The sequence below is a fragment of the Coregonus lavaretus genome (genome assembly GCF_964263955.1).
Source record: "Coregonus lavaretus genome assembly, chromosome: 5".
In the NCBI taxonomy this organism is placed as follows: domain Eukaryota; kingdom Metazoa; phylum Chordata; class Actinopteri; order Salmoniformes; family Salmonidae; genus Coregonus; species Coregonus lavaretus.
In genome coordinates, this window is record NC_139992.1 from 24974303 (window position 1) to 25109835 (window position 135533).

At 43.3% G+C, this 135533-nt stretch overlaps 1 protein-coding gene across 1 annotated transcript; it reads left to right on the forward strand.

Annotated features, from left to right (window-relative positions):
* The first annotated feature begins 7666 nt into the window (after nt 1–7666).
* anos1 (anosmin 1) lies at nt 7667–70870 on the forward strand. Its single transcript, XM_084160973.1, has 14 exons — nt 7667–7917; nt 16180–16227; nt 43063–43125; nt 43564–43786; nt 50194–50378; nt 50802–50931; nt 55807–56009; nt 57170–57317; nt 57561–57695; nt 60578–60666; nt 67534–67705; nt 67963–68183; nt 69284–69425; nt 69674–70870. The coding sequence occupies exons 1-14, from the start codon at nt 7723–7725 to the stop codon at nt 69730–69732; spliced, it is 2013 nt and encodes a 670-aa protein (XP_084017099.1). The 5' UTR covers nt 7667–7722; the 3' UTR covers nt 69733–70870.
* The last annotated feature ends 64663 nt before the right edge of the window (nt 70871–135533 follow it).

A 135533-nucleotide genomic window follows, 5' to 3' on the forward strand; every position in this document is an offset into this window, starting at 1 on the left:
GCACCAATTTGTAAGTCGCTCTAGATAAGAGTGTCTGCTAAATGACTTAAATGTAAATGTAAATAACAAAAATATAAATAAACACAAGATTTCTCACCTAGTCGGTTGAGGGATTCAAACCAGCGACCTTTGGGTTACTGGCCCAACACGCTTAACCGTTAGGCTACCTGCTGCTCTACAATAATTCTCTGCTAAGATGTTTATCTGGATGAAATATATATACATATGTTCACACACTGAGGAATGCAAAGGGTTACTCCAGTGCATTCTTTCTCGGCTATAGTCAAATTCCTTACAGACCAAAGGGAGGGAGAGACGGAGGGAGAGAAAAGGCTGGAAAAGCAGACAGATGTCAGAGATTGAAGGGCTGAGGTCAGGGGTCAAGGGTTGATGACCTGTGGATCCTGCTGCTGCCCCTCCTCTCCTCCCTCCATCTCCTCCCTCCTTCTTCCCCTCCCTCACCAGGCACTCAAGCAGTAAGTGCTACAGAATGGCATTACAGTTCATGTCTCTAGGAGGTTTTGTATTCTAATGTACTGTGAATGTGCATAAGAATGTGAAAAACAGGTAATAGCTGTGGACGAGAAGCAACTTGATTCCCTTCATGATTGAGAAGTTGTGTCTTATAGAAAATCTATCTTTATTTGGCTCTATTACAACAGCAATCAGTATCCAAACTGCAGTCTGTTTACTCATATCTAGGCATAATACTAATCTAATACTGCTCAAGAGTTTTTGGGTCAAGAAAATGTCTGAAAGGCTAAATGAAGCCCAATATTTGTAATGATATCGACATTTATTTCATATATACATACTCTTGTAGGAAAGTAAACATATGCAAGCTTTCAGATTGTAATATAGGCTAAATTAATATTAAAGGTACTTTTCCGCAGCTAGACATGATGTTTGGTGACGTTGTCTCTGGTTGCAATAGCCAAAATAGAATATGTCTGAAAAGAGCACTGGCATCATAGGGTATGTGTTTGCTATAGCAGGAAGTGTGCCCCAGCATGTGCAATGCAGATTACTGCTAGTTGAAATGTCAGCAATTCTAGGTTTCCATGGAGATACACACATTTACAGTTCTTCTTCTCTGTCAACTAAGGTGACAAAGCTAACTCAAAACCATAGTTTGCCCTAATTTTTGCTCAATTGTAAATCTATCATTTTGTAATTCAAACCAATGTGTACCACCACAATGCTATCCAATAACATCATTGAAAAGGACAAAACCTTCTAATTTTATGCTAAACAGGACTCGATTGCATATTTTGGTAAAAGAGAAAAGCAAGCCACATACAGTACTAACATAACTTATTTCAGCCAATAGTGTCTGATTTATACCTTCCACAATATCTCCAATGGGCCACTAAATGCTTTGGATATGGTTAATGATTTTCACATAACAGCCTGGATACATATAAAATAATTTATGATTTATACAGAGAGAAATATGTAAATGTAAATCTCACTGGAGCTCTGACAGTGACAATGTATTGTTTGCTTGGGGGGTGGGGGGTGGGGATGTCTGCTATAGCTAGTTACAGCTGTGCAGTCAGTGGATTCAGCCCGGAGTTTTGTCATATCAGCATATTGCTGTGTAATGGGGCCATCCACTCAGTCCAGGCAGCCAATGACAGTAGTAATACAGCTGAGTGAGCTGTCACCCCACACTATCACCTGGCTTTGCTTACAGGATCGTTTGTATGCATTGGGTCTACTTAATTACTGCGCTGCATGCCCTAGTCCCTACAAAGACACATATCAATGACACTGTATGTATGCGCTATGGGCCAGGGATTTTGCATGTGGCAGAGGAAAGATGTTGTGTAAGGTGGACTGGAGGAAAGGACAAGCAGTATTTATCTCGTCATGATAAAGGTCATTCATATGAGGTTGACAAGCCCTTCCTGATGATCTTTTACCAGGTGAGATGAAAGTGATTGGCATTGTTCTATCATTATATCATCTAGCAAAATAGGTCATAAAATCATTTTTAAAATGTTGTGTGTGTGTTTGTGTGGTGTATATCTGTGTGTGTGTATGTGTGTGTGTGTGTGTGTGTGTGAGAGAGAGAGAGAGAAAACAAAACACATTTAGAATCCAAGACCTGTTATTTTTTCCATTATATATCTTATTTTTATCATTATGTTCCTCATACAAGAAAAACAAAATGAATTCTCCATTGTTTGGTATTAATGCTGGATCATCTCCTGGAAATAATGATTTCCAAATAAAACAAAGTACGAAACAAGCAGAGGACTCAGCACCCAAAAGCTGTGTGTGGCAACATTGCCATCTAGTTGACACTAAATGCACTAACGCTACTCTGGACTGAATCTTATTTCTATCAGCTCTGAAAGTACCCCTCATGGTCACTCATACTGTACAGAAAAAAACTTCTTTTATTTATAGTTATTTTTTGTCAATATTATATTCACTTTAAGGGTATTGCTAAGAGACAGAGTGGAAAGTCAAGGTTAGTCCACCCAGCAAAATAATAAACATTGAGTTTCTCTGTCTACCCGGCTAAGTGCCACTGAGGGACACTCATACATCAATCCAAATACATTGAGCACATTAAAGAATATCATTAAATTCTACAGTTAATGGAAATAACTAAATGAAGCTGTCCACTTTGGGAAGCTTGTAGAGATGGTAGAGTTGAGAATAGCAGCCTGCTGTTCTGAGTGCATACAGTGCTTCACAATGCAGTGTTGTTTAGGGAGCTGGTGGTGAATGTCAGAACAATATTCCAAGGGTGTCTATGTTTAGAACTCTTTCACACTTAACAGTTTTTCCGACCTCATATAGAGGATAAATATTGTCACAGGCAATATGGGAAAGTCTTGTGAATACATACTGTCGATTAAGTCCATAGTTTAGACTCTAGAATTACAAACAAAGACTACTGTACCAAATTGAGAGGGGCCATTGTAAGTCTGAGAAGAGTGTAATCATTTCATAAGACTGGAATTGTGGCATACTCAGTTATTTATTAGAACCCCATGAAATTAAGCCCAGCTCTATCATGGTTGAATATCTGGCCAATGTGAAAAATACAATAATTTAAGTAATGGCTTTTAAATGTGTAAAAAAAAACAAGATTCAAGTCTGTAGTATTGGCAAGGACTCGATAACAGAGTCATCAATGCATATTGAAATTGTCCAAAAGAAGCCAAAATACATTCTTTCAAATGATTCCCCCTGGTGGTAGGAAATAAAACCACCATGGCGAGAATTAAAAACATTTAGTGACTAGACTCTAGATGTAACCAGTTATATAATTTAAGATACTGTAGTGTTTGTGTTTTCAATGGCACAATTTCAGCCCTACTTGCCTCCACTTGGAAGATAGATGTGTATCTGTTGTAATGATGCCATCCCAGGTGTTAGTACTCATGATGCCGTGAGACATCATCATGTTTGTTGTTATTTTTGGCTTTTGAGCAGCTTTATACAGTATCTCAATATCATCCCAGAGACCTTGTCAATGTGCAGTCATGACGTGTTTGGATGAAGGAGGGATAATCTGTAGCGATAAAAGCAGTAGGGCTTGTATGTTCTTGTCTGTCTCTGTATGGGAGGTATGGGAACTGTCCCTTTCTTTTGTCAATGGTCTGTTTTCTGTGCAGTAGGCTGAAGAATATCATGCAATGGCTATAGATAGTACTGTCTGCTCTGAGACCATATAGAAAGTATGGGGTGAAAATAAGCAAAAATTGAAAGGTGAGCCAGCCATGTAAAGGTGTTATGTATTCATTCCACAACAGAAAGTGTTGGGTTTATTGGAGGGGTTAAGGTTAAAGGCCCGATACAGCCGTTTTATATCAATATCAAATCGTTTCTGGGTAACAATTAAGTATCTTACTGTAATAGATTTCCATTAAAATGGGCTAAAAGAGCTTTACAGCAAAAAACTATTTCTCAAGCAAGTATTTTGCTAAGATTGTCTGGGATTGGTCTGAGTGGGTATTCTATTTATCGCAAGTTGATGTCACCATGGAAAGCCGCAACTCCCGCCCATGTAAACCTACTGATTAGAAGGTCCTGTGTAGATTGTATTTTCAACCAGCAACTATAAGGAAATAACATTGATCACATTTTTAAAACACTTTTACAGTGTTAGTTTTATAAGCTGTTGTACAATAGGACATAAAACACTGGAAAAACATCATTTTGACTGCACTGGGCCTTTAAGACGTGTGACTTACACATTCCACATCGACCTCTATATATTGTGTCTGTGATGGTTGTAGCAGAGGCCATTATGGTTCAGAGATACTCATCTATAATACCACTGTTGGTGTTGACTAGACTACTGACTGACAGAGTCTGTATGACCTGAACATGGGCTTCAATTAAGAATACTGGCAGATGGGAAAGTGGGGAGGTCCTTAGGACTGTTAACACCTTGATATATTTATTTAATCATAATCTGTTCATCCAAAGGCACTAGTTATAAAAGAAGAAAATGTGACCTTTACAGGATAAGGAACAAGAGCAACGATCATCATGATCACAATCACTATCAGAACCTATACAAACCTATATAAATGACCTCCTTTAATTTGACAGATAATGTCATTAGTATGCACATAGAGTCAGGCAACTTTAAATCTGTGTTTTTTCTCCTAATGCATTGTATTGGCTACTGTTTGAACACTAGAGTATTTTATAGCTTATGTACTTAGTCTGCCCATACCTCACTAAAATAACACAAGCTATCTTGTTCTTGATCATCAGTCAGGATCCTGTACATGCTTGTCCCTTCTGATCTTCATACTACTGCAGTCACAGGTGTGTGTAACAATGACTACACCTGCAGCCTTTGGGATCAAAGATGGGTGCTGAGCACTTCTTCTCTCAACAACATCAATACTGGGTGAAAACGGATGCTGGTTTGTTATCAGTTCAAAAACCATTTTTTCCATATCATGTGTCAAAGCCCATATTTGTGTAACCTGGGGAAAAAAGCAGACCATGCAAACAGTGGAACATACCAGACTACGGCAGCTTTGAAGTCGTGCTCATTGAGATTGACAGTTTGACAGAGGGTTTCCTATATAGAAGCCCTCAACTGGATTAAACACCACTATTTCCACATATTTTGCAGGCAAGGAAGTATAGCCATAACAACCTGGCATGTCACACTGAATCACCTCCAAGATACTAGAAACTTAGGGTACTTCACATCAATTCTCAGTGTTTGCTTTACCATTGATATTTTGTTTGTGTTAAGGCACCATTTTGTGTATGGGTCTACAGCTTGAGGTCAGAGGTTGAGGTCAGAACAGAGGTCATGGGGTGTGGTGGTTAGGGTCAGGCCATTCAGAGGTGATGCTGGGATTAGGGGATTTTAGAAAGGAAGTTATGGTTAATGGGCTTCAGTTGACATTGTCCTGGAATATATCAACACACAAAGATTCTGACCAATGATTGCAATGATACCATTAAGCGTTCACCCATCTCCTTTTAGAGAAGAATGCCTACAGGGCAATCGCACAAATCCTATATCCAACAATACAAAACATTGTCTTTATACTTTCTAGGTAGGTACCCTATAGATTGCTCATTATAGAGAATTCAGACTTCTGAGCCAAGTACACACTGGTTTATTTATGTGTGTAAACATCAGTTGCCAGTAGAGACCCCCACAGTAATTAATGGAGCGAATTAAAACAGTGACGTGGGTAGCTGAAAAATCAGGTTCCATCTCGGCCCAGACAAACACCTCCACTCCTGCTCTTGCTTTATGGCCTGAGTTCAGTATTGGCAGAGGTTTTTCCCAGTCAATGAAACACTGGAGTCGGTCGGAGGAGGGATGCATGTCCTACAGGCTGTAGGAGACATTAGGACCGCACACAGGCACTGTGTTTCCTTCACCACACACCATAAAACCCCTACCACACATGGCTGTAATAAGTTAGCAAATTAAGCCATTACACAATTTTTAAGGTACACAGACATCCGTGTTTAAATATTTTAAGAGTGGCAAGGGATCTCTCACCACAAGTTACATTGTGCTCTGGGACCACCAGGGAAATGAACACCCATTCAGATAGGGGTTCTGCAGCCACGGGGATGTGTTTACACACCATGCAGCAGTATCAGAAAAGTGGTAGCTGTATCTCTTCTATAATCACAAATCATACCCTAGAAAACATGTCTAGAGGGTTAATAACCTACAGGAGGCTTTAGGATACGTACATTATAAAAACTGCATTGTTATTGGAAACAGTATTTTGGGGGTGATCCCCATCCTTGGCACCGGCAGCCTCATGCTTTCCAGGATGTACTTGTATGGCCGTATTGACAGATCCATTTCATTAGAGAGAGAGAGAGGTAAGGGCTGAAGTACTTTGCACAGAGCATCGCTGGCCTAGGGCGAGCTGAATGGCTACCTGAGCCAAAATCTAATGATTGTGTAAGTCTCCATTTGGGTCCCATTCTGCATACTGTTTAAGAGAAACACTTATAAAAGCTCATTACAGTACTGCTGTAAGGGTGTACAGGAAAGTACTCCATAAGCTGAGAACAGCAGAGAAAGAGTGTCTAGTAAACCCCCTAGGGAACTTTCTTATTAAATACGGACGTTGTTTTTTTTCTTCTTCAATAAATGGCAAGGATTTCAACCTTTTCCTACATGTCATATTTGCTCCATTCCCTGGGCTATGAAACAATGCCAAGTTTTGGGAGACCATGTTGAGGAATTTGTTTTAGGACGGTTTTAATTGTTTTCCAGGTAGAATCGTTTTTCCAAGCTACTGTTAAACGGTGAGGCACAGACTGGTGGAAAGGGTTTCCCTGAGATGTTGGCAGGCATTCCAGGGGCCATATGTTGGGGCTTGGTTTAGACAACCTGTCTATTCTGCATTTCTGATGTATTGTGTCCTCAGTAGGTGGCAGTAGGTCAAAGACTTCCTACAATCCGCTGCACACATGAAATGTGGATCTTCCTATACATGGTGTTGCTTATGTATGAGCAATTTATGTTTTGGAGAGATTGTAATACTGCATGATTAACAGGGTAGCCTGGTTTATCAGGTCCACTGAGAAAACCTCTATCCTAGTGTGTGCAATGAGAAGTTCTGCAGATCTTAATGATACATAAGTAGACAATATCATGAGGCGGCAGGTAGTCTAGTGGTTAGAGCGTTGGGCCAGTAACCAAAAGGTTGCTAGCTCGAATCCCTGAGCCAATAAGATAAAACAGCTGCTGCTCTGCCCTTGAACAAGGCACTTAACCCTAATTGTTCCAGGGTCACTGTCAATCATTCTTATAGAGTACCTGGCTGTGACCCCACTCTCTGAGAGTGTTCCAGGGGGAGTTGGGAAATGCAAAAAAACACATTTCCCATTTCACACCTGACAGGTTACCCACTTGTACATGCAGCGAAACAGGACCAATATATTTGAGGTGATATTGAATGAAAATGTTATTCATAGCAATTGTCCTAATTGATTTTCAGCACAAACTCTTTCAAACCATCTACTCAAATTTAGTTCATCATTTCAAAATCCTTGATAGTGAGTCCATAACCTCTACCTGCTACAAGGCACTCGCAGTATTCTCCAATCACCACGGTATCCACCAATCACAGAGCGCACGCGGTTCTGACTCCTCCCCAGTGTATAATTGAAGTTTCTTTCTCCAGCGGAGTCAACACACAGTGTAGCCCGATCAGTGAACGGATAAAAAGCAGCACCCGCCGTCGGACAATGTTGCCCAGGAGCGTAATTGTATGTGTGACCCTGTGTCTATGGATTATAGTGTTGTCGACCCATGGAACCATTACTGCGAGGACCAGGCAGGATGACTCGTTCTTCACTGGCAGCATTTACCGAGCAAGATGCGCCTCGAGATGTCTCAGCCTGCATATCACTCGCATCTCCGCTTTTTTCAAGCACTCCCAGGTAGGAGCGTGTTGCGCACAGTCTGTCCAACTTTTACGCATTATGTGTCCTCCTCATAATAAAAATATATGTTTTGTTGAATGTTTTTAATAATTTTTCATTGATTTGTGTGTGCGCGCGCGTGTGTGCGTGTGTGCGTGTGTGTGCGTGTGCGTGTGCGTGTGTGTGTGTGTGTGTGTGTTCTTGGTGTTACACCACACACCCCATATGTGTGAGTTGATGAATAGGCTATTGAACATGAATGAGTCTGTCACATTACAAATGAAACAAGGCATAATTTAAGTGGTACTGAAATGTCAATGTAAACGATTTGGCCTCTTCTATGACATAGCCTACTGATAGTTTTGTGAGACTTCACTTGTCTCACTGAAAAGTGTCACCCAGAGTGACTAAAATGGTGGCAGCTGATGACCCTATAGGACTAGGAGTCTTTTGGTTTTGCTTTCCACTGCTGCAAATTTGATCAATATTGTGGACATACTGTATTGTGGGCACATATTATTATAATGGAAGGACATTCTAGCCTTGCTATTTTGTGCATGTGAAGCCCTTTTTGTCAATAAACTGGTTCACTAATTCTCCATAGTAAGACATATGAGGGCTGCTCTTGATTTTGAGGCTTTTTAAGAAAGTTGTGGTTAGATGTTTGATCTGATTTGTTTGTAGTCCTCTATCAAAATGGGGCTGTTTTATTTTTCACCCCACATATTCAATTCACTTACCTCACAATTAGCAGTCACAATAAACCAGAAAATAGATCACAATATGATGATGCATACTGATGATGACCACCAAGCATGTTTTGATGCTCTTCTACAATTTGAGTTGAAAGAAGTAAGTGACTTGCTGTGGAATTAGCCTTATCCTCTGGGTGATTTGGTATGTGGTGTCAGAAGTTGTTTTTCACCCTCCACTAGACACACTGTTCTTATAATAATAATAATAATAATAATAATAATAATTCTTTCCCAGGACCCAGTGAAAAGTTCCATCTCTTCCCCCAACTGTCTTTTTGTTTTTACTTAAGTACATTTGCAGGATGAAGTTGGAGATTTTACTCTCTATTCTATTTTATTAATTGCTGTATGTTTTGGTATCAACGTTGGGAGAGCTCGTCAACTGTTATTAACTATCATGGATCAATTGAGTGCTTTGTCTCCCTCTCCTGTCTTCTCTTTGAAATTAGTTGGTTTTATGTTAGGAAGCATTTATATATTTTATGTCAGATTATTTATTAGACCATTTAGTCTAGTAAAGTTCACAGAAATGAATTTGAAGATAGTTTCAACAACTTCTCAACACTGCCCATGCTCTTAATACGAAGGCCTTTAATCAATCACTATTCGACTGAAAAGTCTGAGAGATTGAGGTGAAATTGATTAACTCCCCTACAATTATAAAGGGTTAATTGTCTGATAATTGACTGAAGAGCCCCAGTAGTTGTATTCGACCTCTGTTGTGTTCCGAGGGCAGGAAATGAGGAGGACGTGTTTATAAAAGAGAGGTGCATTTTTGCTCAGTGATAAGGGGCTGGTTGAGCATGCTTGGAGCTCCAATAATAGAAGCCAATTGTTGTTGATACTCTGTGAGGACTGTCAAATGCATTGTGTTCTCAGCAGGATCTTTCATGTGGAAATGGGAGGTCTGGTCAGCTGGAAAAACATGCCTCCCCCTCCTCCAGCCCATGGCCTTTACCCTTGCCACCAAATGCCAGCATCACACCTCGTAGAGGGGACACTGGCCCACTGATGCTATCCCTAGTGAGGTCACCTTCCTGCTAAACGCGGAGGCCCACTTTGGCTAAATGTGTTAAGCTCTAATGTACTGTTGCCACAACACTGGAGCCTGCCCAGTCAGTGCTCAATGTGCTGCGACCTACAGGTGGATCTGCTTCCTCTGACAGATCTTATTACAGAGCAGGCCCAGCTAGGCGGGGGACTTGCCTCCCTCCTCTAACATGATTGAGACTGCAGACCTCTGAATTCAACTCAGAAAGCATTCATGCTTAGGTGTCATTTTAATACTGTATAAGGACTCCAAGACACACAACGTTTCCAGTTTCATGGAAATAGACCCTTTCAGCAATATGCCTATAGAAAGTCTACACCCCCTTGAACTTTGCTGCCTTCATTTTTTCTCTCCAGATCTACACAACCTAAACCACATTTTCAAAGTGAAAGAACATTTTTCAAAAATGTTCCAAATTTAAGAAACCCCTCCCCTGAAATATCATAATTGGATAAGTCTCCACCCCCATGAGTTAATACTTGGTGGAAGCACCTTTGTCAGCCATTACAGCTGTGAATAATTTTTTATTAAGATTCTGCTAACTTTGCACAACTCTTAGAGCAACATATATCCATCTTTTTTGTCAAAATTGCTCAGGCTCAGTAAATTTGTATGGGGATCATTGATGAACAATGATATTTAAACCTTGTTTCTGATGGGTTTTTTTTAAGCAGATTTAAGTCCAGACTGAGACTTGACCGCTCAGGAACACCTCTTGGAATGCAATTCTGGTGCATTTTGCATAGAAATTTGTTTAATCCTCCCGCAGAAAAAGAAAACCCTATCCCAGGGTTAGGTTTTCAGAAGACTGAGGTGGGTTTTCCTCCAGCTTTTTACATGGGATTTGCTCCTTTGATATTTCATTTGATCCTAACAAACTCCCCAGTCCCTGCCAGTGACAAGCATACCCCTAACATGATGCTGCCACCACAATACTTGGAAATAAAAAAGGGGTCAACAACATTGCATTCACTCCACATGACTGGTCTGTATGACAAAGGGAGAAGAAAGAAGCCTGTGTTAAAAAATCCACTCCAAATCATCCCTTCTGTTTGCTGGCTGTTAAGTAATACTGCAAGACAACACAGCAAATAAATTAACTTTTTGGCCTAAATTCAAAACTACAAGGTTGGGTCAAATCCAATATAACACAACACAGAGTGAAACCCTCTCTATTTTAAAGTTTTGTGGTGGCAACAACATGATATGGGTATGCTTGTCATTGTCAGGGACTAGGGAGTTTGTCATGATCAAAATAAATATGAAAGGAGCAAAGCCCAGTCTTCTGAAAACCTAACCTGGGATAGAGTTTTATTTTTCAGGGAGACAATTACACAAATTTCAATGCCAAAGAAACACCAGTGTAATAGTGTTGCTTCCGTCCCTCTCCTCGCCCCTACCTGGGCTTGAACCAGGGACCCTCTGCACACATCGACAACAGTCACCCTCAAAGCACCGTTACCCATCGCTCCACAAGCTGCGGCCCTTGCAGAGCAAGGGAAACAACTACTTCAAGGTCTCAGAGCGAGTGACGTCACCGATTGAAACGCTACTAGTGCGCACTGCTAACTAGCTAGCCATTTCACACCGGTTACACCAGAATGGCTTTCAAATAGGTGTTGAGTGTTCCTGAGTGGTCTAGTCTCAGTCCTGACTTAAATTTGCTAGAAAATCAGAGACCAGGTTTAAATATCGCTGTCCATCAATGATCCCCAACCAAATTGACTGAGCTTGAGCAATTTTTACAAAAATAATGGATATATGTTTCTCTAAGAGTTTAGCAAAGTTGGTAGAATCTTAATAAAAATGATTCACAGCTGTAATGGCTGCCAAAGGTGCTTCCACCAAGTATTAATTAAGGGGGATGGAGACTTATCCAATTATGATATTTCAGTTTTATTTTCTTAATTAGGAAAATGTTATATAACTTTCTTTCACTTAGAAAATGTGAAGTAGGTTATGTAGATCTGTATGAAAACAAATCGAATGTAATCCCTTTTTAGATTAAATTTTAAGGCAGCAAAATGTGAAAAAAGTTCAAGGGGGTGTAGACTTTCTATAGGCACTGTTCCTATATCAGATTGTTCACATTAGAGCAAATATATAAAGTAGCCTCATTGTTGTGTATTGTACAACAGCCAAGGTGTTTTATAACTTTTATAGCAGCCAGAAACAATTAGCAAATCCGTTTTTTATATTGTCTTTTGTAGAAGTTATACATACCTTTTTGCATATTGAAATAAAACATTTTTTGCAGTTGAAGCTGTAAACTCCCACACAAGTCCTCCCTTGAACTTGGCCGAATCAGGATCCAAGGAATAATTGTCAGTAATAATGAGTTACTGAGCTCAGCAGGAACAGACTGTGCAGATACAGAGTTGGAAAAAGGCGTGACCTTTTGGTCTTTGGATTTATGGCCATTTAGGATTTATAAATGTAGAAGTACTTCCAAATACAGATGTATTTATTGAAATGTTACTTCGTATATGGGGGACTTGTCACCCTGGTACAATAGACAGAGAAAGGGGAACACCCAGTTATAAATATGGTCACTGGACATTTAAAAATATTAGGAGTGAACTGGGGCCTCTGTTCACTAATGCATTCTGAAAGCATCAGTCTTGGAGTGGATTATTTATGTGAGGACCCATGAAGCCAAAAAACAAGGTGTGTCCATGTGGTCTTGTTATTACATTTTAAGTCATAAAAATATAACATTTTAAATTCTGTCTTTCATACCAAGTGAGCGGTGGTGCTGAAAGTTAAAGTATTACACTTGTGAGACCTGTGTTCATAGCGAAGGAAAGAAAAACATAGGAAAGTAGTTTTTCCGTATCCCCTTGTTTTTCCCTTTTGATATTAAATAAGTCAGGGTGGAATCAAACCACAGCCACTGCTCGTCTCATGTGTGGACTTTTTCATTAATGAAGACAGGGGATGAATAGGGGTCTATGTAGCTTGGCCTCACCTCTCTGTAAAAGCTTTTAAACCATGACAGTCATGTCTGTAAATCTCAGCTACCAGTGAGTGCTACTGCCTGCTACACCCTCAAGTGCCTCCTCAGACAAACATTCCACATTCCTAACGGGATACAGCCTCAACACCTTCACCATTTCAATTTCATACAACATGAACTTTCATATTAACCTTGATGCTGAAGAACATGACTGAGGTACCTCACTGTCACAATCCCTGGCTGTCAATTCACTGATTTATTTGCTCAGAGCACACAGCTATGGACTTAGATCTGAAGGGCTTTTATTTGAGCAGTCAATAGGTGAAATGACGTGAAGGGTTGCTTAGTTATTTTGGTCCAGAGAGGCTTCTGGGTTGTTGATGGACATATAAGGAGGTTGCTAGCTCTTTGAGCTGTCTCTGCCTGGGGTTCCATTTGCCTATGAAATCAAACACTTTACTTTGCATGGGGTGCTTGACCATTTAAAAATCCATAAGATAAAATAATATGGTCTGCACACCTAGATGCGCTACACATATGTTTTATTGGTTGAAAATGTTTTGATCCAAATAGATGTTTGTCAGGGCTTTTACCAATGTCATTGATGTATAAGGAGGCATATTGTAATTTCTGTGCTGAAAACTTAAATGAGCTGGACATTCATCGCTCATCAGCACTGCATGATATAATGTAGGCCTACAGCTACACGATAGTTGTTTCAGAAAAAAATTGATGTAGAAAGTGAACACTGAACAGAGATGGCACCAAAAATCAAAGCGATGAATGGGAAACAAAATGTAAAGCTGTTTTCAAAAGAAGGAATGCTGTCCTCAAAGGCAGAGCAGGCTTTTTGTCCATGTTCCTCAGATGTCTAGAAATACAACATGCCCCTGGTCACCTGCTCTGCCTTCTCAGCTGGCACAAGCCATAATACATCTCTGGGGTGAATCTGTGTTTACATGACTTCACCGGTGACACAGAGAAAGCTGTGAGTTCACCTCCACTTTCAGACACACAGTGCAACTATTTGGCTTATTTTTTCTCCAAGTCATTTTAGTGAATGTCCGGATCTGGAAAGCATTCATTGATCGGAGTCTTTGACAGTCCCTCGACAGCACTGCATAATATTGAAACTGCTGAGGAATGCCACTGAGTTGTTGGGATGAAGTCCTGACCTATAATTATTCCCCATTGGTCCATGACATGCTGGGGTCAGGCTTGGACAGCTGGGGCAACATCCCACTGAGCCCCACCAGTGCTGCAGGGATGCTGTCACTGAGCAAAATTAGCCCCTCCACAGATCTCTGTCTGTCGCCACTGACGGATGGGCAAGAAAAGGTGTCAAAAACAGGGTCTGTGATTTAGGAGCAGGCTGGAATCATGACAATCTGTATAAATTATCTTGAGTGATTGCCCGCAGTGTAAATGCCAGGGTTTTATTTACAGAGTCAGTGGCACTGATAGATTTTGACATGTTTGATTTATCTTTTTTGGTATATTTAGTGCCATTAGATTTGTATTACACATGTAAAAAATAGTCAAATCATTCATAATGTTATATAGCACAACATTTAAATCAAAATACAGTCCATACAGTACTACAGAAGAAAATGTTTCATTCCCTGCTGCAGCCTGCTTTAAAGGTGCATTCTTCAAGTTTTCCTGTTCCAAGCTGGCAGGGCTGACTATGAAATGTAAGCTATAGGTCTTTGTCGCCTACATTTCCGTCTATTAATTTGGTCTTTGTTTGGTAAAATTATATGAGAAGATTCGTCCCTCTTGCATCCTATTCATTAGTAACATGGATATCTTTATGATGTTGTTATTACAATTAGCATTTGGGCAATTCCACGATGAACAATAACTACTTTTTACACATAAAAAAAAAAACTAAATAAATAAATAAAAACATTTACTGGAAAAACTGTGCAGATGCAAATTTGGTAACAGAATTATGGTAAAATCTCCCTCAGTTTTATTTAGTTACCAAACTTTCTATCTGCACTGTTCTTCAAGTAAATGTGTTTTTGTCAAATGGAAATCAGTGGAAATTGTTTAGCATAGTTATATGGTTTGCTTAACTTTGCAATCATTGGTTTTTGTTTGACATACATTTTAAAGTGAAAAATCAGCATCTCACTGTCACTCTGTTACCATGGAATTGCCCTTAAGTCTCTGCTCTAGACTTCCCGATGCACCATGAATGTCTTTGAAACTGTCTGACCATTATCCTTGACACCGAACACACAACACTCACTGGTACTGGATGGCAAATTAAAGCCTTTAATGAGAAGTTCTTTCCCGAGGTCTCACTGGGAATTTCCACTGGATTACATTGTTTGAGAAGACTTTGAACTTGACATTGAACTTATGCAGACTTTCTGGTTCACAGACCCTTAAAGTTTGGCTAGTCAGTCATTCCTGGTGCGGTGTCTTATTGTAAGGAATAAAGCACTGATTCATGTCTAACGGTGACCTTTCATTTGTAACATACGTCAGCGAATGGAAATTCAGACTCATTGCCTTTATTGAGAAGGTTTCCTTTCTCTACATTTGGAATTTCCCAACTATTCATAATGGCAGACAAACTTCAATGGGGATTTGAGTGAATCAATGAAACACAAAACACATGCACCCAAGCCTTCATACCTAGAACCATAGCACCATTTTAGCTCAGGGCAATTCCATGGTAACAGAATGATGCTGAGACTCTCAGATTTTTCACTTTAAAATGTATGTCAAACAAAAATCATTGGTTTTTGGAGTCTCAGCATCATTCTGTTATTGTGGAATTGCCCCCCACTAGCACGTTAATCAAATGGTCAATTTGTCTGGGCGATCATTTATCTTACATTTAATGTCCAAGTGAAACCATAATTGGAGAGAATAGCCTTGTGGTTCTTTAGAGCTCAGGAAATGGCCACTTGAGCCAGGAATTTATCCCATTGGAACTTCTCAAGATGACAGGGAGACACTCTGTTTTTAGCCGGCATAATTAGGACCAAATGTTTGGCTTCATGGAATCCAGAAGGTGGCACTTCCACAGCAATTAGGGGGTATTGGAGGTGTCTGCAGTCTACACTAGGGTGCTGACATCAGTTCCTGTGTGAGTGACCTCTGGGATGTCTGTTGTGAGATCAAACACAGGCTGATAAGAGTTGAGGTCACAGTGCTCTGCTGAATGACACTGAAACTGACCAGAGATCTGCCCCCGCCCCGCACCGACCTTGCTTCCTTAGGTTACACGTAGGAGTGTATTACTAAATTCAAAGACTCTCAAATTAGTTTAAAAAAAATACGTTTCCAATGGTAATTGCCTTCTAATAAAGAAATGGGAAAGTTTTTTTGCTTTGTGGTGAAACTGATTCTGAGCATTTTGTTCTGTTTTTCAGATGTTCTTATGAATTATCGTATGAATAGCTACTGTACTGGACTGAATTCCTTTGTGTTTAGCATTTCATTGATCATGATTGAATTGAAAATTGTAACTCATAATCTGCTCTCTATTTTCATTACAGAATAATGGATCCTTGGTTTGGTGTCAGAATCACAAACAGTGCTCAAAGGTATGTAACAAGTATTGACAGCATGTGCTTTAAATGAAATAACAAGAAACTTACAAAACAAGTTTGAGATACCTGACTAACTTTATAGAAGTTTTAGGTGAACAATTTGAAACTATGATAGCAGTTACATGAACGCTGTTCACCTTTTCATCAGTCAAGTTGTTCTAGGGTTATTGAGATTCCACCACCCTTCTTTGACACCACTAAACCCCTGTTGTTCATTAGAATTACAGTAGGCCATTTTATCCAGCGTTTCCTGAAGGTGTTGTTTGGTTTTCGTGCCCTGTCCCGAAGACAGTTGATACAAAGATGGTGTTGATAGGTCCTCTGAAAGGATGGTGCTGACACGTCCTCTCAGCTTCTCTGGGAGCTGTTGACAAGCCCCTCACTGTGGTGCTGAGCCCACTGAGCAGACAGTAGACTGATAGACTCAGCCCAGGGCATTCTGGGAGGACAACCAGGAGGTAGGATGATGATGATGACATGACAGTGGGGATCAAAGACAAGGGGCAACGATGAACCCTATTCACTATATAGTGGACCACCTTTTGGCTTGTTCCTATGTGACCTTGGCCAAGATTAGGGTACTTTACTGCAAATAGGGTGCCATTTGGGACAGCAACTGATACTTTCTCTCTGTCAAAGACCCTTCTGTTCACATAAACCAGGACAGCAGCAACCAGCCTACGCGTTGTCCTGATGATGTCATAGTCCGAGGGCTGAATTCCATCCAGGAAGTAAATAGTCAAGCCGAGTGTTGTCATTCACACTTCTACAGATGCTTACAGTTTTCTCTTTCACGAAAGCGTGTCTCTGTTTGTTTTTCATCTCTCCCATGTTTTCCTTTGCATTATAAAAACTTTGTCTGAATAGCTTACGGGAGGCGATGACAAATTGGATCTCATCCTTGTCTGTACTAACCTGTATTTCTTGTTCATTTAGCATGCAGCACAGGTAGAGAAAACAATTACTCTCCTGAGTCAATGTTTGTGTTTCTTACACTGTTATATTGAGTTTTTATTATAAATCATACAGTGCCTTCGGAAAGTATTCAGACCCCTTGACTTTTTCCACATTTTGTTACGTTACAGCCTTAATCTAAAATATATTACAAATATACAAATCTTCAGCAATCTTCACACAATACCCCATAAAGACAAAGCAAAAACAGGTTTTTAGAATTTTTTGCAAATGTATTAAAAACTTAAAAACAGAAATACCTTATTTACATAAGTATTCAGACCCTTTACTATGAGACTCTAAATTGAGCTCAGGTGCATCCTGTTTCCATTGATCATCCTTGAAATGTTTCTACAACTTGATTGGAGTCCACCTGTGGTACATTCAATTGATTGGACATTATTTGGAAATGCACACACCTGTCTATATAAGGTCCCACAGTTGACAGTGCATGTCAGAGCAAAAACCAATCCATGAGGTCAAAGGAATTGTCCGTAGAGCTCCGAGACAGGATTGTGTCGAGGCACAGATCTGAGGAAGGGTACCAAAACATTTCTGAAGCATTGAGGGTCCGCAAGAACACAGTGGCCTCCATCATTCTTAAATGGAAGAAGTTTGGAACAACCAAGACTCTTCCTACAGCTGGCCGCCCGGCCAAACTGACCAATTGGGAGAGAAGGGCCTTGGTCAGGGAGGTGATCAAGAATCTGATGGTCACTCTGACAGAGCTCTAGAGTTCCTCTGTGGAGATGGGAGAACCATCCAGAAAGACAACCATCTCTGCAGCACTCCACCAATCAGGCCTTTATGGTAGAGTGGCCAGACGGAAGCCACTCCTCAGTAAAAGGCACATGACAGCGAGTTTGCCAAAAGGCACCTAAAGACTCTCAGACCATGAGAAACAAGATTCTCTGGTCTGATGAAACCAAGATTGAAGTCTTTGGCCTAAATGCTAAGCGTCACGTCTGGAGGAAACCTGGCACCATCCTACAGTGAAGCATGGTGGTGGTGGCAGCATCATGTTGTGGGGATGTTTTTCAGCGGCAGAGACTGGAAGACTAGTCAGGATCGAGGGGAAAGATGAACGGAGCAAAGTACAGAGAGATCTTTTACGAAAACCTGCTCCAGAGCACTCAGGACCTCAGACTGGGGAGAAGGTTCACCTTCCAACAGGACAACGACCCTAAGCACACAGCCTTGGGACAAGTCACTGAATGTCCTTGAGTGGCCCAACCAGAGCCCGGACTTGAACCCGATCGAACATTTGTTTTTTATAACTTAGCAAAAATGTCTAAACCTGTTTTTGCTTTGTTATTATGGGTTATTGTGTGTAGATTGAGGGGAAAAAATAAATATTTTATCCATTTTAGAATAAGGCTGTAACGTACCAAGGTGGAAATGTAATGGGGTCTGAAGAGGCACTGTATTTATTTGTGTGTGTGTGTGATCATATGCATAGTATCAGTACATTATACTGTACAGTACGACATTTATACGTACTTATAAGTAGGATCTGCTAAATGACTAAAATGTAAATGCAAAGTTAATATTTCTGGGCTCCAGAAGATTATCTTTTGAGGTGATTCCTAATGAGCTTGTCTGTGTGTTTTAAAGGAGAGATATTTTTTCTTTTAAAGGAGAGCCTTCATTGTTTTCACTATAATGCAGCTAAACTTGTTTCTCTCCTTTCCATGGTGATGGCCAACATCGGTTCTTGGCACAAACCATTCCCTTGTCATTCATCATGAGTTTTATGTTTGAAAAGGCTTTTGCTGGCTGCAAGTCCAAGCACAGCATACTGTTTTCATAATCAACCGACTACATGGCTGAAACTCTGAAAATGCCAGAGATTCTTTCATGGACATCTTGTTCTCTTGACAAGCATGTGACTTTGCACTCATTTACCCTCTGTGTGTGTGTGTGTGTGTGTGTGAGTGTGCGTGCGTGCGTGCGTGCACACGTGCGTGCATGTTACATATCAGTTAGCAGTTTGCACTTGTTTAGCCTGTACTTTCAGACATGATTTATTGGAGTGTGAACATGATGTAGCAACTTACAAAGTAATATTCAAAGTTCACCATCATAATACGGAACTCCAATCTGTTGATGAGAGACATGTATCCCTCTGGTTTATTTTAGAACTGAGCAAATAAGAGTTCAGATATTCAAACCAGGACTAGAACCCTAAAGTTTGGTCTTGTTAGAGGAGCATACATGCACACACACTTCACATCGACATAATTGAGTGGAGTGATTACAGAGTCTCTCTCTCTGAGCCTCTCAAAGCACAGGGGCCATTGTGTCAGCTCAAACAATCACTCCAAATGGGCCCATGTCGTACAGTGCCTCTGTCTGGATGGCTCTACAGACTCTGATTAGCTTCTCCTCACTTCATGAACAGCTCACAGTCAAACAGACGGACAAAAGCTGTGGCTAAAAAGTCATCCTCCCCCTCCCTGGACCTGCGTTCTATCCATCCATCCAAGTCCATAGTGGGGACAATGTGTGGTAAAGACTGGTTAATTATTTAGACAAAGATGCTGTGACTCTCCATCTGTCAGCGGTTTAGGAAATCAAAGCCTCCCAGTTTTCATCTGAGACGGGGGAAAGTCCTCCCGTCCTTCTCGTATTCAGCTCCCATTGCCTCCCATCTCCCAGCAGCCCCCATTGTCATGGTGATTAACCCCCCTGCCCGCTCGCCGGGAGAGGTGGCGGTGGTGGGGAGTCATTAGCATGCCATAACACCAGGCCAGCCCCTATTCAGCTAAGGGACGCCAGGAGGACCGATTTGGAGTGCAGGCAGCATTTGTATGAGCTATTGTCATTTGGTCTACTCTGCTTTGATAGCGTCCCACTTGAGAGATTTGAATAAGGTACTCATCGAAAGTTTCCAAACAACAGGGTGTTCTCTCTTTTCCTGCTCCTTGTGTGTGTGTGTGTGTGTGTGTGTGTGTGTGAGCCAAAAAGCTTTCCACATGCAGAGTATGGCTGACATTAACGGGGCTGATTTCCCGAAGGGTGTGATCCAGACTCCAAATCAAATGCTAGGATTGACTTGAGACAGCTAAACGCCAGTTTGCAAATAATCAATGCACTTCATTAACCAAACGTGTGCCACGCTCGGTTACACTTGTCTGGAGAGATGTTGGAATATATCCAGTTTTCAACCAATTTCTCCAATATCCAGTTTTTCTATTTGGTGTATGACCAAAGTATATTTTTGATTAAGAAGAAAATCATGCTTAGAAATGAAGATGTAATGTCATGCACACTTGTTGACCGGGGAGGTGGATTTCTCAGTGAACTAGAACGCTCAGCCCATCACTAAGATGAACAAATGTAATCCATTAATCTTTAGTCTAACATCCCTCAGCAGTGAACTGACGACTTCTCCACTCTCTGTTTTCCCGGCCTAGCCACATCACCAACCCACCAAGGTTTTCAGAGCTTGCCAAGAGAGAAGCTTTGTAAAGCAACATTGTCTGAAGGACAGCTTTTTAATGTCAATGAGTCGTGCATGTCCTTCATGGAACTGAAATGCTCCAGGTGTCTCTTTTGACTCTGCTTACCCATCATACCCATAGAGCTAGATATCCCTGCATTAAGAACAAACAACTGTTTATTCTATTGGACAACACGTGTCTCAACCGAACATTTACATTTTGGGAAGAATGCCTGAGTGCAGTTTGCTTGAATAGCAAGAACTAGAGAGCTATGTATGTCTCTCATTCAAAAGTGCCTTTCAAAGCAAGCCATCACCCCCCTTTCTTACCCACTAGTTTTCTCACGGCAATTTTTAAAAATCCGGCTTCCCCAACAGTAGTGTTTTTCTAGGTCAATCAGTCTAATGAAATTGAATTGGTAGCGTTGGCTCGGTCCTCAATCTGCATTAATTGTCATTAAAAAAACAAAATAATGGCATGTGCTCTGGGAAAATATAGCATTCCTCATTGGCTACGAACTTGAAAAGTGTGTCATGGCAATTTACTAAGGTAATTTGGCGACAGGCACTATATATTTTGGAGGCGCAGTGAAAAGATCTAAAGTAGGTGCTGTGTGGATGGTTTATGGTCGTGGCATGGCTGGGACTTTGTCTGCTTGGACGCACTTCAAAGCACCTTTTGGGGAAATTACTGTCAAGTGTGTGCTGCGGTGGCGGTCGGTGCCGTTTTTAAGATTATTTTTTTAATGAGCATTGCCATATTTCTATTAAAGCATGTTGGATGACTGTCATTCCAGACAGTGACACATTCTATACAGCCTTGCACACTCTTGCCTGCATCTAGCTGATCTAGGGTGTAATCATTAGTCCAACAGTTGAAAACGAGAGTTTCTATTGGACAAATTCAGGTATGTTTATCCCCGTTTCATTCTGTTTGCTTCTGTTTAAGAAATATATTTCAATAGAATTGGTGGAATGAATACACCCCGGTCACACGCAAACAGTTCACATTCATAGCAGCCACATACAAACAGCATGATCTGCTCATTTGTATAATTCCTTCTCATATCTACACGCTCTCCTCCTCTCACCTTTTCCCTTCACCTGTTGACTTCAGTGCACAACACATCAGCTGTCTGTGACCAGGCCAAAAAACCTTTCCAAGCCAAACCTTCATATCATAACCGCTAACCGTTACACACAGCCTACATCGTTGTCACCATATTAGCTAACGTCATAGTTAACATAGCTACTAGAACTAACGCGTTAGTAAACCCGCTACAATCATGCAGTACAGTGTACAGTCAGCACGCAGTTTAGTAGTTACACAGGCGGGCAATAAATTAATAAAACCAAAAGTGGAAAAAGTAATGCACTGTACATACAATTATTATCACTGGTATTCCTTCACACCGCTTATTTTTCTCATTGGACAGTGGTGGTCGTTTTTGAGAACAGTGTGCACATCTCTTACTGTTTATTCCTTCCACTCTCCGCCCTGTACTTTTATATTTGAATGGTGTTTGAGTCTGAGGCCTGTTTGTGTGTGTGGCGGAGGAGGAGGAGTGTGAAGCAAGGCTGGTCAGTCCTAGCAGGAAGGATCTGGACATGGCTGTTAAGTTTCATTGACTGAGGGGGGTTGCTCCATTGCCTGCTATCTGTGGAGCTCATTATTCACAATGTGGGTGGTAGGGAGAGAACCCCCACAGCAGCACCAGACCATCAACGCTGGAGACGAGCATTCTCTCCTCACTGAGGTTACAGCCCCTAGACTTTCTCTGGTGGTGATAGTTCCCTTCGGAACATTCCTGTGCTTCTGAGGAGGTGAGGACTCAATAGTGAATAGCTGAAGGAAAAAGTTGCATTACCATGGGTGTCTCCTCTAAGGCATCTCTTGGAAATGTGAGTCACTAATATAAACAGATATTTGTTTGTCATTTCAAGAAGCTATTTGGAGTGCTTACTGTTCAACCATGCATCAACTGATGTTTTTAACCTCACGTTAGCTCAACCGTCCCATATACGGTGTCCCGTATATGGGACGGTTGAGCTAACGTGTGCTAATGTGATTACCATGACTGTTGTAAATAACAGCAAACTTTCCAGGATACAGACATGTCTTATATGGGCAGAAAACTAAAATTCATGTTAATCTAACTGCACTGTCCAATTTACAGTAGCTATTACAGTGAAAAAATACCATGCTATTGTTTGAGGAGAGTGCACAACAACAATCAATTTTATTTTATATAGCCCTTCTTACATCAGCTAATATCTCGAAGTGCTGTACAGAAACCCAGCCTAAAACCCCAAACAGCTAGTAATGCAGGTGTAGAAGCACGGTGGCTAGGAAAAACTCCCTAGAAAGGCGAAAACCTAGGAAGAAACCTAGAGAGGAACCAGGCTATGAGGGGTGGCCAGTCCTCTTCTGGCTGTGCCGGGTGGAGATTATAACAGAACCATGCCAAGATGTTCAAAAATGTTCATAAGTGACAAGCATGGTCACAACAACAGACTTATCACGGCAACTGGTTTGATACATTCACCTCTGAAGGTAAATAATGTACTTACATTCAGTAATCTTGCTCTGATTTGTCATCCTAACGGTCCCAGAGATAAAATGTAGCATAGTTTTGTTTGATAAAATCCCATTTTTATATTCAAATGTGGGAACTGGGTTCTACAGTTTGAACCCCTGCTGTCTCTGGCTCCACACCAACCCCGCCCGGCCATCTAGATGTGTGAAAGTTAGTGTATCAGCTAATGATCCATCATGTATGACATTCCTGGGAGTGTGTAAACTTACATTTTGTATTACCATATCATTTTTGTATGTTCTCTATAGTTATGTACTTGAAAATGTATCAATTGACCAATTCGGCACATTTGGGCAGACTTGATACAAAATAGTCCAGTATTTGCAATGCTTCACTGGATCAATCTGAAACTTTGCACACACACTGCTGCCATCTAGTGAAAACGCATGTTTTTTTGTTTGTATTATCTTTTACCAGATCTAATGTGTTATATTCTCCTACATTAATTTCACATTTCCACAAACTTCAAAGTGTTTCCTTTCAAATGGTATCAAGAATATGCATATCCTTGCTTCAGGTCCTGAGCTACAGGCAGTTAGATTTGGGTATGTCATTGAGGTTAATGTGCAGAAAGCATCTTCAAATGCCCCAAATAAACTGTTAATCAGAAAGAAGCTTATACAGCTACAATGGTTTGACACATCTCCTTGTCAAATGTCAGGCGTTTTATTAATTTTTTATTGCTTTTCTAGGAGGATCATTGTAATCACAACTGCTTGTCAAATCCTTTTCAAGCAATAATGACCTGTCACGCCGGGACAATCTGCATGTTGTTTATTCCCATTCTGCGGACGAGGAGCGCTGTGCTGTTTTCTATTGACCGCGTGGCTTATCAGCACCCACAAGCTCAGCCCATAGCTTAGTCCTCTCCTCTCCTGATGTTGTCATCCCTACTTTTAGAGCTCTTAGAGTAGAATTATCACTGAATTACCTCGACTAACCGGTGCCCCCGCACACCTCGACTAACCGGTGCCCCCGCACACCTCGACTAACCGGTGCCCCCGCACAACCGGTGCCCCCGCACACCTCGACTAACCGGTGCCCCTGCACACCTCGACTAAACGGTGCCCCCGCACAACCGGTGCCCCCGCACACCTCGACTAACCGGTGCCCCTGCACACCTCGACTAACCGGTGCCCCCGCACATTGACTCTGTACCGGTACCCCCTGTATATAGCCTCCCTACTGTTATTTTATTTTACTGCTGCTCTTTAATTATTATTATTATTATTTTATTTTTTTACTTATCTATTTTTTACTTAACACTTTTTATTTTCTTAACTGCATTGTTGGTTAAGGGCTTTTAAGTAAGCATTTCACTGTAATGTATTCGGCGCATGTGGCAAATAAAATGTGATTTGAAGGAAAGGTTGGATTGTTAGTTTGTTATAGAAAGTCATCAACAGGAGGGTGTTTTTTACAATGGATATTTGTAATTGAATCAATCACGTCATGTTCGAGATCGCCAAATCATAAAATGAAACTGCACAGATCTTCTGTGACATTCATTGGGGCGTCCCTGGTATGATGAAGTCCATAGTAATGCTCTGATAGTTAGTGTGGTCACTGGTCAGCAGAGGAGTCATTTACACAGCTAGGATTTCCAAAGGCTCCAAATCGAGAAATCAACCATTCTGTCCTAAGCTCTAGCTTGATCCCTACAAACACGCAGCAGTGTAAATCCAGTGACCTTTGACCTGGCCCTCTGGGTAAAACATCCCATGCTCTGAATATTGATATTCTGGCTTTTGTGTTCCTCAATATATTCTCATTGGTAGAGATGATACAGATCATATGAGGAAGAACACTACCGTTAAGTGTATGTTACATTTACATTTTAGTCATTTAGCAGACGCTCTTATCCAGAGCGACTTCCAGTTAATTTATTTTCATACTGGCCCCCCTTGGGAATCAAACCCACAACCCTGGCGTTGCAAACGCCATGCTCTACATCCCTGCCGGCCATTCCCTCCCCTACCCTGGACGACGCTGGGCCAATTGTGCGCCACCCCATGGGTCTCCCGGTCGCGGCCGGCTACGACAGAGCCTGGATTCGAACCAGGATCTCTACTGGCACAGCTAGCACTGCGATGCAGCGCCTTAGACCACTGCGCCACTCGGGAGACATATGTGACATGTTAGTGGGGGCTGGTTGAGTGGGATAGTGGATTTGTTTCTCTAACCTCAATCAACAGGAAATGGCAGTGGAATGTTATCAGGTCAGTCTCACTCCCTCTGAAGACTTGTCATGTTGCAGATGTTTCTGACCTAGATAGGGAGAGTGGTCTGAAGTCTCCTGACTCCAAATCCTCCACATTTCATTTGTAATTCCTTGAGTCCCCGTCCAGACACAATTCCACCGCGTAACATCTACGGGTCCAGCAGGAGCATGTTAGCGAAGCCTAAATGCATTTAATCGCCCGCTATCTCCCCAATTCACCACTGACTACATTGCTCATAACAGAAATATAATTTTCTCTCTCTTCTACTCTGCGGAAAATATGATCTGATTATCACAACTTGAAATCTTGCATTGCGAACAAAACCTAAACAAATGACACAGTGACGCTGGGAAAGTGCATTAGCTCGTTCTCCCAGTCTACGCTTTCATCTGTCCATCATCATGCAGGATGATGTGGTGGTTCCCATCATCACTGGTATGGGGGAGAGACTAGAGTACAGTAAATCAGATGGGACGTTAAGCAGAGTGGCGTGGGACAGAGAGGGGGACAGCCATAGGGCCCACAGTCACAGAGGCACCGCAGCACAGTGAAAGGACAACTGGACATGTTTTTAACCCATCTGACCCCGTCTGATTGAGACATCCTGTTGAGTCTATTTGTCATGACGTGTCAACCGAGCCCTGAGAAAAGTGATAAGTGAGGCTCACGTTACTGGCCACTGTAATATCCATCTCTTGTCTGGCTGGTTGGCTGGTGGCATAATGTAACAACCGTACCAAAGGACCAGAACAGAATGAGTCAAATCAGCTTTGTTGCCGCTTTGAGTATTGTGTTGGTATGCATGTTTCAGAAACATAGTAGTGAGTGGGATGTCAGTGGTTGGTTGGATGGCTGTTATGGGTGAAACTTCAGTCGTGAAGTATTAAGTGTGAACTGCTATTGCATTCCACAGCAGACAGACAAAGCTCCGATCTTGGCTGGGCTGGGTGTTTATTTTAGCTCATAAATAACGCAGGCAACTTCGATTGTGGGGTACATTTCTAATGCATGAACTCCCCCTCCCCCTTTTCCCCCCTTCTCCCTTTCTGGCAAGATATTCCTCCACGGCTCTTTGTTGTCTGTTCCCTTCAACTGCATTTCAATTAATAATTAAAGTGAAACTCAAAGAATGTCTGTGATACCACCTGCTAGGTTGCTCATTGTTTCCTGCTCTCTATTGAAGAACATAATAGCAAGTCTTCAACCATATAGATTTCAGCCGATTAGTGGCAGCACAGTGTTGTTTTTGTTGGTTTGAAAACATTGGATGGATAATGACATTCACAACGTGTTATAACTACTTCTCTTTCAAGGCTGTATGGTGTTTAGAGTTGACACGTAATTCAATCGCTAATTGTGCCAAAAAACATTAAGAAATGTATGTTGACTTACTTGGCATGCATTCCTCCAGGTCATCATTGTTATTACCCTGTTAATTAAGATTGGTGCATGAGCTATAAAAGTATTCCGGGTAAAATTGAATTGCTTTATGCCTTGACAGCTTATGACTCACAGCAAATGTTAGATGAGTAAATCAATTTGAATTAAATCACTTTTTGACAGCACCCCTTTTGATTTGACTGAAACCTTCCATACATATTTGCTTATTGTAGAAATGCTCAGAAAGTGACATTTTGGACCTGAATGCCAAAACATTCAAGAGATAAAGGTGGTCAAAGTTGATCCATTTTGCATACCCCACCATACATTTTACATTTTAGTCATTTAGCAGACGCTCTTATCCAGAGCGACTTACAGTTAGTGATTGCATAAATTTTTTTTTAACCATTAGACAGCCATGCCTTCATCAGTGGAAAATATCAATGTTTGGGATTGATATAATTTAAAAGCTTACAGACAGGGTTGTCAAACTATTTTATAATTTCTGGGGGGAAAAATTGTTTTAATAAAAATGATGTGATTTGTTTCACCTTTTTAAATGTCAATTATCAAAGAATGTGTAAAATCAGAATTTTTTTCTTCATATTGACATATGTTGTAGTTTACACCCTATTTTATATCATCTAAGGTTTTTGTGTTGTGCCGCTATTGGTTGAGACACAGCATGCTCTTGAATACAAGGTGGGTGTCATGTTTTGGCTGATAAATGTACTAAAATGTGAATACAATTTAAATGTCAACTTTCAAATGGTACCACAAAGATGGTTGGAAGTCCACCCGTCAGAGAATATTTACTTGAATGGGAATATATGTTTAAATTTGTCGTAGTAATTAAAGTTTACATTTCAATTTAATTTACATTTAAATGGTGTACCAGCTACACCATATGCGAATATTAAAACAATCAGAGTTGATGCATTTTTAGATCAACTTTTTTTCAAAAAGAAATAATAAAATAGTTTGACAACACTGTTTGTTTGTAAGCTTTTAAATGATATCAAACTCAACCGTTTATCTTTTCCGGTGATGAAGACATGGATGTCTCATGGTATGGTGGGGTATGCAAAATGGGTCAACTTTGAGCACTTTTATCTCCTGAATGTTTTGGCATTCAGATCCAAAAAGTCACTTTCTGACCACTTCTTCCATGGGCAAACATGTTTGGAAAGTTTTGTTTAAATATAAAGGGATGCTGTCAAAAAGTGATTTGAATTCAAATGTATTTCCCCAGATAGAAAGTGGTTGATAGATGAGTTTTGGAAAAAATGTGAGATAAAAACCAAAGATCAAAGGCCTTATGAAAGGAGTTGATTATCTCTGTAGGAAGAGAGCGATGGAAACCAGACGGTTTTTCTTCCCCTAGTCTGTTATATGACAGACATTGAGAAAGAGGCATGTCTGTGTTATCCTTACTCTGTGCTGTGAACCTATGAGAGGGCGTATGGTGACATGAGTCATGTAATCCATGGTAAACATCATAACCAACACAAACCGATGGGATGGCCTTTGAAGTTTGAGTTGTCTTGAGTCCAACCAGGACTTCAATTGTGATGAAAGGTGTGCGTGTGTGTGCTGGGGAGAGGGATGTAGAATCATGTTTCAAGTTAAAGCACTTCAGTTCATCTGTCTCCTTCTCCTCAAACCTTGAAATATCTAATCCACTCACACACTCTAGTGTGGCAGCATGCCTCGACTGCCTTTCTAAACCAGCACCTGTGTTGGTTTACTGTGAGCAGAGAGAGAGACAACCTGAGAGTCTTATGCACGACCACACCTCATCTTACTCACAGTCCACTGAAAGAACAACGTTGAAGGTTTACTGAACTCAAGGTACGCTGAACTTTATCGTTTATTGATCATGGTACAATCACTCCACCCAGATTTATTCTCCAAATCTTTACAATCCTATGAAAGTTAATGACCAGTCAATGACCTATTGGAAAGCCTTTAGAACATACCATTTTCTACTTATTCACATCACAACCCAACACTTGATGAAATATGTTTAAACTGTTCTGATTTGTTGACCTCGGCTTGTTTTGAAACTCCCAGTGTGCATCACCTGACAGGCAACTCCTCACCAGATGTGCAACTTTAATTATTTAATTTCAAATATGTCACGGATTTCACTGAGTGTTTTCTAGGACAGGGTACAAATAAAAACACTTGACTTGAATATGGATTTGGATGTACAGTGAGGGGAAATAAGTATTTGATCCCCTGCTGATTTTGTATGTTTGCCCACTGACAAAGACATGATCAGTCTATAATTTAGTGGTAGGTTTATTTGAACAGTGAGAGACAGAATGACAACAAAAAAATCCAGAAAAATGTCAAAAATGTTATGAATTAATTTGCATTTTAATGAGGGAAATAAGTATTTGACCCCTCTGCAAAACATGACTTAGTACTTGGTGGCAAAACCCTTGTTGGCAATCACAGAGGTCAGACGTTTCTTGTAGTTGGCCACCAGGTTTGCACACATCTCAGGAGGGATTTTGTCCCACTCCTCTTTGCAGATCTTCTCCAAGTCATTAAGGTTTCGAGGCTGACGTTTGGCAACTCGGACCTTCAGCTCCCTCCACAGATTTTCTATGGGATAAAGGTCTGGAGACTGGCTAGGCCACTCCAGGACCTTAATGTGCTTCTTCTTGAGCCATTCCTTTGTTGCCTTGGCCGTGTGTTTTGGGTCATTGTCATGCTGGAATACCCATCCACGACCCATTTTCAATGCCCTGGCTGAGGGAAGGAGGTTCTCACCCAAGATTTGACGGTACATGGCCCCGTCCATCGTCCCTTTGATGCAGTGAAGTTGTCCTGTCCCCTTAGCAGAAAAACACCCCCAAAGCATAATGTTTCCACCTCCCATGTTTGACGGTGGGGATGGTGTTCTTGGGGTCATAGGCAGCATTCCTCCTCCTCCAAACACAGCGAGTTGAGTTGATGCCAAAGAGCTCCATTTTGGTCTCATATGACCACAACACTTTCACCCAGTTCTCCTCTGAATCATTCAGATGTTCATTGGCAAACTTCAGACAGGCCTGTATATGTGCTTTCTTGAGCAGGGGGACCTTGCAGGCGCTGCAGGATTTCAGTCCTTCACGGTGTAGTGTGTTACCAATTGTTTTCTTGGTGACTATGGTCCCAGCTGCCTTGAGATCATTGACAAGATCCTCCCGTGTAGTTCTGGACTGATTCCTCACCATTCTCATGATCATTGCAACTCCACGAGGTGAGATCTTTCATGGAGCCCCAGGCCGAGGGAGATTGACAGTTATTTTGTGTTTCTTCCATTTGCGAATAATCGCACCAACTGTTGTCACCTTCTCACCAAGCTGCTTGGCGATGGTCTTGTAGCCCATTCCAGCCTTGTGTAGGTCTACAATCTTGTCCCTGACATCCTTGGAGAGCTCTTTGGTCTTGGCCATGGTGGAGAGTTTGGAATCTGATTGATTGATTGCTTCTGTGGACAGGTGTCTTTTATACAGGTAACAAGCTGAGATTAGGAGCACTCCCTTTAAGAGTTTTCTCCTAATCTCAGCTTGTTACCTGTATAAAAGACACCTGGGAGCCAGAAATCTTTCTGATTGAGAGGGGGTCAAATATATATTTCCCTCATTAAAATGTAAATTAATTTATAACATTTTTGACATACATTTTTCTGGATGTTTTTGTTGTTATTCTGTCTCTCACTGTTCAAATATACCTACCATTAAAATTATAGACTGATAATTTCTTTGTCAGTGGGCAAACGTACAAAATCAGCAGGGGATCAAATACATTTTTCCCTCACTGTATACTGAACAAAAATATAAATGTAACATGCAAAAATTTCAAAGAGTTTACTGAGTTTCTGTTTATATAAGGAAATCAGTCAATTGAAATAAATAAATTAGGCCCTAATCTATGGATTTCACATGACTGGGCAGGGGTGCAGCCATGGAGGGGCCTGGGAGGGCATAGGCCCACCCACTTGGGAGCCAGGCCCACCCACTGGGGAGCCAGACCCAGCCAAGCAGAATGAGTCTTTCCCCACAAAAGGGCTTTATTACAGAAATAAATACTCCTCAGCACTCCCCCCAGCCCCCCTCAGACGATCCTGCAGGTGAAGAAGCCGGATGTGGAGGTCATGGGCCAGCGAGGTTACACGTGGTCTGCGGTTGTGAGGCCGGTTGGATGTACTGCGAAATTGTCTAAAAAGATATTGGAGGCAACTTATAGTAGAGAAATGAACATTCAATTCTCTGGCAACAGCTCTGGTGGACATTCCTGCAGTCAGCATGCCAATTGCAAGCTTCTTCAAAACTTAAGACATCTGTGGTATTGTGGATGGTGGATGGATTATCTTGGCAAAAGAGAAATGCTCACTAACAGGGATGTAAACAAATTTGTGCACAAACTTTGAGAGAAATAAGCTTTTTGTGTGTATGGAAATCTTCTGGGATTTTTTATTTCAGCTCATGAAACATGGGACCAACATTTTACACGTTGCGTTTATATTTTTGTTCAGTGTAAATCAAGCTGACTTTGAATTTTCTAATGCAGTTTGAAGTGGGCCTTCTGCCATGAATATGAATGAGGGGGAATGTAGGGAACCATCAAGAGTAATGGTGCTCATAGCAAGCGAGAGAGAAAGAGACCGAGCGGGAGAAAGATATACAGAGAGAGAGAGCAAGATAAAAAGAGAGAGCACTTTAACCACAACCCCAGAGTAGGTCCTGGTGTCCAGTGGTAGCTCCTGTGTGGGTCGATAAATATGAGCGGGGCGCCTAGCAAGTGCCGCTGGAGTAATTGAGTCTGGTGGTGTGCGTGAAAAGCGCCAGGGCAGCAGAATAGATAGGAGGTGAGATTTACAGCTTGTGATCAACAGAGCCCCTCCTATCACTCTCTCCCAGAGGAGTCTGGTCCCTCCTGCTGCAGCTCTGCACCCTCCCAGGGACCAGACATGCCTCGTAAATACCCCCCCCCCCCCCCCCACCACCTCGCCTTGCCAAGCTGACGCTGAACTTCAGGACCGTGATCGACAGTTTCTACTGGCCCCAGCCATATTTTACTTTATGGGATAGATTGAGGAAAACCTAGACAATGGATTGGAAGGCCTGTTATGTATGCATAGTGCCTAGGTGACTTTATAGTCAACTTCACAGTTGAGGGGATGGATGGGAAGCTCTCACATTGGTTATCCACGTGTAGAAATATTATGTTGTAACCGTACCCATTGGATGCAGTGATCACAATATAGTGGCTATATCTAGGGGAACCAAGGTTCCAACAGCTGGACCTAAAATAGTGTATAAGAAATCATACAAACGTTTTTGATGTGACTCTTATGTGGATAATGTAAAACATATTTGTTGGTCTGATGTGATTAATAAGGAGCATCCAGACACTGCACTTGATGAATTTATGAAATTGCTTCCAATTATTGATAAACATGCACCTGTTAAGAAACTGACTGTTAGAACTGTTATGGCTCCATGGATTGGTGAGGAATTTAAAAACTGTATGGTTGAAAGAGATGGGGCAAAAGGAGTGGCTAATAAGTCTGGCTGCACATCTGGCTGGCTGACTTACTGCAAATGGAGAAATTATGTGACTAAACTTAACAAAAAGAAGAAGAAACTGTATTATGAAGCCATGATCAATGATATAAAGAATTATGGAAAAAAACGTTGACATATTTAAAATGAAATTATGGGCAGAAAGACATTCAATTCCATCTTTCATCGAATCAGATCACAAAACCATTTGATGTTGCCAAGTATTTTAAAGATTACTTAATTGGCAAAGTGGGCAAACTTAAGCAGGAAATGCAAACAACGAACAGTGAGCCATCGTATTCATGCATACAAAACAAATAATGAAAGAAAAACATTGTAAGTTTGAATTTTGCAAAGTTAGTGTGGGACAGGTGGAAAAATTATTGTTATCGATCAATAATGACAAACCTCCTGGCATTGACAACTTAGATGGAAGGCTACTGAGGATGGTAACTGACTCTATAGCCACTCCTATCTGTCATCTCTTTAATCTGAGTCTAGAGGAAGGTGTTTGTCCTCAAGCCTGGAGGGAAGCCAAAGTCATTCCGCTACCCAAGAGTGGTAAAAAGGCCTTTACTGGTTCTAACAGCAGACCAATCAACTTGCTGCCAGCTCTTGGTGTTTGACCAAATACAATGCTATTTCTCTGTAAACAAATTAACTGACTTTTAGCATGCTTATAGAGAAGGGCACTCAACATGTACTGCACAGACACAAACGACTGATGATTGGTTGAAAGAATTTGATAATAAGAAGATTGTGGGAGCTGTACTGTTAGATTTCAGTGCAGCCTTTTATATTATTGACCATAACCTGTTGTTGAGAAAACGTATGTGTTATGGCTTTTCAACTTCTGCCATATCGTGGATTCAGAGCTATCTATCTAATAGAACTCAAAGAGTTTTCTTTAATGGAAGCTTCTCTAATGTCAAACATGTAGGGTGTGGTGTACTGCAGGGAAGTTCTCTAGGCCCTCTACTTTTTTTATATTTTTACCAATGACATGCCACTGGCATTACACAAAGCCTGTGTGTCCATGTATGCTGATGATTCAACCATATACACGTCAGCAATCACAGCTAATGAAGTCAACGAAATCCTTAACAAGGAGTTGCAGTCAGTTTGTGGCCAGTAATAAACTGGTCCTGAACATCTCTAAAACGAAGAGTATTGTATTTGGTACAAATCATTCCCTAAGCTCTAGACCTCCGCTGAATCTGGTAATGAATGGTGTGTCTGTTGAACAAGTTGAGGAGACTAAATTACTTGGTGTTACCTTAGATTGTAAACTGTCATGGTCAAAATGTATATAGATTCAAGGGTTTTAAAAATGGGGAGAGGTCTGTCCATAACAAAGAGCATTTATTGACACCACACTCCATAACGCAAGTTCTGCAGGCTCTAGTTTTGTCTTATCTTGATTACTGTCCGGACATGTGGTCAAGTGCTTCTATGAAAGACCTAGTTAAGTTGCAGCTGGCCTAGAACAGAGCGGCATGTCTTGCTCTTCATTGTAATCAGCGGGCTAATATACATACTATGCATGCCAGTCTCTCTTGGCTAGGAGTTGATGAGAGACTGACTGCATCACTTATTTTTATAAGAAACAATGTGTTAAAAATTCCAAATAGTTTGCATAGTCAACTTATGCACAGCTCTGACAAACACACTTACCCCACCAGACATGCCACCAGGGGTCTTTTCATAGTCCCCAAGTCCAGAACAGGATTGTGTCGAGGCACAGATCTGGGGAAGGGTACCAAAAAATGTCTGCAGCATTGAAAGTCCCCAAAAACACAGTGGCCTCCATCATTCTTAAATGGAATAAGTTTGGAACCACCAAGACTCTTCATAGAGCTGGCCGCCCGGCCTTGGTCAGGGAGGTGACCAACAACCCGATGGTCACTCTGACAGAGCTCCAGAGTTCCTCTGTGGAGATGGGAGAACCTTCCAGAAGGACAACCATCTCTGCAGAACTCCACCAATCAGGCCTTTATAAAAGAGTGGCCAAACGGAAGCCACTCCTCAGTAAAAGGCACATGACAGCCCTTTTTGGAATTTGCCAAAAGGCGCCTACAGGAGTCTGACTATGAGAACAAGATTCTCTGGTCTGATGAAACCAAGATTGAAGTCTTTGGACTGAATGCCAAGCGTCACGTCTGGAGGAAACCTGGCATCATCCCTACGGTGAAGCATGGTGGTAGCAGCATCATGCTGTGGGATGTTTTAGTGGCAGGGACTGGGAGACTAGTCAGGATCGAGGGAAAGATGAACGGAGCAAAGTACAGAGAGATCCTTGATGAAAACCTGCTCCAGAGCGCTCAGGACCTCAGACTGGGGCGAAGGTTCACCTTCCAACAGGACAACGACCCTAAGCACACAGCCAAGACAACACAGGAGTGGCTTCGGGACAAGTCTCTGAATGGCCTTGAGTGGCCCAGCCAGAGCCCGGACTTGAACCCAATCGAACATCCTCTGAAAGAGACCTGAAAATAGCTGTGCAGCGACGCTCCCCATCCAACCTGACAGAGCTTGAGAGGATCTACAGAGAAGAATGGGAGAAACTCCCCAAATACAGGTGTGCCAAGCATGTAGCATCATACCCAAGAAGACTCGAGGCTGTAATCACTGCCAATTGTGCTTCAACAAAGTACTGAGTAAAGTGTCTGAATGCTTTATGTAAATGTGATATTTCAGTTTTTTATTTTGTATGAATTTGGCAAAATGTCTAACCTGTTTATGCTTTGTAATTTATGGGGTATTGTGTGTAAATTGATGAGGAAAAAACAACAACAATTTAATCAATTTTAGAGTAAGGCTGTAACGTAACAAAATGTGGAAAAAGTCAAGGTGTCTGAATACTTTCCGAATCCACTGTAGATCTGTCCTTAAGCTGTTCTCTGTCTATTAATGTTCTGTGTTATGTAATGTTTCATGTTTTGTGTGGACCCCAGGAAGAGTAGCTGCGGCTTTCACAACAACTAATGGGGATCCTAATAAATTACCAAAATAGCAAATGTTTATTTGATTGATCACAGTACAGTAATGAAATGAAGGAATTAAACATAGCTTGTCGTCGGAAAGCCACTCACATCTCTCCTAAACCCGCCCTATGATTGTACAAATATGCTCAGGCGGTATAGGAAAATGTCTCCTACAGTGGGGAGAACAAGTATTAGATACACTGCCGATTTTGTAGATTTTCCTACTTACAAAGCATGTAGAGGTCTGTAATTTTTAACATAGGTACATCTCAACTGTGAGAGACGGAATCTAAAACAAAAATCCAGAAAATCACATCGTATGATTTTTAAGTAATTAATTTGCATTTTATTGCATGACATAAGTATTTGATCACCTACCAACCAGTAAGAATTCCGGCTCTCACAGACCTGTTAGTTTTTCTTTAAGAAGTCCTCCTGTTCTCCACTCATTACCTGTATTAACTGAACCTGTTTGAACTCGTTACCTGTATAATAGACACCTGTCCACACACTCAATCAAACAGACTCCAACCTCTCCACAATGGCCAAGACCAGACAGCTGTGTAAGGACATCAGGGATAAAATTGTAGACCTGCACAAGGCTGGGATGGGCTTCAGACAATAGGCAAGCAGCTTGGTGAGAAGGCAACAACTGTTGGTGCAATTAGAAAATGGAAGAAATTCAAGATGACGGTCAATCACCCTCGGTCTGGGGCTCCATGCAAGATCTCACCTCGTGGGGCATCAATGATCATGAGGAAGGTGAGGGATCAGCCCAGAACTACACGGCAGGACCAGGTCAATGACCTGGAGAGAGCTGGGACCACAGTCTCAAAGAAAACCATTAGTAACACACTACGCCGTCATGGATTAAAATCCTGCAGCGCACGCAAGGTCCCCCTGCTCAAGCCAGCGCATGTCCAGGCCCGTCTGAAGTTTGCCAATGACCATCTGGATGATCCAGAGGAGGAATGGGAGAAGGTCATGTGGTCTGATGAGACAGAAATAGAGCTTTTTGGTCGAAACTCCACTCGCCGTGTTTGGAGGAAGAAGAAGGATGAGTACAACCCCAAGAACACCATCCCAACCGTGAAGCATGGAGGTGGAAACATCATTCTTTGGGGATGCTTTTCTGCAAAGGGGACAGGACGACTGCACCGTATTGAGGGGAGGATGGATGGGGCCATGTATCGAGATCTTAGCCAACAACCTCCTTCCCTCAGTAAGAGCATTGAAGATGGGTCGTGGCTGGGTCTTCCAGCATGACAACGACCCGAAACAACACACAGCCAGGGCAACTAAGGAGTGGCTCCGTAAGAAGCATCTCAAGGTCCTGGAGTGGCCTAGCCAGTCTCCCGACCTGAACCCAATAGAACATCTTTGGAGGGAGTTGAAAGTCCGTATTGCCCAGCGACAGCCCCGAAACCTGAAGGATCTGGAGAAGGTCTGTATGGAGGAGTGGGCCAAAATCCCTGCTGCAGTGTGTGCAAACCTGGTCAAGACCTATAGGAAACGTATGATCTCTGTAATTGCAAACAAAGGTTTCTGTACCAAATATTAAGTTCTGCTTTTCTGATGTATCAAATACTTTTGTCATGCAATAAAATGCAAATTAATTACTTAAAAATCATACAATGTGATTTTCTGGATTTTTGTTTTAGATTCCGTCTCTCACAGTTGAAGTGTACCTATAATAAAAATTACAGACCTCTACATGCTTTGTAAGTAGGAAAACCTGCAAAATCGGCAGTGTATGAAATACTTGTTCTCCCCACTGTATATGTAATACATTACTATGAATGATGTTGCTGCCTTTTGTTATGTCTGCAGTGCATATTGTGAAGCCTGGGTCAATCTCGATTGGTAACGGTTCACGCTTCATTAACTGAAGCAAAACAATTTTTGTGACATTTTATACAATACATTTTGTCAAAGTGTGTGTTGATCCAGCTGTCCCCGTTGGGGAATTAGCCTTTTTTACGATGGACCGAGATAACCAGCTTAGCTGCCTGGGGAGTGGAAGTTCTAAGATGCACGCATGTACACAAACACAAACACAAACACAAACACAAACACAAACACAAACACAAACACAAACACACACACACACACACACACACACACACACACACACACACACACACACACACACACACACACACACACACACACACACAGCCAAGTTTTCTCTCCCCCCACTCCCCTGCCTCTCCCAACCCTCTCCTCTCCCCCCTTCGCCGTGACAAAGTGAGGATGGTGCTGTCGCATTGGCAGCCATTCAGTCCCTGACTCTCACATCGGCCCCACAGAAAGCCTTTCAGGGCTCCACAGTGCAACAACTGCTGCGTTTTATTACAGCGTGAAATGGGGAGTGAAAGGGCTCTAAGGCTGGCCCTACTTAGCCATGCAGAATGTGTCACTTTTTGGGAAGGACGATAAGGACACAAAGGGAGAGTCGGGAGCACAAATGCTTTTGTTGGGAAACTGCTACAGCCAACTGCTTTGGTGGAGCTCAGGCCTCTACCAATAGCCAAAGTGCTTGTATACATCTGGGAGTGAAAACCGTTCAATTCAACATCATTTAGTGTACGAACTTGCATGTTTACGCATCATAGAACACTCTCATGGGGCTATTATATTAGCCTGGATGCCAGTCTTAGACTTTTTAGCTTTATCACTATCTCAGGCTGGCACCCAGGTTAAGTAGACAGATGCAGCATGTCCATCCAGCCCAATTACCCTCCTTCCCTTCCATGTTGTCTCTGCCCAGCTGAGATCTCCTACACTGAACAAAAATATAAATGCAACATGCAACAAGATTTTACTGAGTTACAGCTCATATAAGGAAATCAGTCAATTGAAATGAATTAATTAGGCCCTAATCTATGGATTTCACTTGACTGGGAATACAGATATGCATCTGTTGGTCACAGATACAGTACCATAAAAAAAATGGTAGGGGTGTGGATCAGAAAACCAGTCAGCATCTGGTGTGACCACCATTTGCCTCATGCAGTGCAACACATCTCCTTCGCGTAGAGTTGCTCAGGCTGTTGATTGTGGCCTGTGGAATATTGTCCCACTCCTCTTCAATGGCTGTGCAAAGTTGCTGGATATTGGCGGGTCCAGAGCATCCGAAACATGCTCAATGGGTGACATGTCTGATGAGTATGCAGGCCATGGAAGAATTGTGACATTTTCAGCTTCTAGGAATTGTGTACAGATCCTTGCGACATGGGGCCGTACATTATCATGCTGAAACATGAGGTGATGGCGGCAGATGATGGCACGACAATGGGCCTCAGGATTGCGTCACGGTATCTCTGTGCATTCAAATTGTCATCGATAAAATGCAAGTGTGTTCATTTTCCGTAGCTTATGCCTGCCCATACCATAACCCCACCGCCACCATGGGGCACTCTGTTCACAACGTTGACAGCAAACCGCTCGCCCACATGAAGTCATAGACGCTGTCTGCCATATGCCCGGTACAGTTGAAACCGGGATTCATCCTTGAAGAGCACACTTCTCCGGCATGCCAGTGGCCATCAAAGGTGAGCATTTGCCCACTGAAGTCGCTTATGACGCTGAACTGCAGTCAGGTCAAGACCAAGGTGAGGATGACGAGCACGCAAATGAGCTTCCCTGAGATGGTTTCTGACATTGTGCAGAAATTCTTCAGTTGTGCAAACCCACAGTTTCATCAGCTGTCTGGTTGGCTGGTCTCAGACCATTCCACAGGTGAAGAAGCCGGATGTGGAGGTCATGGGCTGGTGTGGTTACACATGGTCTGCGGTTGTGAGGCCGGATGGACATACTGACAAATTCTCTAAAACGACATTGCAGAGAAATGAACATAAAATTCTCTGGCAACAGCTCTGGTGGACATTCCTGCAGTCAGCATGCCAATTGCACGCTCCCCCAACTTGGGACATCTGTGACATTGTGTTGTGTGACAAACCTGCACATTTTAGAGTGGCCTTTTTATTGCCCCCAGCACAATGATAATGATAATGATAATGATAAAGCTGTTTAATCAGCTTCTTGATATGCCACACCTGTCAGGTGGATAGATTATCTTGGAACAGGATAAATGCTTACTAACAGGGATATAAACAAATTTGTGCACAAAGTTTTAGAGAAATAAGGTTTTTGTGTGTATTAAACATTTCTGGAATATTTTATTTCAGCTCATGAAACATGGGACCAACACTTTACATGTTCAGTAATAGTTCAGTAATAGTTTTTTTGTTCAGTAATAGTTAAACCCCATGTTAAAGACTCACGGCAGCAGATATTGTTGGATTCCGCAGCAAAATGGTGTCAATACAACTTTGCTTTTTGATTGATGAGTCACCTTTGTAATTATACAGAGTGTCTCCTATTTGCTTTGGCAAGACATCTGTCGTTGCTCACTCCCCCTCCTACTAAAATGTCAGTTCTGTGGGTGTGGCTGTTGAGAAAAACGCTGACAGATTGTCAGTTATCAGCACACCTGTGGAGAGCTCTCACAGCGAGGAACTCAAATGCTTATCTTCTTTTATGATCCTCATATCCACTCCCTCAAAGAGTGCAAAGACGTGCACAATCCAAAGGAATGCACTTCCTTTATTTGTAATTTGCCTTAGTTTTTTATATTGTATGAAAACATCTCTTTTTGGACTAAATAATTTGCCCGAAGGGGTTGTGTGTGAGACAAATATCGAAGGGGTAGGCTTCATGCACTAACATACAAGGTCGGATCTATGTTGTAATCTTTTAGCGTGGTATGCCATCTTTAATTCCTGTTGTCTTGACACGCGAGCTCAAGCATTTCAAACGCAAGTTTCAATCCATTTTCACTTTCCCTATAGATCCAATTGTGATGAACCATAAAGGGGCCTTTCTTCAACCAATGGAATGCATTCATTGCCATGCACACAAAATCTTTCATTGGGAAAATGGGCTTGATTCCGCAGCTTACATGTGTATGCTCAATGATTTGTAGAGGGGATTTTAGGCTTTTGGCATGTGCTGTGTCTGTTGGCAGAGGTTCCTTTAGACTAGAGAGACTGCTGGAGCAGAAACCATTGCCTCAACACCTAAATGTTTCAGCATGTTGTCTCTGGAAGGAAGACTGGCTGCCTATTAGTGCTACTACTGCCCAGGTATAGCCTACTGTACTGACACTGTAAATTGACTCAGAGTTCATGTACTGTAGGTGTTCATCAAATCATATTCACCATGCAGTATTGCCAGACACTTGAAAGTTATTTCAGTTTTTCCCACTGTAGAATTCTGTGAAACCCACAATGGTTTCTTTTGAATCTCCAGGGGTTCATTCTGGACTCATGCTCATCACATACCATAGTCTATACTAGTTGTTGGGGGAAATATGAACTACTGCTTCCCCACCGCCTCGGTCTCCCTTTTCTCAGGCCTGTGTCTCCTCCTCCTCCTCAGTTTCCAGGTGGTCTTCTTCCAAACCCGCTCCGTGGGAGTGGAGTGGAGTGGAGAGAAAGCGAGACCGAGCAAAGCGAGTGCTAACTGAGAGACCACAGTGTGTAATTGAGAACTGGCAGGCAACCCAAGTGTAGGGCCCTGATTTCTCCATGTTCCTCCCAGAAGCCAGGTTTACGCTTCAACATGTGCCTGCCCTACGCACTCCATAAAAAGCAAGTAAACTTTTCACTGGCAACAGCATGATAACGACAGAGGCAGCTAATGAGCTGATTAAAGACGCATAAACACAGTTCCCTGACAGAGGTGTAATTTCTTACATTGTTGCCTTTTAAGACATTCTGATACAGGTGTCTCTATACCATACCAGTAAAACATGGGCACATACTGTACGTTACGCTAATTGAATGACTCTGTCTCTATATATCTAATATGTAATGTTCTCTGAGATTGAAACAAGACATCCAGAATGCTCTGGCCAAAAGTTCCCTCCCTAGCTCTCATTTCTCCTCTCACGGAAGGTCTCCATCTCTGGTTCATCAAAGATGATTCCCACCTACTGACCAACATCTTGGACTTTCCCATACGAGGAATGCGGTGGTGGAGTCTGACAGTTAGCTGCTGGGTCTCTGTATTGGAGCTGGGGCAGAGGGTCTAAATTGAATGGGGCTGAATGACTAGCTCTGGCAGGTCTCTGGTCGCTGTGGTTTGGGCCTGTCCCAGTGGCTGTACAGAAGCAGCAGCCCAGCAGTGGTTCCTCTCTGGGAGACTCTCCTACTGGCTATAGCAGTACCACTGGTTCTGTAGTGGCCAGCTAGCAGCACCAGGAACACATCAGCCTCCAGCCACTCTATCCTATGAAGGTTCTGAACACATGCCCCTTTTTCTGCGGTGGCATCTGATGCCTGATTCCCTTGGACATGCATGAACTTTCATGTTTTATTACATTTAGCCTTATTGAGTTTGATTTGTTGAGGGCGAGCTGTTGTATTTACAGTGAGAGGAATTTGACCATTATTGGTGTATTTTCATTTTAAATTCTTCATCCGATATGTTGGGCTAAACGACTTGCTCTGCAGTCACTTCTAGGATCCTCTTTGATCCCATGCCCGCGCCAAACAGTTCCACATGTTTTGAAAAGGGAATCCCAAGAACATTTTAACTGGGTGTATCATCTATTAACCATCCTCTCTGTGTACAACTGGAAGAGATTGGGAGGGAGAGGGAGAGGGAAAGAGAGAGGCTGTATCAGGTCCAGACATGAGGTGGGGGGGCAAGATGGTGAGGGGGGTTGGGGGTTATGCTGATGCATTTTCGAAAGGAATTTGTCAAGGGCAGAAGAGCCAGACAAAAAATACTAGCTATTGAATGGATTTTGGGAGTCACGGTGACTGTGCTCTTTGCTCTATTCTGAAACGAATCTCCTTTGGCCTGTTACCTACCCTTTTTTAGTTTTTTTAGTTGTTGTTGTATTTTACCCCCCTTTTTCTCCCCAATTTCGTGGTATCCAACTGGTATTTACAGTCTTGTCCCATCGCTACAACTCCCGTACGGACACGGGAGAGGCAAAGGTCGAGAGTCGTGCGTCCTCCGAAGCACAACCCAACCTAGCCGCACTGCTTCTTGACACAGTGCCCGCTCAACCCGGAAGCCAGCCGCACCAATGTGCCGGAGGAAACACTGTACACCTGGCGACTGAGTCAGCGTGCACTGCGCCTGGCCCGCCACAGGAGTCGCTAGTGCGCGATTGGACAAGGACATCTCTGCCGGCCAAACCCTCCCCTACACTGGACGGCGCTGGGCCAATTGGTGGCCGCCCCATGGGTCTCCCAGTCGCGGCCGGCTGCGACAGAGCCTGGAATCGAACCAGGATCTCTAGTGGCACAGCTAGCACTGCGATGCAGTGCCTTAGACCACTGCACCACTCGGGAGGCCCCTGTTACCTCCTTTTGTAGAAAATTGTTTATGTTCTTTGGAAGTATGTGGGGAATCTGTAACAAAGAGGTGTGACTGCTGATTGTGGTGTGTACCGTGGAAGTGGCTGAGTGAGGTGCTTGGCAGTCTGAGAAGAGAGGGAGAAAGGAGAGTGAGAGAGACTGAGAGCGAGAGAGAGCGAGGGCGAGAGAGAGCGAGGGCGAGAGAGAGCGAGGGCGAGAGAGAGCGAGCACCCTCACCGGCTTCGCTTACACTGAGCTCTTTGATGTGGCTGGCTCTTTGAAGCACTGACACCCTTCCTTCTCCCTTCCACAGTGCCTGGAGCCCTGCAAGGAATCCTGGGACCTGAAGGACAATCAGTGCCAGGACTTATGCGAGGTACGTATGTCACTGCTGCCACCGCCTTTGAGTTGGAGTGCTCCCTCCAGAGTTCAATAGGAGAAAATTCAATAAGGGGAAAGTCTGAGGGAACGAAGAGCGTCAAGCGAAGTAAAGTGGAGGCTCTTTTTTCTCTACTGTAATGAACTGTAATGTAATGGCACTCCGTGTAAGACTGAATCAAAGCTGTTTAACTTACTCACCACTCAAACTAGTCATCAGGTTCAGTGTAAACAGCACAATCTCTGTTAGCTCACTGACCTGCCTGTTCAAGGCCTGACACACTCAACGCTACAAGTCATCTGACACACATTTTTCCTTTCCCTTTCCTCCTGTCCACCTCCTCTTCCCTTTCCTCTTCCTCCTCCACCTCCTACCTCATCCTCTTCCTCCCCCTCTCCTCCTCCTACCACCTCCACGTCCCACTCTACCCTCCAGCCCCTCTTTCCCAAGAAGCACTATGAGTGTCTGACTAGCTGTGAGTTCCTGAAGTCTGTAGAAGGGGTGAAACAGGGGGACTGCTCGGCCCCTGAGAAGGCCAGTGGCTTCGCTGCAGCCTGCGTGGAGAGCTGTGAGGAGGATGGAGAGTGCTCCGCTGTCAAGAAGTGCTGCTCCAACGGCTGCGGACACACCTGTCAGACCCCCAAGAACCTCTACAAAGGTACAATGACTCATCATAATATGACATGTACAGTACAGGAGCAGTATGTGACATCATTGGCTAGTTACTGTATTTGGTTATTCAAATGCAGTTGTAGCTTTCTGCGCCTTCAGTTTTGTCCTTGAATATTGTAAATAATCTTCTATTATTATTTATCAAGGCTATGCCTTTTTAGCAGTATGTGTTCGTGTATGCAGGATATTACAAGTTTCGTGAGTAGTGCTGCAAAATCGATTTAACTATGCAGTGAACCATACATTTAATTTGATCCAAAATAGACCAATATTTCACTTGAGTATCTCTGTCTCCACACAATCCCCACATTCTGTACATAATGTATTTTATGATACATCCAGTGTGTGAAATTGTTCCAAATCAGCTTCAGGCTCACAAAAGAACAGATGCACTGAGAGAGAGACCTCCACTCCAGTCAAACTGTTTAATGACACGGCCTGAGGTGTCTGGATGTTCAGAGAGAAGAGGAGAGCTCTCAGCCCATTGTGTAAGAGCGAGAGAAGACTCTCTCCGTGCCTCTGAACCGGGAGATGGAAGCTGGATCTTCTTCAGTTGTGTGTGTCAGCAGCACACTGACTCTCTCTGGCTGCTGACAGCCTTGGACCATAACAAGGCACAAGGCAGGAGAAGTGGAACTGGGCTCAGTGAAAAGCCTTTCTTTCAGTCTTTGAAGCACTGCAGTGACAGAGCTGTGATTTACTTTTGAAGTGCACACACAGACGTGTGTGTGTGTGTGTACGGGGTGGGGGAGTGTGTGTGTGTTGAAGCGTGCATTAATATATTCTGAGCGAATGGATGTACAGTAAAGGCAGTGTCACGGCTAGGAGATTCACAGCCTGTGTAGATGGAGAAAGATAAAAGGAGGGGTATTATTGAGGAGTTGAGTACAGGAATATACTGTACAATTAGATACACTACCAGTCAAAAGTTTTAGAACACCTACTCATTCAAGGGTTTTTCTTTATCTTTACTATTTTCTACATTGTAGAATAATAGTGAAGACATCAAAACTATGAAATAACACATATGGAATCATGTAGTAAACAAAAAAGTGTTAAACAAATCAAAATATATTTTATATTTGAGATTCTTCAAATAGCCACCCTTTGCCTTGATGACAGCTTTGCACACTCTTGGCATTCTCTCAACCAGCTTCATGAGGTAGTCACCTGGAATGCATTTCAATTAACAGGTGTGTCTTCTTAAAAGTTAATTTGTGGAATTTATTTCCTTCTTAATGTGTTTGAGCCAATCAGTTGTGTTGTGACAAGGTAGGGGGGGTATACAGAAGATAGCCCTATTTGGTAAAAGACCAAGTCCATATTATGTCAAGAACAACTCAAATAAGCAAAGAGAAATGGCAGTCCATCATTACTTTAAGACATGAAGGTCAGTCAATACGGAACATTTCAAGAACTTTGAAAGCAGAGGTAACTCTGGGTCTTCCATTCCTTTGACGGTCCTCATGAGAGCCGGTTTCATCATAGCGCTTGATGGTTTTTGCGACTGCACTTAAATAAACTTTCAAAGTTTTCCAACTGATTGGCTCAAACACATTAAGAAGGAAATAAATTCCACAAATTAACTTTTAAGAAGACACACCTGTTAATTGAAATGCATTCCAGGTGACTACCTCATGAAGCTGGTTGAGAGAATGCCAAGAGTGTGCAAAGCTGTCATCAAGGCAAAGGGTGGCTATTTGAAGAATCTCAAATATAAAATATACAGTGGGGAGAACAAGTATTTGATACACTGCTGATTTTGCAGGTTTTCCTACTTACAAAGCATGTAGAGGTCTGTAATTTTTATCATAGGTACACTTCATCTGTGAGAGACGGAATCTAAAACAAAAATCCAGAAAATCACATTGTATGAAGTTTAAGTAATTAATTCGCATTTTATTGCATGACATAAGTATTTGATCACCCACCAACCAGTAAGAATTCCGGCTCTCACAGACCTGTTAGTTTTTCTTTAAGAAGCCCTCCTGTTCTCCACTCATTACCTGTATTAACTGCACCTGTTTGAACTCATTACCTGTATAAAAGACACCTGTCCACACACTCAATCAAACAGACTCCAACCTCTCCACAATGGCCAAGACCAGAGAGCTGTGTAAGGACATCAGGGATAAAATTGTAGACCTGCACAAGGCTGGGATGGGATACAGGACAATAGGCAAGCAGCTTGGTGAGAAGGCAACAACTGTTGGCGCAATTATTAGAAAATGGAAGAAGTTCAAGATGATGGTCAATCACCCTCGGTCTGGGGCTCCATGCAAGATCTCACCTCGTGGGGCATCAATTATCATGAGGAAGGTGAGGGATCAGCCCAGAACTACACGGCAGGACCTGGTCAATGACCTGAAGAGAGCTGGGACCACAGTCTCAAAGAACACCATTAGTAACACACTACGCCGTCATGGATTAAAATCCTGCAGCGCACGCAAGGTTCCCCTGCTCAAGCCAGCGCATGTCCAGGCCCGTCTGAAGTTTGCCAATGACCATCTGGATGATCCAGAGGAGGAATGGAGAAGGTCATGTGGTCTGATAAGACAAAAATAGAGCTTTTTGGTCTAAACTCCACTCGCCGTGTTTGGAGGAAGAAGTATGAGTACAACCCCAAGAACAGGACGACTGCACCGTATTGAGGGGAGGATGGATGGGGCCATGTATCGAGATCTTGGCCAACAACCTCCTTCCCTCAGTAAGAGCATTGAAGATGGGTCGTGGCTGGGTCTTCCAGCATGACAACGACCCGAAACACACAGCCAGGGCAACTAAGGAGTGGCTCCGTAAGAAGCATCTCAAGGTCCTGGAGTAGCCTAGCCAGTCTCCAGACCTGAACCCAATAGAACATCTTTGGAGGGAGCTGAAAGTCCGTATTGCCCAGTGACAGCCCCGAAACCTGAAGGATCTGGAGAAGGTCTGTATGGAGGAGTGGGCCAAAATCCCTGCTGCAGTGTGTGCAAACCTGGTCAAGACCTACAGGAAACGTATGATCTCTGTAATTGCAAACAAAGGTTTCTGTACCAAATATTAAGTTCTGCTTTTCTGATGTATCAAATACCTTTGTCATGCAATAAAATGCAAATTAATTACTTAAAAATCATACAATGTGATTTTCTAGATTTTTGTTTTAGATTCCGTCTCTCACAGTTGAAGTGTACCTATGATAAAAAATTACAGACCTCTACATGCTTTGTAAGTATGACAACCTGCAAAATCGGCAGTGTATCAAATACTTGTTCTCCCCACTGTATTTGGATTTGTTTAACACTTTTTTGGTTACTACATGATTCCATATGTGATATTTCATAGTTTTGATGTCTTCACTATTATTCCACAATGTAGAAAATAGTAAAAATAAAGAAAAACCCTTGAATGAGTAGGTGTTTTAAAACTTTTGACCGGTAGTGTACATTCACTGTAGAGAACAGACAAACGTATAGAGCCAAACAGTTGACTGTCCTGTAAATCCAAACACCTAGCCTATGATTGATCTGTATTGGTATCAGATTTACACATTTTAATTAGCAGTCTGCTTTAAGTAATGATTGAATTCCAATCCTGATCTCCATTGTTGAAGGTGTAATTATGTGCTCACGGTGTGGAAAGAGTAATTGTTTCTGTATGTGCACAAGTGTGTTCAGGATTATCCATAATGCTGGAAGCCATTATTTCGACGCGAGCTGGGTGAAATGGAGCGTTTCCCCCGTGGAGATCGCTCTCAGATGTGTGTGTGTGTGTGTGTGTGCGTGCAGGTGAAGGTCCCCTGCGAGTGTGCGACAGAGGAAGAGTTGGTTGTAGAAAGCAGAGCTCTTTGTGCGTTTATGTCTTTTGAACACAAATACACAGAAGACCACTACAGGGCCTTGGTCCCATATGTAGAGCTTTTCTCTTGACATCAATATAACCCAGTGATATTACATACTATTCACTAGACTGTAACATCTTATTTTCTGTTCAAAGCTGTACTAGCAAAGTGGAGTTGTGAATAAGATATCTCTCCCCCCTTCTCTCCCCCTTTCCCTCAGCCATGATGGCTTGGCAGTCATTTGTGATAGATTATTATTCTGTCACATAATGGAGACCACTGAGACACCAGTGTGGAAAGGCAGTCTTGTTCTCAGCCCGTGTCCTGATGTACATCTGTCAGTCTTTACTTATGGTCTCTTTCCCTCTGGAGACACTGTGATGCTTGATCCTCACACTCACCAGCCAGCCGTCTCCCTCCCCAGCCGTTCACAGCTCCACACCGCTAAAGGATTTAAAAGATTGAACAGTGCATGACCATCCTGTGGTGTGGATGTATGTATCGCTGGCTCAGTACTCCAAAACAAAGACAGTCATTTGATGCACGTAACATGTGAAGCATATCTTCATTGTTAACCATCAGAGACATATAACCATGTATATTAATGACTCTGGGAACCATGCCATGACACTGAGCACTCATCAGTGTTTGAAGTCTATGGGAGGCAATTGTACTACAACCACCCTTTGAAGAATGTGTTGTTGGATGTGTTCCTCCCACCTTGATTGGTGCTTGTTTGCCACGTCCCTCGTAATTAGCCAGGTCATTATGACAGTGTGTGCGTGTGCACCCAGAATTATAATCCAGGAACGTTATTGTTGGAATGCACAAGACATGAATGAATGCTCAGCTCTTGATGACTGTTCAACAAGGTTAACGTCATGGTTCTGTTTTTTGGATGGGGCAGAGCAAACATGTGGCCATTGAAAGATGAATCCTGCTAGTACAGTTCTTGGATGAGATCTGGCCCCATAGTGGTAATCTTTGTAGGGGGGCGAGCTAAGAGAGGGTTTAGGATTTGTCACTTTGCTGCATGTGGATGGTTGATGGATGAAGAGACTGGGTGTGTGTATGTCTGCATCTGTGTGTGTGTCTATGGCTGTGTGTGTGGCTGAGGGAAGATGAATCATGGCGGAGTGAGTAGGAATGCTGTGGTATTGTTAGTGTGTTCGTCATACACACACACACTGGAGCTGTGAAACCTCAACACAATGGCACACAGCTGTTCCTCTGTGTAGAGCCTCTATCTACGAGACTCAAGACTGATTCCATATGTGTCTGGCAAATGGGCCCACCTTCATCTCCCACCCGGCATTTAATGAGTTTCAATCAATCACGTTATAAAGCCTCTAAAAGCCTCAATAGAGATGTAACAAGTTCAAGCAGCCTGCTTATGCAGCCCAGGCAATTCAACACTATTTTGAGCACCTTGTTTGCAGTTACTTTGACTTGAGTCTGTGTGTTTATACTCTGTGCATTTCATGAATGCAGAGCAGCACTAGGTGCTCGCTCTCCTCGGTTCGAAAGGTCCTTGGGTAAGTAAGTGTGTGACAACGTCAGGTGATTTATCGAGAGATGTGGGATTTATTCAGTGTTCTTCTGTACTCTTGAACGCTGCGTTTCCAATCTCCATCTCATTAACACTCAGCCCGCTGCTCAATGAATAACTCACTACATCTCAGCTGAAATAAATCCTCCAGGAGAGAGTTAATCTGTCATGGCCGCTCACTTTTTCCTCCACCCTGCACTTAATAAATCGAATTTATCGCACATGGGCACATTGACAGAGTTTGAATGGGTTGAATGTGAGGAACAATGTGGCAAATGGAGTGTATACGTGTGTGTGTGTGTACCTGTGTGTGCGTGTGTGTGTGCGTCTGTGTATGCGTGTGTTTTGACATGGAGAGAAGATAATGTAAGCTCCTCGGCTTTCCACTACCTTACATACCCAGAGGCTAACTATCTGTGTCCTCCCCAAAGAGACAGCTGGTAAAACACATTCTCTCTCTATCCAAGAGTATATCACGGTCCGTCACAGCACAATGACCATGCTATTGACCCAGCGGACAGTGTCTCGGACAGTGTCTGTCTCGCGGTGTCTGTCAATCTCAAATCGGTGATGTCATGTTTCTCCCAAAGTCCGTCTCACAGTGATGATGTCATATGTATGTCCTCAAGCAAACATTATCTATTATATTGACAAGATAGCCAAGTGACCGCTCTAACAATGGAAATACATGTCCTCAATGACTGAAGGCAGGCGAGATCAGGTGGGACCATTTTAGACAATGAGAGGGCAGATACGCATTTGAACAACAGGCATAACTAAGTGGTTTTTCTCAAAGTTGCCGTAATGCCATGTGATATTAGTACATTTGTAACAGCCTAAACATTCAAATAAGCCTCACGTAATTCGACACTCTCTCATAGACCTCCATACAAAAAAGGGCTTATCTATCTAAATCCTCTGGCTTCGCCTCTTCCTCTCTGCCTAAAGTCACTCACAGTGATGATGTCATGCCCCATTCTCTCCCAAACGCCGTCTCACAGTGATGATGTCATGTGTATGTTCTCAGGAGCACCCCTGAAGCCCAGGAAGGAGTTGGTGTTTGTGGAGCAGCTGTCCGGAGGCCTGGATATCCGCTGGTCGTCTAAGTTCAACATCTCTGTGGAGCCTGTCCTGTACGTGGTGCAGCGCCGCTGGAACTATGGCATCCACCCCAGTGAGGACGACGCCACAGAGTGGGAGACTGTGGCACAGGTAGGGCCCCACACCACACCAGGCTCCTTCTCTGAGTACCTCAATGGATTGCTCTATCATTCACATACAGTATATCATAATCAAATAATTATCCTAAATGAATTGCATGGTCAGTGCTTTCTAGGAAGATAAAGAGTCAGTGATGCATTCTTTGGTGGAAAAACAAACCCTAAAACTAAACCATAATACGTTTTCCACAAAAGAGATAAACATAACAAAGCTGGTGTGCTACTCCACAGCTGTGGAAGCGCTGCACTCACTCACACTGTTGCACACTGTTGCACATTCCTTAGTCGCAGTGTCTTTGAAAGTTTGGCAAAGAGAAACAGACAGATGACTGATGTGGCAGCAACACTCACACAAGCCGCGACCCTGTGTGACCTTTAACCCCTGTGTGCCTGCTCTTTCCCTTCTATCGCTCAGACTACAGAGGAGCGCATCCAACTGGCCGACATCAGAGCCAGCAGATGGTACCAGTTCAGAGTGGCGGCCGTTAACGTACATGGGACCCGCGGGTTTACTGCCCCCAGCAAGCACTTCCGCTCCTCCAGAGGTAGGCTACGTCTGTGTCTGGGTGGGTGTGTGTGTGTGTGTGTGTGAGGGTTGGGGGGTTGTGTGTGTGTGGCCCCTACTCTGAGTGTCAGTTCCTGTGTGACATCCTATCCCCTCCATTTGCTACAGTCAAGGCCTATGAACAGGTTGCGACTTTGGGACAATCCTTTACAGCCTGATTTGCCTCAGTAACGGCCAATTTCCCCATTTGTGTTAATTTGTGTTAATGTGTGTCTGTGACTTTTGCCTTAAATTCAATCAACCCTGCAATGAGGGAAAAACCTACGCTGCAGGAACGTAACATTGTTCCTGTGCTGGAATAATCTGCAAGATTACACCCGTAATGTTCACATTTATTAAAAGCAAATAGCAAAATGGTTTTGGCACAGTGTCTTCAAAATCCATCACAACCATACGTAAGCCGTTGATTTTTCTTTCCCCTACCTGACAAACCTGAACCTTAAATCGGATTAGCATTTGCTAAGCATTCCTCGCCCCTCCGTCCCTAAAGTTGTCCGTTGAGCTAAATGGAAATTGATGCACACTGATGCCAAACAGAGCACAGAGAGTCATCAGAAACCCCTGTGTGTGCAGAACATGTACTTTTCTGCATAGCGATGCAACCAGACCTTTGTACGTTTAACTCTTCAAAGGTGGGGCTTTCCCTCTTTACAGCCGTATAAAATGTAATATGTCTGAATTAGTCAGGATATTGCAGGCTTCAACTGCATGTAAGTTATTGTCTGGCTTCCAGGGAGAATGAGGTAAGGTAGGCTGCTCAGTGCTTCAGATCTGTGCTACAGATTATCACTGTGTTTGATAGTGGGCTGAGGCTGTGCTGATGCCTGTACTACTCTGAGTGTTCCCACTTTGAATGACACTAAATAGCTCTTTAGTCTGGATTACAGGTTTATGAATGTAATATTGTGTTTAGGTTTAATCTGATGTTGAAAAGATAGGGCCTGTTGGTTTGAGGTGTAGAGGCAGAGCTGTGTGTAGCGTACTGCAGTGCACTTGGATCAAGTTGAACTGGCTCAGGATTTGGCCCTTCGTCTGAGTTCTTGTGGTGTGTTTGCTTTACCAACATGCCTTTGCGTGGAGATTTTGTCTAGCAGGGACCACCTTTGTCTTCATCTTCAATATGAATAGCTGAGGAAGTAATTAATTATTTTTTTACATAGTCTATGACAAGATAATGGTGCAATATTCACCAGGGAACCAAAACAAACCACCTTGCTTCGTGCAAAGGCTGAAGTCATCCTCATGTGTTTTGTGGTAGCGGTAACTACAGTGAGGGAAAAAAGTATTTGATCCCCTGCTGATTTTGTACGTTTGACAAAAAAATGATCAGTCTATCATTTTAATAGTAGGTTTATTTAAACAGTGAGAGACAGAATAACAACAACAAAAATCCAGAAAAACGCATGTCAAAAATGTTATAAATTGATTTTCATTTTAATGAGGGAAATAAGTATTTGACCCCCTCTCAATCAGAAAGATTACTGGCTCCCAGGTGTCTTTTATACAGGTAACGAGCTGAAATTAGGAGCACACTCTTAAAGGGAGTGCTCCTAATCTCAGCTTGTTACCTGTATAAAAGACACCTGTCCACAGAAGCAATCAATCAATCAGATTCCAAACTCTCCACCATGGCCAAGACCAAAGAGCTCTCCAAGGATGTCAGGGACAAGATTGTAGACCTACACAAGACTGGAATGGGCTACAAGACCATCGCCAAGCAGCTTGGTGAGAAGGTGACAACAGTTGGTGCGATTATTCGCAAATGGAAGAAACACAAAAGACCTGTCAATCTCCCATGGCCTGGGGCTCCATGCAAGATCTCACCTTGTGGAGTTGCAATGTTCATGAGAAGGGTGAGGATTCAGCCCAGAACTACACGGGAGGATCTTGTCAATGATCTCAAGGCAGCTGGGACCATAGTCACCAAGAAAACAATTGGTAACACACTACGCCGTGAAGGACTGAAATTCTGCAGCGCCCGCAAGGTCCCCCTGCTCAAGAAAGCACATACACAGGCCTGTCTGAAGTTTGCCAATGAACATCTGAATGATTCAGAGGAGAACTGGGTGAAAGTGTTGTGGTCAGATGAGACCAAAATGGAGCTCTTTGGCATCAACTCAACTCGCCGTGTTTGGAGGAGGAGGAATGTTGCCTATGACCCCAAGAACACCATCCCCACCGTCAAACATGGAGGTGGAAACATTATGCTTTGGGGGTGTTTTTCTGCTAAGGGGACAGGACAACTTCACCGCATCAAAGGGACGATGGACGGGGCCATGTACCGTCAAATCTTGGGTGAGAACCTCATTCCCTCAGCCAGGGCATTGAAAATGGGTCGTGGATGGATATTCCAGCATGACAATGACCCAAAACACATGGCCAAGGCAACAAAGGAGTGACTCAAGAAGAAGCACATTAAGGTCCTGGAGTGGCCTAGCCAGTCTCCAGACCTTAATCCCATAGAAAATCTGTGGAGGGAGCTGAAGGTCCGAGTTGCCAAACGTCAGGCTCGAAACCTTAATGACTTGGAGAAGATCTGCAAAGAGGAGTGGGACAAAATCCCTCCTGAGATGTGTGCAAACCTGGTGGCCAACTACAAGAAACGTCTGACCTCTGTGATTGCCAACAAGGGTTTTGCCACCAAGTACTAAGTAATGTTTTGCAGAGGGGTCAAATACTTATTTCCCTCATTAAAATGCAAATCAATTTATAACATTTTTTAAATGCGTTTTTCTGGATTTTTTTGTTGTTATTCTGTCTCTCACTGTTCAAATAAACCAACCATTAAAATTATAGACTGATCATGTCTTTGTCAGTGGGCAAACGTACAAAATCAGCAGGGGATCAAATACTTTTTTCCCTCACTGTACATGCTGCCTGAATGACCTTCCTTGTCATTTATATTGTAACATGCAGTCCCCTGGGTGTTCTGACGGGCTGCGTGACATCACCAGACACCAGGTGGAAACCGGATTGTGCTGCAGGCCTGGAAAAGGACCTCCAATCAGTCCCATCAGTCTCACAACGCTGATGGATGGATGAGAGCTGTCACAGATTTGATGAGCGATGGATTTTGTCATTCCATTGTTATTTACATAGCTCAGCCTGATCATCTGATTGCAATTTCTCACCACCATACTTTGTTTGGGCAATTTGCAAAAAACTCACTGCTTATTTATATAGCATGGATAACATTAGCTGGTTCACTCTGAAACGATGTGTCCAATTGCACTTTGAAACCACCTCAAATGTATTTCAGGTGGAGAGGGAAGGAAGGGGTGATGAGCTAACAGTAACAGGGCTGTAGTCTCCATCATTTTCTCATTTAGAGCCCATTCCCTCTGGTCTGGCATCTGGCCCTACCTCTGCCTGGCCTTGCCTGGGACCCCTGGCCCTGGCCCTGCCTCTGCCTGGCCCTGCCTCTACCTGGCCCTGCCTGGGACCCCTGGCCCTGCCTCTGCCTCTGCCTGGCCCTGCCTGGGACCCCTGGCCCTGCCTCTGCCTGGCTCTGCCTGGCCCTGCCTCTGCCTGGCCCTGCCTGGGACCCCTGGCCCTGCCTCTGCCTGGCCCTGCCTCTGCCTGGCCCTGCCTCTGCCTGGCCCTGCCTGGGACCCCTGGCCCTGCCTCTGCCTGGCCCTGCCTGGGACCCCTGGCCCTGCCTCTGCCTGGCTCTGCCTGGCCCTGCCTCTGCCTGGCCCTGCCTGGGACCCCTGGCCCTGCCTCTGCCTGGCCCTGCCTCTGCCTGGCCCTGCCTCTGCCTGGCCCTGCCTGGGACCCCTGGCCCTGCCTCTGCCTGGCCCTGCCTGGGACCCCTGGCCCTGCCTCTGCCTGGCTCTGCCTGGCCCTGCCTCTGCCTGGCCCTGCCTGGGACCCCTGGCCCTGCCTCTGCCTGGCCCTGCCTGGGACCCCTGGCCCTGCCTCTGCCTGGCCCTGCCTCTGCCTGGCCCTGCCTGGGACCCCTGGCCCTGCCTCTGCCTGGTCCTGCCTCTGCCTGGCCCTGCCTGGGACCCCTGGCTCTGCCTCTGCCTGGCCCTGCCTCTGCCTGGCCCTGCCTGGGACCCCTGGCCTGACATCAGTACTGACTATATGCGGCAGCCGGCAGCAATCCTGGGGCAGACCCCATCTGGCCAGCCTCAAAACCAGCTCCGAAACAGCATCTTACACACGCACGCACGCACACTCGGACGTACACACACACACACGCGCACTAGGTAGAGTCAAGTTAAGATGGAATGTGAAGGTTGAGCCAAAGTGAGCAGAATGTGTTTGGTGACCGTTGAGCCGAGCTCTCCGTCCTGTGTAACGCTGTCATAGACGTGACATGACACCTGTCATAACATTTCATGACAGATTGTCAGTGGTGGACTAATGACTTTACACCATCATACTGGCTGGGCACCTCTCATATGGGCCCCTCTTATTCTGGCCTCTCAGCTGCACTGCAAAGCTGTCTCAGCTGGTAAAAATGTATCCTGGTTAGATACATTAAACCAAACGTCTGACATGATTTTAATCAAGGATAAACACATTTATGTGGTTAATTGATCGTCCCTTCTAGTTGATTTTTTTTACATTGGTCTGTGAATCACCAGCCACTCATTAGCACCAAAAAGACATTGCTGCTGTCAGTTTTCTGCTGCCGCCGTTATTTGTGGTCGCTCCCAAATTGGACAAACAAAAACAGCTCTGACACGATCTCTTTCTGTCTTCCATTGAGAAACAATAGTCTTTCTGTGTCTAACATTATCCTCCTCAGTCAGTCCCTGTGTTAAAGCCTAACAGCTGGAGGGAGAGAGAAGGAGAACTGCGGTGAATTACATGACATTACAGTACTGTGTTCCTGGTCTCTCTCCAGATCCCGCCGCCCCTCCCAGACCGACCAGCCTGTGTGTTACCAACACGCTGGGTGCTGAGGGGACGGTGACAGCCCGTCTTAACTGGACCCTGCCCGAGGAGCCCGACATCCCCGTCCATCACTACAAAGTCTTCTGGAGCTGGACCATTCCCGGCAAGTCGCTGGTGCCGTCCAAGAAGAAGAGGAGGAAGACCACCAACGGGGTAAGCATCGGCTCTTCTCTTCCCATCTGGGTGATGTGTCGGCGGGTTGGGAGGCCAGACACCCGAGGGCCTGGACGGGCCTGGACGGGCTGGTTGTATCAGACCCATCTGAAGCTCAGCCTCGCTCCCCTAGTCTCTGCACTGTAAATAAGAACCACAAGCCCCACAATGGAAAAAGATCAGCAACGTAAGGCATTTAAATACATAAACTCTTAAAGCTATCGCTCATGCAGCACGGCACACTGCAGGCCATTTTCATTGTTTTATTTCCTCAAACAAATTAAACTCCCCTTAAACGCTTGGTTAAGCTTTGAAAGAAAACATAACATATAATGTTTTCCTCATTTACGGCTAGATAAATCTTACAGTGTCACGAAGATGTGTTCCTTGGATAACTTAACCCAAATTTGTCAAGGTTACTATTGTTTAGACTGACTACTGGTAACCTAGGATAAGTCCAGCTCCTTTAGCCCAGTGGTTTCTTAGTAATTGGATAACAATGAAGAAACTGTCAAATGAAGTGGTATAACAAGTGCAATAGTCTCAAATGTCTGTTTAGCTTAGCATCGCTATGAAGAATAAAGCAAAAACGCTATTGTCTAGACAGTCCTGCCACTTGTGCTGATTTAGAATCCGGAATTAGTGTTGGTAACCAGATGCAGATGTGGCGTGGAGGTGAGAAAGCTGGGAGACACCAGATATCTATTGACACATGTACTGCTGGTTTCCACTTTGGCACCTCAGGGCTTTGAAAGCTACCTGCTGATGGTGGAATGTCAAAACAAGCACTGGTCAATAACTGGAGCCTATCAGGCCCATGCTGCTGGAGGAATGCTGAGACCTAAACCCAACGTAATGAAGCCCCAGGGGATGGGGATAACACGGCTCCCTCACACGGACCGTAAAGCCTCAGGCCTGGGACTCTATCACTATCTCCTCTCTCTCCATGTTGGTTTAGACCAGCACACGTGTTCCCAATAAGGATGGTTCTTATTCCCAAAGACCTGGCTTGGGCTGGGACTGGGACTGGGCTAGCCTGGGCTGGGACTGGAATGGCCTAGACTAGACTGGGACAGGGATCTGAGTCATCTGGTTTGAGTGACATGACTGTGGTCTGGCCACATTGGCTGTGGTTGACGTGGTGTTTTCTCTGGTTTCAGGCCCAGAGCTGGGTGGATCTGGAGGGCCTGCTGACTAACAATAACTACACAGTGGAGCTGCAGGCAGTCACCTACTGGGGTCAGGTTCGTCTGAAGAGCTCCAAGGCATCGCTCCTCTTCAGCACCGCCACCCAGAACAACGACTCTGGTAAAGCATCATGGGACATTGAGTCTCAACAAGGCTGTACTCATCTGACTTAGTGATAAATAATGATGCTGTTTGATAGTTTTTATGAATTCATTTTACAGTATTTATTAGCATAACTGTTGGTACGATCATAGATGTTTAAACATACTGTTACCTTCCCATATTAGAGCTTAGAGCTGCATTGTGAGCTTTTATGAGATGAACTGGACTAGAAATCAGATGTATTTTCCTTCTCCAACCCAGTGAAAGAGAAGGAGGAGGTGATGATGCCCGTTGGCTCCACCCTTGGTAAGCGCCCGGCCGGCCCTCTAGAGGTGGGCACACCCTTCTACCAGGACGGCCAGCTACAGGTCCGCATTTACTGGAAGAACCGGGGAGGTACGTACCGTATTATTGTACCGTATGTGGGCCTTGGCGCCTACCCTACTGTAATTACCACATCATTCTGCCCTTCATCAGGCACCCTGCATTCTTTTATTGGCTAATCAATGTCTACACGTGAACCAGGAGGAGCGGAGGTCTAGGAGGTTCTGTTAGCTGAAGAACAATAAACACAGGGAACGAGGGGAGCTCTGTATGATGGGGTTTATTGACAGCTGTAGTTAATATGAGCCCTCTCTCATATTAGTGTTGAAACCGTCAATTTTGTTTTAAAGACCTGACATCACCCTCCAGAAACACGCACACAAGGAGGATGTGAAAGGGTTAAAACATTCACCGAAAAAGTCTCGCACAGCAGTGTCCACATACTCCTTAGACTCCGTTCCCCAGCCCCTACGAAAATATGGAAACCTTGAAAGGCGTGCTCCAAAGGTAGCCTGTCAAGTCCCATTCACTGGACTATGTTATGTTGCTAATATATGTCATCGCCCAAGCCAAGCTCCACAGAGTGGAGGCAGGAATGCCCAGGCTGGCCTGGCTGGGGAGAGGAGAGGAGAGGCCCAGTGGTGTTTCTGATGGAGAGGCCATCTGCTGAATCGCAGAGAGAGAGAGAAAGAGACCGAGAAGAGAGGGAGAGTCTTCCTGGTCCAGAGTGATTAGCAGGGCTGGCCCGGGCTCCGGAGGCTGAGTGATTGTGACTGGGTTGGCTAAGCTTTCAGTCCCAGAGTGTTGTGGAGTTAGTTCTGGGCTCGCCCCATGGCCTAGCTTGGGTGGATGACTACAGTCCTAGTCTGGCAGGGTTGTGGTGTGGTGGGCACAGACTCAGCCTCTAACTGGGCTGATGATGGATGGCTCTGGGTCTCCGTCTGACCACCCGGGTTATACTGGAGGAAAGAGAGAGAGCGAGAAACCTGGTCACTGATAGCCTAGGATCAGGTTTCTCTTCATCAGACTCTGTGTTCAGAACTTCAGACTGAAGGACAGATTAACTGAACGCTGCTGATTACTGCACTCACTCATTCTGAGGCAGCTCAACATTGGGACCCATCTGGTCTAGTAGTAATGTCTGTGCTGTTTCATGAGACAGGTTTATAAAGGAGTGTCTCAGAGGATGAGATAGTGTATCACTGCCTGGCTCACACACAGAAACAGACACAGAGAGACCCACAGACACAGAGAGACCCACAGACACAGAGAGACCCACAGACACAGAGAGACCCACAGACACAGAGAGACCCACAGACACAGAGAGACCCACAGACACAGAGAGACCCACAGACACAGAGAGACCCACAGACACAGAGAGACCCACAGACACAGAGAGACAGACAGACACAGAGAGACAGACAGACAGACAGACAGACAGACAGACAGACAGACAGACAGACAGACAGTAATAGCGGCGGCGGTCAGTAGACTTCTGAGGCAAGCTCTCAGCCATGATTTATGTAACTCTGCCGCGCTGCTCTATACCTGATTTAATGTTCCTTCCCTTGTTTTACATACCTCTTCCTCTCTGTCAGCTCGGCTACGCATATCTTGTTTATTCCCGCTTCCCCTTAATTCCTCTCTTCTACTTCCAAACTGCTGGGAGGCTGAGCACGCCAGATCCGTGTCGAAACCTTCAAAGGCCTCCTTTTATCTCCCGACCGCAATCCAGGCTCCTGCCAAGGGCTAACACAGCGTAACTAAATTATTAATCGGAGAAGTATAATTTCACATTTGAACACACACAGCCAGATGAATAATAATTCCTGTAAAATAACAGGGGGCAATGGGAGCATAAACAGTGCTGATTAGCCTATGAGGGACTACGGTTTAGTAATGAAGCGAACTGGGGCTGGGGCCGAGGTTTGGGACTGGCGCTGGGGCTGGTTCACCATTGCTGAGGGTAGGCCTTTAAACATGGCCACGTTCCGCTGATGAGATGGTTCAACACAACATTTAGGATAAATATTTGAATGTACGTATTTAGTCAAATTCAAATGCTTTTTATTTCTTCTTTTATTCTGTTGACATTAGTGTAATATTGAGATGAGTCACAGTAGGAAATTTAAGAATCGTGTTTTAAAGCATTTCACCAGATAGTGTTTCAGCAGCATCTGTTGATGCCTGATAAGATCAGACTGATGGTGGGACAGTAATAGAGAGTACTCAGACACTGACTGGGTGTTATTGTAAGATCATTTATTATACGATAAGATCATTTTATCCAACAAGCATGAATCATGTCTGATAATCTTTGTCATGAGTCCTTTGTTGTTGTTTTTGCACCAGGTCATTGAGTACGCTCTCATCTCTCTCTTCCTCCTCCTCCTCTCTCTTCCTCCTCCTCCTCTCTCTCTTCCTCCTCCTCCTCTCGCTCTTCCTCCTCCTCCTCCTCATCTCTCCTCATCTCTCCTCCTCCTCATCTTTCTTCCTCCTCCTCTCTCTTCCTCCTCCTCCTCTCTCTTCCTCCTCCTCCTCTTCTCTCTCTTCCTCCTCCTCCTCTTCTCTCTCTTCCTCCTACTCCTCCTCTCTCTTCCTCCTCCTCATCTCCCTCTTCCTCATCTCTCTCTTCCTCCTCATCTCTCTCTTCCTCCTCCTCATCTCTCTCTTCCTCCTCCTCATCTCTCTCTTCCTACTCATCCTCTCTCTCTTCCTCCTCCTCATCTCTCTCTTTCTCCTCCTCATCTCTCTCTTCCTCCTCCTCATCTCTCTCTTCCTCATCTCTCTCTTCCTCCTCATACCTCTCCTCCTCCTCTCTCTCTTCCTCATCCTCATCTCTCTCTTCCTCCTCCTCAACTCTCTTCCTCCTCTCTCTCTTCCTCCTCATTTCTCTCCTCCTCCTCCTCTCTCTCTTCCTCCTCCTCCTCTCTGTCTTCCTCCTCTCCTTCCAGATCCTCTGGTGAGTCGTTACCATGTCCAGTGGATGCCTGAGTACTGCATCCACAACGAGACCAGAGGACCAGAGAAGTCAGTCACACAGGTCCGTCTCATACCCCAAATCATCCTTCTATCAAAGTACGGTCATTGCTCCAAGTGTGTGTGGCTGTGTCTGGTTCAAAACATGAAGCAGATTAAATTTATTTAGGAAAGTAGCCCTAGTGTCGGAAACAAACATCATGTTGTCATCCAGAGTCATGTTTATTTATTTTCCAAGCTATAGCACACTATTTGACATACAGTAGGTTTTTAAAGGACCAAAGAGTTTGGTCTGCTTTGTGTTTTCATTTTTGTCAAGGAAAGAATATTGCGATGCTGGTATTGTCACAGCCCTACAACTCAGTGGTATGCAAAGTGCCCGCCAGCTTTTTGTCTGGTATTAAGAAAATACATCTCGTGTAAAGAAAAGGGCCCCACTCAGCGCCTCAGTCCTGCTGTGTAGCTTTGCAGCGGGTAAATCAGTGACTGTTGTTTTGATTATGACTCAGTCGGTGTGGTCAAATGTGGTGCGCTGCCCAATAAAACACATTTACTAAAACAATGTTTTCCAGAATGGGGGACCATGCACCCCCAGCATGAGCACATTGGGTGCAGGGGCTGTGTGTGTGTGAGCTTTTTTCTCTCTCTGTGTGGGTCCGTGTGTGTGTGGGTCCGTGTGTGTGTGTGGGTCCGTGTGTGCGAGTTTGGTGGGGGTTGGGTGTGGCACTGATTGAACTCGGCGCTGTTCCAGAATGGCATAGGCCTGGCAATTAACACATTCTTCAGGGAGCCCTTCTCTGGTTGCTAGGAAATACACATCCTTTTTGTATAGATCGCTGGGAAGGATTCCAGCACGGCGCTTGTACTTGTCTCTTGTGTGTGAACATGGCGCCTTGGTTGGTTTTTAATCAGGGCTGTTGCATATCAGAGAGAACACACTCACCCTCTGAGTTCACGACTATTAGTGTAGAATGTCATTATTACAAATGCAAGATTTAATTCCAGTAAGCTACTAAGAGAGGCACATCCGATGCTTAAAAGGGGTCTCTTTGCTGTTATACAGATTAAAACCATCCATTTTCGGTGGATTGACAATGGAACCCTGTTTAAAGTATGCTCCTTTTTAAATGAAGCCATACAGAGTTGGCTACAATTCAAATGCTATCCTCCAGAAAAGGCAGAACAGTTATTACAGCAAATAATATGGCTAAACTTCAATGTACTGATTGAGGGTGAACCAATGTTTTTGAAGAGAATGTATAGTATAAGGTATCATGTTTATGATGTACATTGTAATCAATGATGTTAAAATTGTCATACAAGCAATTAATCAAGGTGTATGGAGATGTATGCTCAATACAAAATTATAACCAACTCATCGCAGCTCTGCCACAAAAATGGAAGAGGCAATTACTTAAAAGAGAAAAGAGTTTGTCTGCCACCAATTAAAAATCATAAATGGTTTAAAATGACCAATATAAATTGTAAAATGTGTCAGTTTCATTTACAGTCAAGAGGGTTAACAACTATGCCGCATAAAATTCAAGATAGTTGGGAACAGATTTACGATGTCCCAATACCATGGCATCGGGTTTATGAACTGATATACAAAACAACAATTGACGCATGAATCCTTTATTTTCAATTTAAGCTATTATATAACATTCTCACTATAAAAATAATGCTCTGTATATGTGGCATTGAACAGTCAGCCTTGTGCAGGCTCTGCCACGCGGAAACAGAATCAATAGAAGATCTCTTTTGGTACTGTCCATCGTGGCTTGTTTTTGGAGTCAGGTCCAGGAATGGTTGTTATGCCATAATATCAGGGTGCGGTTGGACCACAGTCAGTCAATAGGAAATATCACTGTGCTCTTGGGTAAAATGTTTATTTATGGGGAAATTTAGACAGAAATGTTGCAGATGGGGAGGTTCAAGTCCCTAGTGAGACACCATGGTAGAATGAAGGGATGTATTTCATGAGGAAATGGTAGAATGATAATAATAATAATAATAATAATATGCCATTTAGCAGACGCTTTTATCCAAAGCGATTTACAGTCATGCGTGCATACATTTTTACGTATGGGTGGTCCCGGGGTTCGAACCCACTACCCTGGCGTTACAAGCGCCATGCTCTACCAATTGAGCTACAGAGGACCATGCACTGTCAACTGTGGGATCTGTGGCTGTCTACCGAGAAAAATGGGTTGATCTGTGGCTGTCTTAAGGTTGGAATTAATGAGTGTGGGAATAAATACATAGAGTGCCTTCGGCAAGTATTCAGACCCCTTGACTTTTTCCACATTGTGTTACGCCACAGCCTTATTCTAAAATGGATTTTTTTTTAAAGAATCCTCAGCAATCTACACACAATACCCCATAATGACAAAATGATAACAGGCTTTTAGAAATTTTGCAAATGTATTAAAAATAAAAAACAGAAATACATTATTTATATAAGTATTCAGACCCTTTGCATCCCGTTTCCATTGATCATCCTTGATGTTTCTACAACTTGATTGGAGTCCAACTGTTGTAAATTAAATTGATTTGACATGATTTGGAAAGGCACACCTGTCTATATAAGATCCCACAGTTGACAGTGCATGTCAGAGCAAAAACCAAACCTTGATGTCGAAGGAATTGTCTGTAGAGCTCAGAGACAGGATTGTGTCGAGGCACAGATCTGAGGAAGGGTACCAAAACATTTCTGCAGCATTGAAGGTCCCAAAGAACACAGTGACCTCCATCATTCTTAAATGGAAGAAGTTTGGAACCACCAAGACTCTTCCTAGAGCTGGCCGCCCGGCCAAACTGAACAATCGGGACAGAAGGGCCTTGGTCAGGGAGGTGACCAAGAATCCGATAGTCAGTCTGACAGAGCTCTAGAGTTCTTCTGTGGAGATGGGAGAACCTTCCAGAAGGACAGCCATCTCTGCAGCACTCCACCAATTAGGCCTTTATGGTAGAGTGGCCAGACGGAAGCCACTCCACAGTAAAAGGCACATGACAGCCCGCTTGGAGTTTGCCAAAAGGCACCTAAAGACTCTCTCAGACCATGGGAAACAAGATTCTCTGGTCTGATGAAACTAAGATTTAACTTTTTTGCCTCTCCCTCGTCCTCCATTTGGCAAATCTGACCATAGTACTATCCTCCTGATTCCTGCTTACAAGCAAAAACTGAAGCAGGAAGTACCAGTCACTCGCTCAATATGAAAGTGGTCAGATGACATGGATGCTACGCTACAGGACTGTTTTGCTAGCACAGACTGGAATAAGTTCCGGGATTCATCCAATGGCATTGAGGAGCATACCACCTCAGTCACCGGCTTCATCAATAAGTGCATCGACGACGTCGTCCCCACAGTGACCGTACGTACATATCCCAACCAGAAGCCATGGATTACAGGCAACATCCACACCGAGCTAAAGGCTAGAGCTGCCGCTTTCAATCAGTGGGACACTAATCAGGAGGCTTATAAGAAATCCCACTATGCCCTCAGACTAACCATCAAACAGGCAAAGCGTCAATACAGGACTAAGATTGAATCCTACTGCACCGGCTCTGACGCTTTTCGGATGTGGCAGGGCTTGCAAACTATTACAGACTACAAAGGGAACGAGCCTACCAGACGAGCTAAATGCCTTTTTATGCTCGCTTCGAGGCAAGCAACACTGAAGCACGCATGAGATCACCAGCTGTTTTGGACGACTGTGTGATCACGCTCTCCTTAGCCGATGTGAACAAGACCTTTAAACAGGTCAACATTCACAAGGCCGCAGGGCCAGAGGAAATACCAGAACGTTTACTCAGAACATGCGCGGACCAACTGGCAAGTGTCTTCACTGACATTTTCAACCTCTCCCTGACCGAGTCTGTAATACCTACATGTTTCAAGCAGACCACCATAGTCCTTGTGTCCAAGAAAGCAATGGTAACCTGCCTAAATGACTACCGCCCCGTAGCACTCATGTCGGTAGCCATGAAGTGCTTTGAAAGGCTGGTCATGGCTCACATCAACACCATCATCCCGGAAACCCTAGACCCACTCCAATTCACATACCGCCCCAACAGATCCACAGATGACGCAATCCCAATCGCACTGCACACTGCCCTTTCCCACCAGGACAAAAGGAACACCTATGTGAGAATGCTGTTCATTGACTACAGCTCAGTGTTCAACACCATAGTGCCCACAAAGCTCATCACTAAGCTAAGGACTCTGGGACTAAACACCTCCCTCTGCAACTGGATCCTGGACTTCCTGACCGGCCGCCCCCAGGTGGTAAGGGTAGGCAACAACATCTGTCACGCTGATCTTCAACACGGGGGCCCCTCAGGGGTGCGTGGTTAGTCTCCTCCTGAGACCCTGTTCACCCATGACTGTGTGGCCAAGCACAACTCCCAACACCATCATTAAGTTTGCTGACGACACAACAGTGGTAGGCCTGATAACCGACAACAATGAGACAGCCTATAGAGAGGAGGTCAGAGACCTGGCAGGGTGGTGCCAGGTCAACAACCTCTCCCTCAACGTGAGCAAGAAAAAGGAGATGATCGTGGACTACAGGAAAAGCAGGGCCGAACACGCCCCCATTCACACCGACGGGGCTGTAGTGGAGCGGGTCAAGAGTTTCAAGTTCCTTAGTGTCCACATCACCAACAAACTATCATGGTCCAAATACACCAAGACAGTCATGAAGAGGGCACGACAAAACCTTTTCCCCCTCAGGAGACTGAAAAGATTTGGCATGGGTCCTCAGATCCTCAAAAAGTTATACAGCTGCACCATCGAGAGTATCCTGACTGGTTGGATCACCACCTGGTATGGCAACTGCTCGGCATCCGACAGTAAGGCGCTGCAGAAGGTAGTGCGTACAGCCCAGTACATCACTGGGGCCAAGCTTCCTGCTATCCAGGCCCAAAAAATGTTTAACGATTCCAGTCACCCAAGTCATAGACTGTTCTCTTTGCTACTGCATGGCAATCGGTAATGGTGTGCCAAGTCTAGGTCCAAAAGGCTCCTTAACAGCTTCTACCCCCAAGCCATAAGACTGCTGAACAATTAATTAAACGGCCACCCGGACTATTTACATTGACACACTGCTGCTACTCGCTGTTATTATCAATGCATAGTTACTTTACCCCTACCTACATGTACAAATTACCTCGACTAACCTGTACACCCGCACATTGACTCGGTACCGGTACTCCTTGATAAAGCCTCTGTATTGTTATTTTATTGTGTTACTTTTTTATTGTATATATATATATATTTTTTTTTTAGTAAATATTTTCTTAACCCTATTTCTTGAACTGCATTGTTGGTTAAGGGCCTTTAAGTAAGCATTTCACTGTAAGGTCTACACCTGTTGTATTCGGCGCATGTGACAAATAAAATTAGATTTTCTTTGAATGCCAAGCATCACGTCTGGAGGAAACCAGGCACCATCCGTACGGTGAAGCATGGTGGTGGCAGCATCATGCTGTGGGGATGTTTTTCAGCGGCAGGGACTGGGAGACTAGTCAGGATCAAGGCAAAGATGAACGGAGCAAAGTACAGAGAGATCCTTGATGAAAACCTGCTCCAGATTACTCAGACTGGGGTGAAGGTTGACTATCCAACAGGACAACGACCCTAAGCACACAGCCAAGACAACGCAGGAGTGGCTTCGGGACAAGTCTCTGAATGTCCTTGAGAGGCCCAGTCAGAGCCCAGACATGAACCCGATTGAACATCTCTGGAGAGACCTGAAAATAGCTGTGCAGCTACGCTCCCCATCCAACCTGACGGAGCTTGAGAAGATCTGCAGAGAAGAATGGGAGAAACTACCCAAATACAAGTGTGCCAAGCTTGTAGCGTCATACCCAAGAAGAACTGAGGCTGTAATCGCTGCCAAATGTGCTTCAACTAAGTACTGAGTAAAGGGTCTGAATACTTATGTTAATGTTATATTTCATTTTATTTTTAATTTTTTATTAGCAAAATTGTATAACAGTTTTTGCTTTGTCATTATGGGGTATTGTGTGTAGATTGTTGAGGGGAAAAAACGATTTAATCAATTTTAGAATAAGGCTGTAACCTAACAAAATGTGGAAAAAGTCAAGTGGTCAGAATACTTTCCGAAGGCACTGTACACACGCACAGTATAATGTTTGAGGTCCTCCAATCAGGGGTGAGGGTGGGGATGTGATTATTGTATGTTTTGCATTTAGTTATTTATGTTTTCTGTTTTGCTTTCACGCAGTGAGCGGTGGGTGTGCTTGTCCTGGTGGTTATGGGTACGCTCGCTTCTATGCCCGCCTGGGCGTTGGGTGGGGCTTGGTCCTTCCCGCCCTTGGAATATTCCTTTGGGCCGGGGCGAGGGCTTCGCCCTGCCGGTGTTTTGGGATGGGTGGGGGCAAGCGCACCCAATGAACAGACTGATGGGAGCGGCAATTCATATTATTTTGTATTATATTGTTGTTGTTTTTAATAAAAAGATCAGCAACTCAGCAGGAAATCTTCATGTTTCCTGGAAAAAGAGGGAGGCTATTAATGTCTGAAACAAGGCTGTGGCATTAGAATGCAGAAAATAATTAATGAACATTGAATGTACATGTCATTTTCATTTCAAATTACCTCGAAATGCACTTGGGTCCCCTCGTCTTTATCAAATACCCCCTTTTATATTTGTGTTACACTTGGAACCCATAAAAATAATATAATCAGTTTGCGTTGTAGTTTGAATGGAGGACTAGTGGGTTAACCACTAAAATGTGACTGTTCAAAGTGGTTCAGTAATGTGGGCCATGTTCCAGGGCATAGGGAGGGAACCTGATCCTCTCTTGGCTCCATGTATTTAATTATCTGTGGTGGTTCCCCGGGACGTGACCTGGGCGACATCATGTCAGGGCTCTGAACGTTTAATGTGTCTCTTGGCTCAGGAGAACTACATCAACCTCCCGGGCCTGCTCTTCTCCTGCAAGTACAAAGTCACTGTTCACATGCTCAAGTCCAAGAGGCGCACCAAGGATGAGAGCACCACCTTCCTCACCCCATCCTGCGCCACCATCAAGAGCAAGAGCCACAAACACATCCCCTGTCCCGGGGAGGGAGGTGAGTCAGCTGCTCAGTACAACCAGGTCATATTATGGTCCTACTCTTATTGTCATGTTGCATTATGTGCCAGACTCCTAAGTTCTCCACACGGTTGTTGAAAGATGCTTCTTCTTCTCATGTTATAGTAGATTTTTGCTTTATTTATTTACTGTGACTAATTTCTTCCCACCATAGCCTATACAGTTTATATTGTGCCAAGAACACATGTCCATCAAACAAGTATTTTTCAACATAGTTATTCCGAACTCTCTCAGCAGCCCCACTTCCCAAAGTGTTGGCTAAGCCGGAGAATCTGACGGCATCCTTCTCCATCCACGAGGGAAACATCACTGGCAACTTTCTGTGGCGGGTGTCACAGGTCCTGGCCCATCAACGAATCACAGGCTTCCAGGTCACCTGGGCCGAGGTCACCACTGAGAGCCGACAAAACAGCCTGCCCAACAGCCTCATCTCCCAATCCCAGATCCTGCCTCCAGTGAGTCTATTCAACTCCGTTATATTCAAATAACTATTATTCCTGTAACGGAAATTCTTCTTTGGAAAGGTACATGCACTCACTCACTTTTTTAGAATTGTTTATACCAGGATGTGACTATTGTAATGTATTTGCTTTTGCTGTAGGACACAAAAGCTTAGCAAGGATTTGAAAGAAAATATTATCAAGAATATATTGTACTTTTCCCAGGGATACTGCCCTCTGTGTGCTGAAAGAATAAGTGCTATCTTCAGCATTTCATTATACAATGCCTGCCAGGAGTGGAGGTAATTTAAGGATACACTGCATTGCCCTCTTTACATGAAGAACTAGATAAGCAGTGGTGTGCACTCACAGAGAGAGAGATCTGAGGGAGGGGTGCTGAGTCCCGTTAGAAGTTCTCCTCCTCCCGTGTTTCATCTACCTTCCCTGCTTCCTCTTTCATCCTGTATGAGCGCGCTGCAAAACCCACTGTTTTACATAATCTACTCGATCAACAACACGTTCCGCCTGTCTGCGCCACCCAGTGAGCCGCTCGCAGCTCTAAAAATAAAAACACCCATCACTACACTCAGTTTATCAGGCAGGGAAAGAGAGAAAACAGGATAAATATTTATTTGCCTCTGTGGCTGAATAGAGAGCAGATGGTGGATGGGATATAGCCCAGGTTTACTCAACAGCTAATTCAACATGTTAACTACAGAACGGACAAAAACTCTAGACTTCTATGTGAAAAAAGTTATACGGGGACCAGAAAGTGATACTACCCGAAGTCCAACCAAGATGAATGCTTTAAACAACAGTCAACTGTATATGAGAAAGGTATTCAGCCAGTCTTGGAGGACAAATAGAAGTTGATACAACATTACTGTTCAATTCCATTACAATTGTAGAAAAGGTTTCACGAAAGAAAATGGAAACTGATAGAAAATGTCATTAGTATGAGTTCTTGACAACAACAACAAAAAATCGATCAACTTCGATTTATCCTTGGAGGTGTCTGAATACCTCTTATATACCGGATGTTATATCAAATAATGTTTTCTACAGTACTACCAAAGATGGTTAATGGTCTTCTCTTGTGCTGTTAACCCTTTCAGGACCATAATCTGCTGGTGGTGTCCAACCTGCGGCCAGCCACATACTACAGACTGGAGGTCCAGGTGATAACGTCAGGAGGGGAGGGTCCTGCCACCATCAAGACCTTCCAGACCCCCAGTGTGCTACCAGTCCTGCAACACCGTAAGGACCAACTCACTGACCACTGATTACAACTGCTGCTCTCCTCTAGGCAGCCACATGACTGTGTCCAACTAGATTTAAACAGAGATACCATAGCTCATTTGAGAAAATCTGTGACTCTTCAGTGCCATCTTCTGAGGTCATCAATGACGAGTATATTTCTTGCATGACCATAGATGACTCTATTTTGATAATTATTCTGTAGTACCATTAGGAACTGATATTGACATGTATTTTGTGTGTTGTAGGACCCAGACTCAGGCAGCACCATCCACACCATCAGAAGCCCTCAGCAGAGAGACATTGAGACCCCTGACACATCAGACCCAGTGGGACAGGAACCAATGTCTCTCAGCACCTTCACCCAGGCAGGGAATACAGTGTGGAACCAAACAGCAACACAGCAAACACAGCAGACCATGAACTCTGACCCCAACCTATGTGATATGGGTTCACCTTCAGGCTGCACAGCATATGCTTTCCCCTCAGTCCTTTCTGATTCCATCCACTGACTGGGCACTCTGCACCATACAGTCAGATACATACTGATATGTAGGACTCCCATTATTTGTGGGACAGTAAGACTAAGTTGGTTAAGGAGTTAAGGAATTCTCAAACTGTTTTGGTCCAAAAGAAACAATAACAAAACAGTATATTATCAATTCCAATTGTATATCTTTGTATATCTAGAACACAAAGGTTGTTAGATTATAAAAGGACAAGAAAAAGTAATTCACATTTTGTTTTAAGATCATGGTAACTAAACTGAAGACACGTTAATAACAGTGGAGAAAACGCCATACAATTGTAAAACACAATCATGTATTCATTGAGAAAGGAGCGTTGGAGTTCACCTATTTATTTTGTTTTACCAAGTAAAAAGATGGCGCTTAGGCATACCGTATGTACTGATGAATAATGTAACTAAAACCAGTGTAGTTTAACCCAGAATATTTATCATAGTATGTTCCATGTAGAAGTACATTTGAATTTAAACTGTAAATAAATTACTAGCTTCAAATTGAATGCTTGTAATGGTTTTGCATGTCAAACATTAGTGTTCTGTAGGCATGAATATGTCTGTGTTACCTCTTTTGAATATGTTAGCAATATTTCATTAACAGATTAACAGAGAATTATATGTGGAATAATATGTCATGTTTATTAATGAAATTATAACTTTGTGTGGAAATTATGGAATTTTATGTTCTTGGCTGTAGAAATATTTGTTGTGGAACAGTCAGTGAATGTCTATTTATTTATGTGTGTATTACAAAGTTTGATTTATGTGTGTGTTGTGTTTTAGTCTAGTATTTTTGAACCGGCAAAACATCTTGTAAAGACATTTTGTAAAAATGGAATTGTAAATATAGTCTCATGTTACATGTTATTTTTCCATGGTAGAAACTGTACAAACTGGTAAGTAATAAAATAATCCTTAACCTATTCCTTATGCTTTTCCCGCTTAATTAAAATTGCTGTGAGGAGTCCATATGAAATGGTATATATTGTCTAAACATTGGACTATTTGGCAGATGCTGGTGCTTATGTTGGCTGTGTAGTCCATAATGCCAGACTCCAACATAGCATATTCACTAATCTCCCCAGACGCTTGAGACATACACTCAAACAGTCTAAATAAACAGGTCATTCAGAGCTTACCAGCATGCCATGGCTGGAGTTGGGTGCCCTGGACATAATACTCTCCTTTAGACTACAGTATTGTGTCCTGCCAGATAAGTAAAGTGTGCTGTTTGTATTTGAACAGCTTTAAATCCTTCTTGTCTCAATCCCTTCACTTTTTCAATACGCTGTGGAATGTTGACATTTTTGTGAGTACATAAATGCTGCTGGTATGAGAGAGAATACAGTAAACTGTGTGAAATCGACTAAAATGAGGATAGGCCAGAGGTTTGAGGTGTTTTCCTTGAGTTTTTATATGAATCATACCTCACAGATGCTAGTGCTACTTAATAGTTATTTTTTGGCTGTGATCAGTCAGTCAGCTGTCTGCGGCTGACTCATACCTTCTACGCTTGTTGTGCCAGTAACACCCATACAAGGCCATGGAACACCTCAGCACTGGCCAAGTGTGTGGCCTGATGTAGTTTTACATAGTCTGGACATCCTGACATTTGTTTTGGACGACCCAGCATGTTACATTTGGTTAGCCCTTATGCCCCTTGTAATGTCTACACTGCTGTTTTAGACCTCAAATTCTGGTTTGCTTTTCATATACACAACTGACAGACAGCCGATTACTGTAGCTCTCCCACAAACTGCTAAGTGTTCTCTGCATATGGGTTTTATACAATGGTATTGTCTCAAGCTATTATGGGATCTATTACTGTTTATTAATGCAATATCATGAATCTGTGAAAAGGATGATAATTGCATTGTTTTGTAGGTATATCAAGATTCATGTACAAGATTAGTGGATTAGTGTACTGTATATTGCCAAATCTTCAATCCCAGTTTCCATGTGCTCATGCATGCTTGTCCGTGAGTGTGTGCGCGACTTGTGCTTGAACAACTTTCTCTGTGCCAACAGAGACCCTACAAGTCTAGACTGTAGACGATTGGCTGTTGTGCCTCTAAGGACATCCACATTTCCAAGTGGTCAAGAACCAGCCTGGTCTTTCCACAGTCGGCAGCTAGCTAATTATTCAGAGCCCTGCTTTTCACCTACTCAGGCCCTCTGCTCTCCAGTCAGTCTTTGGCTGTCTTTGGCTGTGGCTGAGACTATGGCCGTGGCAGGCCACTCTCCTCTCAGGATGTTGTTTATGTACAGTTCTATTATGTCACGAGATTAGTTCCTCTCAGTCCATGCACACTAATCCTCCTCTGTGCTGCTCTGTGCTCCAGGACCATGGCCAGTGTTTAGCCAAGGCCTCCTTTCTCTGTGAGCCAGCCCCTCTCCCTTTCAGCCTGTCACAGTCCTCTCTATACACACACCAAATACCACAGCCCTCAAGTGTGAAAACATCAAAACAAAGGCCTCCATCCTCCTTTGAGCCACGCTGCACTAAGTCCAAGTCTCTGAGGATATAAAAGGAAATAAAAACTGCAACAACTAAATAAAAGGCTTGTTGTCGGGCACAAAAGCTTGTCTCGGATGCTACAAGCCAAGATAGCATTTATTCATTTCGCATGACATTACAAGCCCATTGTTCCAGGCTAGGGGATATTGTTTTCCAATTGAAACATATTTTGGTAAACAATATTGTCCTTTTGGACTTCTTGAATAATCAGTCAGTCAAATATTTACCCTTCTGTTCGCTGACGTTTGTCTTTTTGATTAAAATGGGGTATATAAAACACTAACTCCTTTCAGTGGACAGCAACAAAGATAGTCTGTATCCCACACATTTCCTCTGACCCCTCAGCACCCGTTCTGCAGATTAGCATTGCACTGAACCATGCTTCGCCATTCATCAAACCTTGCACGCTAGTTCTGTCTGTCTCCTCTTTTCACTTACAATAGACTCGCCACGTCGTAATGCATGCACACACCCTGCTGCCCCAACAATATCAGCCGTACCTCATAAGGAATCAATGGATTTCAGATGGTTTTCATGCCCTGCAGTATTGGGGTTGGGGCCCTCTAATATAGTGCTTACATTTCATTAGGCAAACTTAAAAGGACGTCTCGCTATACAGTCATTTCCCATTCATTGTCACTCGTCAAGTTACCAGTTATGATTGGTAACCTTAATGATATGAATGCTCACGCGTCTATTCCCATGTGAGTTCCAGGTCAGTTCCATTGCCATTGACGGAGCATGGTATTATTTTTAGATCACAACCACCTGGAACTATTCCATTTCCATTGGGACTTATATGAATGGTTGGACTGGAATACATTGTCTATGAGATTGATGCAAAGTAACTTGAATGTTGTTATTTTTCCATTAGAGCAGGCAATGTTGCTGTAATGTTGTGTGCTGGTGCAAACTCTGACCTTGCCTAGGGCTATGGGGTGTTACTAGTTAGATTCTGGTTGAGCAGGACCAGGCTGGGGAGGTGCAGATGAAAGACCTTCTCTGTCAGGCCGGGAGGATGTTCAGCCATGGTCTAATGAAGACCAGAACATGTATGTATGCATGTAGACCTCACTACATGCATGGCACACATTATACAACTATACGACACATATAAAATAATATGTCTGCAGAGAGGATTAGCACAAATACCAAGAGTTGTACTTGAGCTTAGGAAGTAACTTTACGAATGTATTTTGGTCATGCCGGATTCGATGACCTTCCAATTTCAAGAGTTTTCATTTCTGTAAGGCGCTCTTTCACTGCAGAAACACAAAGAACATAACAACTCTGTTATAGACCTCATTATTGTTATTTTATTGTGTTACTTTTTTATTTATTTTTTAATGTTTTACTTTAGTTTATTTAGTAAATATTTTCTTAACTCTATTTTCTTAAAACTGCATTGTTGGTTAAGGGCTTGTAATTAAGCATTTCACGGTAAGGTCTACACCTGTTGTATTCTGTCACGCCCTGACTCAGGGGACTCTTATATGTTGAGTCAGGGTGTGTATATTCTTTGTTGTGTATGTTCTATGTTGTTTTTCTAGTAGGTGTATATCTATGTTGGCCGGTGTGGTTCCCAATCAGAGGCAGCTGTCGCTCGTTGTCTCTGATTGGGGATCATACTTAGGCAGCCTATTGGCACTAGTGTGTCGTGGGATCTTGTTCCTTGTAAGGTATGTTGTGTGTGCTACCTTGGACTTCACGTTTCGTTTCGTTTATTGTTTTGTCGAGTGTTTATTACGTTAATAAACATGTACGTATATCACGGTGCGCCTTGGTCTGTCCCGTCATTCAACGAACGTGACAGAAGATCCCACCAAACGAGGACCAAGCAGCGTGCCCAGGCGGAGCGAATAGCCATGTCACAGGTGGGCAATTTGTGGTCATGGGAAGAGATATTTGCGGGGAGAGGACCATGGGCTAAGTTAGATGCCCAGGCAGGAGAGGAGCAACGGCAACACGGAGGAGGCCGGTCGAGGAGGAAGCCCGAGAAGCAGCCCCAATAATTTTTTTGGGGGGGGCACACGGGGTGGTTGGTGAAGCCTAGGGTTAGAGCAGAGCCAACTCCCCGTACTCACGCGAAGAGGCGTATGACTGGGCAAGCTCCGTGTTATGCGAAGCTACGTACTGTGTCGCCAGTGCGCCGGCACAGTCCTGTACGTCCTGTGCTTGCACCACGCACGTGCCGTGCGAAGATGGGCATCCAGCCAGGACGGGGTGTGCCGGCTCAACGCTCCTGGTCTCCAGTACGCCTTCCTTGGTCCCCCGCATATCCTGCGCCAGTTCTACGAACTGTATCGCCAGTGCGCATGCACAGCCCAGTGCGTCCTGTGCCAGCACCCCGCACGTGTAGTGCGAAAGTGGGCAGCCAGCCAGGACGGGTTGTGCCAGCTCTCCGCTCTAGACCTCCAGTCCGCCTCCACAGTCCGGCCCGGCCCGGCCTGTTCCTGCTCCTCGCACCAAGCCAGTGGTGCACGTCGCCAGCCCGGCCCGGCCTGTTCCTGCTCCTCGCACCAAGCCAGTGGTGCGCGTCGCCAGCCCGGCCCGGCCTGTTCCTGCTCCTCGCACCAAGCCAGTGGTGCGCGTCGCCAGCCCGGCCCGGCCTGTTCCTGCTCCTCGCACCAAGCCAGTGGTGCGCGTCGCCAGCCCGGCCCGGGCTGTTCCTGCACCTCGCACCAAGCCAGTGGTGCGCGTCGCCAGCCCGGCCCGGCCTGTTCCTGCTCCTAGCACCAAGCCAGTGGTGCGCGTCCCCAGCCCGGCCAGTTCCTGTTCCTCGCACCAAGCCAGTGGTGCGCGTCGCCAGCCCGGCCCGGCCTGTTCCTGCTCCTCGCACCAAGCCAGTGGTGCGCGTCGCCAGCCTGGCCCGGCCTGTTCCTGCTCCTCGCACCAAGCCAGTGGTGTGCGTCGCCAGTCCGGCCCGGCCTGTTCCTGCTCCTCGCACCAAGCCAGTGGTGCGCGTCGCCAGTCCGGCCCGGCCCGTTCCTGTCCCTCGCACCAAGCCAGTCGGTGCGTGTTCCTAGTCCAGTCCGGCCCGTGCCTGCTCCTCGCACCAGACCAGTGGTGCGTTTGTCTAGTCCGGCACGGCCTGTGCCCGTTCCACCGGTGCCTGGTCCGGCACCGGTCAGCTGCTCCACTCCGGAGCCAGAGCAGTCCGCTCCACCGGTGCCTGATCCAGCTCCGGTCAGCTGCACCACTCCGGAGCCAGAGCAGTCCGCTCCACCGGGGTCCAGTCCAGCTCCGGTCAGTGGCTCCACTCCGGAGCCAGAGCAGTCCGCTCCACCGGTGCCTGATCCAGCTTCGGTCAGCGGCTCCACTCCGGAGCCAGAGTAGTCCGCTCCACCGGTGCCCAGTCCAGCTCCGGTCAGCGGCTCCAGTCCAGACCATGACGTCAGCCCCTCTCCAGGTTCGGGGTCTCCCACACCAGGGTTCAGACAGGGCCTGGCGTATCGTGGGAGGAAGGAGAGGGGAAGCAGCGCGCCGAGGTCCAGACCAGACCAGGGGCGCAACAGGGAGGCGGAGAGTGAGAGGTCGTCACGCCCCGAGCCGGATCCGCCTCCGAGGCGGAATGCCCACCCGGCCCCTACCCTGTTATGTTTAGGTTGTGCGGTCGGAGTCCGCACCTTTGGGGGGGGGGTACTGTCACGCCCTGACTCAGGGGACTCTTATATGTTGAGTCAGGGTGTGTATATTCTTTGTTGTGTATGTTCTATGTTGTTTTTCTAGTAGGTGTATATCTATGTTGGCCGGTGTGGTTCCCAATCATAGGCAGCTGTCGCTCGTTGTCTCTGATTGGGGATCATACTTAGGCAGCCTATTGGCACTAGTGTGTCGTGGGATCTTGTTCCTTGTAAGGTATGTTGTGTGTGCTACCTTGGACTTCACGTTTCGTTTATTGTTTTGTTGAGTGTTTATTACGTTAATAAACATGTACGTATATCACGCTGCGCCTTGGTCTGTCCCGTCATTCAACGAACGTGACATATTCGGCGTAAGTGATTTGATACACAGAATAGTGTATGGATCCTCAAGGACACATTAAGAGACAAAAATACAATGAATACATGTCTATCTGTATGCCCTTGACCCTTGGATAGCTCCATATTCAGATCTCAGCACACTTGTGGAGAAGGGTAGCGATTTTTATTGAGCCTGTATTTTACACAAATTTCAAATGACTAAAAGTAGTCATTGTTTTACCATGTTGTTTATGGTCTCATATACTGTATAAATTATTATTATTTATAAATTATATATTGTTCTCTAATCACACAGGTCATCCACCTCTTTGTGGGAGCAACACTTCTCACTTTTCACCCACTAGCCTAATGTGTCGAATTGCAAACACACAATGTTAGGAGGACCTGCCATTGAGTTTCTTAAGCTTCGGGTCAAAGGTAAACAAGAGGTCCATTGAGATCCCTCTAAGTGTTTATTAAGAAGGCCTCCGCTGAGAAATCATTATCCAGATCCCTCTCTCCTAATTAAACATTCTTCTCCACTAACAGGCATACATAGTGGAGAGAGATCAGTTTTAAACTATCATCCAGCAGAGTAATAGTGGTTTATAAACTCCTTGGATTTGCACTTGTACTTTTAATGGTCCTTCCTGGGAATGAACAAATATTGATCAACGTGACCTGCTCATAATTAATTAAGTTTTGAGGGCGCTATTGGCCTATTTCATCTATTATCTTAGCATGCTCACTTCCTCAAACATTCAGCACAGTTGCATTCAGATATTGGCAATAAAATACATACTGTAAATGTCGAAAATCCACAATTCTGTGTACTGTAGTACTATATGAAAGGTAGGATTATGTGTACTGTAAAGCTATGTGAAAGTTTAGATAAAGGGAACTGTGATTTGATTTAAACTCAGGTTACAGCCAGTAGTCAAGGAATAATTTACCCTTGTCATCATGTCACAGTTGCCTAAAGCTTTAGGAGTGACCAGTGGCCAGGGAGTCAACTTTAGATCTAGTGTTTCCTCTCTCTCCTCTGAAGTCAGTGACAGGGCCCTGGATCACAGAGCTGGACGGTAGAGGAGCCTCAAAGGCAGGTCAGAGGTCACCGTCCCCCCAGAGGACAGACACTGCAGCCGGGGCCCGGGGGAGGGCAGGGGGCAGGGCAGGACCTGGGGTGGGGGCTGCGGGACAAGGAGCCGGTCTGTGGTTGGCTTCAGAAGGAAGGAATCCACTCACAGGATGTTAGAATGGATAGAAGAACAACCTCCTTCTCAGTTCTACCTTAATCACAAAGTAATCATATCAAGCAGATTGTTGTTACATGAGGGGTTGTCTTGTAAGATGGAGGATTTGGTCCTAAGATTGTATGGAAAATAACTTTAAAATGATTAGAAAGACGATTGACAAATCAACAACATCTGTTCATCTCTTTCTTCCCTGTTTTTCTTTTGATAAACTAATGAATTGGGCAACCTGGCATCTGTTTATCTGGCATCTGTCTCATGCAACTGGAAACAGGTAAAACACCGTTATAACATCTGGTTGGTTCAAAGAGCATTGTGTTTCTGTTAAGTAACAGAGAGAAAGAAAAGCTGTTCTATTTAGTTCTGATTGTTCCTGACTGGTACAGCCTGCCTATCAGAATGTGCTCTGCCTGGCATTGGGTGTTCCTTATGTAACATATGCTAAGGATCAGGTCACATCTGGTTCAAACCCAGACAAATAATGTCACTTATTTATGTTTATGTGTAATAAGAGGTCTACAGAAGTTGATATTACTCATAATATTGTAATTATAGCCTTTGTTGTGCTTTACGCCTCTGCTAAAGCCATTTTCCCTTCTGAGAACCCAACAGGAGGCAGGAACAGAGACGGTGCATGAAATTGATTACACTGTAAAAGAATAGCGTGGATGTCAAAACTATTTGCCACTTAAATTATTAAATTATTGGAAACAGGGAGGGGGCACTCTGAAATGATTGACCTCACTAATAAAACATAATCAGGGTAATTTGACGTGTTTTATATTGTACCCATACATTGCTGCTTCTAAATATAAGACAGGCTGCAGCCAACACATGGCTCTGGCAAACCACAGTGTTTATAAAATGAATCCCCAGTCTGAGGCATGAGTCCTGCCCCATTTGCGTGTGTGTATATGTATGCTATATCGAATGATCGTGCGTGTGTTCCTAGGCCAGGGGGTGCACATCCAAGCGTGCGTGTGTGTGTGTGTGTGTGTGTGTGTGTGCACGTGTGCACGTGTCTGTTTGTGCTCCTGGGCTGAGAACTAATTTCCACCCTGATGATCACAGGCACCATTGATTGTAATCACAACGAGCAGGCTGTTCTGCCCTGTGGCACACAAAGGAATCTGGACCTGTTTAAAGCACTAACTTTTATGTTTTTTTTATACTTGTATGAAGTTATGTTCTGATGTTGTGGGCAGCTGGCTCTCATTAACAATACATGATGTCAAACAGGGGGACGGGCTGGAGGGTGGATGAGAGCTACTCTCTCTTTATGGCCCAGTAGTGAAGACTGTCTGTACTGTAGACATCTATGATAAGCCTTTGATAAGCCTTTGATAAGCCTATGATAAGCCTTTGATAAGCCTCTCTGTGCTAGATGGTGAGAACATCAAAAGGTAGAAACTGCAGGATACCTTTGGGTACAATTCATCCCTGGGTTTGGTTGTCTCTCTGTTGCACTACTCTCATTTCATTTAGTGAATTTTGTCTTTTTACTTGCCATTTGTTTACAACTGCTGTTGGTTATAGTAAATGTATGTGTTCCCATTACTGCCCATTATCATGTTTTTCCTGGGTATAATGCAAATGATTTCAGTCTTTACTGGTACTCTGCCTAGACTACAATGGTAAGGAAATTATTCTAGTGACAGTAATAACAATCCATCACAGCATGTAGAATCTCCCGAGTGGCGCAGTGGTCTAAGGCACTGTATTGCAGTGCTAGCTGTGCCACTAGAGATCCTGGTTCGAATCCAGGCTCTGTCGTAGCCGGCCGCGACCGGGAGACCCATGGGGCGGCGCACAATTGGCCCAGCGTCGTCCAGGATAGGGGAGGGAATGGCCGGCAGGGATGTAGCTCAGTTGGTTGAGCATGGCGTTTGCAACGCCAGGGTTGTGGGTTCAATTCCCACGGGGAGCCAGTAAAAAAAAAAATATATATATATATATAAAAAATAATAATAATGTATGCACTCACTAACTGTAAGTCGCTCTGGATAAGAGCGTCTGCTAAATGACTAAAATGTAAATGTAATACTGATCCAGACCCTGCAGGATCTGAAGCCCATTGAAGTGAGTTATTGGGATATGGCATTGCCCCTTACATTATCCTGCCAACTGCCCTACTTTCAGACTGTCACATTAATGCATCACAATGTGCTTAATAAAACCTTATTGGGTCCCTGACAGTGGCGGTCGGTGCAGTTTAAGATGAGGGAAGACGCACATTTTTTTTATGAGCTTGGCCTTATTTCTATTACAGCATAGTGGATGACTGTCATTCATATTCCATTCACCCAGCTCAATGTAACGTCAATAGGTTTAGGCTACTACATGATACTCAAATACCCATCATCATTTCTCTATACCCATCATGAGGTTGCTACAACCTAGCCTGTGAATGAAAGTTTACAAAGTAGGTGCACAGATCGAGAGAAATTTGAGTAATCAAGGTGACATAAACTAATAAAACCTAAAGCTTACCTTGACTTGGAAGAATTCCAGTGTTGGATATCCAAAGCAAGCTAGCTAACATCAAATCAAATCAAATATTATTTGTCACATGCGCCGAATACAACAGGTGTAGACCTTACTGTGAAATGCTTACTTACAAGCCCTTAACCAACAATGCAGTTTTAAGAAAATACAGTTAAGAAAATATTTATTAGTTGTTTATTTTCCAGTGTTGTTAGAAAATAAACCGAAGGAATACCACCCAGTGTGAGTTTTCCGATCTGATATTTCTCCAACTTCATTTTGCCTCATGATATCAGTCAATTTGGGTCCACTGTGGTAAAATCAAGCAGCATATCGTGTAGCTCTTCGTGTGCTATGAGGCAGACAGGGCTTGTGTTTGTCTCAGAAGGCTTGGAGTGAGTGACACATTGTTTTAACTCACAGTGAGTAGAGTACAGTCTTCAGGAGGGGAGCCCATGTGTTCTGCTCTCCTCATCTCCCATCATCATCTGCATCGCAGCTGTTAGTGCAGAGTAAAAGTGCCAAACCACACAACCACTTAATATTTCATTTCACTAAAATTACTGTAAATGACTAATAAGAAAACATTGACACTAGGCCAACATGCCAAAGCAGCATTAGCAACATAGGAACACTGTTTTTGACATTTCAATTGTCAATATACCTGTACATATACAATGAATCTCAACCTTGGTTATAAATAAATCAGAAGCGTAACAGCTATGGACAGTTTGAACATACATCCCTGTTTTTAATGCTTCATTTCCTGGAGGCTGCTCACAACAACATAAACAGTTCCGTTTGTGTAGAGGTGCTGAGAGCGCTCCAGATTTAGGTGAGTCGTGGGAGCGCTGTGATTGTGTGTCAGGATGGGCCACTATGGCTGCGCTGCCTGTAACACGTTTATGACACACACAGGACCGGAACATATGGGATATGTGTTAAGGAGCTTTACACTGCACAGCTAGGAGGGGAAATGATCCCTCTTTTTCCACACTTTGATGATAGGTGACCATTAGCCACTTATGCACCTGGGATGGATGTCATTACTAACTACTTATCTAGCTAATACTTTTCAGGACCAACATGCTCTCAATGACATTGATATAATGCTAGGTCAACATTTAGTGGTTGTTAATCTCTGTATTGTCATGACATCATCTGTCAGGTCTTATGTAAGGTTCACTGGACACTGATCACTTCAATATGTAAGCACATTTTACATTGGGTTACTGTCTGAGTTATCTTATCAAGAGAATCCATCTTTATACAGGCACAATCAAACGAGTAACAATACATGGGGGCCTAATTCATACCATTGTGCTGATATCAGGGTGAGCTTCATGTCAGATTTCTCATATTTTGACTTTAAAACAGCATGCCAATTCCAGGCTTCAAGGGATGCCTCATGAATCACTGAGTCATCAGGGCAGGAGGTAGAGTCCCCATAGCTCAGTGTGTTCCTCAGGGAGGATAGAGCTGGATCAGATATTACCCAATACAAGCCCTTTGATCCACATTATGACTTCAGATTCACATGAAATGAGCAAATGAATATTTTCCCCATTTGATTCAGATTTGATTAACTATTTCATATTTTATATGCACAGTGTATTGGCAGTGTTGGCCGCCCTCACGTTAACGAATGTATCATGTTGTTATGTTGCCATGGCCCTTCTCCCCTCCTCAGCTCATCTCCACCTCGTTGGGTGGAAAGGCTTTTAAAGCAGCAACGCTCCAAAGACAACTTAAAATATTGTGTGGTTTGAGGAGCTGATTAAAACCAGCTCCCCCGATGCGAACCTTGAGGTCTTTCAGACATGTCATTTCACGTTTCAAAACAGACTGTTTGAAATAGCTGGCAGTATAGCTGGCAGTGGAAAGATAATGTTTTCGATTACTCCTGAGGGGAATCCTTCACCTCCCCGATAGCTAGTTGTTTTAATTTGAAACACAAGTCTTAGTACATCACAGATCCTTTTAAACTCTCACCGTATTTCACCATCATCACTTTGTGGTTGTTTGGAATGAGCTCTATATTATTAATCTTAATGATACTTTAAAGCAAATTCACTACTCTCTGTACTTCGATGAAAGTCAGTCTAGTTTTTGGCAGAGAATGTCAGACATACAGTACACTACTTTGTTAAAACCCTCCTACACCCTTTGAATTCCAAGTTAGCCATAGAGTATAAGAAGTAAAGTTCACTGTACTTTAGTGCTTACATATGACTGTGTAGTCATACATGAGACATTCCCACAGCTGTTGAGCACCCACAACTAACTGGTGTGGTCGATCAGCTTAATCTGAAGTTCATTTGGTACTTTTACTGTCATGTAGCTTACATCACATTACATTTCTGAACATGTTCAGTGATATGAATTACTAAATATCTAAGACAAAATAAAAGGAGAGGAGGGATCTTGGTCTAAAAATTACTTAAATCTTTCTAAACTTTCTCTCACTGCTCTTGAAAGGGAGTAGTAGTAGTAGTTTTTGGTAGCATGCAGGACCAAAGATCCTGTCAGGATGTCAGTGAGATGCGGTAGGACGAAGTCAGGCGCAGGACACAGAGCTAATCGAAAACGTACTTTACTCGTAGGTAACGTAAATAACATAACCTCCACGCAGGGAGGAAACAAACCCGCTCACCAGACGACAACCAAACATGAACAAACACGCACAACATACAGTGGGAGCCAGAGGGTTAAATAGGGAAGTAATCAATACCTAATGGGAACCAGGTGTGAACAATAAAGACAAGACAAGTAGAACACAGAAACATAGATCGGTAGCAGCTAGTACTCCGGTGACGACGAACGCCGAAGCATGCCCGAGCAAGGAGGAGGAGCAGCCTCGGCTGAATCCGTGACAGATCCTACACAAACAAATCATTCCATGTAGATAATTAAAGCAGTGGTTTAGCTGAATGTTGCCATTCCATCAGCCCTGCACTCCCTCCTCTGGGTCCCTATTCCAATCCCCACTGTGGTTATGGTATTTCATAGGACTGCATTACCCAAGCCCATCAAGCTACATTCACCGTACACTACATCAGTCTACAGACTGATTAACTTAATTAGCAAGGCCAAATCAGAACCACGGAGCCATAATACATAAAGATAATAGGAAAGCCAAACATTTTATTTACTAACCACTCCAGTGGTCACTCTGAAATCCCCATGGTAGACGTCTGGTCTTGATGCAGAATCTGTCTTTCATAGAGGAACCAGTGCTGGCTGCCAAGAATAGCACTCTGGCTGATGTGTCTGGCTCTTGTTAACAACTGATAGGTTCCTCTCAGAAACAACTATTCAAAAGAAGACTTTCCTCAGGCTGTGTGTGTTGTTGTGGTTGTGAGGATTGTGTCCTATTGTGTGCGATCACTCACTGACAGATGTCAGAACCACTAAATAACACACCTCCTATCAACTGATGCCTTGCCAATGGGAGTTAATGTGAGTCATGTTTATTTCATTTATTTAATTTGGAGGGCCCCCGTAGAATGCTTTTGAACAGGTGTCATAAAGTAGTCTTTGTTGCCTATCTCCTGTCTCTCTCTCTCACACACACACCTCTCTTTTTTCTCTCTATATCTATCTTCATCTTTCTCACACTCTCACTGTCTATCTTCCACCTGATTACATCACCAGAGAAAAGATTCTGGCCACCTCATATTACTGGAAACTCTGAGCAGAGATACACCATATCTTCGCTAGATTCCGTTCCCTTACAATTTATGTGCTCCACTTTTTCTGGACAGAAATTCTTGCTTCAGGGGTTACTCTGTTAAAGATTGAATCCATTCAATAAAATGTAATAGTGTAAGATGGCCTCTGTATTCAACCAAGTCAGAGTTATGAGAGAAGATTGAATTTAGTCTAATTTTCATGCATGGATACTGAGGCTCTCCTCAATCAAAGGGATTACTCTGACTTTCTGCCAATTTCTTTCTTTTGAGTCTTAGGTTATACCTTAATGGTATTCTGATTCTCTTTCAATATAGACCTACCCACAATTATGTCCAAAATCATTATCTTGAAGGTCTGCCAAACATTTAGAAAGCCTGTTTTCTATTGACTCATTGTTCACATGGTTGGAATATTCATAAGGTTTTGCCATGGGCGCTGCTAGTATTTTTTGTCATCAGGAGCTGCTGACGATGTATGGGTGGACCTCAGATCTCAGATCTAGATCCAGTAATTGAAGAGATGGATTCTGATTGATGTTTTAAGGAAGTTCCTTTCCTATTTAAATATTCATGGACTTCTGGGCCTGCAGGGGGGGACGCAAGAACAGAGAAGTCAAAGCATACCTGTGGACAACAATAACAGCAGCCCCCCCTGTTTTATTCAGCTCTTTCCACAACAAGTCCTATAGACAGACTGAGATTGACTGCTGTAGTAATGGCACGGCATTCGAAACATATTACAGGTGTCGCCTAGGGCAGCATGTCTCCATTCATCATCCACTCAGAGTCCTTATTCCACGTCAAGCTCCACTTGAAAGCTGTCCATTGAAGCAGGCCTGTCAGTTCACTACAACACAGGCCCTCTCTGGTGCAAGCACCCTTCTGGCATAGCCCATATATCACATCATTAATGGTGTGGAATAAAACAAAACGCTGAACAGCATTTAGGCAGGATTTAAGTCAGCATGCCATAGCTGTTCACACTTATAAAGGCCCCTTTATGCCAAATATGAATAATGCTGTGATGGATGTGTTACAAGTGCACACTAGAAGTTTCCTCCACTTATTTGGTCCACAGTAACAGCAAGTGCTAAGTTGACAATTTAAGTGTTAACTACCATTTGGAACTGGCTCACTCGATGTACTGGTATGATCAAATCAACACAGGCTTACCAGTGAGTAGTGTGTGGAAGGAGTAACATTCACCATCTTGTCATTGGTAGGAAACTGCATTCTCATACAAGAACACAATCCAAGACAATGCAGAGATTCCTTCAAGGTGCTCCATACCATATTTTACATTTACGTCATTTAGCAGACGCTCTTATCCAGAGCGACTTAGAAATTGGTGCATTCACCTTATAGCCAGTGGGATAACCACTTTACAATATGTTTTTATTTTATTTTATTTTTGGGGGGGTGGGGTGGGGTGGGGTAAGGGGGGGTAGAAGGATTACTTTATCCTATCCCAGGTATTCCTTAAAGAGGTGGGGTTTCAAGTGTCTCCGGAAGGTGGTGAGTGACTCCGCTGTCCTGGCGTTGTGAGGGAGCTTGTTCCACCATTGGGGTGCCAGAGAAGCGAACAGTTTTGACTGGGCTGAGCGGGAACTGTGCTTCCGCAGAGGTAGTGGGGCCAGCAGGCCAGAGGTGGATGAACGCAATGCCCTCGTTTGGGTGTAGGGACTGATCAGAGCCTGAAGGTACGGAGGTGCCGTTCCCCTCACAGCTCCGTAGGCAAGCACCATGGTATTGTAGCAGATGCGAGCTTCAACTGGAAGCCAGTGGAGTGTGTGGAGGAGCGGGGTGACGTGAGAGAACTTGGGAAGGTTGAACACCAGACGGGCTGCGGCATTCTGGATGAGTTGTAGGGGTTTAATGGCACAGGCAGGGAGCCCAGCCAACAGCGAGTTGCAGTAATCCAGACGGGAGATGACAAGTGCCTGGATTAGGACCTGTGCCGCTTCCTGTGTAAGGCAGGGTCGTACTCTCCGAATGTTGTAGAGCATGAACCTACAGGATCGAGTCACCGCCTTGATGTTAGCGGAGAACGAAAGGGGGTTGTCCAGGGTCACGCCAAGGCTCTTCGCACTCTGGGAGGAGGACACAATGGAGTTGTCAACCGTGATGGCGAGATCATGGAACGGGCAGTCCTTCCCCGGGAGGAAGAGCAGCTCCGTCTTGCCGAGGTTCAGCTTGAGGTGGTGATCCGTCATCCACACTGATATGTCTGCCAGACATGCAGAGATGCGATTCGCCACCTGGTTATCAGAAGGGGGAAAGGAGAAGATTAGTTGTGTGTCGTCTGCGTAGCAATGATAGGAGAGGCCATGTGAGGATATGACAGAGCCAAGTGACTTGGTGTATAGCGAGAATAGGAGAGGGCCTAGAACTGAGCCCTGGGGGACACCAGTGGTGAGAGCACGCAGAGTTAATGGAAAAACCCAGAGGCATATTGGATGTTTATTCTGACACCCAAAACAATGAGGCCATGTATAATATTGAGCGGTGAGAACAAGCAACAGGAATGCACTGTTAGAGGAAACCCACCATAACCCTCGTCCCTGACATGTCATGGTTAGTAAGGACGCTTCATCCTTCTCCTCAGCTTCCCCAAATCCCACCACAATATTTGGGACGTGCAACCCTGAATTCCTAACAAATTTAATTGGGACAATAAACTTTAATTATATTTGTCTGTCAGCTTGTAACTGTAAAATAGTACTAAACGCACTCCGCCCTGATTTTGACACAACAGGCAGTGTTGCAAACACACGCATGACTCGTTTTTTGATGTTTTTTCCCACTCTTTTATCCCCTGATTGAGTGAAAGCAGTCTGAAATGACCTGAGATCCATGGATTCTGGTGTGCAAGAATCTCCTTTCTTTCCATAAACAAGTTTTGAATGGAGGATTTAATTAAGCGAGTGTGAGTTTGTTTGGGGAGACTGGGCAGGCAGCATGATAAGAATACCTCTGTTATCCTGCCAGAGTCAAAACAGTGTGCTATTAAACACACAGCTCACATCTCGGTCGTGTTTGTCTACACATCCTTATTTATGAAGTCTGTAGGTACGGGGCCAGAGCATTCCTCTCTGCTGTTGATGCAAAGCAACAAGGCTTGGTCAATAGCAGGAAAAATCACTGTAATATAAACCATAAACAAAAACACAACCCAGTTCCATATCATCAAATACTTTTTCCTAGATTTAAAAACTGTCAAGATTCAAGAGTTGTGCTTACATTACCATAACATTTGTGCATGGTTTGAATATTTCAATTATTGGAAATTGCGTTAGGTGTGGTATTTTGTGGTCGTTGTGAAAATACATAAAAAAATAATTTGACACAAATGTGATTAGAAATAGTTCCTGAAACCTGTAACCACAAAATGGTTTGAATCATTGCTCTCTACCATACCGCATTACATATCCAGCTATTTTGCAGTTATTTTCTTTATGAGGTAACTGACAAACTGATAACCCACTGGGCACAGATCTCAGTTCAACATCTAGTTTTGATTTACATTTGTCAACTAACATGAATTCAACGTAAAATCAACAAAAAAATGTACCATGTCATTGGATTAGGTTATAAGCTGAGTGAAAAAAAGACAACATTCCCTTACGTTTATGACTTTTTTCAAATCAAATCAGTTTTCCACGTTGATTCAACGTCATCACATAGATTTTTTGTTTTTGAAATGATGTGGAAACAACATTGATTCAACCTGTTTTTGCCCAGTGGGAAGAGATGTTCCATTGTTATGCATCAATGTGTCTCTTCGTCTCTCTGTGTGAGGAATGGCTTCTCTCTCTGATAAGCAAGACTCTATTTCTAAATAGGAACGGTGGAAATATGATGCAATCGATTCCCAGCAGAGCCTTTGAAGTCAGAGATAAAGTGGAATGAATCATAATATCCTCAGGCTCCCATTTAGTATTTGGGAAAATAAACAGTTGTCGGCCAAGCCTGATCTTGTGTGACTGATTGTGAACATAGAAGTCTGGGAACAGTGCCAGTGGTATTTCTACAACATAATTAAAATGATAGGTATTTAGAGATGAGCTTGTTGTGGAGTGGTGTTATTCATATTGCGTAACCCAGTCTGGGTACACTGAGGATCAGGTTAAAAATACTGGTAGGTACAAACATGATGCACAGTGCGTACTGTATGTACATGGATCATTTCACTTCAAGCATCTACTCCAAAACCTTTTAGAGTTTCTCACTCACTGAATGTTGTGTTTCGATGAAAGCTTGAATGCCAAGAGGAAATCACATACATAATTCTGTATTATTGACATGTTACATGGTCTGGCTCAGTTACAGTGCCTAGTGAAAGTCTACACACCCCTTGTACAGTCTTCACATTTTGATGCCTTAAAATTATACTGAACAAAAATATGAACGCACCATGCAACAATTTCAAAGATTTTGCTGAGTTACAGTTTATATCAGACAATTGAAATAAATTCATTAGGCCCTAATCTATGGATTTCACATGACTGGGCAGGGGCACAGCCATTGTTGGGCCTGGGAGGGCATAGGTCCATCCACTTGGGAGCCAGGCCAACCCACTAGGGAGCCAGGCCCAGCCAATCAGAATGAGTTTTTCCTCACAAAGGGCTTTATTACAGACAGAAATACCGGGACCATACTTTATATGTAGAGTTTATAGTTTTGTTCAGTAATAGTTAAACACCATGTTAAAGACTCACAGCAGCAGATATAGTTGGATTCAGCAGCAAAACGGTGTCAATACAACTTTGCTTTTTGATTGATGAGAGTCACCTTTGTAATTATACAGAGTGTCTCCTAATTGCCTCATCTTCTATTTAAACTCATGAAACATGGAACCAAACTTTACATGTTGCGTTTATATTTTTGTTCAGTTTAAATCTAAAAAAGAGATTACATTAGATTTTTTTCCTACCCATCTACACAACCTACTGCACATTTTCGAAGTGAAAGAAAAATTATATAATATTTTTCAAATTAATAAAAGTGAAGAAGTCTTGATTGGATATGTCTTCACCCCAGAGTGAGTGCATGTATTTTCGTACTGGTCCCCCGTGAGAATTGAACCCACAATCGTGGCACTGCAAGCGCCATTCTCTACCAACTGAGCTACTTGGTGGACGCATCTTAGGCAGCTATCTTAGCTGTAAATAATTTTGAAGAAGATTTTACCTACTGCTCCTTTCATATTTATTTTGATCCTGACAAACTCCCCAGTCCCTGCCAGTGTCAAATGTAATTTAATTTTATTTGTGACGTGCTTGTGACATGCTTTGTAAACAACAGTGAAATGCTTACGGGCCCTTCCCAACAATGCAGAGAGAAAAATATATAAAAATAATAACATGAGGAATAAATACACAATGAGTAATGATAACTTGGCTATATACACGGGGTACAAGTGTCGAGTCGATTTGCAGGGGTACGAGGAAATTGAGATAGATATGTACATATAGGTAGGGATAAAGGGACTAGGCAACAGGATAGATAATAAACAGTAGCAGCAGCGTATGTGATGAGTCAAAATAGTTAGTGCAAAGAGGGTCAATACAGATAGTCAAGGTAGCTATTTGGTTAACTATTTATTAGTCTTATGGCTTGGGAGTAGAAGCTGTTCAGGGTCCTGTTGGTTCCAGATTTGGTGCATCGGTATCGCTTGCCATGTGGTAGCAGAGAGAACTGTCTGTGACTTGGTGGCTGGAGTCTTTGACAATCAAGCATACCCATAACATGATGCTGCAACTACAATACTTGAAAATACAGAGGGTTTCACTCAGTGTTGTGTTGGATTGGATTTGACCCAAACCTGTAGTTTTTAATTTAGCCCAAAAAGTGTATTTCTTTGCTATTATTACTTAACTGACTTGTTGCAAACAGAATAGATAATTTGGAGTGGATTTTTGTAACACAGGCTTCCTTCTTTTCACTTTGTCATAAAGGCCAGTAATGTGGAGTGAATGTGATGTTGTTGATCCTCTGTATTTTCAAGTATTGTGGTGGCAGCATCATGTTATGGGTATGCTTCTCACCGGCAGGTACTGGGGAGTTTGTTTGAATCAAAATAAATGTGAAAGAAGAAAAGCCCAGGTAAAAAGGTAGAGGAAACCCAGCCTCATTCTTATGAATAACTAACTCTGGGATAAAGTTTTATTTTTCAGCGGGACAATTACACACATTTTTATGCTGAAGGCACACCAGAATGGCTTTCGAATAAGTGTTGAGTGTTCCTGAGTGGTCCAGTCTCAGTCCTGACCTAAATTTGCTTGAAAATCAGATACAAAGTTAGAATATTGCTGTCCATCAATGATTCCCAACAAAATTTACTGAGCTTGAGCAATTTTGACAAAAACAATGGATATACTGTGATGGTTTTGACTTGAGGTTATTAGGGGTGCCAGGTAGGTCGGCCTACCAGAGAAATTGTATGATTTCTCCTTTTTGTTTGTAAGGGAATGAGTCCCGTCAAGTCTATACCAATACAAAGGACTCATGAAATAGTCAGAATGGAACATAAACCCTTAAAAACATTAGAAATACAGTAACTTCAAAACAATGGTTCTTTTGCATTTTTTGTGTTATACAAAATAAATTATCACCCAAACAATAGTCACAAAATAATATGTTACTCAGGAAAGGTCCCGTACCTCGGGCTTAAAAATAGTCCGGCCCGGTAAATGGTTCAAGTGAACCCAAGTGACCTCAGTCATGCAATGTTCGTTCATAAAGTGAGGCGTAAAACTGGTCTCATTATACATTCAGATCACTCAAATCTCTTTCCACACAACAAATAAAGATTATCAGGACTCAGAGTGCTTTTCCCCAACAATTTAACACAAACTAACTCAACACGGAGTAGATCACAAAAAAAAGAATGGAATACTGCTTAGGAAAAAGTCAGTCAGTCAGTCGTCAATCCAATCCGCCAACCGATCTCTGGCAGAGAAAAGCCACAGAGAACAGCAGAGACCAACGGAGATGTATAGGCGGGTCCAACAATAGAAATGAGTGGATCCGATCCTTGTTGATCTTGCAACAAGGCTACAATGCACACTTTCCCTCTTTGCGCAGCTAATGCTGGCTATTTAATGGGAAATTAAAAGGGAAGCACAGCATCAGGAGGAGACGCACTGAGACGGTTCAGACATAATTCGGAGCTGTCACAATATGTTGCCCTAAGACAGGGGTGACAAACTCATTCCATGGAGGGCCTGGTGTCTGCTGTTTTCTTGTTTTTACTTTCAATTAAGACCTAGACAACCAGGTGAGTGGAGTTCCTTACTAATCAGTGACCTTAATTCATCAATGAATTCCAAGGGAGGAGCTAAATCCTGCAGACACTCAGTCCTCCATGGAATGAGTTTGACACATGTGGCCTAAGAGTTCCTTCCACCTTGTATAAAGTCTGGGGTGTGAAGACAAGCAATCAAGACATCTTTGCTTTTGACTCATTTGAAAAATATGTTATACTTTTTTCAACTTTGTGGAGTAGGTTGTGTAGATCAGTCGAAGAAAATTCTAATTGAACACATTTTTTACATTTTTTTAAGGCAGCAAAATGTGTGTGTGTAGACTTTCACTAGGCACTGTATATGAAATGACAGAATAGAAGCATCACTGTAGTTTGTATAATCAGTGCACTAAATAGAAAAAAATCACTTTGGGACAGTTACTGAAGACCCCCCCCCCCCCCCCCCCCACACAATCTGCTGTACAATGTCCTGATTTATTACTTCTTCAAGTTTCATGATCTGGGGACAAATTGGCCTCCTCAAAAATGCTTAGAAGCCCCACATTAGATGAAAATCAATTCATGATGTTGCCGACTGTCGGAATGTGGGCATCACTGTGCCATTTCAGATTAGGCTAGATTACATTTATTATGACCCGCAATACTGTTCCTAATTAGGGGACATTTGATATGGTGCATTTCATTAGTTTGGAGACAAACAGAGATGCCCACAGTGTTTGAGGTGACAGACACACTCCCGCTGAATAGGTGGGACAAGACTCTCCCCAGTGACATGAAACAAAACCATTGTGAGGCAAAACAGGCCACCGTGCCAAAACACTCTTAAAGAAGCATGAACTGGCAAGTCCCAGATCTCCACATCTTGAGAAATAATCACTCCCTTCTGGATGTGTTTATGAGGGCAGTGTGGCCTCGGCTATGACGCCGGTACAATATGCTGGGAAGAAAATACACAGTGCAGCTGCCCCTTCAGATAGGAGTGACCAGGCCTTAAGTGAGTTAAGAGAGGGGACTTGCTAAAAATGATGCTTTCCTATCAATATATATATACATATATACATTATGTTTACAATATATATACACTACCGTTCAAAAGTTTGAAAACATACATGAAATGAGTTTGAATAAGAAATATAGCAAAATGCATAGGAAATGTAGTCAATGACAAGGTTAGAAATAATGCTTTTTAATAGAAATAATAATTGTGTCCTTCAAACTTTGCTTTCGTCAAAGAATCCTCCATTTGCAGCAATTACAGCCTTGCAGACCTTTGGCATTCTAGTTGTCAATTTGTTGAGGTAATCTGAAGAGATTTCACCCCATGCTTCCTGAAGCACCTCCCACATGTTGGATTGGCTTGATGGGCACTTCTTATGTACCATACGGTCAAGCTGCTCCCACAACAGCTCAATAGAGTTGAGATCCAGTGACTGTGCTGGCCACTCCCTTATAGACAGAATACCAGCTGACTGCTTCTTCCCTAAATAGTTATTGCATAGTTTGGAGCGGTGCTTTGGGTAATTGTCCTGTTGTAGGAGGAAATTGGCTCCAATCAAGCGCCGTCCACAGGGTTTGGCATGGCGTTGCAAAATGGAGTGATAGCCTTCCTTCTTCAAGATCCCTTTTACCCTGTACAAATCTCCCACTTTACCACCACCAAAGCACTCCCAGACCATCACATTGCCTCCACCATGCTTGACAGATGGCATCAAGCACTCCTCCAGCATCTTTTCATTTGGTCTGCGTCTCACAAATGTTCTTCTTTGTGATCCGAACACCTCAAACTTAGATTCGTCTCTCCATAACACTTTTTTCCAATCTTCCTCTGTCCAGTGTCTGTGTTCTTTTGCCCATCTTAATCTTTTATTTTTATTGACCTGTCTGAGATATGGCTTTTTCTTTGCAACTCTGCCTAGGTCAGCATCCCGGAATCGCCTCTTCACTGTTGACGTTGAGACTTGTGTTTTGCGGGTACTATTTAATGAAGCTGCCAGTTGAGGACCTGTGAGGTGTCTGTTTCTCAAACTAGACACTAATGTATTTGTCCTCTTGCTCAGTTCTGCACGGGGGCCTCCCACTCCTCTTTCTATTCTGGTTAGAGACAGTTTGCGCTGTTCTGTGAAGGGAGTAGTACACAGCATTGTACGAGATCTTCAGTTTCTTGGAAATTTCTCGCATAGAATAGCCTTCATTTCTCAGAACAAGAATTGACTGACGAGTTTCAGAAGAAAGTTCTTTGTTTCTGGCCATTTTTTTGCCTGTAATCGAACCCACAATTGCTGATACTCCAGATACTCAACTAGTCTCAAGAAGGCCAGTTTTATTGCTTCTTTCATCAGCACAACATTTTTCAGCTGTGCTAACATAATTGCAAAAGGGTTTTCTAATGATCAATTAGCCTTTTAAAATGATAAACTTGGATTAGCAAACACAACATACCATTGGAAAACAGGACTGATAGTTGCTGATAATGGGCCTCTGTACGCCTATGTAGATATTCCATTAAAAATCATCAGCCGTTTCCAGCTACAATAGCCATTTACAACATTAACAATGTCTACACTGTATTTCTGATCAATTTGATGTTATTTTAATGGACAAAAAAATTGCTTTTCTTTCGAAAACAAGGACATTTCTAAGTGACCCCAAACTTTTGAACGGTAGTGTATATATATATATATGTATACACAAAAGCTATAATTGAATGTTATATGTCATTTATCATTTGCAGTGTGATGTACAGTGGGGAAAAAAAGTATTTAGTCAGCCACCAATTGTGCAAGTTCTCCCACTTAAAAAGATGAGAGAGGCCTGTAATTTTCATCATAGGTACACGTCAACTATGACAGACAAATTGAGAAAAAAAATCCAGAAAATCACATTGTAGGATTTTTTATGAATTGATTTGCAAATTATGGTGGAAAATAAGTATTTGGTCACCTACAAACAAGCAAGATTTCTGGCTCTCACAGACCTGTAACTTCTTCTTTAAGAGGCTCATCTGTTCTCCACTTATTACCTGTATTAATGGCACCTGTTTGAACTTGTTATCAGTATAAAAGACACCTGTCCACAACCTCAAACAGTCACACTCCAAACTCCACTATGGCCAAGACCAAAGAGCTGTCAAAGGACACCAGAAACAAAATTGTAGACCTGCACCAGGCTGGGAAGACTGAATCTGCAATAGGTAAGCAGCTTGGTTTGAAGAAATCAACTGTGGGAGCAATTATTAGGAAATGGAAGACATACAAGACCACTGATAATCTCCCTCGATCTGGGGCTCCACGCAAGATCTCACCCCGTGGGCTCAAAATGATCACAAGAACGGTGAGCAAAAATCCCAGAACCACACGGGGGTACCTAGTGAATGACCTGCAGAGAGCTGGGACCAAAGTAACAAAGCCTACCATCAGTAACACACTACGCCGCCAGGGACTCAAATCCTGCAGTGCCAGACGTGTCCCCCTGCTTAAGCCAGTACATGTCCAGGCCCGTCTGAAGTTTGCTAGAGTGCATTTGGATGATCCAGAAGAGGATTGGGAGAATGTCATATGGTCAGATGAAACCAAAATATAACTTTTTGGTAAAAACTCAACTCATCGTGTTTGGAGGACAAAGAATGCTGAGTTGCATCCAAAGAACACCATACCTACTGTGAAGCATGGGGGTGGAAACATCATGCTTTGGGGCTGTTTTTCTGCAAAGGGACCAGGACGACTGATCCGTGTAAAGGAAAGAATGAATGGGGCCATGTATCGTGAGATTTTGAGTGAAAACCTCCTTCCATCAGCAAGGGCATTGAAGATGAAACGTGGCTGGGTCTTTCAGCATGACAATGATCCCAAACACACCGCCCGGGCAACGAAGGAGTGGCTTCGTAAGAAGCATTTCAAGGTCCTGGAGTGGCCTAGCCAGTCTCCAGATCTCAACCCCATAGAAAATCTTTGGAGGGAGTTGAAAGTCCGTGTTGCCCAGCGACAGCCCCAAAACATCACTGCTCTAAAGGAGATCTGCATGGAGGAATGGGCCAAAATACCAGCAACAGTGTGTGAAAACCTTGTGAAGACTTACAGAAAACGTTTGACCTGTGTCATTGCCAACAAAGGGTATATAACAAAGTATTGAGAAACTTTTGTTATTGACCAAATACTTATTTTCCACCATAATTTGCAAATAAATTCATAAAAAATCCTACAATGTGATTTTCTGGATTTTTTTTTCTCATTTTGTCTGTCATAGTTGACGTGTACCTATGATGAAAATTACAGGCCTCTTTTTAAGTGGGAGAACTTGCACAATTGGTGGCTGACTAAATACTTTTTTTCCCCCACTGTAGATGGAGGACATTTAATTCCAGGTACTCTACAGAGCCAATCTCTCTTTCAACAGTAATACAATCAGTCTTTTTAAGGGAAGCACATGGCTAGCGTGACATTTTTCAAGCAAATTACTTATATCCGTTTCATGATTGAAGAGAAAAAAACACATACGTTATTACACTTTACAGCTATGGCTTTATATATCAGATATATTCCACCACACATATGCTTCTTATCAAATCATAACAGGCATACATTAAAATGTGCTAGAAAATAATTTATTCTGTCACATGTAAGCTTATATAAGTTTTGCAGTAAAATCGAATATTAATATGAGAGCGAGAGAGCGAGACAGAGAGAGAGAAAGAAAGAAAGAAAGAAAGAAAGAAAGAAAGAAAGAAAGAAAGAAAGAAAGAAAGAAAGAAAGAAAGAAAGAAAGAAAGAAAGAAAGAAAGAAAGAAAGAGAGAGAGAGAGTTCATTCCAACACCTCAGTGAGAGAGAGGAGCAGAGCACCATCCAGAGAAAAGCACATTTTTATTCAGATCATTGGAGCCAAGCCTGGAGCCAAAGAGGGGTGGAGAGCAGACTACATGCAATCACCTATAAAAGCAGTGCAGGACGCATGCATTAATAAAATACACAGTAATAGGCCACAAGGAACCCTGAGCAATGAGGGAGGAAAACCACAATTCAAAGAGCCCCCACTGAGGTCTCTGCATACTGTAAGGTAGAATTTAAAGTATGACTTATTGTATTTTAAGTTAAAGACAGTGGCGTTCAGAAAACCGGGTGTGGGTGTTAAAGAACTGGGTTGTTTGTTTACAAGTTACAGACGGATTAGGATTGAACAGATATACATTTTCTAGCCGAGGTTAAAGTTATTTTCTCTCCTTTTGAAACAGCTCTTTCAAGCTGATGGTGATGGTGAGAGCACATGCCATAGAGGGGATTTGACTTTTCCTTTCATGATTTCTGTGTCATTGTTTATTCTTAAGCCCCGTGATCCCTTAAGGAGCTCAGGGAAAGCCTGGCATTTGTTTGTTTGTTAGAAACCCATTTCTAACAGATCGAAGTTTCAAAACAAAGACCACGATCACAATGTTTATTTTCATCATTATATTATCCTCAATGCTTTAGTATCATGCTGCAATGAAAATATATACATAGGAACATCAAATAGATGAGGTGACTGATTGGATTAAGTTTTCACCTCGAATTCAGAATTACCCGTCAACTGACATTCCTTTAGCATGAACATCACAAATATGTGCAAATACGTCAAATCAGAGCCCTGCCTAGCTTTTAGACTACCAATTAAAATACATTTAAAGCATAGGATCCCATCTAATACCTAAATGATTGGATTTACTCTGATTGGTTTAGTTCTATGTTGTTTTGCATTGCAGTGAGATTGTCTGCAGTGTAGGATGAAAGAGCTGGAGCTGCGTTGGTCCCAGAGTCCACACTGAAGGCTTTATATGTCTCACTGAGCTTGTTAAGAAGCGAAGGGGAATGTCATGGAAAGCACATGTGGATATACCATTCCCATAAGAGCAGCCCCAAGTTTAAGAGACAAATCTGCTCAATGGCCTCTGCCAAGTTTTCATGAATGGCTGTTGCTATCAATACATTTTATTAAATATGAAAAGAGTTTTATAGCAGACAGTGCCAACGATGTGAGATGCAGTAAAAAACTTTCCTGGAACACAACTCGGAAGTGCAGTAAAAGTGTGTTTGTTGTTGTTAAGTCTTGGGAGTCTTGGCTATTGTGTTAATACACAGTGCCATTGACTTTGCCATGGCTGAAAGCTATTTTTAAAATTGGCTGCCAACCAATGTTTTAGAGTTGATTTTGATTTGAATGATGATTTGTTTTTAACACATCGGCACATCAAGTGGTTACAGTTAATAGGACTGAATCATAAGGGCTATTCTTGTTTAGGTTGGTCTTTCCAATGTATGTCTAGAACAGTTCCCATGTAGACATTTACAAGACCTGTGATGAATATGGATGGTTCTAGCAGGCCTCATCACCACCACACATGGGTGGTGTTAGAGTGTACTGTCGCCCCATCTGCAACAACCTCCCTACATCCTTACAGGTCCCCGTGGCTGGTACTGGTGACAACACATCAGCCCATACCACCAAGTCTTCAAGCCTTTGGCTCCAGGCTGCAGCCTCAAATCACCTTAGGTTCAACTTCTCCATTTATCATTACACCACTCACTGGTATAGCATGAAGTATGGTCTAAGATAGTTATGAAACCAAGAGCATTCGCTTTGATATGGAAATAACTAAACACATCACGCCCAGGACTTCCCATTGCTCCGAACAGCCCAACTTGTGCAAATGACATTGATAGTAATTGCTCACCATGTGAGGGTGTTGCCTCATGTTATTTCAGATTTGATTTTAATTTGGATCTAAAGGTGTGATCACAAACAGGCCAGGGATCAATGGAACATCACACACGGGTGTGTCTGGAACCAATTTCCCCTGTGTCTGATCCACTGTTCTGAGGTGTCAATGGGAAGCGAGAGCCACCACTGTAGTCACCACGGCAGAGAGCAGATCTTTCAGTCTGCCCACTGTCTCTCTTCATCCCTCTCTCCATCCATCCATCCCTCTCTCTCTCCATCCCTACTCCTCAGGCACGGCTACAAGCAGGAAGTGCTTTAACCTCGAGGGCAAGGCAGTGTGGAACATGTGCAAGCAATTTGTTTAAAATAAATAAAGGGATGATCTTCTGACAGTCAGTTCAGAGCAGCTGCTCTAGTGGCTTTGTTGTGAAGGCTGGAGGAGGCAGCAGTTCTCAGGAGGCGTCACTGGAGTGGCATTACTCTACTGTCAACGTGGTGGAGACACCGTAGAGTCCAGCATAAGGTCAATGACACTGACTCATTGGACAAGACCTGGAACACACTGGCTTTGTCCACATATTTGTCAATTCATTCATGACCACCACTTTCATCTTCCAAGTCTTCTCAAGTCAGGGGGGAAAAGGGAATTTAGTCATGGAAAGACTGCAATTTGTAAAAGTGTATTTGGGAAACACTGTCAGTCTCAAAAACATTAGGCCTTTATATTCCTTCAGTTTTTCCTGTCCACAGCAGTGGAGGCTGGTGGGAGGAGCTATGGGAGGAATAAATGGAATGGAGTCAAACATGTCATTTACATATGTTTGATGTGTTTGATACCATTCCATTAATTCCATTCCAGCCATTACAATGAGCCTGTCCTCCTATAGCTCCTCCCACCAGCCTCCTCTGGCCCACAGGACCTGCCCAGGAAAACCCACAGACATGCTTATCTTCTGTGAAGCTATAGTCCACAGACATGCCTATCTTCTGTGAATCTATAGTCCACGGGAATAGTTTCTTCACACCTCAGAATGACACATATGTACAGCCTTTATGTGGTATTAGAACCTGTGCTCTTAAAAGCCCCATTTATACCTACCGCTTACATGCGCCCTTCGTCCTGATCTTTTCCTGATCTTGCCAATTTACACTTACAAGATCTGATCAAAATCAGTTCACAATGCGTATTTTAATAATCTACACCTGTCTAAAAATGTGGGCACAATCAGAATGAGGACAAGATCAGGATAAAGGAAGCATGTTAGAACCAGGTATAAATGTGGCTAAATACTGGCCCAGTCACATATGGACTTGAATACTCCACCAGCCACATATGGAGGGTGGGGAGCTATGTAGAGAATGTCTAACAGTGTGTGAGCAATGCATCATAAACTTTTGCATCCATAGCCTATCACAGATCTTTTGATGATTCATACCAGCTTGGAGAGCAGAGCTGGAGCGTTTATAACAAATAGATGTCCGCATGATTTTTTCAGCCCGTCCAATCTCTCATGCCATTGAGATATCCAAGGCCAATAAAAACTTCTTGTAAAAAGATAAACCGCGGGCCAACACCGAATCACTCATTCTCCTTGCGAGGTCAAATAATTTTGCCAGTGCAGGTATGGATTATGGATTTGGTAATTTACTTTAACTGAGCCCAAGAGCAGATGGATTGCACACTAATGGAGCACAGACCTACCAATGACCATTTATAAAACAAGAAAAATGGGGACTTTGAGGGATCGTTCCTTTAGGAAGGTGATAGATTTAGAGTGCTATGATTTCCCATAAGGCTAGATGACCTGGAGGCACTCAGAGAGCAGAGACTGATGAGGAATAACCATATAGAAGTTGTGTGTATGTGAGTGACAGTCATAGCAGGATCCTCAAGGACATTGTATGAGAATAGCTAACTTTGTGACTAATGGAAGGAGGATTGAAGTGGTTGTAGCACTATTCCTTATTTTATGAAAAATAAATTGACTCATAGTTCTTCTTCTACTGAAAATTAAATGAAAATATCACACATGAGATGTAGTTTGTGTAGTCCACAGACACTTGTGGTAAAATCAATTTCTGCACAACACACTTCAACTCAAACAGTTCAGCAACGTAGAAACAAATAGAACTGTGAACTGCATTCAACACCGGTCAGTGACTCGCGACCGACTGTCATCCAAGAATACCACAGAAAACAAACTAGTTTTTATAAAACCCCACAGTCTGTGAGGAGGGGAGTAAAGGGGATACTAAACCCCCTTTAAGAGACTCGACGGCCTCGAGGGTTAAGGTAACAGCTAATTGTTTCGCTAGTGTCCTGAAGATATCCACACTGAGCTCATGAAGTCAGCATGTGACTTATGCAACCAGCCACATCCTCTTTCACTCCCTCTTCCAGCAGCAAGCCTCTGATTTATGGCTGGACAGTGGCCTGAAGAGGTGTTGGATTAAATGAAATACAAGGGAGAAGAACATCTGGAAAGGCTATTGGCCCCGGATTCCCAGCTTGGGCCTAGTTTGATAGTAATGGCTGATGGAGGCCTATAGGCCTAGGAGGCCTGGAAGGGAGATGACAGAGCACTTCCAGGGACACTCTGTGGTTTCTTGCTCATTGCACAGCAATGCCTGAACTGAGGTTATTCACACATAAAGCAGATTATTCTCAATGTTCCACATCAAACCTGTAGGTGGGCTAACGAGCTCCTAAATGGGCTTTATCGAGTCTTTATCGAGTCTTTATCGAGTCGGTTATATTGTCATAATGTGTCCCAGATGTACCTCACTAGTGATGCTTGTGTCCTTGATGAAAAATATGTTTGAGGGCAATAATTACAATTAATTAAAATCATATGTAAAGCTTCTGGTCCCGGTTTCCTGATAGCGATGGAATTTAGGCTTACGAGTGTTTTAACAATGCATATTTCCTACAACGGCCGAAGATGTAACATGCGTTTCCCAAAACACCACGCAGAGCGAATGTTTGCTAAGTGCATTGTTGGAGCATGTGTCGATACTGATAGGATCAGCTTTCTCCATTCAAATCTTACCTTAACATTAGAAGTATTTCACGAAGACAGATCAGCTCCTAGATAGATATTACCAGATATTACCAATGATTGCATTGCGATCATGTTAGGCTACACATCATGAAATATATTGAGACAAATTACAGACAGTACTCTACAAGTAGGAAAACAGAACTCAAATTGATTGAACATGAAATGTATTTTAATATGATTAAAATAGGCCTATAGCCTACTGTTTATATTTTAATGCAGTCATCTCCGTTTTAATTTGAAGAATCTTTTTACACTTTGCTTGTTTGTATCAATTGCAAAGACATTGGCAACTTTGTATTTGTAATCAACTTTGTTCTGAAGTTATCGTGGTCACAGAGAGATGGATAAACCATGTGATTCTATGTTTAGCGGAGATCTTCTGTGTATAAAGTGATGCGGGCTAGCATGCAGCTAGCATGCGGTCTGCTTTTCCTTTAGTGGATTACGTATGGGAGGTTGAGACAGACGTCTCTGGAGTGGCTCTGTGTGTGTTCTCCCCATCATCCCTCCATCTCTCCATCCCCACAGAGATCTCTGTCTCGTTAACACAGCGCTATACGAGGCCAGTCTCTGTCCTCCTCCACCTCCTCCTCCTCCTCCTCCTCCTCCTCCTCCTCCTCCTCCTCCTCCTCCTCCTCCTCCACCACCCTAGTGGAGCCCTACAGACTGCAGACTACCTAGCCTGTAGTAATGACTCACACATTACACAGTCCCAGCATAGCACCATAGCACATCACCCCAGGTTACTGCTGGCTGCACAGCACCAGCCCCAGCAGCACATACCCCCAGTCACTCTAATGAGAGCTCTGTAATGTCTACAGCACTTAGAGAGAAGAGAGAGTGGGGGAGAGAGAGAGAGAAGGGGAAGAGGGGGTGAGAGAGAGAAAGAGAAGAGAGAGAGAGAGAGAGAGAGAGAGAGAGAGAGAGAGAGAGAGAGAGAGAGAGAGAGAGAGAGAGAGAGAGAGAGAGAGAGAGAGAGAGAGAGAGAGAGAGAAGAAGAAGAAGAGGTAGAGAGAGAGAGGGGGAGAGAGACAGAAGGGGAGAGAGAGAAGGGGAGAGAGGGGGAGAGAGAGAAAGAGAGAGAGAGGGGGAGAGAGAGAGAGAGAGAGAGAGAGAGAGAGAGAGAGAGGGGGGGGGGTGATAAAGAGGAGAGGAATAATTAATAGCTCAGAATCCTTTGCTAACCCTTCTGAACCAGCTAGACCAAAGCCAAATAAAAGTTGAACAGTCTGACACCATACAGGCGTTATTAGGTTATCGTAAACAAAAAGGGAGGCTGACGTTAAAGTTTAGACACACTGAAACACACACACACACACACACACTATAGCATATAGTGTACGTTGTAAGATTATTATTAGTCTCTTTCTTTAATCTTTGCTAAGGATCTTTTAATGAAAACATTCATCATTGTCATTGAACAGACTAATTAATCAGTCATCGGTGGGGTGAATACTTATTGCATGGCACTCACAGCCACTAAAAACGTGTGGAGTAAGGGTGTGCCTCATAGAATTAACATTTAATTAAAGGGGCTCTGTGTGACATAATTGATTTCTCAGCAAACCTGGAGTTTACATAAGGCAGGCGTCCTGGGTAAGGAGAGAGGGAAGAGAGGAGAGAGTGGGGAGAGGGGAGAGGGCGGAGAGGAGGAAGGAGAGAGGGGATAGAGGGGAGAGGGGAGAGGGGAGAAGGGGTAGATGGAGGAAGGGAGAGGGGAGAGGCTGGCGTGGCATGTCCCACGTCAGAGGGCCTGTCAGGGGCTGTCAGAGGACGGGATCCAGACCCAGGCAGGGCCAGGACAGGAGGGGCCAGGCAGCTGTCACCTCCCTGACACTGGGTGAGACCATCCATCTGGCCTGCATGGAGAGGCCCACGACGGGTGGAGAGAAACAGTGCAGATCTCATGACACACACACACACACATACACACACACAGGAATACACGCACACAAAGACACACATTGCACACATGCATGTGCACATATGCCTATTCATGCACACACACACACACACACACACATGCTTGCAAATGCAGATATACACGTGCACGTGCACCACACCGAACTAAGTTATTCTGGGTGATCACTGAGTCAATCTCTGGCTTGTGTCCAGATGAATCATGCTCTCACTGAGAGATCTGGGAAACAGGACTGACGCGCTGCCATCACTGCCCAACGAACATAAATAAACAATAATAACATATGAATGTAATGGTCTCCAACACGTAACTCTCACTGCCTCCACTGAGTGCTTTTAATGCTGACAATTTCAACTACTTTTTTCCATAAATCTATATGCTGTTAGAAAGTACATAAAAAAGCACAGTTCACTTACTAATGGTGCCCAATATATTACTAAAACTCTGAAAATGACTGAGGGAGCTTATAGAAGGATTAACACAAGTGACAAAGTTCCTCTTCCACATTTAGATATGGTGCAGTAAGTCTGTCTGCCATATTTCTCTTGCTGTAGTCACCATCCCTCCTCTACCAAGATACTAATTGAACAGAAACATGCCAGAGGTGATTAGTTAGTTTACTACAGAGAACATCTAACACAGCGTTTTACAGCAGAAGGGTCAGTGCAGGTCCCTCACATATGGAGAACATTTGGAGATGTCCCGGCTCCAGATCTCAAACCACAAGAAGCCAGACCGTTTGTTTTGTGTCTCGTCTTTTGGGGTTTGATATTTAAGACTAATTGGTGAGGGACATACCACAACAGGCTCATAGCCAGTTCTTCACCTGTATCCAGTTATGATGGAATGTAGCTACCCCATTGATTAGTAGAGCAGGTCAGACATTGATATGAAAATTGGGTCAAATGAATCTAAATGTTCAATGGTGACCTTGCCTCTAAGTCATTAGCACCGTCTCAGATAACCAATTACAGCAATGCACCAAGGAACCATGTCCTATTGGGGTGACCTCTGTTTTGTCAAAGGTGACAGGATACTTTAGTTATCTGCTACAGTGTGTAGATATTGATTCAAAAATGAAATAATTACAGATTTTCAGCCTAAACACCAACAGATTTCTACATTCGGAAACTATTTCTGAGTTTTATACTTTGCCATCCAGAAGATTATACTCCCACAGAAAGTGTGTATAATAATAACATCTTACAATCTGTAAATGTTTATTCAATAATAGCTGTGAACAATGTCCCTTGCTGTCCATAGAGGCTCTACAGTAGGCCATAGTGACCGGTGGGTGAGAGCCATGCCATCCTATTGGTGTGAAGACAGCTGCCGTAAATACATCAGATTGGCTGAAATTACCCAGAGAGAGGGTGCCAACACATTTTTTCCAGCGATTATCAGCAGGGATGCCTGTTAAGTATTACATTCAAGTTAAGGTGATGTGTGGTTTCTCACAGTCTTGGACAAAGACCCTCATTGTTGTGCAGTTTGTGGTATGAGAATAAGCAGAGCAGGCACCGTTGGTCTATCCTAAGACTCTGCTACAACTATTACAGTCAACACCCAGCCTGAGTCTCCTTATCCGAGTGATTTGATGGGGAAGAGTGAGTAATGGGAAATGTGTGTGAGAGAGAAGTACAGGATGAAGGGCTCAGAGAAAGAGAGAGAGAGAGTGAGTGAGTGAGTGAGTGAGTGAAGGAGAGGAGAGAGAAAGTGACAGATCAATGATAAGGTGAACTGATGTCATAGACGAGTTAGCTGTTTCCCTTGGTGGTCTTGCCATCTACCAACTCAGAGATGAAGAAAGTCTACTTTGTTTGGATTGGCTTATGAAGGAGGCAGCACGCAGCGAGAGTGTTATCCATTTTGTCACGTGAGAATCGTGTCAGGTCTGCGAGTGCACAAGCAGAGATATTTCAGCATGGCACATTGTCAGGCAGCTTGTTCAAATAAAGGACCCACAAAGCTCTGAACTCTAAATCTATTTACACGAATACACACGCATGACAACACAAAACAAAAACAGAACCATTTCCTCTGTTGTTTCATAGTATATTGTCTCTATGGGGCGTTGAGAGGATACATATTCAATTGTTGAAAAGGAGAGTGCATATTTTCCTCTGAAAAGTTAATTACAAATGGTTACCCCGTTGTTTAAAAATGCGAGCAAATGGATAACATGAGCTCTCTGTGACAACTTAACCCTTTTCATAACTGGGCACCGGGGAATTGAACAACTTGAACAGAGTTTATCTATGACTAATAGAATCAGATGGTCCTCATGGTCTTAAACAGAATAGTGTGAAACCAGATGATGAGTTTGTGGAAGGCTAGTGATAGCATGGGAATATTTCAATGAGAGATATATTTTCAATAAAACTCCATTGTCTCTCTGTCAGAAGGACATCTGTACAGAGCAGGTTTTCATTTGCTCTAAATGACACTGATTTCCCTCAAGGATAAAATAAAGCATATAAATTTGTGTGGGCCTTAATTGAATTTAAACTCAAAAGAGTTTCAAACCGGTTGCCAAAAGCCCTTATGCCTCTTCGATATTAAGGAGTGTTTTGCTTTTACATGGTTCCGTAATCTGCTCTGTCCGTTTGAATGGACGGGACAAATTATGAACCGCTCAAGGTCCCTATTGGTACATCAGTTAATTAAAAAGAGAGGGCACACATGGAAAGATTTTTTGAAATTAATGACAGTGTGAAACCAACATGAAAACACGCAAAGACTTTGAGACCTTTGCTGGTCTCAAAGTCGGTCTCAAAACCCCCAAGATTATTTACTTTTCAAATTGGGTTTACAGTAAACGTCTCCTCTTGCCGAAATATTTCCATGAGTTTGTCTGACATAGAAAGTAGTACTGACACAAATGAGTCTCCATGACATCAATGTTCAGCCAAAGCAACAAAGGGATGTTTTGAGACGGGTTAATATGGTTAAACCTGGTCCCTGGATGGTAAGTGATCTGCCACAAGGATGAGGCTCACGCAAAGTGGCTTTATCAGCCTAGGATGCCACCCCATCGCCGCCAGGTCTGATACACACTGTTTACACTGTAGTCTCCACAATCAAATCAAATCAAATTTTATTGGTCACATGCGCCGAATACAACAGGTGCAGACATTACAGTGAAATGCTTACTTACAGCCCTTAACCGACAGTGCATTTATTTTAAACAAAAATAGTAAAAATAAAACAACAACAAAAAAAGTGTTGAGAAAATAAAGAGCAGAAGTAAAATAAAGTAACAGTAGGGAGGCTATATATACAGGGGGGTACCGTTGCAGAGTCAATGTGCGGGGGCACCGGCTAGTTGAGGTAGTTGAGGTAATATGTACATGTGGGTAGAGTTAAAGTGACTATGCATAAATAATTAACAGAGTAGCAGCAGCGTAAAAAGGATGGGGTGGGGGGGCAGTGCAAATAGTCCGGGTAGCCATGATTAGCTGTTCAGGAGTCTTATGGCTTGGGGGTAGAAGCTGTTGAGAAGTCTTTTGGACCTAGACTTGGCACTCCGGTACCGCTTGCCGTGCGGTAGCAAGGAGAACAGTCTATGACTAGGGTGGCTGGAGTCTTTGACAATTTTGAGGGGCTTCCTCTGACACCGCCTGGTATAGAGGTCCTGGATGGCAGGAAGCTTGGCCCCAGTGATGTACTGGGCCGTACGCACTACCCTCTGTAGTGCCTTGCGGTCGGAGGCCAAGCAGTTGCAATACCAGGCGGTGATGCAACCAGCCAGGATGCTCTCGATGGTGCAGCTGTAGAATTTTTTGAGGATCTGAGGACCCATGCCAAATCTTTTCAGTCTCCTGAGGGGGAATAGGCTTTGTCGTGCCCTCTTCACGACTGTCTTGGTGTGTTTGGACCATGATAGTTCGTTGGTGATGTGGACACCAAGGAACTTGAAGCTCTCAACCTGTTCCACTACAGCCCCGTCGATGAGAATGGGGGCGTGCTCAGTCCTCTTTTTTTTCCTGTAGTCCACAATCATCTCCTTTGTCTTGGTCACGTTGAGGGAGAGGTTGTTGTCCTGGCACCACACGGCCAGGTCTCTGACCTCCTCCCTATAGGCTGTCTCATCGTTGTCGGTGATCAGGCCTACCACTGTTGTGTCGTCGGCAAACTTAATGATGGTGTTGGAGTCGTGCCTGGCCATGCAGTCATGGGTGAACAGAGAGTACAGGAGGGGACTGAGCACGCACCCCTGAGGGGCCCCCGTGTTGAGGATCAGTGTGGCAGATGTGTTGTTACCTACCCTTACCACCTGGGGGCGGCCCGTCAGGAAGTCCAGGATCCAGTTGCAGAGGGAGGTGTTTAGTCCCAGGATCCTTAGCTTATTGATGAGCTTAGAGGGCACTATGGTGTTGAATGCTGAGCTGTAGTCAATGAATAGCATTCTCACGTAGGTGTTCCTCTTGTCCAGGTGGGAAAGGGCAGTGTGGAGTGCAATAGAGATTTCACCATCTGTGGATCTGTTGGGGCGGTATGCAAATTGGAGTGGGTCTAGGGTTTCTGGGATAATGCTGTTGATGTGAGCCATGACCAGCCTTTCAAAGCACTTGGCTACAGACGTCAGTGCTACGGGTCGGTAGTCAATATGTCTCCAAATATGAAAATGACAACAGAGTTGTGTTTAACAGACAGTGTGCAATTCAAACAGACTTCCATTAACATCCTCAAATTAAGTTTCCTATTAGAGGAGTCATGAAAAAATCAGGAGAGATCTGCCCCAACAAGGACCTGTTTAGCAAAGTACAGGTAGGTGTAAAATCTTAATTTGACAATTTTCTCACAGCACGAAACTAATCCTACAGCAACAGGATATGTGAATTATTGTGTGGATTAATGGACATTTTTGTAGCGGTTGATACTTTTTTTGTTAGGGCAAATCTAGTCTGAAATTGGAAATTACTAACTTTTTAAAGTACGATCCTACATCTCTAGAAGGAGAGACCTGAGAGGTACGTAGAAACTTGTCACTGAAAGGAAAGTGTTGAGAATTATTCTAGATTTTGATCTAGTTTGTCTCTTTCCACGCCTGCCAGTGTTAAAGGTTCTGAAAAAGGACAGTCTTTGAAGAAAGGCATTGTCAAATAAGCAAAATGGTTTTCAAGGAAGGTATTATTGCATCCTAAGGAAGTGGCCCAAATGTAAAAGGAAAGTGTAGAAGTTGAATAACACTAACACTGTCTGTGCCTCTCCTCTCCTCGTGGATAGGAAAGAAGAATGTAATGTTTGTAACTGCCCTGGGTGATTAAGTGTGTGTCTTGGGCCCTCTTAAATGTTGCAAGATGACCAAATGTTAACAGCAGAATGGAGCGTACGGATTGGGCCTGGTTCAAATACAGTAATAAACCTACACAGCATCCTGGAAGACAGACACAGCCAATACAAAGTGATAACAACTTCGCTGAACAATTCCCTCTTATTAACTCCTGCTATTCCCATAAAAACAGGATCTGGAGACAAATCAGGCCTTAATTGAGGTCCGGGACAATAATGGGAAAGGAGTCTTATTCATTATTTCATTATGGCGTCACAGCCACTCTAAATGATTAATCCACATAATGACCGTGGATACAGAGTTTGCTCTATCACCGTAAACCGTGGCACAAAAAGAGGCATTCATACAGCCACTTCTATTGAACTGATATTTATTGATTCATCATAAACCACCCGAATCTGGCCTCCTTGGGCTCAGCCAGCCAGCCAGCCTCCCCAGTAGAGTGGTGCCAGGCAGGCATCTCGATCTAACCCTGCTGCATTAAAATAAATGAGAAGCTATGGGGCTATGGAGTCTTAAGCCAGAGGATATTGTTCAATTCCACATCAGCCCTCCAGGAGGCAATTTAAACAAGCCAGCATGCTAATCAACCTGTTATAAAGGACTGTTTTGGAGGGTGTCCCAATCGCTCTCTTTCTCTTAGTCTCTCTCTCTCTCCAGTAGCAGCGGAGCCAAACTGGAACCAAACTATAAAAGGGGAAACTCAAATTTTGCCCCTGTCTGGGAGAACATTAGATTCCAACGAGACTCAAACACATGATGTGGAGGAGAAAATGAGCACTCATGTAGAAAAGGCAGACATACGGCTTTTGTGGGCAGCCTTGCTGCTATGTCTTAAATTCTTTTTTTTTTTTTTATGTTCGACTAGAGAATCATGTCAGTGTGTTGTAACCTCATGAATGGCTCGGTCCTTCCTCCAGTAGGGGTCGTCTTTGAAGGAATGAATGACTGTTAATGCCAATGGTAACAGTCAGGAATCTCCCTTGAAACAATGAGCATTAAAGTAAGAGTTTGGAAGTAGAAAGGGGGGCATGGGGAGATAGACAGCAATCCCAGCTAGGAGTATGAGACACAGATCTCTGAGTAACTGTATAATGACCCCCATCTGCAGTAGCAGCCACCCCTGCTCCACCTCCAACCCAGCTCTGCTCCTCCAGAATAATTCAATATATTAAAATTCCCCCGGTATTTGTTGTGAAACCACAGAAACCCGATAGTGTTCATTCTCCTCTGGTGCTTTGGACCCAGGGGTCAGCTGGTAGCAGATCAGAGGCCCCTCTCTGACTCTGGGGTTAAACTTATCAGGTCTGACCGTTAAAAGATACCTATTCCCTTTGGGAATCTAGACCAGCTGGGCATTCTGTTTGGGATGAACCTGTTCTCTTGTTATTTTTTGTGTACTTGTACTTTTAGTATTATTTTCATTAGCTACTGAGCCAAAGGCTGTTTTAAAGGCTGAATTGCTTCTTTGTGTATTGTTTGGGTTATGAGACATTTACTATGTTAAGACATTCTTTACTTGGTCTGTCAGTATTGGTATGACATACAAATAGACAGGCATTCTTTGGATATAAGATGAAAACAATTAACCATGTGTTGTAGCTGGGATTGATGCATAATCATTGATCAGATATTGTTTATCTGATTGTGTCTGATGAGCTCTAGAATAAGTCCTCTTTAAATGGTCTGGTCAAATTTGGCATTGGTCTGGAAACAAATTGTTTCCTACCTTTAACGGTGTTGATTTTTGTAATTTACCAGTTTCTCTCATTCTCTGACCAAAGGAATTGGCTTTATGCTATGACATTCAAAAAGGATCAAACATAAACAGACAAACATTTTTGTTGTATGTCTTCACAACAACTATCACAGCACCATATCTACACTGAAATAACAATGTGATGCCATAAATAACAGTGGAGTCATAAATTAAAATGCTATTGAACACTTACCCCTACTGGTACAAAGGGGGTATTACAGTCAATTTTAGATCACTCCCGAGAGATGCATTTCACATCACATCGCTGTCCTGTAATAAGTTATGCAAAAATTGATTATGCATGACAAGGCCTTTGCAGTTTAATCCATGCAATTTTTTTATATATATTTTTTTATATTACTATTGCACATTATTTAGTTACACTGATCATGAGCCATTGGGGTCGCTCCATATCATTTCAGCAAGCCATGACACCCACCATGTCAGATTGTTCTGAAATCATTTCTGTAGTTAGAAACAGATAAGATAACCTTTACTGCAACATTATTTTGTTGAAATATCATTTGATCTCTGAGAAATTAAGCTAATTGATTGCACCCAAATTGGCCATTTTAATTTATAAGATTCATATCATATTTAATAAATATAGTATCTAACATCCGAATTGGACCAAACTTTTTTCTAACAATGAGTAAGAAATTAGGAATCCAAAAAAATTGTGAAAAGCCACCCATGGACCCCCCACACCCCACGCCAATCCCACCGCAAGAATGAGTATATAGTATCAGTTATCTATGTCTGACAAGTAGTATGGAGCTGCAGCTCAAAGTATTGTTTCTTCATCCTATGTAATGTATTCTCAGTGTATTTGGTTGGTGATGTTTTTTTTCCCCCTATTCAGATACATTTTTCATTGAAGTTGTTAGGTTTATGTCCCATCCTACATCCTGATGTTACCATGTTATGACCACTAGATGGTGCTGTTCCTACTATACTGAACAAAAATATATAACTCAACATGTAAAGTGTTGGTCCCATGTTTCATGAGCTGAAATAAAATATTCCAGACATGTTCCATACGCACAAAAAGCTTATTTCTCTCAAATGTTGTGCTCAAATTTGCTTACATCCCTGTTAGTGAGCATTTATCCTTTGCCAAGATAATCCATTCACCTGACAGGTGTGGTATATCAAGAAGCTGATTAAACAGCATGATCATTACACAGGTGCGCCTTGTGCTGGGGACAATAAAAGGCCACTCTCAAATGTGCAGTTTTGTCACACAACACAATGCCACAAGTTTTGATGAAGCATTCAATTGGCATGCTGACTGCAGGAATGTCCACCAGAGCTGTTGCCAGATAATTTAATGTTCATTTCTCTACCATAAGCTGCCTCCAACGTCATACATTTTACTGTCTCAGGTGAGTTCTTCTCTGTAATGTTCAGCATGCAAAGGAGAATGTGACAGAAAGTCTGCGTCAGTGTTTACCTTTCCAGGATGATACTTCATTTACATTTACATTTTAGTCATTTAGCAGACGCTCTTATCCAGAGCGACTTACAGTTAGTGAGTGCATACATTTTCATACTGGCCCCCCGTGGGAAACGAACCCACAACCCTGGCGTTGCAAGTGCCATGCTCTACCAACTGAGCTACAGGGGACTTCTGTGTGAGATTGAAGTCAGACAGCTCCGCCACCCACCGATGACTGGTGGCATTCAGTCTCGCTGTAGTTAGTATGTCAAGGGGTTATTATCACTGTACACTGTCACAGAGGGAGCATAAAAGAGGTAATCTCGGAACCGCTCATTCACTGCCCATTTGAGGGCCAAGAATTCCAGTTTCCCCGAGTGAAGGTGATAGTTTCTCTCTGCTTGTGTCAGGGAGCGGGAGCCATATCCAATTACTCTCAGTTTGGCACTTTGTTATTGTTATAACACACCTCCCAATCCCTCTTTGGAGGCGTCAACGTGCAAGATAAAAAGGTCCTGGACATCTGGGTAAGGAAGCACAAGTGGGTTAGTCAATACACACCAAGTGTTCTAATGCTCTCAAAAACAAAAAAGCGGATTAAAAAAACAATAAGAAACATGTAAAAACATCTCAAATATGTACAACATTTACAGAGCTCATAGACATTCTGCATGTTGTGAGAAGTTCTGTAGTACATAACCCCTGTAGTAGCCTAGAAATCCCAGCAGTTTCCTCAGCTATCTCACGTTTGTTGGTGGCCTGTTTACCAGTTCTTGCACTGACGCAACTTCTTTAACATCCATTCTGTAACCCTCAGCCCCCCCCAAAAAATGTATCCTAAATAACAGCCTCATTCTTGAATAGGCAGTGGCGATTTTAGCATGTAAATGTTTTAGATGCATGCCAGCAAAGCCACTACACAACATAACATAACACAACACAACACAATACTAAACAATACATTAATTGCACTATAACGGTGACAAATGGTGCCCACAAACTGTTTGGGCCTACAAAAATCTATCCCAACAGCAGAGTCCCAACAGCAGTCCCAACACCTTACCACTGCTACACCTGGCTATCAGTTGAGCCTTGTCTGGCAGCAAAACAGTTAATTCAGCCTCATTTACTGCCTTTAAAAAAAACATAGCTGATATGGCTGACTTGCTTAAACAAATGTGGTTTCTAATGACAATTGAGATGTACAAACTATGGCATAAGGGGACGACGAGCAGATAAGGGGCAATCTGTAATTTCGATTAAGACATTAATGAGTGAGCTAGGACGGACGTAGTCAATATAACTATTTGTTCAGCACTTTTAAAATGAACAGCGACAGAATTCAGAAAAATGGGCCGTTCTTACAGTATTCTCCCTGTACACCAAGTCAGAACCGTAGGATGAATAAAGGGGGCATATAAGCAGACAATGAAAGCCCTTACAATATTCGATGATGACATTTCTTTAAAACAGGCTATGGGCTACATGTGCACCACCAAGTCAGAACAGTAGGCTAAGTTATGAGCTTTCAAGACAACTGGGAACTCTGAAAAAAACAAGGTTGATTCATGACGTCAGTGGTCTTCAGGTTGGACCTCTAGAAAGAGGCCCGAGTTCCCGAATTGGAATTCCGAGTTGGATGACCGTTCAAAACGTATTTTCCCAGTCGGAGCTAGTTTTTTTCAGAGTTCCCAGTTGTCTTGAACTCACTGAAGTCTGAGATTTCCCAGTTCCGAGTTTCCAATTGTTTTGAACGAGGCAGAAGTCATGCTGGATTGATAGCATGGCCAATGTTAAATGTTTATCCTTTTAAGCTTGGAAAAGAGACCCTTAAACCCAGACTTGGAACACACACACACTGATTCCTTCCAAACCACTCATTGTTGAATTTGCGATATCCAACTTGTTGTGTAATGTTTATGTCCAATGGCCGATGAGTATTCTCTTCATAATTTCTCTTCATATGACAAGGATTGAAAAGGATTTGCCAGTAGATTGTCGACTTGATTCATGACGATGACTGCTAGTTTGCTAGCTAAGATTTTGAAAGTATGATGTGCTTCTACATCTGCATTGCTTGCTGTTTTGGGTTTTAGGCTGGGTTTCTGTATAGCACTTTGTGACATCTGCTGATGTAAAAAGGGCTTTATAAATACAATTTGATTGATTGATTGATTGACATGATCAGTCCAATCAAAGCTACGGTAGATATAACGTGATTTGACGTCATTTTTTCTGTGGCCAATGACCTTGAGTCTTCTTGGATGGGCACTTCTAATGTAACTCTATGTCAGCACCCAAGGGCTCTCCCCGTAGATTTTGCAGTGACGTAGTGTCCCCATGAGTGACAGAAAACTGAGCCAATCACGGCGCAACTAGAGAACATTGCCAACCCCTACGCTCCGTATTTTCCGCTGGCTGCCCCACCACCACAGAAATCACTGAGCTAGGCTGAAACACCTGCATTTTGGAGCTGCCTTACTCAAGAAAGCAAAGAAGAGACCTTGTTTGTATGCGGCTTTATTAACTCAATGATTTTTGTATTAATGCCAAAATAACATGCAAAACAGGCAACAAATAATAAATAAAAACATCTACATGTATATATATTTGTTTTGCTAAAAAGGTGGGGCTCAAAACAGGTGGGGCTCTGACCACCTGCCCTGAATGATGGGTCGCCACTGATTGCAGTTAATTTCGTCTGACTAATAAGTCAAATATATTTGAGTAGTAAACAGGGAAACAACAATGAAGGCAAGGGAAAGAGGATACCTAGTCAGCTGCACAACTGAATGCATCCAACCTAAATGTGTCTGCCGCGTTTAACCCCTCTGGGTCCCAGACAGTTTGGAATAGAACATACGAGAGTGGGGCAACGTTTACTAGGCTACCTAAATTATTGGGATCATTTGGTTACCACCAGTGTTTGGAATACATTTACATTTACGTCATTTAGCAGACGCTCTTATCCAGAGCCATTGAGTTTGTTGACAAAACAGACCATGGGACGCCTTTTCACACAGAGATTTATTTGTCAAAGGTCCGCGGTGTAAACTATGTGATTATATTGGTGACAGCTTTATAGCAGTGAATGCCATATATTAATTTACTGTTATAATATAAGTAGCAGCCATATCAGCTATGGAAACTAATTGTTCTCTCTTTATGATAGAACATTCAGATTTTTCTGCCTGACTGTGGTGCTCTTTACCTGAATTGTTAGGATTTTCTTGTAATCCTAACAAAACTACTTATTTTGCTCGAATAGACATATAATTAAATTGTGTTTTCTTTGAAAAGATGGGCCAGGCTGAGAATAGAACATTACGTTTTACGCCTGAGTGTGGCGCTGTTTATCGCAATTTACTGGATTATCTTGTCACGAGAACAAAACTACTTATTTTACTCAAGAGATTGAAATAAATGGTGTTTCTTTAAAAAGATGGGCCTGGCTGACATGGACTGTTTCTTCACCTTATTCTCCTTGTTGTTATCCATGGTTGTTGGTTATTTACCAGGTAACAAGAAGTGAAAACGAAACAAGGACTGAAGCAATAGACTCCTTATTTTACTAAACTAGAGACTGAAATAAATGGTGTTTCTTTGAAAAGATGGGCCTGCCTGACATTAAAAATACATTAAGGGGAAAGGATACAGAGACACAGAGGCTGATTTATCTTTCTGCACATCTCTTTATTTACAATGCTGGCTGCCATGGTTAACAGTATGCCTACAGTATCAGAGTTACTCCACCTCAAGAACGCCATTTGATGAAAGGCTCGGAACACAAATACTCAGGCTGACTAGCTGTCGTTCAGGCTAATGAGAAATAAGTGCACTCAGGCTATCCGGAAGGCTAAAACGAGTTACTTTAAGGAGCAGTTCTCTCTCTGTGGGTCTAACCCCAAGACGTTCTGGAAAACTGTGAAAGACCTGGAGAACAAACCCTCCTCACAGCTGCCCATGTCCCTTAATGTTGATGATGTGGTTGTTACTAACAAGGAGTGTATGGCTGAGCTCTTTAAACAAATGGTTAGTGGGGAGAGGCTATACGGACACTTCTGGCCTGCAAAACAATGATTTATCTCATGCAGCTGAGAGCCAAGTGAACCGAGTTACAGCTTGTGACAGCTGAGGAGGACACTGTGTCCCGGTGTTGTTGCTGGTCATGCGCTCCCAATTTAGTAGACTATATTACAGGGACATCTATACTGAACAAAAATATGAACGCAACATGCAACAATTTAAAAGATTTTACTGAGTTACAATTCATAAAAGGAAATCAGTCAACTGAAATACATTCATTAGGCCCTAATCTATGGATTTCACATTACTGGGCAGGGGCGCAGCCATGGGTGGGGCTGGGAGGTAATAGGCCCTCCCACTTGGGAGCCAGGCCCACCCACTGGGGAGTCAGGCCCAGCCAATCAGAATGAGTTTTTCACCACAAAAGGGCTTTATTACAGACAGAAAGACTCCTCAGTTTCATCAACTGTCAGGGCGGCTGGTCTCAGACGATCCTGAAGGTGAAGAAGCCGGATGTGGAGGTCCTGGGCTGGCATGGTTACATGTGATCTGCGGGTTGTGAGGCCGTTGGGCGTACTGACAAATTCTCTAAAACAACGTTGGAGGCGGCTTATGGTAGAGAAATGAACATTCAATTATCTGGCAACAGCTCTGGTGGACATTCCTGCAGTCAGCATGCCAATTGCATGCTCCCTCAGAACATGAGACACCTGTGGCATTGTGTTGTGTGACAAAACTGCACATTTATTGTCCCCAGCACAAGGTGCACCTGTGTAATGATCATGCTGTTTAATCAGCTTCTTAATATGCCACACCTGTCAGGTGGATGGATTATATTGGCAAAGGAGAAATGCTCACTAACAAATTTGTGCACATAATTTAAGAGAAATAGGCTTTTTGTGCGAATGGAAAATATTAGCCAGCTAGCTAGCTAGCTAGGTTAGCTAAGAAAACATGCAGTCCATCATTCTGTCCTCCCGTATCGTTGGCCTTGTGTTTAGGGACGTAGATGTGGACACCCGACAAGCTCTGGAGAGGGAACCCGCTCCTGCTACCTGCCCTCCTGAACGCATCTATGTCCTCCGGGGCTAAGAGATCGGCTGTTGACCTGGGCACACACATCCCTCGCCGCTAGACATCCAGGTATCAGCCGCACCATTCAATCCATCTCCGATAAGAACTGGTAGGCCACCTTGGCGCAGGACATCGCCCGCTATGTTAACTCCTGTTCAGTATGTGCCCAAACCAAATCTTCCGACATGCTCCAGCAGGGAAACTCCTTCCCCTTCCCGTGCCTCAGCGCCCTTGATTTCATCACTGACCTCCCTCCGTCTGATGGTTTCACCACTATTATGGTTGTTACATTTACATTTACATTCTCGTCATTTAGCAGACGCTCTTATCGAGAGCGACTTACAAATTGGTGCATTCACCTTATGATAGCCAGTGGGACAACCACTTTACAATATATATATATATATATTATTATTTTTTTGGGGGGGGGGGGTAAGGGGGGGTAGAAGGATTACTTTATCCTATCCCAGGTATTCCTTAAAGAGGTGGGGTTTCAAGTGTCTCCGGAAGGTGGTGAGTGACTCCGCTGTCCTGGCGTCGTGAGGCGAACAGTTTTGATTGGGCTGAGCGGGAACTGTGCTTCCGCAGAGGTAGGGGGGCCAGCAGGCCAGAGGTGGATGAATGCAATGCCCTCGTTTGGGTGTAGGGACTGATCAGAGCCTGAAGGTACGGAGGTGCCGTTCCCCTCACAGCTCCGTAGGCAAGCACCATGGTCTTGTAGCAGATGCGAGCTTCAACTGGAAGCCAGTGGAGTGTGCGGAGGAGCGGGGTGACGTGAGAGAACTTGGGAAGGTTGAACACCAGACGGGCTGCAGCGTTCTGGATGAGTTGTAGGGGTTTAATGGCACAGGCAGGGAGCCCAGCCAACAACGAGTTGCAGTAATCCAGACGGGAGATGACAAGTGCCTGGATTAGGACCTGTGCCGCTTCCTGTGTAAGGCAGGGTCGTACTCTGCGAATGTTGTAGAGCATGAACCTACAGGATCGGGTCACCGCCTTGATGTTAGCGGAGAATGACAGGGTGTTTGCCAGGGTCACGCCAAGGCTCTTTGCACTCTGGGAGGAGGACACAACGGAGTTGTCAACCGTGATGGCGAGATCATGGAACGGGCAGTCCTTCCCCGGGAAGAAGAGGTTCAGCTTGAGGTGGTGATCCGTCATCCACACTGATATGTCTGCCAGACATGCAGAGATGCGATTCGCCACCAGAAGGGGGAAAGGAGAAGATCAATTGTGTGTCGTCTGCGTAGCAATGATAGGAGAGGCCATGTGAGGATATGACCATGAATCAGGTGTGGTAGAACTGGGCATGAACAAAAAAGCCTGCATAAACCTGTAGCTTGTCAAGAACAATTGTGGTCATCCCTGAATTGTATTTACAAAGTTGACTATATCTGATGAATGTACATTTAAAATTTCGTGATAACTCACTTTTGTGTACAGGTAATGTAGTACTAGGTTCTTCAGTAAGGTACATTTTCATGTAAATAGTTAGCCCTCTAGAGTTGAAAGATGCACTGGTGCGTCAATCTAAGTAACATAATAAAAAAATCCACATCAAAATCTGTCAGTTTAAGCTAGAGATACAGTATCTGCAGAGCTACAGACATCCCGAAAATCGTTCTTCTCACAAAAACGTCTGTAGCATCCGAACTAATATGACCACTATGGTGTTCTCTGTTTTTCTCTATGACCCCCACAAGCCCCATGGGACTCGTCTGAAGTTGGTAATGCTGATGTGCAAACTTTTGTCTGCAGTGTTCGAACCGTTTGGGCTACAAACTATATGAGCTTTCTTATATCTCCTAGATATAGGACAGACACTTCAAAACCTTTTTTGCCATTTTTGAATGTGTTATTAAATGAGTTTCTATGGGCTATAGAAATAAAAGCCAAATTCAATATTTTATCAAATCATAAAAAATATTTAAAAAAAAGAAACCTAAAGGGGTCGTAAGTTCAAAATCAAATAGCTAAATGATCCATGGTTTGACCTTCTTAAACTTTTCACGCGTGAGTTCCAAATATCTCTATCTCTATAGGCTATGTTCCAACTTGTCAATTTTAAATTATTTTATTTTCTAGCAACAGTTTGAATTGAGGAGTATTCTGCCTCCTCATTAATTCACATAAGAAGTAGCCCATTTCACTGTTGCAGACAATTTATGTTTGAGGTTTTACTGAGCCAGACAAACTTCTCTCTTCAAGGAGAGCCCAAGTACTTCCCCAGTGTTTCCCCAGATCAAGTATTCAGACAATTGCACATCTCTAGTCAGAACAGGGCTTGCACAAACTTTTTCCCCTTGGCACATGTTCTGTCTGGCGCCCGCATTGCCTCCATTGTTGTTTTCCTTACAAATAATAACTTTGGACATGTGTGCGTTCCTATCAAAGTAAGTGCCTTATTATCTGTTTATACAACGGGTGGATCTAATCCTGAATGCTGATTGGTTAAAACCGCATTCCAGTCGGTGTCTATTCCACAAGTTACCACTGGCTAAATCTATGACATTTAAATGCCTATTTACTCTGTTCCATCTGACTGCACAATCCACTGTATCATCACCCCAGCATAGCAATTTATAAACATGATCTCCACTATAAAAAGCATCTAGACACTATCTCACATTTCTTTTAGACTAACATTTCGTTTTCAACAGCGGAGATTTGTATAAACCTTGCTGTCTGTCTCTCCGACATTTGCAACATTGTTTCAATATTCAAATTCGATCTCCAGCTGTCGCATAGTAATGAACATGTCGGGACTCGGGAGTTGGGATGAGACAGACAGGCAGGCAGCTTTTCTCAGCCAGTCGAAATCATGAATCAACATCATTTTTATGGATTATACAAAGAAATATCAATAGAAAACAGGTCAAATGAAACGAAGTGCAGCTAGTTTGCAGTCTTTCCAGCTTCAGTTTGAAGTGATTGTCTTAGCTGTGTTGTTGGCTAGCTCCTCTGAACAACAGTGTCCTGACGAGAGAGCACATTTTCTATGCCAGGTGAAATCACGCCTCATTAGCTCATTGTTATGGATGTATCTGTAGTATCTGAGGAATTTATGACTTTGTTAATGTTTGCAAATTGTAGCTTAGAGAATGTTGATTTGGTCCAGGGAGACATCTGGAGAGCAGTTCTATAGGAGTACCCTAAAGCAGAGGAAGTCTGTTTGGTGACCTCCTGGGATTGGTCTGTAGGGGAAACACCCATATCAGATTACATAGGATAAATACTTGGTGAAGACAAAGGAGGTCAGAATAGCATATTTAGAATTTGGGTTGGCTGTTCTCCAGATGCCTGCAGGTATCTGTAAATTGAAGCTGTAACCCTTTGATATAAATAAATCTTTATGATCAAAGTACAGCGTCAGCGGATTTCCTTGTTCTCACAGCATAATTAGCAACGTTTTCTCGACACCACATATCCGAATAGATGTCACTAGAAAACAGCTTAAACAAATGCTAATGCAGCTACATTGTTGTTATTCTGGCTGCACAGTTTGACGTGACTGTAAGTTAGCCGTAGTTGGCTAGCTAGCGAGGGGTAAGAACGTTGCCAGCAAGTATGACGTTAGAACATTTAGAATGAATGGCTGGGTCGCGTCAATAGACACAGAACAAATATACTTAACGACTGTGTCGCGTATCTGGCAACTGGACCGATAGATTGAGCGACCAGCCGGCTTGGGTAGCAACCCTAGATTTGTGTCAGAACTATATCTTGTGGAAGGATGAAATAGTATAAATAAATTCATCAAAATAAAGTTTTTAATGAAAATATGTAAATCATTATTTGAATATGTTGGTAACCCGTTGTATAAAAATGATAATGCCCTCGAAGACAGACAGTGTTTGGAGGATATATTGGCACAGTTTGCTAACACCACCAATGCCAATATATCCTCCAAACACCGGCTTCTCTGGCATTATCACTTAAATATCGTGTTGTCGTTTCTATTCTAGCATACCATATGTATGTATGGGGCATATTGTATTTACTGTTTTATTCACGTTTTCAAGTACTGGTGACTACATGATTCCATATGCATTATTTTATAGTTTTAATGTCTTCACTATAATTCTACAATGTAGAAAATAGTAAAAATTAAGAAAAACCCTTGAATGAGAAGGTGTGTCCAAACTTTTGACTGGTACTGTTTATAAATATATACAGTACCATATACAGTATATATATATATATATATATGCTGTATATACACTACCAGTCAAAAGTTTGGACACACCTACTCATTCAAGGGTTTTTACATTGTAGAATAATAGTGAAGACATCAAAATTATAAAATAACACATATAGAATCATGTAGTAACCAAAAAAGCGTTAAACAAATATTATTATATTTGAGATTCTTCACAGTAGCCACCCTTTGCCTTGATGACAGCTTTGCACACTCATGGCATTCTCTCAACCAGCTTCACCTGGAAAGCTTTTCCAACAGTCTTGAAGGAGTTCCCACATATGCTGAGCACTTGTTGGCTGCTTTCCTTCACTCTGCAGTCCAACTCATCCCAAACCATCTCAATTGGGTTGAGGTCGGGTGATTGTGGAGGCGAGGTCATCTGATGCAGCACTCCATCACTCTCCTTCTTGGTAAAATAGCCCTTACACAGCCTGGAGATGGGTTGGGTCATTGTCCTGTTGAAAACAAATGATGGTCCCACTAAGCGCAAACCAGATAGGATGGCATATCGCTGCAGAATGCTGTGGTAGCCATGCTGGTTAAGTGTGCTTTGAATTCTAAATAAATCACAGACAGTGTCACCAGCAAAGCAACCCCACACCATCACACCTCCTCCTACATGCTTCACGGTGGGAACTACACATGCAAAGATAATCCATTCACCTACTCTGTGTCTCACAAAGACACAGCGGTTGGAACCAAAAATATCCAATTTGCACTCCAGACCAAAGGACACATTTCCACCGGTCTAACATTCATTGCTTGTGTTTCTTGGCCAAAGCAGGTCTCTTCTTCTTATTGGTGTCCTTTAGTAGTGGTTTCTTTGCAGCAATTCGACCATGAAGGCCTGATTCACACAGTCCCCTCTGAACAGTTAATGTTGAGATGTGTCTGTTACTTGAACTCTATGAAGCATTTATTTGGACTGCAATTTCTGAGGATGGTAACTCTAATGAACTCATCCTCTGCGGCAGCGGTAACTCTGGGTCTTTCATTCCTGTGGTGGTCCTCATGAGAGCCAATTTCATCATAGCACTTGATGGTTTTTGTGACTGCGCTTGAAGAAACTTGAAGTTCTTGAAATGTTCCATACTGCCTGACCTTCATGTCTTAAAGTAATGATGGACTGTCGTTTCTCTTTGCTTATTTGAGCTGTTCTTGCCATAATATGGACTTGGTCTTTTACCAAATAGGGCTATCTTCTGTATACCCCCCCCCCCTCCCCCCATGGCTATTTGAATAATCTCAAATATAAAATATATTTTGATTTGTTTAACACTTTTTTGGTTACTACATGATTTCATATGTGTTATTTCATAGTTTTGATGTCTTCACTATTATTCTACAATGTAAAAAATAGTAAAAATAAAGAAAACCCTTTGAATGAGTAGGTATGTCCAAACTTTTGACTGGTAGTATATATATATATACAGTGGGGAAAAAAAGTATTTAGTCAGCCACCAATTGTGCAAGTTCTCCCACTTAAAAAGATGAGAGAGGCCTGTAATTTTCATCATAGGTACACGTCAACTATGACAGACAAATTGAGCATTTTTTTTCCAGAAAATCACATTGTAGGATTTTTAATGAATTTATTTGCAAATTATGGTGGAAAATAAGTATTTGGTCACCTACAAACAAGCAAGATTTCTGGCTCTCACAGACCTGTAACTTCTTCTTTAAGAGGCTCCTCTGTCCTCCACTCGTTACCTGTATTAATGGCACCTGTTTGAACTTGTTATCAGTATAAAAGACACCTGTCCACAACCTCAAACAGTCACACTCCAAACTCCACTATGGCCAAGACCAAAGAGCTGTCAAAGGACACCAGAAACAAAATTGTAGACCTGCACCAGGCTGGGAAGACTGACTCTGCAATAGGTAAGCAGCTTGGTTTGAAGAAATCAACTGTGGGAGCAATTATTAGGAAATGGAAGACATACAAGACCACTGATAATCTCCCTAGATCTGGGGCTCCACGCAAGATCTCACCCCGTGGGGTCAAAATGATCACAAGAACGGTGAGCAAAAATCCCAGAACCACACGGGGGGACCGAGTGAATGACCTGCAGAGAGCTGGGACCAAAGTAACAAAGCCTACCATCAGTAACACACTACGCCGCCAGGGACTCAAATCCTGCAGTGCCAGACGTGTCCCCCTACTTAAGCCAGTACATGTCCAGGCCCGTCTGAAGTTTGCTAAAGTGCATTTGGATGATCCAGAAGAGGATTGGGAGAATGTCATATGGTCAGATGAAACCAAAATAGAACTTTTTGGTAAAAACTCAACTCGTCGTGTTTGGAGGACAAAGAATGCTGAGTTGCATCCAAAGAACACCATACCTACTGTGAAGCATGGGGGTATGGTGTTACAACCTGGAATTAAAATAGATTTTTTGGTGGTTTGTATCATTTGATTTACACAACATGCACTTTGAAGATGCAAAATATTTTTTTTTGTGAAACAAACAAGAAATAAGACCAAAAAACAGAAAACTTGAGCGTGCATAACTATTCACAACCCCCCCCCCCCCCCTCCATTTTTTTATAATGGATTTAATGGTGCTCCGTGGGATGTTCAAAGTTTCTGATATTTTTTTATAACCCAACCCTGATCTGTACTTCTCCACAACTTTGTCCCTGACCTGTTTGGAGAGCTCCTTGATCTTCTTGATGCCGCTTGCTTGGTGGTGCCCCTTGCTTAGTGGTGTTGCAGACTCTGGGGCCTTTCAGAACAGGTGTATATATACTGAGATCATGTGACAGATCATGTTACACTTAGATTGCACACAGGTGGACTTTATTTAACTTATTATGTGACTTCTGAAGGTAATTGGTTGCACCAGATCTTATTTAGGGGCTTCATAGCAAAGGGGGTGAATAGATATGCATGCACCACTTTTCCGTTATTTATTTTGTATTATTTTTTTAAACAAGTTATGTTTTTCATTTCACTTCACCAATTTGGACAATTTTGCGTATGTCCATTACATTAAATCCAAATAATAATCAATTTAAATTAAAGGTTGTAATGCAACAAAATAGGAAAAACGCCAAGGGAGATAAATACTTTTGCAAGGCACTGTAGCTACTGTAGTAGGTCAAAGCTGGGTGCTAGTAAACCTTGGTAGAGCATGGGTGGAATAGGCATTGTGGTGCTCGTGAATTTCCTTTATTGTTCGGCTTCAGACCAATGCCTACTTCTCACTTAAATTGTTGTTTTTGTTTTTAATTAAATAAGCTATAGGCACAATACTTTTTATTGCACATTTAGGCCTAATTAAACTGATGCATTTGGCAATGTTCAACTTCAATTTACTGGCACTATAAGGAAAAGCTTAGCCATTGTCACGCCCTGGCTCTGGGGACACTGTTATGTTGAGCCAGGGTGTGTAATTCTATGTTTGTATTTCTATGTTGGCCTGAGTGACTCCCAATCAGAGGCAACGAGTGTCAGCTGGTTGTCTCTGATTGGGAGCCATATTTAACTGTCTGTCTTTCACTTTGTGTTTGTGGTTTCTTGTTCTTATTTGGTTTGTGTTCAACCGTAGACATCACGTTTTCGTCTGTTGTTTTGATCGTGTGATCATTCTAATAAATATAATGTTCGCATTCAACGCTGCGCCTTGGTCTCTCCCTGACGATCGTGACAGAAGAAACCACCAAAACCGGACCAAGCAGCGTGTCCAGGAGCCATCGCTAGCAGATCTCCGTGGCAACCTCGACTGGGTCAAGCCTGGTGAGGAGCAGAGAGGGTGGACTTGGGAACAGTTGAGGAAGAGCTTCGACTGGGTCAAGCCCATTGAGGAGCTGAATAGCGGGAGTTGGAGACAGAAGAGCGAGAGTTGGGCGAGAACGATAGAGGCCTGGCCCACGGAGAGGAGAGACCCCCAGAAAATTTTTAGGGGGGGGCTCACGACGTCGGGGCAGCAGGAGGCTGCGATAGAGCGGTCCAGCGGGTTGGCAGAGGAGGCCGCCAGGTTACGGGGGCCACTGGTCGAAGAGGGGATGGAAGGTGGAGAGGCACGGCGAGAGGTACTGGGGTGTGTTACCAGTCCGGTCCGGCCCGTTCCAGATCCCGGTGTAGGGCCAGTGGTGTGTGTCCCCAGTACGGTCCGGTCTGTTCCTGCTCCCCGCACCAAATCAGTGGTGCGCTTCGTCAGCCCGGCTCGGCCCGTTCCTGCTCCCCGCACCAAGTCAGTGGTGCGCTTCGTCAGCCCGGCTCGGCCCGTTCCTGCTCCCCGCACCAAGTCAGTGGTGCGCTTCGTCAGCCCGGCTCGGCCCGTTCCTGCTCCCCGCACCAAGTCAGTGGTGCGCTTCGTCTGCCCGGCTCGGTCCGTTCCTGCTCCCCGCACCAAGTCAGTGGTGCGCTTCGTCAGCCCGGCTCGGCCCATTCCTGCTCCCCGCACCAAGTCAGTGGTGCGTTTCGTCAGCCCTGTCCGGCCCGTTCCTGCTCTCCGCACCAAGTCTGTGGTGCGCGTCGCCAGCCCAGTCCGGCCCATTCCTGCTCCCCGCACCAAGTCTGTGGTGCGTTTCGTCAGCCCGGCTCGGCCCGTTCCTGCTCCCCGCACCAAGTCTACGGTGCGTGTCGCCAGCTCGGCCCGGCCTGCTCCCCGCACCAAGTCAGTGGTGCGTTTCGTCAGTCCTGTCCGGCCCGCTCCTGCTCCCCACACCAAGCCAGTGGTGTGCGTCGTCAGTCCAGCACGGCCCGTGCCTGTTCCCCACACCAAGCCAGTGGTGTGCGTCATCGGTCCGGCACGGCCCGTGCCTGTTCCACTGGTGCCTGGTCCGGCACCGGTCAGATGCGTTACGCCGGAGCTAGAGCAATCCGCTCCATCAGTGTGCAGTCCAGCTCCGGCCAGCGGGGCCAGACCGGACCAGGGGTACTTTGGGGGGTTGGAGAGGGAGTGGGGATCAGGCCCGGAGCCGGATCCGCCGCCAAGGCGGAGTGCCCACCCGGTCCCTCCCCTGTGGTATTTAGTTGGCGCGGTCGGAGTCCGCGCCTTTAGGGGGGGGTACTGTCACGCCCTGGCTCTGGGGACACTGTTATGTTGAGCCAGGGTGTGTAATTCTATGTTTGTATTTCTATGTTGGCCTGAGTGACTCCCAATCAGAGGCAACGAGTGTCAGCTGGTTGTCTCTGATTGGGAGCCATATTTAACTGTCTGTCTTTCACTTTGTGTTTGTGGTTTCTTGTTCTTATTTGGTTTGTGTTCAACCGTAGACATCACGTTTTCGTCTGTTGTTTTGATCGTGTGATCATTCTAATAAATATAATGTTCGCATTCAACGCTGCGCCTTGGTCTCTCCCTGACGATCGTGACAGCCATACTCATTGATAGCCTAAATATACTTTAATATACTGTACTTTTGGTGAATTTACAAAGCGTTGCAAGACAAGACATTGCGAGATACAGATTACCAAAACATAGTCTATGCTTACGGTTCTGACTGTCTGTCTGCCTGCCCCGATCCTCTCTCTCCCTCCCTGGCTTGCCTACTCTTTCTTTTTGCTATAAAAAATGCTAGTGTGTGTTTGGTCTTTGGTCTGTTGCGTGTAGAATAGCTCAGCCTACTCATTGATAGCCACTATAGTGAACTTGCATCAGACCTTGCAAGCCAAGAAATTGAGAGATAGCCTATAGCATTGTGATAGCCTCTACATCTTTTGATTACCGATGCAAGGTTCTGACTGTCTGCCTGGTGGCCGACATGCCTACCTTTGCCTGGCTGTGCCCCTCCCCTCGCTCTCCCTCCCTCGCTGGCTCACTCTTTCTTTACTGTAAAAGTTGTGAGAGTTTGTATTCTTGGAAGTAGCCTACGGCAACTACTTTCCTCCATTGCAAAAATACTGAATCTTAGGAGTCCAGGAGTCAATCGAAGCTTGACACACAGAAATGGGAGTCGACACCAGGAGTCGACGGTTATTTTGGAGTCGACTCCCAACCACTAGGCAATGGCAAGATAGCTAAAATCTGTTCATTGGTTAGCCCGCTAGCTAGCTACTCTCCCAATGTCTCTCACTCGTTGTCCGTTCTTGAGGAATATGAGCCGATGCTCACATGAAAATAAATCTCAGCAGTGCCTCCAAATTTGTTACCCTTTCTATGAGCTTATAATATAAACTCCAACACAAAAGTACCGCATGAGGTAACAGTGGTTTACAGCATTTTTGGGTTTGTTTTCTCATTGTAACACAGTCAACTCAAACTTTTCTTTGTTATTTCCCATGGGCTTCACCTGAGTGTCCCCTAGTGGCTGGACTACAACTGTATTTAGCCCCTTACAAGATTGCTGAATGACATACAATGGCCAAATACCTAATCCTACTGAAACCTGTGGGATGCTGAACGACACACTTTCTTACTACTACCAATGAATTAGGCCTAAGGGATATGAATAAAATGCACACTTTAATGGTGTGTGGGCCAGCTGTTTGTTCACCCACAGCCTCCCGCAATTGCTAATAACTCATCCGCAAGCACCCGACTATATGTGATGAAGTGAAAATCTGAGGCCTGCACCCAATATAGAAAATGCACTGTATGCTACAGTCAGAGAAGGCATAACAATTTTTTGACAGAGGGTGCAGGATTTTATTTGCTTGATTGTGTTTCTGCTATATTTTGGTAGGCTATTTATTAGTCAGCTTGTCTATAATTAGATACATGCAGCTTCTCTTCTGTCATTATATGTTGCACTAGAAGACTAAATAAACCCTTGCTCACTAGAATAATGTCATAAATTGATAGATGCTTCAATCTAGTTGACATTGTTAAGGTAAAGTTTTCTCTGTCATCTCTGCTTCTTGTAATGGAGCAAAGACATTCAGGGAACGGGAAGAAAATGCAATAACAACAACAACAAAAAACTGGAAAGATCTTCTGTGCAAAATGTCCAAATTACATCAGTTTGACCGGTTATAAGGAAATAGAATGCTGTGAAAACGATCCACCACATTTCTGATAAGATTTCAGTTCGGCTTGGATGCATAGGCAATTTTATGTGGTTGAAATACTATCAGCTTTTATGATGCTGATAAAGATAGGACCTCTACAGTGAGAATCTAACTGTACATTCACATTCTTTCAAGATGCTGAAATAAATAAATCATATTTCTCCACTCCTGTTCCCAAGTAAAAATGTAGCCTACATTTGGTGTATCATTTTACTGCAATAAATGCTTAACTCTGCAGGAGTTAATATTAGGCTATGCCTATGTCAGAGATTATAGACCTACTGATTGATACATAGCCTACAGTAGGCTACAGTTCCCTTGCCATTTTACATCACATTTTAGTCATTCAGCAGACGCTCTTATCCAAAGCAACTTACAGGTAGTGCATACACTATTAATTTTTTTCAATGTTTTTTTTTTTCATACTGGCCCCCCCCCCGTGGGAATCAAACCCACAACCCTGGCGTTGCAAACGCTATGCTCTACCAACTGAGCTACATCCCTGCCGGCCATTCCCTCCCCTACCCTCGACGACGCTGGGCCAATTGTGCGCCGCCCCATGGGTCTCCCGGTATCGAACCAGGATCTCTAGTGGCACAGCTAGCACTGCTATGCAGTGCCTTAGACCACTGCGCCACTCGGGAGGCGTGCCGATGTGCCGACGTGCCATATGTGTATTTGAAGTCCCCGTCTTGTGACTGTCAAATTTGTATAGGGCCTCACAATCATCACACATAACATAGCTGGCACTGCTATCATCCTCATTTACCACTTCACCAAATCTTTCCCAAACATTACTTTTCTGGCCCTCCCTTCTCTTTATTTTTAAGTCACCATTTCGCAGATTTTCTCTAATTGAATTAAAGCGACATTTACCTTTTTGCCTCGTGGATCAACATGAAACTGTTCTACCCATTCCCGAAAGCATTTGGCGATTGGATAGGCTATTTGGCGCGCTTACAGTTAGGCCCTAAAATTTAGGCTTACACACTAATGCCAGATAACCTAAAATAATGAATGAGAAACCTCAATGTAGCCTATAGATATCAATTGCACAAGAATAATACATTCATGGATTTTTTAAGGGATTGTTTTCTCTTTATTCAATTCACCTGCCACCCACCCGCCCTTCATCCACACAATATTTCATGACCCTAAACCCACCGCCCACGGATATAACCATGGGTACTGCCGGTTATGAGTCAATCCCATACATCACTAGCACACTTACCAAGAAAAAGACTCCCGAATATGATTGTAAAGAAATACTGAGCGGCCATTGCTTCCAAACAGTAGCCTAATCCATTTGTTGAAAGTTAAAAGTTTTCTGTTCGCAAGATAGTTATTACCGGTGGTCTAAATGACTGTTAATATAACAGCCTGCCCTAGGTTATTGCATCTGGAAGCTCATGGCAAAAATAGATTAAGCATATTAACTGGCAATTGAGCAGTTGGACACAGGCAGAGGCTTCAATTATCTAAGGGCTTTGGACACATACACCACATGATCAAAAGTATATGGACACCTACTCGTCAAACAACTCAATCTAAAATCATGGGCATTAATATGGAGTTGGTCCTCCCTTAGCCTTCCCTCTTCAGGGAAGGCTTTCCACTAGATGTTGGAACATTGCTGCGGGGGACTTGCTTCCATTCAGCCATGAAATTTACGTGCTACGCGCTTCAGCGGTCTCGTTCTGTGAGCTTGTGTGGCCTACCACTTCCCGGCTGAGCCGATGTTGCTCCTAGACGTTTCCACTTCACAATAACAGCACTTACAGTTGATGCCAATGTTTGTCTATGGAGATTGCATGGCTGTGTGCTCGATTTTATACACCTGTCAGCAACGAGTGTGGCTGAGATAGCCGAATCCACTAATTTGAAGGGGTGTCCACATATTTTTGTGTACATGGTGTAGGTGTCGACTTTTGACCCCAATCTCATAGCGTACGAAGGGAGGGGAAACGAAACACAGTAGTAGGCTATACACAGCTGCATTCATTAGGGTAATTTGAATAATCTATAAGCCTATAAGAAGCAGAGTTAAAAACGTGTTCCCACATGGGGCACACAGAATAACTCAAATTAGAAAGATCAAATACTTCGTTATTGAGATGCATTTTACCGGTCATAGCAGACTTTATATGGGCAAATAAAACTCATAGAATTAAAACGAAAGTTTTACATCTTCCTCTGAGGGTGGTTTTAACCTTCTAGACTTGGAATTGTATCAACTCGGCACCCAAGGCTTTTACTTGCGACATATAGTTAAATGCACTAAAGAGGAACATATTGAAGATGCGCATACTCATCCCCAGAATCTATTCACGTGTCTATTTTCAAAGGATAAAGATAAGAGCATTAACAACTTCATAGTTAAGCACACTATAACAATACAGAAGAAAACAAAAAGTATTCTACAAGAACCAATATCACTCCCTAAAAACACAACCATATGGAACAATCCTTGGATAGCTTTTCAGAATTCACTAATAAATTGGCCCACATGGAAAACTAAAGGCATAGAAACCGTAAATGACTTCTTAATAGGAAATACATTTATTTCCATGACAAATTTTAAAAGCAATTTTGGACTGACCAATGTAGATACAGTATTTTCAAATACATGCAACTTAAAAGTTTCATATCACAAATTTCGATTTGAAATCTTTTGCACATCAGAGCAATCTTGAGGGAATCCTATTTGAGTCAGAAAAGGATATTCATATGACAGGTAAGATATACAAAACCTTGCAGAGAGCCTATCCAACTGACAATCTCTTAGATAAAAATATAAATTTTTGGAACCAAGACTTAAAAATAACTGACATTGGCACAAGTTGGAGGGAATGTTGGAACATAACGAACGCAATTACAGTTAAAGACAATGTACGCTTAACCCTATAAACTAATGTACAGTATATCATTTATTATACAAAAGACAAAATTCATAAATTCTACAGCACAAAGGCAGAGTCATGTCTTAAGTGTAAAACTAACAATGACTCAATAATCCATGCCTTCTGGGAATGCTATAAAGTCAAAAAATTATAGGCCGAGTTTGAAAGTTGGCTGTCGGCCTCCCGAGTGGCGCAGCGGTCTAAGGCACTGCATCGCAGTGTTGCGGCGTCACTACAGCCTGGAGTTCGATCCCAGGCTGTGTCACAACTGGCCGTGACTGGGAGTCCCATAGGGCTGCACACAATTGGCCCAGCGTCGTCCGGGTTTGGCCGGGGGGGCTTTACTTGGCTTATCGCGCTCTAGCAACTCCTTGTGGTGGGTCGGGTGCCTGCAGGCCGATTTCGGTCGTCAGTTGAATGGTTTTTCCTCCGAGACATTGGTGTGGCTGGCTTCCGGGTTTAACGACTGGGTGTTAAGAAGCGCGGTTTGACGGGTCATGTTTTGGAGGACGCATGACTCGACCTGCACCTCTCCCCAGCCCATTGGGGAATTTCAGCGATGAGACAAGATCGTAATATCACAAAATTGGGGAGAAAAGGGGGTATAAAAAAGAAGGAAGTTGGCTGTCAGATGTATTAAAACGTAAATGTACTTTTAATCTGTCTGTCTCCACATTTCAAGACATGGCATATAAGGGTGCAGTGAGATACCCTATGGGTTGGACAACACTTTTTTCGTTAATCATCTTGAAAAAAACATTTATTTCAAAACTGGAAATCAACCAATCTTCCATCATTAACACAATGGAATGTTGAAATGCTTTATTATCAAAATGTTGAAAAACAAAATGGTGCAGTTTGAGGTCATGTGGTGGAGTGATGCAGGGACTGGAGATGGGGGGATGAGCAGGTGGGTCTGGGCAGGTGTGATGTCTTTGATGTTTGTGTGAGTATATATGCTGTCATTTGTATGTGTATGTTTTGTGTTGTTTGAAAAAAAGGATGCATTTTACATAATGTGTCATTTACAAAAAACTGGGACCTAAAGAAAAGACCAGTGAGGGTCTACTTTTTATTTATTATTTTAAAGGGGCAATCTGCGAATATTACATACAGTGCCTTCGGAAACTATTCAGACCCCTTGACTTTTTCCATATTTTGTTACGTTACAGCCTTATTCTAAAATGGATTAAATAAAAATACTCAGCAATCTACACACAATACCCCATTATGAAACTGTTTTTTTGAAAATAAAATAAAATAAACGAATTTACATAAGTATTGTTGTGGCAAGTTCGTCCTTATACTGATCAAAGAACCAAAGTATTTCAGAGTTTTTGTAGAATTAAGATAGACTTTATCACATAAGCAATAGAGCCGAGGTGGTTTGCAAAGCATCTCCCTTTCCACCTCCCAGCTCTCAGTTTATATAGCCATTTTCCATACATTTTAGCTTAACCCCCTCCCTCTTTGGTTCCCCCACCACTGTCTCCAGTTTCCCCCTCTTGACCGCTCCGCCCACTCCCTTAGTCTATGATAGTGGCGAAATCTGACTTCCCCTTCTCCTACGTAAGCACAAATAACAGCCCTGTCATGTAAAAATAATCATGTTCAGTTTGAACTCTGTTCAACCCTGGCTCACCCTGACTTGACCTGGAGATTGATTGTTGGACATGGTAAGTCCACAATCAATCTCTCAAACATACCCCAGCCCAAACCCTCGCTCCCACCCCGTCTTGCTGTAATTAATCAAGAAGACGCCAAAGGAGAGACAAAAGGTTTAGCCTGAAGTCTGTTCAACCCTGGCTCGTTCCAGGGATATGCCTAAGGAGAGCAACCGGGTCACAGTCTGGTTTCAGTCCCTGATAAGATAAGACAACTGTAGAATCTGACCCGTACACAGGTCAGATGCCCATTTTACACACACACAAACCTTGTGAGAGGAACCAATTCAATTATTGTTTAGCAACAGAGATAAAAATCCATATTAATGTAAAACTGCACATCAGTATTCAGACCCTTTGCTATGAGACTCGAAATTGAGCTCAGGGGCATCCTGTTTCCATTGATCATCCTTGAGATGTTTCTACAACTTGATTAGAGTCCAGCTGTGGTAAATTCAATTGATTGGACATGATTTGGAAAGGCACACACCTGTTCATATAAGATCCCACAGTTGACAGTGCATGTCAGAGCAAAACACAAACCATGAGGTAGAAGGAATTGTCTGTAGAGCTCAGAGACAGGATTGTGTCGAGGCATAGATCTGGGGAAGGTTACCAAAACATTTCTGCAGCATTGAAGGTCCCCAAGAACACAATGGCCTCCATCATTCTTAAATGGAAGAGGTTTGGAACCACCAAAACTCTTCCTAGAGCTGGCCACCAAGCCAAACTGAGCAATCGGGGGAGAAGGACCTTGGTCAGGGAGGTGACCAAGAACCCAATGGTCACTCTGACAGAGCTTTAGAGTTCCTCTGTGGAGATGTGAGAACCTTCCAGAAGGACAACCGTCTCTGCAGCACTCCACCAATCAGGCCTTTATGGTAGAGTGGCCAGACGGAAGCCACTCCTCAGTAAAAGCACATGACAGCCCACTTCGAGTTTGCCAAAAGGCACCTAAAGGACTCTCAGACCATGGTCTGATGAAACCGAGATTGAACTCTTTGGCCTGGATGCCAAGCATCACGTCTGGAGGAAACCTGGCACCATCCCTACGGTGAAGCATGGTGGTGGCAGCATTATGCTGTGGGGATGTTTTTCAGCGGCAGGGGCTGGGAGACTAGTCAGGATCGGGGGAAAGATGAACAGAGAAAAGGGCAGAGAGATCCTTAATGAAAACCTGCTCCTGAGCGCTCAGGACCTCAGACTGGGGCAAAGGTTCACCTTCCAACAGGACAATTTTTTATTTTATTTTATTTAACCTTTATTTAACTAGGCAAGTCAGTTAAGAACAAATTCTTATTTACAATGACGGCCTACACCGGCCAAACCCGGACGACGCTGGGCCAATTGTGCGCCGTCCTATGGGACTCCCAATCACGGCCGGTTGTGATACAGCCTGGAATCAAACCAGGGGGTCTGTAGTGATGCCTCAAGCACTGAGATGCAGTGCCTTAGACCGCTGTGCCACTCGGGAGCCCGAGTGACCCTAAGCACACACACAGCCAAGACAATGGGGAAGTGGCTTCAGGACAAGTCTTTGAATGTTCTTGAGTGGCCCAGCCAGAGCCCGGACTTGAACCCGATCGATCATTTCTGGAGAGACCTGAAAATATTTGTGTACCAACACTCCCCATCCAACCTGACAGAGCTTGAGAGGATCTGCAGAGAAGAATGGGAGAAACTCCCCAAATACAGGTGTGCCAAGCTTGTAGCGTCATACCTAAGAAGACCTAAGAAGGGTCTGAATACTTATGTAAATGTGATGTTTCAGTTTCAATTTAGGGGAAGGCGAAGATGGGTAAGGCTGACCTTTTTTCTTTTTGTTTGTTTATTTATTTAATTTGACGATTGCACAGCCAGTACATTAGAAATACCAAGGTTGTTTTGTTTAGTTTGATATGTGGCCTAATTGTAGAGATTGGGTATATTATATTATGACTTAAAAGCTGTTATATTGTGCTGCCCTTTTGGCAGATGTGAATTGGAACTAATAGAATTTAAGATAAAACTTAATAAATATGAATAGATCAAATGTAGGGGTAGGGAAAAGGTTTATAGAATTAAAAACCTGCCTAGGTTCTCTACTGGAGTAGGCCTATATGATACTAAAATAATTGGTGCCATTATCTTTTTACATTTAAAAATAAATCTCAATATTAAAAATGTAAAGGACATATTATTGTTCCGATACACACCGGAAAATGGATTGGGTACTGTCAACAGGGTTGGTTAGTGTTAGTGTGTGGCAGGCTGGTTAACACTGGGTTCATAAACTGATTAAACTAAACGGTAAAGCCAACACATTAACTGGCTTATGGAAGCACTTCTCTAAGCAAGAGGTATATTATATATTTTCATATGAGCTATTCACGCTACCTTTTATATTCTTGATCCTAATGATATAGGCCTAGGTGTAAAACAGCCGAGGTGAAAGAGCAACGACCCTGGAATAAAAACAACGTGTATGGTTGGAGAGAGGGTTGGTTTTACAGGTTTACTCGCTCTAGATTGTCAGTACTGCATGTCTTCTTTGTTATCGTACCATGGCTGTGTCAGGGTCAATTGTTAAACTTATGTATTCCTTTATGGGTAGTGTGATGCCTAAGACACATTTTTACTGGCAGTCATTAGCGGCCGTTAGAATGTATGTTCCTTTTCCCTTCTTCCTTTTTGTCGGAATTAAACAGGATATAATGAGGACTACAGTGCCTTGCAAAAGTATTCATCCCCCTTTGCGTTTTTCCTATTTTGTTGCATTACAACCTGTAATTTAAATACATTTTTATTTGGATTTCATGTAATGGACATACACAAAATAGTCCAAATTGGTGAAGTGAAAAGAAAAATATTACTTGTTTCAAAAAAGTCAAAAAAATAAATAATGGAAAAGTTGTGCATGCACATGTATTCACCCCCTTTGCTATAAAGCCCCTAAATAAGATCTGGTGCAACTAATTACCTTCAGAAGTCACATAATTAGTTAAATAAAGTGTGCAATCTAAGTGTCACATGATCTGTCACATGATCTCAGTATATATACAGTGAGGGAAAAAAGTATTTGATCCCCTGCTGATTTTGTACGTTTGCCCACTGACAAAGAAATGATCAGTCTATGATTTTAATGGTAGGTTTATTTGAACAGTGAGAGACAGAATAACAACAAAAAAATCCAGAAAAACGCATGTCATAAATGTTATAAATTGATTTGCATTTTAATGAGGGAAATAAGTATTTGACCCCCTCTCAATCAGAAAGATTTCTGGCTCCCAGGTGTCTATTATACAGGTAACGAGCTGAGATTAGGAGCACACTCTTAAAGGGAGTGCTCCTAATCTCAGCTTGTTACCTGTATAAAAGACACCTATCCACAGAAGCAATTAATCCATCAGATTCCAAACTCTCCACCATGGCCGAGACCAAAGAGC

Bases quoted from the DNA above. Each gene is read 5' to 3' on its own strand.
- anos1 (XM_084160973.1), top strand. From the start codon at position 7,723: ATGTTGCCCAGGAGCGTAATTGTATGTGTGACCCTGTGTCTATGGATT. The intron at 43,787-50,193 runs GTACAATGACTC...GTATGTTCTCAG, and splicing joins CCCCAAGAACCTCTACAAAG to GAGCACCCCTGAAGCCCAGG. The intron at 67,706-67,962 runs GTGAGTCAGCTG...GAACTCTCTCAG, and splicing joins CCCCTGTCCCGGGGAGGGAG to CAGCCCCACTTCCCAAAGTG.